At 41.4% G+C, this 113,103-nt stretch overlaps 7 protein-coding genes and 1 non-coding gene across 14 annotated transcripts; 3 read left to right on the top strand and 5 right to left on the bottom strand.

Moving 5' to 3' along the window:
• Positions 1-536: 536 nt before the first annotated feature.
• cenpi (centromere protein I) lies at positions 537-13,521 on the bottom strand. The gene is made up of 20 exons (XM_058650525.1): positions 13,251-13,521; positions 11,667-11,804; positions 10,540-10,658; positions 10,233-10,340; positions 9,781-9,829; positions 9,330-9,376; positions 9,138-9,227; positions 8,907-9,038; positions 8,131-8,274; positions 6,997-7,117; positions 6,734-6,825; positions 6,531-6,648; positions 5,786-5,850; positions 5,487-5,596; positions 4,619-4,754; positions 4,053-4,177; positions 3,581-3,629; positions 2,890-3,108; positions 2,449-2,490; positions 537-2,318 (listed from the first exon to the last, which is right to left on the bottom strand). Exons 1-20 carry the CDS (start codon positions 13,432-13,434, stop codon positions 2,235-2,237), a joined length of 2,172 nt encoding a protein of 723 aa, XP_058506508.1. The 5' UTR covers positions 13,435-13,521; the 3' UTR covers positions 537-2,234.
• A 1,109-nt stretch (positions 13,522-14,630) lies between these two features.
• tmem35 (transmembrane protein 35) lies at positions 14,631-18,052 on the bottom strand. The gene is made up of 2 exons (XM_058648943.1): positions 17,828-18,052; positions 14,631-15,976 (listed from the first exon to the last, which is right to left on the bottom strand). Exons 1-2 carry the CDS (start codon positions 17,945-17,947, stop codon positions 15,611-15,613), a joined length of 486 nt encoding a protein of 161 aa, XP_058504926.1. The 5' UTR covers positions 17,948-18,052; the 3' UTR covers positions 14,631-15,610.
• A 1,151-nt stretch (positions 18,053-19,203) lies between these two features.
• On the bottom strand, positions 19,204-24,711 carry arl13a (ADP-ribosylation factor-like 13A). The gene is made up of 10 exons (XM_058650163.1): positions 24,659-24,711; positions 23,332-23,448; positions 21,953-22,023; positions 21,609-21,861; positions 20,544-20,649; positions 20,207-20,412; positions 19,995-20,103; positions 19,628-19,895; positions 19,423-19,539; positions 19,204-19,307 (listed from the first exon to the last, which is right to left on the bottom strand). The coding sequence occupies exons 1-10, from the start codon at positions 24,676-24,678 to the stop codon at positions 19,252-19,254; spliced, it is 1,323 nt and encodes a 440-aa protein (XP_058506146.1). The 5' UTR covers positions 24,679-24,711; the 3' UTR covers positions 19,204-19,251.
• A 6,502-nt stretch (positions 24,712-31,213) lies between these two features.
• Positions 31,214-43,669, top strand: xkrx (XK related X-linked). The gene is made up of 3 exons (XM_058650283.1): positions 31,214-32,200; positions 40,922-41,181; positions 41,955-43,669. Exons 1-3 carry the CDS (start codon positions 31,842-31,844, stop codon positions 42,797-42,799), a joined length of 1,464 nt encoding a protein of 487 aa, XP_058506266.1. The 5' UTR covers positions 31,214-31,841; the 3' UTR covers positions 42,800-43,669.
• Positions 43,670-45,248: 1,579 nt separating this feature from the next.
• On the top strand, positions 45,249-54,003 carry nox1 (NADPH oxidase 1). Its single transcript, XM_058649512.1, has 13 exons — positions 45,249-45,346; positions 45,818-45,913; positions 46,505-46,615; positions 47,320-47,404; positions 48,540-48,685; positions 48,980-49,173; positions 49,262-49,388; positions 49,466-49,558; positions 49,658-49,899; positions 52,104-52,266; positions 52,430-52,576; positions 52,687-52,811; positions 53,440-54,003. The coding sequence occupies exons 1-13, from the start codon at positions 45,302-45,304 to the stop codon at positions 53,564-53,566; spliced, it is 1,701 nt and encodes a 566-aa protein (XP_058505495.1). The 5' UTR covers positions 45,249-45,301; the 3' UTR covers positions 53,567-54,003.
• cstf2 (cleavage stimulation factor, 3' pre-RNA, subunit 2) lies at positions 54,002-66,681 on the bottom strand. 2 transcript variants are annotated; one of them, XM_058649513.1, is made up of 13 exons: positions 66,512-66,681; positions 66,217-66,295; positions 64,894-65,063; positions 64,639-64,775; positions 62,204-62,323; positions 61,911-62,033; positions 61,333-61,456; positions 59,609-59,668; positions 57,376-57,475; positions 56,699-56,901; positions 56,384-56,508; positions 56,112-56,195; positions 54,002-54,438 (listed from the first exon to the last, which is right to left on the bottom strand). In XM_058649513.1, exons 1-13 carry the CDS (start codon positions 66,606-66,608, stop codon positions 54,313-54,315), a joined length of 1,548 nt encoding a protein of 515 aa, XP_058505496.1. In that variant the 5' UTR covers positions 66,609-66,681; the 3' UTR covers positions 54,002-54,312. The 2 variants fall into 2 exon arrangements, with proteins under 2 accessions (XP_058505496.1, XP_058505497.1); XM_058649514.1 differs by lacking the exon at positions 59,609-59,668 and having other exon boundaries at positions 66,512-66,675.
• A 38-nt stretch (positions 66,682-66,719) lies between these two features.
• Positions 66,720-105,028, top strand: bcorl1 (BCL6 corepressor-like 1). 6 transcript variants are annotated; one of them, XM_058649503.1, is made up of 12 exons: positions 66,720-66,973; positions 92,110-92,201; positions 92,307-94,883; positions 95,144-95,276; positions 95,644-96,135; positions 98,256-98,443; positions 98,643-98,903; positions 99,006-99,172; positions 99,784-99,929; positions 100,777-100,854; positions 102,266-102,440; positions 103,271-105,028. In XM_058649503.1, the coding sequence occupies exons 2-12, from the start codon at positions 92,196-92,198 to the stop codon at positions 103,674-103,676; spliced, it is 4,629 nt and encodes a 1,542-aa protein (XP_058505486.1). In that variant the 5' UTR covers positions 66,720-66,973; positions 92,110-92,195; the 3' UTR covers positions 103,677-105,028. The 6 variants fall into 6 exon arrangements, with proteins under 6 accessions (XP_058505486.1, XP_058505484.1, XP_058505487.1 ...); XM_058649501.1 differs by lacking the exon at positions 66,720-66,973 and adding an exon at positions 78,840-79,000; XM_058649504.1 differs by lacking the exon at positions 66,720-66,973 and adding an exon at positions 80,497-80,514.
• Positions 69,107-69,179, bottom strand: trnav-uac (transfer RNA valine (anticodon UAC)). Its single transcript has one exon. It is a non-coding gene; the product is annotated as a tRNA-Val (tRNA).
• Positions 105,029-113,103: the final 8,075 nt, after the last annotated feature.

Below are 113,103 nucleotides of genomic sequence, written 5' to 3' on the forward strand. Positions count from 1 at the left end.
ACTTAATCGATTCACTTGAAACAATGATCTTTTGCAAATCTATAGGATCGCGTAGTGTTGGTTCTGCGAGCATGTGGGAATCACTCAAATACAGCTACTGATTAACCTGCAGATAATTTCTTTGCAATTAACTGATCAGTTTTGTAGTCTATAAAATATCAGAAAATGTTGACCTGTTTCCCAAACCTTAAAAAAGAACAATATTTTCAGTTTACTGTTGCACAGGAGCAAATAAACCAGAGTATATTTGTATTTAAGAGGCTAACAATCAACCTGGAAATCTAGCAAATGCACAAGAGAAGTTCTGTTCATGATAGCACGTCATGGAGAAAACAGACGACTGAATGAACTGGTGCGCCGCGATTTCACTCAGCATGAGAAGCCAGAGGCCTATCACTCATCCAGATGGTTCCCTCCATTAAAACCAAATGCTCATCACCTATCCAAATAATCCTCCAGCAAATTATACAAAATATTCAGGTAGGCATTAGGATACATGATACACAATAAACGGCGACATACTGCAGCGCAATCAATAAGAGACAACAGATTGAGTTTAATTGCTCCTACAGTAAAAGCCTTACACTGGTTTATTTTCAGCGACGAGCACGGGTGAGGTTTTGCAGATGGCAAGAATCTAACAAAACAAACTGTAAGCTAAAAAAAAAAAAAAGCATTATGAGGAGAGTAACAGGTTCATGGTCAGTGTGTTCATATTTAACAAAAAAAACATGAATTTATTGCAAAAAAAAGATTTTTTTTGCATTAGACACATGTTCTCTGTAAAACGTACTGTTTTGAACCGACCACTGACTAGGGCAGTACTGCTGAATTAAACAGACTATATATAAGAAAACATAATAAATGTACAAAACAGATAAAACTATGTACATAAAAACACACTAAGATCACTTGCAGTAGCTCCCATGGAAGAGAGGGGGGAGATAAAATATGTACAAGTCTTTTAAAAAATGCGGAAGATGCAAGTGGTTGTTGTTTTTTTCCCCCCTCTCCACCGAGACGAGCGTTTAGCTCTGCTGTGTGTACAGCCTGTCATCCTGCCCATCGCCTGTCCTCCGTTTCCTCTGAACAAACTGGGCCCGTTGCCAAGGCGATGCAGTAATAGAGTGCAATGTCTGTCCTCTGACATCAACCTCCACCTCGGTGAATTAATTTGCAATTTTTAAAAAAAGAGAAAAATAATCAGACTGATGAACAATTAGTCGGCCGCCCGCGTGTGAAGTCTTCGTTGAGTAATGGGGAAAGTTTTCAGTGTCTACCGTTGATCGATGTGGCTGCACCAGAGGCGGAGCAGCAGTTTCCACATAGAGACACGGCACTCATTCACAGCTGAGAGAACCGGAGTGGGGGGCGGGGTTTTGCTGCAAAAACATGCCAGTCAAATTACACACGACGACTCCAGCCCTCATCCACAAAAAAAAATAAATAAATGAATTTAGCAGTGGACGTGTAAATTTGACTTTCTTCTGTGTCCTAAGTGGGATTTTTAGGATATTATGATGAGCTGTTGTGGCACTTAGCAACACTTTAAATAGGTCCAGTGTGTAAGAATTAGTGACATCTAATGGTGAGACTGCAGACCGCAGCGAACAAGGACTCTTCCACTAACCTAGCCCTATCCCATGGGTGTCATGGGGAAACGACGGTGGCCTTTGCATATCAGAAATGATGGCGTTCTACTTGGTTTGATAAGTAAAGCTTTTTAAAAAGAATGGTCTGACCATTCAGGCCAATATAACAGAGAAATAGCAAAAAGCTAGGAGAAGTTATTTAGGCTACAAATACGATTAGAAACTTATGGATACTACATTCACCCCCACTAAATGTTACACACTGGATCTTTAAGTGTGGCATGAGTGAAGACACTATACTCTATACTGTGAAGTCATTTCAGCAATATAACGTCATGTGCTGCTGCCCAGCTTTGATTTACTAACTTGCAAATGGCATCAACAGTGTTGGCTGTAGTTTTAGCCAAGTGCACGGGATGATGTAACCGGTTCAGCAAGCAAAAAAAAAAAAATCAGGCTTTATGCAAAGCAGCCTCTCAAAATATCGATATCCCAAAATTCCATTCAACAGTGTTGTTGAAATAGAACTATTAAAAATAAGTTAATTCATGTAGGTTTTAATGAGCAATGAAGGCTAAAAAAGAAAAAAGCCTGTTTGGTTCCTTGGAGAAGTTGAACGTCGTCCATGTCGTCTCCTCAGGGCTACGGGGCCGGAACAATCTGTTTAAGGCCGTCATATCCTTGGTTGTGCAGGTACTCCAGGTACCAGCTCCATGGCTTGGATTGCTAAATCAGACACAGATGACATCTGATCAAAGCAATGCCTCTTAATCTTTGAGATGTGACACGGTGCACATCAAACTACATAGTCTGAAGACTATTATAATTGCAGAAATGAAAAGGAAAGCCTTCATACCTTTATGGATTCGAGGTCCAAGTCCTTTCTCTCAGGCCAACACTGATAAAGAGAGAACATTAATATTCATTGTCAGCCAACCCCGTTAAATCCCACAAGATCACTGCTGAATGCTGCAGTTCGACCACACCAAAAAAAAGGGTGCCTGTATTATTAAACATGATGAAAACCATGTCTCATGCAGCGCACCATTAATAATAAAATGTCTTTCTGTATTAATGCATCTTCTGTGAGGATGCATTAATAACACATTTGTCAGCTCAGCTTGCCTGTAAGTCTATTAACCAAACTGCACAGATTGGCTGCATGCTGATAAACCAAGCGCCTCTGACAGTTTAAAAATAAGCACAGGCTTTGCAGTAGGTAGTGTTTAAAAAGGTACACAGCGAAAGCATTTCCGTCCCACATATCTCCACGAGACATAATGAAGGACACACTCACCTTGTGGTGAAAGTCGACGGCATAGCTCAGGAAAGCAGGGTGGTGGACCAGGTCAAAACTCTTTGAGTATTGTGGCACGTTGCTCTTGAGGAGCAGCTCCTCTCCCAGTTCTACCCCCATGCCCGAATGAAACATTCTGGAGTTCCACAGGCAGCTGACCATGACGACCAGGTAGTGGTTGAACTCGCGAAACGTCTGCCGGTTGATGTGAAAGGCCGGCTGAGAGACGGAAGTCAAAGTGAGTGACAGAATGAGAGGGAAGAAAGGGGTGGGAATGCATACAGAGGCGGACTGAATCCCTCCACATCTTCAGAGTTTCACATCTGACATCTGCGGAACAGATTCATTTGCATGCCATTTACCGAGTCAATTTTTCTTAATAAAACGTGCCTCTGACATTTTCAGGAGAGCGCACTAGCTGCCTGACAGACAATTCATAACTCACAGCGGCAGCTATATTACAAATCAACAACTTTTTAGGTCCTTGTCTGAGGCAGAATTGGAAATGGTTTGATGCTTGTGGATTCCTGTAGAGCCCGACTGAGAAATGTAAAATGTATGAAAACTTCTATAGTTCAGCAAAAGGTGCACAAATACCAACAAATGTTGTTTGTATCTGTGAGGCAGCTTCTTTTCAAGTCAGTGGCTGTGAAATCACAGAGTGCAGCAAGAATATGAAGTTTGCTTTTACCTCTGTGCCTTTTTCTTGATTCTTAGCTGACGTCAAGTTCACTTTGTATCTGCACAAATAAAAAAAAAAAGGACAATGAAAGACCAGTGACTTTACACAAAAGTGTCTGTTCTCTATGGTGTCAAAAGAAATACATGCTACCATGCTCCACTTTTCTTTTGCCGCGGCTTTTTATGTGTTGGTAAAATTTCATAACCCTGGGGTGTAGTCAAATGAACCAGCTCTCTTATAAACGACGCTTGGGTTCGACATAACGAGGAGAAGAGGTTGTAAGTGTATTGCCTCTTAGCTCTCATTATCATAAATCATACATTAACATGTACATGAGTGCAATGCAGCCATTTGATTTCAGTTCTGTTCCAGCGTCAAATATGCATAAGCGCGTGCCATACTGCGTTACGGTTGAAGCAACATCGTGCATCTAGAAAAGCTTGTGTGGGGGGGCTTCAATGCTGAGATGAGGGGTCCGCACCTGTACATGATGTAGGCCAGTCGGTCCACGCTAACAGGGTCAGGGGAGAGCAGGGCCGGGAAAAAAACGCCAGGTGGGAACATCACGATGAGGGGGAGCCCGTACTTCAAAAATGTATCACACACCTGGGGGAGCAGAGAAATGTACACTAAGAACCTCAGACTGAAATGTAAATCTCACTTCTGTCTAGCTGTAATTGTGGCTCAGTTAAAACGTTGAACACACTGAACTGTGTAACTAATCTTGAGATCCCATCTTCTTTCTCATCTTTTTGTGCCAAATAAAACCAGGAACTACTGTTCATGCTGTGCAGCAAATGCTTTTTAGGTGTGTGTAGCAATAAAGAAAAAAAAAACACTATATAAACCGCTCCATTTGATTGTAAAATGTGACAGTCTGACGTAAATCTTTATGAGAAGTTGCCAAGCAACCAGAAGAAAAGGCGAGAGAAGTTATTTGTCCTAGCAAAGACACAGCTGAGAGGAGGTCAAAATTCCAGCATCAGTTGAAGAATAACAGTCAAAAAGAAATATACAGCTGCGGGTGAAGGGATTCGGCTGATTTACCGTCTCATAGAAGTCCAGGATGAAGCTGAGGAGAAGGGAGTGGCCGCCTTCCAGCTGAAGGCCCACAGAGGCGAGGCGACCCACGAAGTGAACCAGCTCCATCACCGAATCCTTGAACCCAGACAGGGTCATGTTTCTGGGACAGAGGGCAGAGCAGAGTTAGAAACATGCTCCGACCGGAGAACTCGGGCACTTAGACACTAAACCAAGTGGTAGCACAGTGAAATCAGTCAAATTGACAGCTTACTACATTACAGAAGGACAAACACTGAATCACCACTGATGTGAGAAAGTGCACAGACACGCAATCAATTATTTCTACATCAGGCGAGTTTCGGAAGGGCAGTGAATAAAATGGATCTCTCCATTTATTGGATTATTTATCATGGGTTTACCCAGGTGAGAACTTAATACTGATTATGGCCGGGTATTAAAACATAACTGTCGATAACTTCCACAATAAACGGAAGCTAGTTTTTGAGTCTACTTTGTCTCAAAATTCAATTAATAAAGTTCTAAGTGAAAGGGGGTCAATACACCCTTAAGTTGCCTTTACTGCATTGATTATCAATGCATAATAGCTGGCTTAATTTAAAAAAAAAAAAACATAATTTATATTCTGTACACTGGGACTTCTATAATGGAGCGATCTGTAATTACACCAAGTCACAGTGAGTAAAACTGAGGTAATAACCTTAGGACTTTTATGTGTGAAGACATTTTGCACTGAGACTGAAGATTAAAGGGCACTTATCAATCCTTCTAAAACTGCAACCCCTGTCTCGATTAAATTCACGTGTGTTTAAGGTCAGCCATTTGTTTACGCTCAAGGCATAAACATGCGGCAGAAAGTCGCTGCGAGACTCACACAGAGGTGTGGCTGTTGAGGCTGATGTCGAGGTCATCCTCCAGAGCATACACTGAATGCCAGACCAGCCACTTCAGGAGCATATTGTTGAGGCACTCGATCAGTCCACACTGCAGGAACACACACACACACACGCGACAGAGGAGAAGCACGGAGAAGTTAGTTTGGAGAACAGTTAAAGCTCCGGACTAAACAAGGGACTCGACTTCGGCTCTTTATAAATACCAATAACAGAAGGTTTTGTTATGCGAGCACAGTAGCGTGCTTATTCTACCAGTGCCTCGGGGAGCTAAGCCTACCTTGAAAAACAGCGAGGATGTGAAGAAGAGCTGCATGAGGGGCTCAAACAGGAGCCGCCCGATTTCTAAAGTACAGAAAGAAGACAGTTAAAAATGCGGTTCATGCTGCAGGGTGTATAAAACTGCATCACAATCACAATTCTCAGTGTAGGACACGGGCTTTTGTTATTGTGGAATATGAGCAAGCAATTCTAAGTGAAGACAGGGAGGAAAGCCATTGTGAGCACATGATTTACAGCAATAAGAGGGCATGAGTTCAACACAAACATGTCTTCCATATGGCGTTGATGTGGCTGTTTGGGTGGTTCTAGATCAGACGATGCACACGACCTTTTCTCTTCTACAAACTTACAATACATGCACCAAAATCTGGGGTACTTCCAAAGGTGGGGATTCTAAATTGCTGACCGTGCAAATCGCTCAATCTGCAGACAAGTTGCGCTGTAAATTCTCTGCCACCACAACCACACGGTTGTTGATGAATTATTCACTCGTTCAGCTTGACAGCTTACATTTCATTTTCAATCAGTGAAAGTAACACAGTGAGACCCCTGGTTGTTATGTAGTGCACTCACAGGCCCACACAAGAACCTGAGAGGCAGACAGCCACAGCAGTGCCGGGGTTATTTTTTTTTTACAGTCGATTCATTTATTTTTAAGCAATTAAACATTAGTTGAGAGCCATAATAGATATGACGAAAGCAAAATGAAAAGGGATACTTGGTCAGTGATGGTGACAACTTACGGGAGCTGGGGACAACAGGAATGTTGCTCAGCAGGCTGAGGATCTGTGGGCGGAGGAGGGAGCCATCCCAAACGCTGAGGAACTTGTACAGGAACACTTCTGTGCTGGAAAATGCTTCCTAGTGTGGAAACGTGATGAATTAAAAAAACAAAAAGGTGTAAAATCGGAGATCATGAGTAATAGTAATCAGAGGTGAGGCTCACCTGGAGAAAGTGCTGTGTGGACAGCAACTTGTCCAAAAACTGGAGTGCTTCTTCGGAATTCGAAGCTCTTCCATCGCCACAGAACAGGAATTCTTTGCAGGAATAGCAAAAAAGGATCATTTTGTGAGTGAAAAAGGGCAAGGGAATAAAAAAGAAAGCAGCAGAGGGATTCACACGTGCTGCATCTCCACACACACAAGTTCCTTTTAAACCCTTCTCTGAAAGAAGCTCTTTGAAATGCCAGGCAGGCAACACACATTTACCTTCGTGGAGGGCGTAGCCTAGCCAGAAGTTAAGGCGTAGGAGAGCAAACTCATCCTGTACGCAGTCCAGGTACTGTAGTGCCAGACTGGAACCCAGCAGTGAGCCCATCTGAGCAGGCAGCTGGTGGAGGCAAAATGAAGAAACAGGGAACAGATGCAAGAAAAGTTTAATTGAGAGTTTGAAATGGTTGAATATCCATAAACCGAAAGAAGTGATACAGAGCTAATTTTTCAGTCATCCAAATAACCCCCATAATTCCAAGACTGGGGCTACTCCTTCATCGGAGGTTGTATTTTATGCTGTCCCCTAATGTGTAACCAGCCGGCCGCACATATGGAGATTAGGACTGCATGATAAATAAACTGAGAGGACAGGCACAGTGAGGGGACACAGCTGAGTTAATCAATAATTATAGAGTGACTGTATCATTAAACTGAGTAAGCATCTTTTTCCTTTTGACAACAGGAGACGAGGGAAGTCATCACACTCTGTCAATGCCTCTGTTGAATAGTGATTGACTGTCCTCAGCTGTCTTTATTCACACAAAAAAGAAAAACAGACGACGTTGTTCAAAAACCTCACAGCCTATGCTGGTTTTTGAGAGCAGTGAAAGAGGCGAATTTATATAGCATGACGCATAACAGTCTGAACGTAATTTAAAATGACATATATTAGTTTCACGGGTCACTGACTCTAGAGGGCAAATAGACATTTATATAGAGCGCTCTTTAAATGACCATTTGCTTTGTAACTTTGATCAATGCATTATTTATCTCCATCTCCAGTTCCATTATTCATACAGGATAGATAAATGACTGGTATCTGTATAAGAAAGTCTTTTTATGAAAACAAATGACATGGATGATGCTCATTAAACTCAAACCTAATTTTTAAAAATGGAATTACAGCCTTTGCTGAATTTTCCCGAGGACAATGTTTTAAAATTATAATAGCTACACAGCACCACCCAGTGGTTGAGAGGATACATCGCGGACTGTGGTAAAACATTTTAAAATGACAGGGAGGAATCTGATTTCATTTTAATTCATAAATGATACTTAAACTGTGGAAGCTGATGATGAAATAGAGTAAATGCAGCAGAAGACACAGAGGTTTTTCCTGGGCGGTGTTACCTCTATACTGTGCATGTGGTCAAGGAGTTGTGTAAAGGAGCTGAGCTGCACCAGAGAGACCAACTTTCTGCCCAACGACGGCTCCGTCTGAGCCTGTTGATTTACTTGGGAGCACAAAACTGGCAACTCCAGGTGATAGTGTTTCTGAAAAATAAGACAGTTGAATGATGTTAGATTATTGACACTCACAAAAGAAACAAATGAAAGCATAGGAAATAGAAGAAGCGCCGAAAACATATAATTATCATTTCAGCTTAAATTCATTCATATTAGATTATTCACTTTTTCTGTTTAACAAAGAAATGCAACCACCACTTGTTTTAGCTTAAATGTATAAACCGGTACTTGGCCTGAGATGATGGCTGACTGATTGAGTGACTGCTCTAACAACAACTAATTATCTAATTTATTCATTAAAAATGAATAGTTTCAGTAATTTCCCAATAACAAATACCAAATTCTCAGTTTCAAAACGGATTATGAACTGAATATTGATCCTGGAAAACTAGTTGTGGCCCTATAATGATTGCCATTATCTGCAGGCAATCCATACAACCACACATCAATACACACGATGAATAAGCAAAGTGACGCGACAGTTTCACCCCTCGAGGAACAAATATTGAGCCTCTACGTGTGGGTGTACGGTGTGGTAATGGTGGACGGAATGAATCTCAGAACAGACATTAGCAAGCCGCAGCAGTAACTGTTGTGTAGCAGGAGTGATTGCATACACAATAACCAGTGCATCTGACAGCTTAAATAGATGCCCATACCCTTTTCCGCGAGCTGGTCTTATCTTTAATTGTGGAAGGCAGACTGGCGCTGGAGGCAATCTGAGAGCCATTCCTCCTCTGGACAGCAATCAACGCCGACTTCCAGGGAGAATTATGGTTCCTAAATCCACTCTGCATGAAACAAAAAAATATGTAATTTAACGAAAGCTGTAGGGATGATTCTATTACAACAGCAAGATGAGCAGTAAACAGCAGAGTTCATTGACTAACCTTCATTCGTGATGGAATGGAGAGAGTCACATATTCAGGACAAAACACTTTGTAAAGTGACAGAAGGTGCAAGAGGAATGGCTGCCTTCCCTGAGGAAACAAGAGCAAACGACGACACACTCAGTGCATCTTATACTTAACATTTAAACTTCAATAAATACAATAACAAAGAAAAACATAAAACGTAGTTACCAGCTTAGACTGCAGCTCCAGCAGCTTCTGTACTCTGAAGAGTCGTACTACAAAGACAAAATAAATACAGAAATAAATTACAGAAGGGTGGAGAATACTGAAAAGATAGAGTACAGCTGAAACAATTAATCAATTACTAAATTAATCGACATGTATTTTGATAATCGATTAATCGGTTCAAAGCTTTTTTCATGATTAAAACAAGATTTCCGATTGTTTGTAAGCTTCTTAAATGTGAGTTTTTTTTATTTTTTTATTTTTTCATATTTAAAGGTTTCTGATATTTTATGGACCAAGCGATTAATCGAGAAAATAATCGACAGATTAATCGATTATGAAAATAATCCTTAGTTGCCGCTCTATAATAGAGCACACTTTAGAAAATGGGAGAAAAGTAAGTACAATGGTACAGGTGTGGATCATGCTTCAGGTGTTACAGTGTTTGACATACCACTTTCCTTTCTGGTCAAAAGGTACAGCAGGTGGCAGACGAAAGGACACTGGAAAAAGTCACAACATATACTGACTTCACAACAGTGCAGTGGATCTCACATTGATTCACAGTGGGTGGGTCACTTTCATTACATGGGTAAAGAGCTAATTATACACATTTAAAACTGACAGTGAAAGACATACATATATGGATGATTAAAACCCTAAAACTACCAAATGATACTCAGCCTCATGGCTCCTGATATGCATCAGCTATAAATCACATGAACTCATTTATGTCTTCCAGTCAGGCAGAAATTACTTTTTATTTATCACACCACTCTCTTTGTACGAGGCACATGCTCTGTCATATAATGTAGATAATGTTAATTAATATGACAACAACCTAAGTGGACCATTTACATAGAACACAGCTTGTTGCAGCAATACAAAGAACATCGGCAGACGTACCAGATATTCCTCTGTGACAAAGCTGAAGATGAAACCATAGATGGCCCGAAGCTGGTCCTTTGCATCAATCATGTCAAATATGGTCAACACCCACTTTATAAAAAGAACCTGTACATGCAAGTAAACACAAAAATGAATGAACTGGCACAACATTAGTTAAACAAACACTCAAACTTTGCATAACAACAACCAACTGAAAATCTAAAAGGCTACTTATTGTAATGTTTTATTAGATGTACGTGAAGTTAAACTTGAAGTGCTCCAAGTTCCCATACACATTAGTGCAAGTACTAGTATATATACATACTTGTGTGCTGGCGGGTATTTTGCAGACACCCAGCCAAACCATCGCTCTGACAACAGCCTCCTGTGGCACCACAGAGGCAGGAACCAGACACTTCAGCACCCGCACACATGGACTAGTCCCTACACAGAGAAATTCACACAAACAAAATCAAGTCTACCACACATTAACAAGACAATTTTAATGTTTCATGTTGTGGCACTACGGCATGGAACATACAAGCTCATGATAAGATATAACATCATACCCACCAAACATAAGCAATGTTTGGATTCAGCATTCTTTTCAAACAAAAACACACATAAACGATAGTATTGGTTTGCAAACTGAACTCTGCCTCTGTGGTTAATATGGGTGCAGTTGTTTCCCCATCTGCAGGTTCCCATGGTTATGGTGCTGCCCACAAGACTGGCAGGTTATGTGAATTGTTGTCATATGTAGCCTCATCATAAACTGGCATGTAGTGGTTAGGCTAGAAAATTGTACAGATGAGGAGTTGTTTTTCCACTTTGGCATTCTTGCCTGCCGCACTCGGTGTCTTTAGGTCAGCTGCAGGGTCGTCAGCTGTTAACCACTGCACAATGATGTTTGGCCCCCAACCAGTTCAATCACTCTGCAGGGAATTCTCTGATTAAGGTTCCAGTGGATAAGAATTGGTGAAATCTTATGGAAAATGGAGTGAGGAGAAATCCTTGGCACTACCCTCCCTTTCGCCTTGGGTTCTATCTGCCGATGTGTCCTTGGGCAAGACACTCCTGGCGGCTGGTGTGAATGAGTATGAAAGATAGAAAATGTGCTGCATATATGCGCTGTATGAGTGAATGGGTGTGAATGGTTGAATGGCAGAACTGTAGTGTAAAGCAGCTTTGTGTGGTCACCAAGACTAGAAAAGCACTATATAAATACAGACCATTTACTGTTTACTTCAGTGTGAAAAGCACGCTCTGACCAGTTTGTCCATGCTGTAGCCTTACTAAAGGCTTTTCTTAGGCAACGAAAAACAATTGCTTTAATTTTAAAGCATTATTATATTTACAAACATACTTGTAACCTATTTCTGCCAACAAGCTCTACTAAATGTTTAACTCAGGACCTTTAATACCAAGTCCACTGTGAAGGGACCATCTTACCCATACGGAGGCTCATGGCAAACTCCAGCATAACAGAGATGGCCTCTGGGGAAAGTCCTTTACTGTAGGCCACCCTCTCCACCAGCACCAGGTTCTTCTCCAAGTTATCATTCCCAACAGCTGGAGTTCCTGCTTCAACTATAGGAAGGAGACATAGCATCATGTCAGAGAAAAAATACTACTTTTCTGCTTTCACATCTTCACAACAAAGAGACTAAATATAATTTTAAGACCGTAAGTTATCTACAAGATCAAAAGCACTACTTTCACACCACACATTTTGACATGTTTTAGCAGCAAAAGCACAGGTGTTCATCAATTTTCAACTGATTAATCATCAACACAAGGGTCACAGGGGAGCCAGAGCCAATCCCAGCAGACATAGGGCGAAAAGTGAGAGATATGGACATGCCACTTCTTGTTTATGCCATAGCCGATTGCTCCTTCAATTATAACATTATCACCTTCACAAAGGAGTTTTATGTTTTTGACTGCATGTGTCTGTCTGTGATTCTGTTGCGTTTACTGGGGATCCAGTGTATTAGGTTTTGGTGATGATCTGGATACAGATTCAGGATTGTATTGACACAGTGGTAACTGAGCACCTTTGTGGGGGTTAGTGCTCTGAACGCTTTCACTAGTGCAACTCTAATTCTTTTACATTTGATTCATTGATTTGTCATTTAACTGTCAGTAAATGCATATTATAACTTGAGAAAGGAAAGTCCTGTATACAGATATGCAATTCTTTAGCACAAAATCATCCTATTTAAGAAGCTGTAAACATCAGTATGTTACATGTCGAATTAGAAATGAAAAGAATCCTTTTTCAATATAGTGATGTATGTTTCTTTAAATCCACCATTTGCTATGACAAGCTGTTTTAACATGTAATAGCTAGTCTGGGTATGAATTACAGGTATCGATAATTTAATTATTGCTAGTCAAAATGAACGTTTGAGATATTCACAATAATATTCCTCCACCTTGAAAAAAAAATCCATTCATATGTACGGGATTTGTCTTCATGGATATCTTTAATTCAGTTGTAATTTTCTGCAACTAAAATATGACAGCATCCATGTTTCCACCTTGAAATATCTCTATTTTGATTCTAACTTAATTCCCACGGGGTTGAAGATATCTTGAGCTAGAGTTATGACTTGGTTTAACTTAATTGCACACTATCCACAATTCTGAATTATTTGTTATGACACCCCCCTTTACACATGACTGAAGAAAGTGACGTCATTTTTCGTAGGCGGAATTAAGTTGTGGTATCTAAAAGTTGCATTGTGACGACGTAGAATTAAATGTGTTTTACAAATCATTCAATGTAAAAATAAACGGCTTGCCATAGTTTAAAACATCATGCTACTAGCTTAAGCCTAGCTCTGTTTGGGACTGACATCATCAAGCTGAGAGCTAACATTAGTGAGCGAACGTTGACTACCAGTAAATCTAAGTACCGCAGTGAAGTAAACTTAAATAAAAGTTGTGCGGTTCTTCCTGAATTGTTTTTAAACCGTCCATCTGCTGTGGCAGCTCCGTGTGTTTGTGTGGGCCAGTCGGGCCACCACCTACCGTCAGAGAAGAACTTGAGGGCCAGAACGAACGGGTCCTCCGCCTCATTCTTCCTTCTTTCTTTCTCTGCCACTCTCACACTCCTGTTAAAGCTGCGACTGTTGGGCGCTGGTTGAGACGATGAGTCGAACAGGGACGGTGATTCGGAATCCGACGACCCCGACGCGCTTTGGTTTGCTGCCATTTCTACATCGCTAAAACTTAAAAACAATGCGACTCCCTGTCCACTCCGCCCGTGGCCATTCAAACAAAACTCAAATTCTGCGCGACCGTTTGCTCTGCGCCTGCGCAGTACGGTCCTTCCGCTTCAAGGCTTCCCGGGAGATGTAGTCCATCTGTCATCAACCGTCAAAACGATTCAAATGACGTGAAGCCAGGAAGACTACAAACCTAACATGGAACAACGAAAATATGGTCCGTTAGAATTCTCATAATATTATAATATACTACCCATAAGATTGTCAAATGCACCAAGGCTAAATGTTTGTCTGAGTTTGGGATATGCAAAAAAGAACATATTATTTTTTATAGGACAAAAGCATGTTTATTGTTTTTATGTATCTTTACTTCTCTGAGGTGTGACTCCACTACCACTTTAAACCCACCCCACCAATAACCCAGATAGTTAATTAATTATATTTATTATCAAATAAATGACAGATTCTAAAATGATACTTTTATTTTTATAATTCAATTAATCTGTGGATTTAATCGAGTACTTGTTTGGTCCGTAAAATGTAAGACAATCTGAAAAACTTGTATACCAAATCTGGATATTAAAATGTTCTCAAATGCCCTCAAATGCCCACAATGATTTCACAATGATTTAATGATTTCTTTGTTACATGGAGCACAGAAACCAGAAAATATACAAATTTAAGAAGCCAAAAAACGTGAGAGCTTGTTTTAATTATAAAAAAGATTAAAATAGTTGATTAATTTAGTAATCGATCATTTTTGAAGCCATAGATACGTTGTTGTAGTTCCTGGTTCCGCACTCAGGATAATTCAAAGACATGAGGTGCTGCCAGCCCCAAATTTTACTAAGCCTGCTTCTTTTCTGTCCATGTAGATGTAGATTCACCCATAGCAACTCACTTTACAGAGAAAATAAGGTGATTATATCATTGCTGTTGCCACCACCCTTTTACACTTATATGTTTAATTGCTCACAAATCTAATCAACCTGTAATACAAGTGGAAATCACAGAGGATGAAGACCCGTACTTCATAATTAATCCGATAACTCAGAGTTAATACTGAGAAATGATGACAATGACAGCAAAGTTTGAACACAAACATCCCACAACAGCAGCAATAAAGCACTTAACTATGAGCAAATGAAATGCAGTGACACAAAAAAAAAAGATTTAGTCAGTCTTACCTCCAATTCTTTATTTCAAGTGTATCACTTACAGAAATATTATGAATTTCAAATGACAGCATTTTATTCCTAAAGCAAGACTTTTTAAAAAGGAATGACCTTCTTTTTTTTTCTCCAGAAAACAAAACAGATGAGCAGACCCGTTGGGAGACAGTATATTAATATACATATAGTAAAATGCAAATAAAAAAAAAAGACAAAATTCACATTTTAACAGGCAAAATTATTATTTGGATAGCTTCTGCTGCACAAGCTAGCAGCAGACGTGAGGCAACAACTTGTGTCCTTGACAGATAAACAACTTCAGTGAGGAAACAGAACCAGGGGGGATTCAACTTATTTCATGTGTACTCAAAAACTTTACTGAGATGAAAAGTACATATTTAGCAATAGCCTTCTGTTAACACTGTGGATATGTAATACATGTCAATGTAAGATTAGTACAAAACGTTTAAATAATGCTCTTTTTGGTTTATGTGTTATTGTCTCGACCAAATGAAGCATGCTTGTAATATCGAAATTCATAACTCATCAGTCTGTCTTACTTACAGTATAAAAACAAATTAGAAAAACAAGCGACGGAGACCCTTTCATGAAAAACAGCATTCTCAGCTCAACATGCAACATAAAACAAATTCAACCAATATCAAAACAAACATTTTAAACAGTGTAAGACTAGAATAAACAGGGGAAAATGGATGGACTATTATTAAAATGAGCTGAGCTCATTGGTGTTTTCACAGGTACGATTGTCCACAGTTATGTAGAGGATTTATGGATCAGGAGTTCTCAGTTTCACATTAAGAGTGTAGAGGAGAAGGTGAGAGTTTTCAGTCCACCCGCTGGATGAGGAGAGGGACGTGTGAGGGCTGTTATTACTGTGAGTGACTGCTTCCTTCAAAATTTGAATTACTACAATCCATAGAGGTGCACCAGGTTCCCTTTGCTGTGTCTTAGACCAAAGTGGAAGAAGATCTTAAGACTGCTTGACCTTGTTCTTTTCCTGATCATTAATGTGCTGTTCCTCTCTGCTGTCCTCTCGCTCTGGCCGCTCATCACCCTGACGGGCAATAAGCAATCGGCAGGTGAGCAGAATACCAAAGACTAGAGCGTGGGCATACCGCTTCAGGGGGTCTCCTACTAGCTGGTGGAAGAACAGGACAGCCAGCATGACCAGCAGCAGCAGAAAGTTGGCCACATCCTTTGGTCTGCCCGGGACAAGGGTGAGCACCACGCCGCAGCCCACCTCCAGAGAGCCAATGATCTTACGCAGTAGGACTGAGCTGATCCCAATCTTTTTCAGGCCTGGCAATGCCTTGGCATAGCTCTTATATGCTCTTTTCTGCAAGAAAAATAACAGATTTATTTTTATACATTTGCAAAATTAGTTCACACCAACACCCATGGACGGCTATTTTAGGCTGTGTTCAGACTGTCCAAACTGTTAATTGCAAGTGATCAAGTGGGATTTGTATGTCCAGATTTAACCAACATATCTACATGTGTTGCTTTGTAAAGACGGGAGCGTACCACCAACATTTGTGGTGCAATGTAACATGCTTTAGTCATGATGGGCTTCGCCACACTCTGCAACATGAGTGACTACGTCCCGCAACAGTTTTGATATCACTGTAGCGTGTTGTAATACGTCTGAGTGCTCAAACTGACACAGCTGAGCCACACTGTTACAACCCAGATTCAATACAGATCAGATTTGATGGTTCACATGTGAATGTCCTTTTAAGCAGCACTTTCATTGTGCCAGTGACAGCACCACAGATATACCCACATACTGGTGTAGGGCTGCAACTGACGATTATTTTCAGAATCGATTAATCTGTTGATTATTTTCTCAAATAATCGAGTACAGAGTTTCTCAACCCCGGAAATGATGATGTTCTCAAAGGTCTTGTTTTGTCCACAAACCAAAATGACTCGGTTTTTAATTATTTCTTTGTCATGTGGAGCAAAGAAACCAGAAAATATTCAGATTTAAGAGGCAGAAAAATCAAATAAACACTAAAAAAATGAATCGAATAATCGTTGCAGCCCTACTCAAGTGACACTAATCTGATTTGGAAATCAGAATTGACTATAGGATTTCGGTGTCCACACAGCTGATCTGATCAGAGACACGTGGATAGGAAAAAAAGAACAGATATGAGTCACTTCAGCCTGGTAATCTGAACGTAGTGCACATGTGTTTTGAACCAAATTTGCCAAAATCTAAATCTAATCTCTTTTTTCACTGGCAATCTGAACAATAATGTAAGGTCAGCATTACATCATGTGTAGGAATTAATGACATATACTGGTGAGATATACAGATCGTGACAGTCCCATTCCCAAGTGCACCAGGGAACTATTGTTGCCTCGCAGACCAGGAAGGATGTCACGTCTTCTTCATGGCAACACAAAGTGTCAGCTTCCACGAAGCAAGGCCCTTGCATTAAGTAGTCGCTCCGTAAACCAGACGATTTCTACTTTAGGTACCACATATATACAGTTTCTACCCACTAAATCTTACACACTGGACCTTTAAACATTAAAATGCTCCAATTGAATCACAAATGCTGCAAATTAACCTTTAACCTGTAATTTAACTGAACTTCATGTCATATAAAGCCTGTCAGCACGGATTTAATGTCACAGCAGTTGTGTCTTATCCACCACTTGGGGCATTTTTCACCATCAGCAAGTGCATCCCTCAGAATTTGCTCGAATGCGCCGCCATTGCTCTGGAACGGTTCCGTTGTCTGCGATATTTAAACGAGAAGCTTAACATTTACAACATGTTTTTATGCTCACATATGCGTAATTTATCAGTTAACATCCTGGCAATTTGGGTTGCATGACAAAATGCGACGAGAACATTTGATAAATTCATTCATTCATTATTATTCACCCCTGTTCCATCATTAACGAGTTACTCCGGTTGAAACAATACAGATGTATACGTGTGTTCTGTGTAATTTCATATAATAAAAGGCCCGGGCTGCGTCCACTGTGTTGTTTCACACATGAAACACACCAGCTCGTTCACAGCATCATGAAAACACAGCTTCACGCGGGCAGATTAGAAGAGCAAATGAACACGAGGACCGTGTATTTGGGTCACCATCACCACGTAATTCCACCGTTTATCGTCTGCAGTCAACGAGAACAATGGCCTTTATGGCTCAGATTCACTCACCATCTCACTGTACGCGTCTTTGCTAAGTCTCGGCGTGAGCTTGATGGTTCCCATGAACACGAAGAACAAGCCGAGTGCAAAAGACAGAGCTACAATAGTTATTGTCCTTGGCGAGGCCATGTTTGTGTTTGTGGAGCGTGCTCTGCTCTCAGCCGGACGGTTCCCACAGAAGTGACTGCACACGAATGAAGAGTCTCCCCCGGTGAAGACGCGCAGCGCCAGGGGGATGGGCTTCTGGAGGAACCGCAAAGATGGCGGCGATTTACTGGAGCGGAACCATTGATGTATTATAAAAACTGGATAGAGCACCGCCCCCTTTTGGCTCCGTTCATTCCTATGGAGTGGATTTTAGTGCTCATAAAGCAGCAAATACAAGAAGAGGTGTCAAACTGGCAGCCCGAGGACCACATGTGCCCCCCCCCCCAATCGATTGCATGAGGCCCACCACTTAATATCACATTTGTTTGCCTAGCACACACAGCCTGTTGCAATAATATACAGTATAATTAACTTTACATAAGTGCAATATAAATATATGTTATGTATATAAGCTTGTTTTGTGTTTTAAACATAGTTGTCAATTTTGTTTTTAGTTTTTGCTATTAATATTATATATAATAATAATTAATAACTAATAATATTAATTTATTTTGCATCATATATATGTTTTTACCCGCAACTGAACAGTTCTTTTTTCCCCACTTTTTTTCTCCAGACTGGCCCCCTATTGACCAGATTAGACCCTCATTTGTATTTGACATAATGCATTCACTATCCCCTTAACCTCACCCTAACCATCACAACTAAGTGCCTAACTCTTACCCTACCTTAATCTAAACCCCATAGTTGTGTAATATTACTGTGTAATATGGAGTAAAAGAATGAAAGAAAGAAATCAGCCAATGAAACTATAAATTCAGATAAACTTCTTTTGGGTTGTTGCTTTGGGTATAGTGTAAATGTGAAAGATGTGCCATGCAAGGATAGTGGAAACATTTTTTATTAATACAATTTTTAAATATTTGTTCATCACTTTGACAACATCCTCTCTTGCTATTGTTTATTACTTCATAACTCATTAAAAAAAAGGATTCTGTTTAAAAATCATGTTTCCCTTACAATTAAACTGTCATACATTTATATAAACAAGACCTCCTTTAACATTTTGGCCAAGCACTCACATACATTTTCATGATTTTAGACATTTTGTAGTAATAATATATAAAAAAAAATTATTATTACAGGCCTGTCCTTCACTACACACTGGAACCTGAAGATTCACAAAGGTTCAGGGATCAGGTCTGATGTGATGGTGTCTGGTGGAGACACTGCAGTGCAGTCACTGCAGACTGTGGGGTTGGAAAGAACTGCTGTGGACCACATCCTCACTCTCAGGTGCCAGGACACACAACCAGGTCTCACTGTCACTGCCTCTGTTCCTGACGTTCCTTCAGGGCAAGTATGGCTTTCCGGTAAAGATCTATCAGGAGACAGGGTCATGTTTTTGAAAACAGCAGAATGGATTTCATCACTGTTATTGTGATCACTGTGTTATTGTGCAGGAATGATGGACGGAAGAAGTGGATGAGGCTCACCAAAGGTTGCAGAGAGGTCCACGGGTTGAGAGTAAGCTCTCGGCATCTCCTCTGTGTTGATCTTATTCTTCCTTTTCACTTTCACAACTTTCCTCTTCTTCCTCTTTTCCCCTTTGGCTAGACACATGACAGCAGAAAGGTTAGATTTCCAGTCTTGAGCAGTTAACAAACAGAGATTAGAGGAAGTTGATAACTCATATACAACCTTTGAGTGGCTTCTCGTCGTTGTCCAGAGACTCTGGCGTGTCCACGGTCTCTTTTTTCACTTTTGGTTTGCGGTTCATTTTGCCCTTTTTGGGCAGGATCAGGGCACTGCTGGCTTGTTGACCAGAGTTGTCCTGGTCTCCTTCATTACTGTCACCCTCCTCTTCCTCCCTCTGTTCATTTGCTTCATCTTGTTCTTTTTCACCTCCTTTGTCCTTAACTGGCTTGTTCTTCCTCTTTGATTTCAGCTTCTTTTTAATTGTCGACTCCTAGAAGAAAAAAAATATGTATTTATAGTGATATCCATCTTATAATATATCATTAGACTACAAAGGATGTCACCGTTATGGCAGTCATGCTTTCCTGACCTTTTGCAGCATGTTCCGAATGGGTTGCAGCTTTCCTTCGCCCTTGCTCGTTTTCTCCTTGTCTTTTGGCCGATGAACCTGGCGAAGATCTGACTTGCTGGACTGCATTCTGAGGTGAAAAGATATTCAACATTAAGGTCAGCGTTTACCAGTATTTTTATGTGTAAAAGTCTCCGTTGACCTTTTGGTTTGAATTCAAAGGCTTTTCTTACTGCTCTGCCCTGGTTTTCCTGCGCGTTTTCTTTGTTTTTCCATTCTTCTCCCTCTCTCTCGTCTCCAGAGGCCTCTTGCTGTCGTTGGCTACGCGGATACACAGCTCAGCATAATCCAAATACACGGCACGCAGCAGCCAGCGAAGTCCTCGCAGGGTCTTTCTGTCCGACCAGCGCCGCAAGTCCATTAAGGCTGAACAAGGCTCCTGAGAGGGACAGGGGTGAGGTCAGTTTGTCTGAAGGTATAGATGTCTGGGGGTTTGCTGTGAAGGAAGTCTACCCGCCAAATGTATTGCCATCTCTTTCTACGGGAGATTTATTTGAGAGCAGTACTTACAATATGGCACAGAGAGCGGCTCTGGTTGACCAGCTTTTCAAGAGACAGAGTCTCAATCAGCTCACTTCCCAGCAACGCGTTCATTTTGTCCTGTTTGTTTGCCAACCTGAAACAAGGACGTTCCAACACAGGTTTTAATTAAGTGAGTTACTGTTACCTCTGTAGTTTCCCTCCTCAGCCACCAGAGAGCACTGTTTCACAGCTCATGGTTTTAAAGATCCAGTGTGTAACATTTAGAGGGGCAGACATTATACTACATTTAAATACGGTTTTAGAGTTAAATATGGGGTTTTGTTGCCTTAACATAAGACTTTTTATATTTCCTAAAGGCAGGGGCCTCAAACTCAAAATGACCTGGGGGCCAGTGAACTTCTAGTCTGGTCAGGAGGGGGCCGGTCAAGTGCAGGTAAAAAGAACTGTTTAAATTTTTAGAAATTAAAATCGTATCTTGATAACCCATAATGATGTTGCAATCAAACATATTTTGGATGATATGCACACTATTTCAAAGCAAAAGTGTTTGTTTTGATAGATAGTTCACAACCAAAAAAAACACATTTACTGTATGATGCAAAATGAATCAGTAAATAACAAACAGAAATATATCAATTAATTAAACACTACCTCATATATATTATTAAATGTCACATTTAATAATGTGATAAATATAACCTAATGTATTATTGTAAAAATATTGTTCCCTGTTGGTCAGTTGGGCCAGTTTTCATCAATCTTTTTTTTAAAGTGTAAAAAGTGTGCCTTAAGGTAAGGAGCTTGTTTTGCAGAGGCCGTCATCTTGATCTGCCGTGTTTCTACAGCAGTTGGGATGGATTTTACAATTAGAAAATGAAGCTGGAGAGAGGAAACAACAGGGAGTTGTGGAGGTGTTAACATCCTTTCTATTATGTGAAGGCCACAGAACATGACTGATGATTTCCCTATTGAAAGAAGGGTGACCTGAGAGGTCCTGCTGTCCTTTTGTTGCACTCTGCTGTCTCACTAATTCTTACACACTTGAGCTGTAGTCACATTTCAAATTCAGGAATGAAGTTGTGGTTTACTTACACGAGTATGGGTTTCCCAGCCACTCTTGGCTGCTTCAGCAGATCAGCCAGAACGTCCCTGACCTCCTTCATCCTCTGCCTGTCACTGGAGTCCACCACAAAGATGAGCCCGTGGGCCTCAGAGTAGAGCTCCCTCCAGTCTCCTCTCGACTCCGCCGAACCTCCCACGTCCAACAGGGTGACCAGGTAGTTCTCCACCCTCAGCTCGTTTCGTACACAGCCGTGAGTGGGTCCTGCTTCCACGCCGTGGTGGACTGAAGACGACACACAGTGAAATATAAGTTTGTTCATCATGTCACGCCATCATTCGTGGTTAAATCAGTGTTAAAGTTACGGTTGAGTTACCTCTCAGCAGTCCTCTGATGGAGGAGGTTTTTCCTGCTTTGTCAAGACCAACCACAGAAATGGTCACTTTTCTGCAGACAGATATACAGTATAGAGAATTTATTATTTTATTACTTTAACTATTTATCTATTTGGACTATTCATCTAGTGGTCTGACTTTTAACTCAGCAAGAAAGAATTTCATTGCACAGAGAACCGTGTTTTTCTTACCGTACATATGACTGTACATAAACTCTTTGAATCTTGAATCTTGAAAATACATTCTGGCCACTTTATTAGGTACACCTGTTCTGCCATATGACGCCTGCATTTATGACGCCTGTAATGTTTGTTTCTTAGTTTGTTTGTGAGTTTGAAATGACACTTAATAGCAAGTTTAACATAATTTAGACATTTCGAATATTGTCAATATTCAGCCAGCATGTCAGAATCAGAATCGTTTTTTTATTGCCAAGTACATTTACACACACAAGCAATTTGACTTGGTGTTTTGGCGCATTTAAAATAGAACAAACTAAAATGAAAAAATAAAGTTAAAAAAACCTCAGTTATAAAAAAAATGTATACAGTATCACAAACAATATTTACATACGGGGCAGTGGGTTGAAAGGAGTTATAGTCGTTGTTTTTATATGGTCTGCATTAATATGACGCATTAATCTACATTTGGTAACATAATGTCGGCTGAATTGTGGGCAGGATGACAGTTTGTTTTCATGTGGGGGGGTGGGGGCAGGGCAGGGATGCTGTTCATGAGATGTCGATGTCAGTGTGGGTCCCATAAGGGTTATATTCCTGTGTTTACCCACATGTGTGTCCCATCTGGGGTCCATGTTTCTGAAACCATATGGGACCTGCATATTGCCCACTTAGTACCCAAGTAGCAATAGGCAAACCCAGTTAGGACCCACACTGTAAGCCCGATATATAATATAACCCTTATGGGGCCCACATTGACATGCTGGCTTAATGCTCAACAGAATGGACTTTTTAAAGAGTAAAGACAGATGTTAAGGCTGTTAAAGCTGTACTGTACAAAACTGGACGCGGACAAACTGCCAGTTTACAGACAGGCCAGGTTTAGCGATAAACAGAAATCATGCCAGGTTGTCAGGTAAACTTATTACAGTGAAAAATCTAGAAAGGAAACCTGCACTAAAATGTTAGGTAGAGTGCTGTGTCAATAAAATCTCTTTGAGTTTGAACAAAAATAAGCTTTCCTTAGGCAAATATCCGCAAGGTTAATCTTTTTTATTTTGTAAAATATAATCATTCCTGGAGGTTATGTTTCTTGATTGTTGTGAAGGTTTTGCCTTATATATACAGTATATAATATAATAACACATGCATTGCTGAGTGCAGTCTTCTGTCTGACTCACCTGACTGGCTCTTGTATTTTGGAGACCCAGCTGCACCAGTTGCTCATTAGGTTGAACATGTTTACTTGAGGTGAACAAGGCGAGCACAGAGGCCACCATCGTCTCTGGAACTGGTACCTGCGAACAGATGGTGCCGTCGCAGAAACACACACGGTCACACATGGGAGTCACCTTTGACCTTAGCAGACGTGTACAGATGGTCAGACATTGAGGTGGTGCTCTGACTGCCAAGTCTCTCTCGCTCTCTCTCTCGCTCTCTCTTTCTTCATAATTATCCAAATATAAATAGCATAATGTTAATAATTCCTCTGGATTTGTCTTTGCATCAACGTGTTTACATAAGAATCTTTCATGAGTACGAGTTGTTCTGCTGCATCCTGTGAACCACACATAGCATGTGTGTGTGTGTGTTTGTCTTCGTGCCATGCACTAAAATAAACAGCGGATCTGTCTGTCCTTTGTCCGCTGCATCTGTTCAGGTGCAGTAATCTGCTAAAGCTTGTTGCGACTGACCTGTTGTTAGTGTTGTTAACAAGCAGCCTCGGTTTTTTTCCACTTCGTTACATTTAAATTCAAATCCGTTACTGAGTAAATAAATAAATTCATGCACCTTGGAAACTTTGGCATTGAATGAGGAAGACAGGTAAATGATGATGAGGACAGGTGAACGATGAGGACAGTGAATGAGGAAGACAGGTGAATGATGAAGACGTTAATTAAGGTCCCTGGGTGAGTGAGCGTTAAAGCATTTGTGACCTTTGACCCATTCTGACTGATACATTGTGTGTTTACATATTTTATTTTGTCAGTATTTTAACTTGTTTTTAATTACCTTTGCCTTTAATTTAAAACAATTAACATGATATTTGTGTTCCCTTGTCCTTTTTTCACAACACAACTAAGTTACTTTTCCTTTGAGTACATTTTAAACAAGTTACTTTTTTACTTTAACCTGAGTACAATTTTTAGATCAGTATTTTTACTTGTGCTTAAGTAAAAATGTTATCAAAATAGTGGTACTTTTACTTGAGTAGAATATTTCAGTGCTCTTTCCAACTCTGGTCAACGGAGTAAAAGTTAATCCTGGTGTAAAGGTTTGAATAGATCTTTTTCAAATAAAACAAGAAAAACTTGAACATTAAGCACCGAGTAAAACTGTAAAGTACAATGCAAAAAAAGAAAGAGCGCAAATAAATAAACACATGAGCAGACAGTACACATGGGTAGTAAAAATGCTGTTATCAATGGATTCAGCACTAAATGACCTAATATAGCTAATAAAAAAGTATAAACTTTGAAGAACTGGAGAAATTCAAGGAATACTTACAGAAGCAAGTCGATGTCCATGCATTTGTTTGGATGCTCGTCTCTGCCAACATCTTCTATCCACCAGTATTAAAACCAATTAGTCACACTAAGCCTTTGGTCACCTCATGTGGGAGGCACCAATCCCAGAATCCTCTGAGCCACTCCATCCCACGCCATTGGATGACACGGTTCTTCTTTGACTGGACCAAATGCAGGAGCACACGTGATGTGCAGTGATCTTTTGCCTGTTGTTTAGTCTGCTGCAATTTAGGCGAGTCCAGAGCTATAAATGAAACCAAGGCTTACTGAGAATTAGTTGTGTTGTGGGGATATTTAACGATTAAAGGGTTGTTTATTATGTGAAAAATGTGCTTAACCCTTAGTACTCAAGTGCACCCATGGTAATTTGCTGTAAGAATAATACACAACTCCTTATACGGACATCCTGCGGGTGTGTATTTATAGGTCACATATTCAGGCTTTAAAAATGTGGGTTTTTTTTCGTCTTCTTATGATTAATTTTGAATCGCATTTTAAGTAGTGATATCAAGTAGCAAGAAGTCACAAAATGGAGCGTTTTTTTCTTTTATTTTTGTTCATAAAAACGAGCCAAGAGAACTGTGACATATTTCCAAATTTCACAAATTAAATCCGATTTTAAACATTTTGGGTACTTTTTGCTCAGGTGTGTTTATAAAGTTGGTGAAAGTGACAGAAAACATTTCATCAGATTGCCTTGGTTGTGCTGAAAAAAAGGATATAAGACATTCTATATTGCACATTCTTATACCCTCTTTAATACATGATAACATACTGAATTTAGTGGCGGTCAGCTGTTGAATGTGTGGTTTAATTCACTGAAGATGCATTCAATTTGTTTTTATTTACCACATAAGGACAACTCCAACTTTCTAACCTCAATATGCACTCAGTACACGGCTGGAGAAATACAAAGCATATGTGGAACTAGGAATCAAGATGATAAATACTTGATAAAACAAATACACAAAGAAGAAACACAAACGCACAAAGTCTGAGCACAACATCTTACTCTACCACTTTCAGAGGATCAGCTACCAGTAATATATCATCTTGTTAATTCATGAATTCCAGACGACAAAAATATTATTATAACGCAGCATTAGCCACTAGAGGGCCTAGTATTCACACAATCTATTTTCAGTGCCAGATTGGTTGCTGTGCAGTAAGAGGTCTGCAAAGAAAAAATGCCTCTTGTGTTCCAGACCTTGACGAACTCGGATTTATTTACTCTAGAGATATTTTTCCATTTCCATTTTGTACATTTTGTACATTTTGTTTCATTTATGTGTTTATTTTCTGAATGTACCTGTTGATTCTTCTGTATGCACATGTATCCATAAAAAAACATAAATTATCATATTTAGTTTATGAACAGAGAGTAAAGTGATGCAATGGGAGACCAGCGGGATCAATGTGCGCGCGCACTTAATCTTGTTATGTCATTAGACCAATGTCTAATCAGGCTCTGCCCTCCTCTGCTGAGTCGACTCATCCCAGACTGACCACACCACAGCCCTGTGTCAGCTGATACACACACACACACACACACACACACACACACACATAGTGCAAAAACAGCATTAGCTGAGGACCACACCCCCGTCTACTCCTATTTCACACATTGCAAACATATTTCAGTGACCCTCCCAACTGCTGATTTTACAAACACAGCCAAAGCTATATATATGTATATATATATATATATATATATATATACGTAGATATATATATAGATATAGATATATCTATATATATATATATATAGACTACCAATCTAAAATAAAAGAATTGCCATCTCAGAAATCACATGTCCTGGTTTGACCCTCTTAGAGAGTCTATAAACTCTATATGATTTCCTGTTTTATTTTGAAATAGTAGTTAGGTGTGTTTCCTCAGGTGTGTGTGTGTGCGTGTCGTCTGCTTTTGTGATGACCTGCTCCACCCTTACACGATTCATCCGCGTCTCGTTACCTTCCCCACGTTAGTGTCCATGTACCATTTGTTTTTCTTTTTTTTGTGTCCGTTGGTCTGCTGTGTGCCTTCACTGTGTTACTTCCTGCTCCTCTTTTGTTCTGTGTTCCTTATGCACTGTATGTTTATTTTTGTGGTTGCCTTTGTTTCCTGGGATACCTGCTGGTTACCCAGGGAAACCATATCAGTCAAGAGGCCTTTTATTTCCAGGAAAATATCTTGACTCCTGAAGGTCCTGAAATGATTAAGCATGAGAGACATTTTTTATATTAATTCTGGTATCAGAATTATTCAGTTGATTGATTCAGTTTCCTGTTCCTTAAACATGGTGTTTCACTGTATTTCTCATTAAAACTAAAGATATTGTTTTGTCCTGTCAAGTCATTATGGATTCAGAGAAACTGGGGGGGGTGTGTTCTGTCACTATTTTCTGATATATAAGTAACTTATTATTGATTGCTGCTCAATACATTATGTCTGGAAGCTTATTATAAAGCTATATGATCCAGCACCTGCTAAAAATTCAACAAAAGGAAACCCTGACGACTGACTCACCACAGTGGATCATCTACCTTTATCTCACTCTATCTCTAACAGCTTCCACACTTCTTGGAAGACTTTCCTCAAGTTTCTTTGTAAGTGTTTCCATGTGCATTTGTGTCAATTCATTCATTCTGCAGAGCAATTATGAGGTCAGACACTGATGTTGGATGAGAAGGCCTGGCTCACCGTCTCGGTTCCAGTTCATCCCAAAGTGGTTAAAGGTCAGGGCCAGGCAAGTCCTTCCATACCAACCATGGCATAGCATTGTCATGCCTCAGTATGCTGAAGCATTAAGATTCTTTGGAGATAAGGAGCCTAGAGCCTAAAGCCTGATGGAAACACCCAAATTCAGTACAATAAAACAGGTGTGGCCAAATACTTTTGTCCATATAATGTAACTCTGGATAACCATTGTTATCATAGTGGATAACAAGCAGGGTAGCAGATAAAGACTGAACAGTGCAATCAAAAGTAAAAGTAGCAGAATGTTTTTACTATCACTGCAGGCTGCAGCCTTCTTAGAATCCTGTCAGGCTGTACATATGTGTTTGCTCTGACTTGAAATCTGACCTCAGGTGGCTCGGTGTCCCAGTTGAAACATGGAAATCCTGATTTCCGACTGCTAACACATTAGCGGGATCAGTTTCTACTACTGGCACAGGAAGCAAAACATTATTTCCTACAAAAGATAATAACACAGACGGATCGTTTCAACATCGACACATTCTCCACAGACTCGACTGGCTGATAACATGATGCGAAGGTCGGGCCTAATACTCTCAATAATAAGGTTTCGATGTCCCATGTCCCCCTCATGTCTGCTTATAGAAGCAGACTGGTCAGTTACCCACAGGCATTTGTAATGACAAGCCTTCACACCTTCTATTCACCTCCCTCTGAATATCATGTTTGTGTGACCTGGGGCGAGCTGTTCAAAGCATTGTACTGCGCTCCCGAGGACGCCACTGTGGAAGTAAAAGTATATTAAATAACCACCACTATGCTGGTTGCACAAAGAAGTCAGTTTGAATGGAAGTGATGAAAATGATTTATAACGCGAGTAAACAAGTTTTCCTTGAGTATTAACAGTCGCAATCTCTATTTCAGCACTTTTTCAATAGCACACGATGCCAGTTTTGTACATTTCATTCCCCCTTTTTGAGGAAAACAATAACAATCAAGCATGACACACACACGAGTGGACACCAGTGTGTGATTGACCAGTTGGAGCCTGGTTGCAACAAGGAGCGTGAAACAAGCCACATGGCGACTGTGGAGGCTTGAAATCCGAAGCTTAGATTCTTATAAATGACGTCACAATCAGTTGTGAAATGTACAAACGCTCCCATTGTTGTTTTATATAACCCTATATTTTTATACTCCAGAGATCACTGAGCGGGGAGTGATGTCAAGTAAAAGACACAGACATCTACTTTTTATTTTCAGAACTATAACAGGTAAAAAGGTCATGTTGACATTGATCTGGGCCACTTTGACCACACTGCTGCTGCAGACTGTGACTTTCTCATGCACTTTGCACACAGATCTTTATTTGCTCTAATGTTTTCTTTCCTTCAAATGTGTACGTGAAGTTAAATGACATTTGAGTGTCCATGTGTTGCTTGCTCCTGTTCACTCGCTCGAACAGGGCCAAGTCCACCCTGCTGCTGGGAACTAAAAATGGAAGTGCAAGAGAAACAGTCTGATCTATTTATGCTCGCCCTCTACTGTGTTTCCATTTGGACAGGACAAGCACGGTGTGTAATGTAAAAGAAAAAAAACTCACTGTACCACAAAACCACACTGCCTTGAATTGAATTGTTTTTTCTAACTGCATCTGTCTTGTCACATGGTTTCTAAACTTGTCTTTTGAGACAAGAACTGTCAAGTCGACCGACAGGTGAGCAACCCTGCTGTACTCGAGGCAGTAAGAGCAAAAAGCTATTTTAAATGATTGTGTGCTTGTGTTCTCTACACAGTGAGTTTGAGCGTCTTACAGCCCAGAGATGTAAAACAATGTTTTATTTCCACCTCACTTGAACAGTTGAACAAGTAATATTGTAAGATAAGGACATTGGCAGTGTACAACAAAAGTAGAAATAAGATGGAAAAAATACGATTAAATACTGTATGTGCAAGGCAACAGATGAAAACAAGGTTAACAATAACATGGTGTTTACAAGTAAACGGTGCAGTCAGGGAAGACAGTGTTGTAATTAGAGGTATTGCACAGTGGATGAGGTAGTTTTGGTGTGGGTGTGGTCAAATGACTGTGCTGGTTGTACATCGGATGTTAGACGTAATCGTTAAGTTTTTTAAACTACAGACTTTTTATCTCATAATTATGACTTTTTTATCTCATAATTTCGGATTTTTTTTATCTTGTACTTGAGAATTTTGAGTAAATGTAGAACATTATCCTCTAACACAGAAAAATAAAGCTCCCTCTGTTTCATGTTCTTCCTTTAAGTTATTAGGGCCCAAGCACGAATGCTAGGGGACGAAACAGCTCCTGGCGCAAATTCATGCGATGAACCTATTGTTGATTGTTATTATTATTATTATTATTATTATTATCATTATTATTATTAATAATAAAGCCACTTTTGAGGGGGTTAACGTGCATAAAAACTCTGCATCTCTGCATCTCTGCATGGAGGTCAGGTCTGGCGAAAATGCGATATTGGCACGTGAGTTGCACCAGGGCTCTATGGCGCTCCCCCAAGACGAAACGTGATTAAGTTGCCAAGATTAAGTTGCACTGAATTTCACGAAACTTGGTGGGAACTTGTAATAGCCCAAGAAGAACAAAAAAGTCAATTGGGACCACGGCCTCAAGTCAACCATTTTGAATTTAGCGTCCATCTTGGCAATTAACACTGCAAAAAAATTAAAATCTGTACTAGTGTTATTGAATTGAATTCAGTGTATTTATCTATATGACTTATTTCCTTATTAAGGCTGAAGATAATTTAACTTGCAGCAGAGGCCTGATGTCTGGCTTCATGAAGTCAGAGACGTGTTGTATAAAGAGACAGAACAAGAGTTCTTAAAAACCAGTCTACCTGCTTATTAACTTGAAAATTTGTTTAGGAGGGGAAAAAAAAGTTGTGCTCTTTCAAAGATCAACAGGGTCACACTCGCACCATATATTGATCTTTCCTGTTTGCTGATGGTGTTTACTTCAGCTGGAACAACAGCCCGAGAGCCTCACCCTGCTACACGCATAGTCACAGATCTGCGACAAACTTGAAGTTGTCTGAATATGTTTAACATTGTTTTATCATCGTGTGGAGTGTGCACATTAACTGTGAGTGAGTCGGATTGTGCAGCTGGTTAATCAGACAGCAGGAAGGAAAAACTCCCTCCGTTGGTGGTGTGTTCTCTTTGGCTGGCTGCTTTGTTTTTATGCCTTTTCCTCCACATTTAAGATGCTCGAACTGCAATATATGTCAATTGTTAGGTTTCGTTTTTCGTTTTATTTGGCCAAGAACTTTTGTATATGAAGGCCTAACACATTTAACCTGTGTTTGGTCTACTATGACTATTTTTTACAACTTTAATCTAAAGCATAACTATCCTCTTATTGCCCCAATACTTCATGATATACTCTGTTAAAAGTATTTTTGTATACGGATGTAATTTTGTGGTATGTTTGTTTTTAGTTACAGTGTAATTCCTTGTTACTTCCAAAGTACTATCCATGTTTGGTAATGAGAATTACTATAGTGTTATAGATGCTATGGGAGCCATTGCAGTTTAATAGGAATTATTATGATTCCATTTATTTAAAATGGTTTTCAGATTTTGATTCGTTTCAACAGTAATTTTATAGTATGTTATATGTGTTTTCAGCAATATGTTCTCTCGTTGTTAATGTAACTGTAAAGAAAACAACTTATGTGTACATAAGTCGTTATTTATCAGATGAGATGAGAAGCACTGGTGAATATTGTGCTTGTGTGTTCCTTTTTTTGTTTGTTTTGTTTTTCATTCCGATCTCTTATTTTCAAAGCACCCGCCCATCATTTCCGGTATCACTGGCGCGTTACACGCAGTGGTTGCACTCGCAGGCTGACAACGCGATCCGCCCGCGGCTGCGCTGCTGCTGCTGCTGTGCAGACACGGAGACTCCGGCACGCAAACAAACGCACCGCAGCCGGCAGCGAGCGACCATGGCAGGTCCACCTCAGGAGCAGTTGGTGTGTCTTTGACAGAGAACAACGAGCGCATTCTTACGCTCCTTTAAACGGAACTCCCCCGGTGTGAACGGCGAACGCCCGGTGGAGTCTCGGTGCGACAAGGTTGAACTTTCCGCGATCCAGAACACACTGACGGTGCGCGGAGATCACAGCAGGCGGGCGGTGCGGTGTTTTCCTCCGGGTTAAGCGCCTGCTTTCACATACGGACGGTAACTCAAACAATAAAAGCCCGTGAAAGGGGGAGACAGAGCGCCGGTGGTGGAGCTGTGACACAGCCGAATAGCAGACATGAAGTCAGCGATTAACCTGGAATGATCGAGTTGGTGGAAAGTTTGGAAAGACAGCGCATTAAATGGAATCATTGCTAAAAACAGCCATTTCTGGAGTGTGATTTGGTCAGACGTGTTCACATCACCTCTCCAGCAGCACTTCACCGTAATCATAATGAATGAAGTGACCATGGAGGAGCAGGACCGGGAGATCTCGGACTTGGAACCGCAGGAGAACTCGTCGGTGGCGGCGGAGAACGGGGTCATGCTGGTGGTCAACCAGAGCCGGGTTCGCCCTCCCTTCAGCGTCGTGCTGGCCACCGTGCTCTACCTCGCGGAGTTCGTCACCGCCGCCGTGCTCTGCAGCATGTACAGCAAAACCAACGACGTGATCTGGATGGGCTTCACCATCACCTTCATGCTGGTGCCCGCTTTCATCATTCAGTTAACGCTCACCTTCATACACAGAGACCTGGGCCGGGACCGGCCTCTGGTCCTGTTCCTGCACCTGCTGCTGCTCGGCCCACTCATCAGGTTGGTGATAGGGGGGGGGGGGGGGGGTGTTGTTGTGTTAGCAGGGGTGTTGCTACTGGAAAAGCGGGCATTGGCCCCTGAGCTCATACGGTAGGGGGCCCTTGAGAGCAACGTAGCAACTCATTTCAATGTTATCTGTATCGCGTCAAATCACAACATGCATTATCTCGAGGTGCTTTACATAGTAAGGCCTCTACAATAGTGTAGAGATAAGAGAAACATATCACTTCACACAGTGAGGTAGCACTATAGGCATCAGTGCATGTACAGTATATATGCCCCTGGTTAAAAAGCGAATCCTCGTCCGGATCCTTCATTCCATTCCAGTAGCAACAATATCTCTTATATTCTTTAAAAGCTGAGCTGCACATGTTTGGGTACCAAGCATGACCTTCTTGGCATAATCCCATAATCCCAAGAAGGTGTCCATGGTGACTGTCTTCTTTGTTGTTCATTTCGACAAAAAAACAAAAGTGTGCCATCAACTATAGACTGGAGTGTTGTTCTACAGGGATTATAGGCAGTTTGACGTCTACGGTCCATACAGACTCAAACTTTAGTTGCGCTCACATTCGTCCACGATTGCCGGCTTTTGGCAGTGCTGTCGCTAAATACATCAGACTCCTCTGTTAAATATTGAGATTTTAGACATTTCCTTGCACAATGTTGGAGATTAACGCATGTTTTCAGAATGTTCACGTCTTTTTAGCTGATCTGCAGTTCGGCATTGTTCGGTTTCATTCCTGTGTCGGACGTCACGCTCATGACTCTTCCAGTGACGGCGCTATCGGACCAATCAGTGGCCGGCAGTCTGTCGATGTCACATTTTAGTATCAGCTCACCAGAGCAGGTAAAAAAGCACCAGGTACCCGGTCGAGCCGAGTCGTGCTAAAACTGTGCTCACTGTTCCGTTGTCCACCAGCATGAGAACCAGCCTGAGACATGGATGCCACTGTTTTGTCTTCACTGACTGGAAACTGAAGATGTTGTCGCTCTGTAAACTGCTGCTCACTCCCTACACAAAGTCCAAAGAGAAAAATCAGCAATTTTACAACATGGCTCACAGGAGTTGTTTATCCTCTGCTGCCTCCATTGGTGCATTCAAATATGTAAACGTGTGATTCTGGTGTTTGAAACCCTTTATCTGGATTCACTTAAGTGGCCCAAACGTATCAAACAAGGCAGCAGTAGACCAGGAGCTCCTGTGTCTGCCCACAAGCTAAAAACTTACTTAAACTGTCATAGATTTTATTAGGTGAGCATTTTAAGTGACTTAAATCAGCGCTGGCAGCCAAAAAGGGCAAACTTTGCGACACTCAGAAAAGTCAGTGCTGTAGTTTTTGTTTCAATACCTCCGTACAAACACACAACCAAAAATGTCAACTATCCCTTAAACATTTTCAGTTTCACATCTTCAGTCTCTCTACTGTATACGTTATTATAAATAGTTTCTGAAGCTAAGCAAAGAGTTTCCTGTTTACAGTGGCACACACACACGCTCAGTGTACCTGGTAAACCACAGATAGTTTTCATTTGAAAACATCATTTTTAGATGAAAGCCTAAGCCGGAAAAAAAATTTGTAGCACGTTTTGAAAATGTCACAACTTTATCGTTTTTGTTTGACTGACATTTATCTGTGTGAATAAACAAGAAACACACACACACCCTTTAATCAGCTATGTACTGGAGTCTGCACCATGTCAGATAACCGCATAACAAGGCTTAATGCCACTATGACTTTTTCTGCTTTGTAATTTTAAAGTGGCACCGTATGAAAAAGTGCGCTTGTGTCAAAAAGTCAAGTCAAGAAGCCCCACGGGTTCCTTTTGCTCACGAAAATCGCCCTGAAACCCACAAACGCTCGTTTGCGTTTTAAATCACCAACGTAGCACAAGCAATGTCACTGCTGGACATTTTCCAGATTGTTTGGACAAACTCTAATGTGTGTTTACAGCAGCTCGCCGAGTCTTGGTGTAGCGTATCACATGATCAGATATCACTGATCGTGTAGTAAATAAAAAGTACAGCATCTCCCTCTAAAGTGTAGAGTGGAAGTAGTCGGGTCCAAGTACCTGTAATCTTGCATCCGTCTTTATAAATACTTAATAGTCCTGTGCTGTATCGCATCATTATCTGTCTTCAGGGACGTCCAGTGTCCACTTTCCATTTACAGTGCAGAGGACAGTTAATGGGTTCAAACGTGGCCGTGTGTCGAGTGCAAACTGGTGGTTTGTGAGAGTGAAGATGACTCTGCAGTGTTTTATTGTTATGGATGGAGTGCAGACAGCAGTGGAACAGAGTCGAGCTCCAACAATTGGATCATTATTATAGTTGGTGAGCCAGCAGCAGCCATTTTAAAAACATCTTGATATTAAACTGAATATCTTAGGCTTTTGGGGAACAATAAAGAGGTAATTTTGAACCTTTTATACTTGATTTGCCTAATCAAGAAAATAAGTGACAGGTTAGTTAGTTATAAATATCTCTTAGTTGTTCTGTACTCCTTCAGTTTGCTGTTAAATACAGTGTATGGAATACAAATGGACAGTTATTGCAGTGGTTTATGAGAGCTGATATGATGCTGCAGCGTATGAGCTATATAAAAAAAATGCAATATACGCTGCTTTTCTGTATAATAATAATATACGTATAATAGTAACTAATCGATTAGTTTCCAACAGAAAACATCATAAACTAGTAAAACTTGTAAATATTCATGCAAAAATAGACATTTCATGACATCAATTTTAGTGTTTTAAAGCGGTGACTGACTTTTAATGCTTATTTTTCATGATAATTTAATCCTCTTGGCTGAGCAATACATCACAAACTGTACCCATGACATGTCATTGAAATATAAACCATTCTTTGTACAAATCTGAGTACGAGAACTCTTCTTTCATATTCTAAACGGCAGCCTTTGTGTTGTGGTAATTGCAATCGTTTCAAATCACAATTTCGATTCAAATTGAATGTAATTGTTCTGCCCTATCTCATACCAGTCATTAAATCACACTTCAGATTGAATTTAGGTGACAACAGGATGTGTGTGACTGAATGTGACATCGTCCATCACAACAGCTCCTCACGTCCTCTTCGATCGCAGTGTGTCGACTGTAAAAGCAGCCTGTCAAAGACACTGCAGAGCTGGCATCCGTCCTACAGAGACACATCCCTCCCATTTATGGCTTAGACGCTGCTCAGTTCGATGACCTCATCTGAGGCAGCCAGAGGCCTTGGTGCTGCATAGCAGTCCAGGCCAGACTGGGTCAGTGGGAGGGAGGTCAAAGAGAGGTGGTTGATGTTTACAGAATGGTCTCTATAAATAATACAGCCAGATTTTATTACTGGGAAAGCTAAAGGAGATAGCTAAGACTAATTAAAACGAGTGTTAATCTGAAGTGTGTGGAATTTACACTCACTTTCAGGGTGGATGTTTTCTTTGAATTGAGCCAGCTTGCACTTCAGTGTCAAGTGATCTCGGGCCGAGAGACCTGTTTGACGAACTGTGAGTCACGTAGGAAGGAGTGGGCGTGCGCTCGTACTTCACAGCCTTCAAATTCAAATCCACACGTTCTGTGCTTTATTTTGTCAACACAACACCCTGAAGTGCTGCTCTGAGTTTGCAGAAGCATCAGCCGAGTGAACTCAAGGGCGTGTCCTTTTTTACAGCCTGTTCTAAAGAAGAAAGACGTCGCATGCACAAATGCTTCTTGAAGGAATATACTGCACAGGACTCGATTAACGCCTTGTGTTTCCTTAAAACAGTTCAAATATAACAGTTGAAAAGGTGTAAAAACCTCTGTCACCTGTTGAAGAAATAAATAAAAATGTTGATTCAAGCCAATCATTTAAATTGTTTATTAACGCATTCGACATAAAAGCGCACAATGAATGTGTTAAATGTACAAAAAGATTTTAGGTTATTGATAAAAATATCATTGGAAAAAAGGCTTCAGCATTTGGTATCAGATTTAAAATGTACTACCCTCTTAAGTCATTAAGGACAAAAATGTCCACTTCCAAAAAAACGCTATAAAAATAGTTTTAGTTCATTTATGCGCTAAATCTTTTTCAATCGAATTCAGCCCTGATGAAATGCGTAAAAGATTTTAAAAAAAATTGTTAGATAATACAATTAAAATAGTCACATGTTCACTACCAGTTACTTCCAAGAATTTCCAGGCTACTGCTCTAACAACTTAAAAAATAACAGAGTGAAAATATGTTTAACATAAAGATCTGAACTGCATATTTTCAGGAGCGTGGGCGTGGCAAAATAAGAGGAAAAAAAAAAACATCAAAGATGGTCCTGCTGAAAAAATATGAGCATCTAAAACCAGAAGCAGCTGCATGTGTGCACTCTGCACTCTGCACTCTCTGGGCTTTATGGTCCCGCACACCCCATCCTTTTTGCACAAGAATGCATATGAAGCCATGACAATGAAACCACCCCTATTGTCACAACGGGCCTATGCTGCAATATTTGCTCCACCATCCTCTTGACGGGCAGTTATCATCTGTTACACTGCGCCATATTGTCTGTGATGCAGTCAGGAGACAAAGTGGAGGATTGTTATTCCGCTGCAGTTCACTGTGATCCGGTCTGCTCCCCTGCTTCACTTCTCACTCTTCTTTATCCCACGCTGCCCTGATGTAAAACAAATCACCTCTGCTCTCTCTCCTGACTCAGATGGGAGTTTTTCCTGTGCGACTTGGCGATGGTGCAATCTCTGGTCCTGTGACTTTACACGGAAACATACCGTACCACGTGTGCAAACAAAAGAGGAACTTGAACCTTTCGCGTTATGTGCACATGACTGCACATAAACCTTTTTTAAATAGTAATGTGCGTTTGAATCGACCGTAAGGCGCTGATCTGCCCCAGACTGGGCCTTGTCTCGACTTGAATCTGTAAGTACACTAACAAGGACTGAAACTACATAATTACTCCACTCAGCTCGGACCAGTCTCAGCATGCAGGCCTTTTTGGTGTCTGTGTTTCTAACCAAGTCCCCACAGGCTGATGAGGCTGTTTGTGTGCCTGGGGCAATCCCAAAAGACCTAAACAGGATGATCTTGCTAAAGGGTTGTTGAAAGAATTTCCTGAATGTTTTGCAACACTTAGGTCCGAGAACATCAGTATTTCAGTCGTCACTGGAGACTTTTTGCATGTGTGATGCAATACTGTGGCCACGTCAGCGTACACTGAGCAGCAGCAGCAGCAGCAGCAGCAGCAGCCTGTGGGTTTTCCTTCATATGAATCTATAAGATGCTGCCTTGGAAGTCAGCATATTGATTATTTTGGCTAATGCATTTATCAATGGTGCTGTTTTCCCTCCCTAAGTGAAATTCAGTCTGCCTGTCAGTCACTTTACAGAATCCTAAGTGCACTCTGGCTCAGGGTCTGCCTCAGCTCGCTCGCTGTGCGGCCATATTTCCGTTGAAATGGCGTCACAATATCAGGTCTTTGTAGCTTCTCTGTTGTAAACCTTGTACTCTGAAGTAGAGGTTGATTGATTTGTGTTTTTCTAAGGTCGTTTTCACACCTACGAGTGGGGACTCGGGCTCAATTTGCTGGAGTTTGCTTTCCAACTTTGGCACTTTAGTGAAAACGAACTGAACCTTCTTGAATGATGTATTCCACTCCTCGCCTGAGGGGGTGCTGCATCAAGAATTACTGAACAAGAAAACTTGCTCATCTGTTGGCCATTTCTCCCGGCTATTGTTCTACACGCACCTATGTATGTTTTGGTTGCGTTTACCCACAATGCCCTGCGTTTGGTTCATTGAAAGTGAACCGAGACCAACGTTTTTAGTCAAAATTTTTAGTTTTTAGAGGTCGCTTCTTTGGTGCAGATCAGAGTTCGGTTGCACGTTTACACCTCCCCCCAAAAAAACTGACTTTCCGAGCAAACAGACTAGGATTCGATTAAGAAGGGCTGGTGTGAATGCACCCCTACCCTGACCCTGCAGACCTGTTCTCCCCTCTATATCAGTCAAACAATAACACATTATATTTAAAATTGCTTCTTTCTTTCTTTTTCTTTTATTAAAAAAAAAGGTCCAGTGTGTAAGTATTAGTGACATCTAATGGTAAAACTGCAGAGTGTAACAAATGGACGACTTATCCGCTTGTTTACATTGAAAGCTTCCACCATAAAACACACACTCAGGTTTGTGTACTTCATGCCACCGCAGGACAACGGCCCAGTGAACAGCGAGATCTTTTGTATTCCGTGTAGACTCCCATTCATGCAGGTCAGAGTTCAACAAAACCTCTACAACCTGATGCTTTACAGCAGCGCTCTCAAACTTACAGTACGTGGAGACAAAAAAAGACATGGAAATAATAAATATTTATGATCACCTTTCACATAATTTCCAAATAAAAGTGTTGGAATTATTTATAGTTCACAAAAATCATACGGAAATAACTTGATATCTAGTGGTGGGCCGCATGAAATGGATTGGGGGGGCTACATGTGGCCCGCGGGCCGCAGGTTTGGGTCCTGTTACTTCTGCTAATTTAATCTGTTTGGGTCCTGCTACTCCTGCTAATTTAATCTGTTTGGGTCCTGCTACTCCTGCTAATTTAATCTGTTTGGGTCCTGCTACTGATTCCATGACTTTTGGCACAAATACATTGAAAAGGTTTATTCTGAGACTATGAAAACCAAAATAATCTTGTTTCAAAGCGATAATTCACTTTTACGAACAAACTTAACTGTAGTATATTCAATCCATGCCAATAAACCCTGCTAAAGGTTACACCCTGTACCTTTTTAGTTAAACTTAAAGTTTTAGTGCAATTCAATCTGCTGGTGCTGACACAATAATCCGATGACGATTCAGTCGTCCTCGACAGTGAAACTCATCTGCCTTATCAATTTGGGAGTGAATGCACTGTAACTGTGTTTGTGATTCACGAGATAAGAGCCTGCTTTCATTTGCCTTTTCACTCTCTGACATTTGGGTTAAAGAGTTGAGGGGAAGGAAGTGAAAAGTACAGTGAGAAGCAGCTGCAAATGTCTGACCGCCGCTGACTCCACGGGGTCAGGACATGGAGAAGCAAATCCATGTGGGAATCCGTGAGCAGCCTCCCTGTTCTCAGTCCAAAGTTGGAGGTTGTGGAGTAAAGAGAAAACATTCCAGCTCGGTGATGTGAGCGTTGGTGCGGCAGTTAGGATTCTCACAGGGTTGGGTGTTTTGTGTGTGTGCGTGTGTCAAACACAGATGTGCACAGAGTTCCAGTATTATTCAGGGATTATAATGTTTCCATGTTGTAGCTGGCAGGTGCAAACCCTGCACTTCCAGTTCAGGTAGTTTCCTTGGTGCAGCATGGAAATGTGGTTCTAAACTAATTAGAATAACCTTTTCGTCTGGGTCAAGTTGGAACAGGAGAAACATTAAAAAAAAAAAAAAAAGCACATTAAATCAACATTTGTTCAGGACGTATTCACATGCTCTGCTTTGTGCTTCTTGAACAGAACCTTATTCTTTCAGCTATTGAAAAAAAAAAAGAGGTTTTCCCCGCCTCTCCTGAACAGATTTCCCAGTGTGACTGAACACAGGGAGCATTTACCTTGCAAAGGTTATGAGAGCCACACCTAGAGCTTTTGAGGTCTGAGACACACACACACACGTGTGTGTTTACGTTCCTCTCACTGCCCTCTGGTGGAGCACAAAGAAGGTTCTGTTGATGAGATCAGTGCTGTGACCAAAATACACTCACAAATGTGTCGTTTTAAAAGCAACACTGTGTTAACTTGGCAAACTGACCATCGCTAAAACTGTGGGAAGTCATTTTATGTTATGTAATGGAACAATACTTTCATAATAAGCATTCAGCATCATGTAAATCAAGAGAGAATTAGTCTTCTGCACTTACAGTATGCAGAAGGAAATCTGGCTCATGTTTAATATCAGCTCTTCTGTAACTTGGACTAGTGGAAAGTTTGCCCTCCAAAGAAAAGTTCAGTAATTCCCACATAGTGAAGTTAGATTATGTTGAAGCGAGAGATAACATGACTCTATTATTATTTAGTTTACTTTAATTTCTTTGGTTATTTGTTTCATTTTCTGGTCAAAATGTACTCAGCTCCACTCCGATCACGTCCCCTGGTATATAAAGTAGAACAGTCTGGTTTTCCTCCACCAGAGGTCTCTTGTCACGATTATTATTGTGATTTGGGTCACACAGTAGTTTGTCTTCTATAAAGAGTGGCTCTCCACATAGACACTGCTTTATATTATATCATATGTTAACAGTTTGCCAGTGTGCTGGTATTTACAGTAGATTCTGATTTTCCTCCAAGTACCAGATTCTGACTTTAATTCTAAGAAGTCAGAATTCAAAAAAAAAAAGGTCAAAATTGTAGGAAAAAAAGTTCAAAATTCTGACTTTAATTTTGAGAGAAAAGCCAGAATTCTGACTTTTGAAGTTTGTAGATCTGAAATATACTGATATACTAAACTAAACTAAACATTTGAGTTGATTCTGAACCATTTGTAACCTGGAGATGATGGAGTTTCACAGATAAAGAGTTACAATAATCCAATCTGTAGAAGATGAATGTGTGAATTGTTGTATTCTAAGTCTAAGGCAACATTATAGACCTCGTCTGCCACTCTTTAATTTTAAACTTGCATTGTGCTGCCCTCTGTTGGTGTGAAAACACGACTACACTCTCACACACACTCCTCTCTCTTCTCCTCAGGTGTTGCGAGGCTCTCTGGGTCTACTTCAAGTCCGGTAAAAAGGAGGAGCCGTACGTCACCATCTCCAGGAAGATCAGTCTGAAGAAGGGACAGAAGATGCCCATGGAGTGGGAGATCGGTCAGTCGGAGCGCAAACTGGCCACTCACAGGAACGCCTTCAAACGCACCGCGGTCATTCAGGCGTTCCTGGGCTCCACGCCACAACTGACGCTGCAGCTCTACGCCACCATCCAGGAGAAATACATCATGCCTTTGAGAGGTGAAGCTGATTGTTGCTTTCTGTTCTCTTATACTTGTATTTAAAAAAAAGAAAAAAGAAATAGTAATTGTGTTATATCCTCTGATCTATGTTCTTGGCAAACCTGACTTTAAAACCTTTTTAGAAGATTGAATTTGGTGATTTTTAGCTGACTGTGCACTCCAGTCACTGCCAGGTTTACAGTGGATGCAGTAAAGGAAGGGCAGAGGATTTTTGAATAACCTCAAATAACCTGCGTTTTAGTGTCTGCGATGATCAACAAGTGAATCGTCATATCGGATAAAACATAAAGAGAGCGTAGTCACAGTGAACTAAAACACTGGTAAACGTCTATACCAGTGTTCTAGAACATATTATCAAAATGATTTATCATCAGTACTCAGTTTTAGATTTATTTAATTATTATTTATTGCACATAAGAGGAATAACAATAAATACAAATACTACATATATATGCATAGATTACATGAAAAATAGACATATGAGGAGAAAAGTACAAGGAAAAACAAAAGTGTGGGAAAATGAGTGGTGCAAATAGGATTAAGGTCATATACGATATGACAAAATTAAAAAAATAAATAAAATGTTTTTTATTCTGATTTAAATTCTGAGAAACAGGTAAAAATTCTGACTTCAATTCTGAGAAAAAAGTAAAGATACTGACCAATTCTGTGAAAAAAGTCTGAATTCTTCAAAAAGAAAGTTAGAATTCTGATAACTCTTGTGTCTGACGGTGCCTTGTGTCTGGCGGTGCCTTGTGTCTGCGTCCACAGTGGCTCTGATGATCATCACCCTGATCTCCATCACTTACGGGGCTCTCGTCTGCAGCGTCCTCGCCATTCAGATCAGATACGACTCATACAAGGTGCGCCTGCGTCTCCCGGCGTACCTGTGCATGATCGTGTGGAGGGTTCTGGAGATCGCCACGCGCGTCACCGCTCTGGTTCTCTTCAGCACGGCGCTCATGCACTGGGTGATCCTCGTCGGCATGGTCAACCTGCTCTTCTTCTTCTTCCTGCCCTGGGCTGAGTTCTGGGCTAAGAAGGGCTCGCTGACCGAAGGCGTGGAGAAGAACTTCTCTAAGTTGGGCACCACGGTGGTGCTGTGTGTCTTCACGCTGCTGTACGCCTGCATCAACATGTTCTGCTGGTCGGCCGTGCAGCTGGACTTCTCCCATCGGGAGCTCATCGACAGGAAGCAGCGCTGGGACCGCCTGGCCGCCTACTACTGTGTACGCTTCGTGGAGAACTTCCTCCTCATCGCGCTGTGGTACTTCTTCAAGTCGGACTTCTACGAGTACGTGTGTGCGCCGCTGCTGTGCGTCCAGCTGCTGATCTGCTACAGCCTGGCCGTGCTCTTCATGCTGCTCTTCTACCAGTTCTGCCACCCGTGCAGACGCCTCTTCAAACACAACATCCACGACTGTCTGCACTGCGTCTGCTGCCACAGGAGGGGCAGCGGGGCGAGGGCGAGGCGGGGCAAGATGCCGCCCTCGTACTCCACCGCTGCCACCATGGTGCTGGTGCCCGAGGAGCCGCTGGAGCTGCTCGACCCCCAGAACACTCAGCCCCGCGAGCAGGGCGATCGCGAGACTGTGGACATGATGGAAGCAGCCTGAAGGTGGCGCTCTGCAGAATCAACACGTCAAAGCAGGGGGGCGGGGGGGAGGGAATACGTCTGCAGCTGCACGGTTCGTCCCCTCGAACAAAGCAAAGAGTAGTTTTTATATGAAAACAAGGATGAATTTGGGAGGATTTTAGAGAACAAACTTTTGCCTTTTTTTTTTTTTCACTGTGAGTCCAAAAAAAAAAACGTTGACCCCACTCACACACTCACACAGGGTTCTGAGAGGGATTTGGTTTTTACCCACACGCTGGTGACCTTCACAACTCCGTCTACTGAAGAATGCTGAGATATGAGGGGATGCACAAAGGCCGCCTTGAGCGAGCAGCAGTGGGCGCGAGGTGCGCCACTGAGCCAGGTGTGTGGGAAATGTGCCAAGTGTCCAAAAAAGACTTAAATGTGGGACGATCTGGGGTTTCTACTTCCTGTCGGAGTTACCGTGATAATGCGCGCTCTGTTTTGTCTTTTGCACATGTTTACGTCTGCACTACACACAAGAAGAAAACAAAGAACAGCAGGAAGGCAAGAAAAGGTGTAGGTTTTGTCTTCCTCATACCCCGACTGTGTGAACCTGCTGTGACACTACGTGCCTCGTGTTGTTCACTTTCCAGTCTGACTGCTTTCAAAACAAAAGGCTTTGTGGTGACTGCATGTCGGTGACATGACTCCTCTTGAAAGGGAAAACCAGACGCGTGCTCTTAACAAAAGGAAAGCAATGAGTTTCATTTGCCGACGCGTTAACAACAGCTTCTTTCTTTCGCTCGTTGTTGTTATTTTTTGTGTGTTTGTCTCTGTCTGTGCCTTGACTACTACTGTATTACTTGAAACGTAAATAAAATTTAAAAAAAAAACATTTCCTGTTTCATTCATTGTATATTGTGTTGTATCGAGAGGAGAAATAGGAAACATGAGGAATATTTAAGTAAACAAGTATTGCGCCTCACACAGTAAAGTAGATAGATAAGATAAGGCTTGTTTTCTGAATCATATGCTTCGATGACGTCCATGACATGTTTTCAGTTCCATCACAAACAAAAATCTTTTAAAATCAAGTCACTGGGTGATATTTATTAACCACTTTAACATTGGGCAAATCATGTGCTTTTTAAAGTGTAAGTTTACAAGGGTAAAACGGGATACGCAAAGCTAAAACTAAAATAAAATAAAGGCAAAAGACAAATAAAACCAAGAGGACACCGTCAAATGAAATTTAATTTCCTTCAAATCTAAACCGAGCTGGTAAAAGTTTTGGTTTACAAAAAGTTGCACGTTTTGGAACGTACGAAGTGACACTGGTGTATATACACTTGTATAATAATCCATGTGAGGATTACGGTCAATCTCACAACGTCAACAACATCAACAACGACGACAGGAGACATTCAGACTTCAGGAAGTCGCCAGCTATTCTCACTTCCTGTTATTGAAACGTGGGGAAAAAAACTATAAATATCTGAGTGTGTTCACCTGTAAAAAAAATGTAATCACTGTTTACCTGACAAATCTTAATCTGTTTTATAGGAACAGGCTTGGTGGCCTCATTAAAACTGTCTGAAACTGATCTGGGAGGAGTCAGACTCACCTGACATTCATTCATTCATTTTTATTTCTTTTTATTTATCACTGGGAGTTCTGCTCTGACTGCCTGAGTGGCTGCTCTCTGGACGCCGTTTCAGGACAGATGTGAGGACGATGAAAAGACTTCATGTCTCCTTTATTCCGAGAACCTATTGTAATCCTTCAGATTATTATTATTGTTATTATTGAACGCCGACTAGGAGCCGATTTTGGCGATTTCGCACTAATGGTATTTGAACGAACTAGTCCTAGTTTTTGTTTGTTATTTGTTTCATTCACACGCCGGTCAGAATTCCCTCAGCTCCGCTCCGATCACATTACCCTGGTTTATACAGTAGAACAGTATTTATGATTTTCCTCCATGTGCCACCAGAGGAAGCTCACGTACCACTGATGGCACACGCACCACAGGTTGAGAACCATGAAGTCATATTTTTTATATATATATATTTCTTGTCATGTCACACATCAGTTGCCAATATTCTGTTTTGATTCTTCTTATTTTTCCATCCCTGAGTTGTTACTTTAATTTTGAAGGAGCAAATTTGTCCATGGATGAAGAAAGTACTCTTATTTTTTATTATGTAATAATAATTGTTGTTGTAATAATAATAATAATAATAATAATAATAATTAAGCAGGTGGGAAATCTGGGAAAAAGTGCTAATTTCCTTACGGTTTTCGACTTCCTTCCTCATTCCTGAAGTGAATGCACGTCTTTCTCCTGCAGCAGCAGCAGCAGCAGCAGAAATATGTTTGTTCAGCCTCTTCTCCAGCACGAGGACTCCACACCTGTGCAGGAGGAGGAGGGGGAGGAGCAAAATGAGGAGGAGGAGGAGGCGGAGTCATGGGGGTATAAATATAGAAAGACTGAAGATGCCGCGAAACTGCGTGTGGAAGGGACCGCAACCACCTCATCATGGCGAATAAGATCATCAACAATGGACTGTCAGCCTTCATCCTGGTGAGTGACTGCTGTGTTTGACTGAAGAAGAAAAAGAAAGTAGGTTAATCTGAGTTAATCTGAACATCAGCAGTGAGATTATTGCTATGTGGTTTGGCTGGACAAGTAAATAATCTTTGTGCAAAAGTGCAAAAAGTGGGTTATTTTTATTCTCTAAAGTCGGTGATTCTTAAGGTGTGGGCTGTTTCTTTCATTTACCAAATGTATTTATTTATATTCTGCTTTGTTTTGGGTTATTTATTTGTTTTTGGCACCATGAACATAAACCCTAAAAAATTTCACAACTTCAGATATTCAAAAATATAGACCTATGATTCCCAAAGATTGGGTCAGGACACAAATGGATCACAGGGGGGTTGTTTTTTTTGGAGGAGTTTGAGGGTTTGTGGTTTGAGAATTCTAATTATAATAGTGATGATCATTTGTGACCCGTGTAAATGTTGTAAAATGTGACTGTGGCTGTGTTTGCAGGTGATCTGGATGGCCATCAACATCTTCCTCTTTGTCTGGTTTTATCTCTTCTACGATCTGGGGGATCAGTTTTTCTACACGCGTCATCTGTTAGGGGTGAGAGCAGCTGTCAAATGTGGTTTTTGTGTTTACAAAAATGTACAAAAATCCAACCTCTACATCCATCTTCCTCTACAAGTTAAATCCCCGCATCCAAACTCCTGAATGTGTCTCTGTTCTTTTATAACACTTTTATATTCACCACTGTAACAAACAATATGGGAAAAAAAGTGGAAAAAATGTAATTATTCTGTGCAGTTTATTCATGAAAGGATTTCAGTTGCAGCAAATTAAACACGTTAGAATAAATATAAACAAATTCCCAGAATGATGTCTTTATATTACATTTTATTGAATTTACATCCATCTACATTATTTTCCCGTCTTTTAAAATGCCTTGTTATTGACTGTTGTTATTATATGATGACGTATGACTTACTGATAAGCTACAGTGTGTGACCAGCGACAACCACTGAATCATACTTTCACTATACAATATTTCTAGTCTAATCAGACTAGTAATCTCTCTCTGATGAAAGAAATCACAGATTTTTTTCCGATGTTTGTGTAAAATCTGGAGAGATTTTTACAGATGAAATCATGAGTGCATATATTAATGTGATGAACCGTGTGTGTGTGTGATTGCAGTCGGCCTTGGCCTGGGCCAGAGCTCCTGCTGCTGTGCTCAACTTTAACTGCATGCTAGTGCTGCTTCCTGTGTGCAGGAACCTGCTGTCTCTGATCCGAGGCTCCTTCATGGTAACAGCACACTGTCAAATACATGTTAATGTTACATCATCATCATCATCATTTTAATATCAAACTTTTATACTTTTATCCATTACATTTTTCCACATGTACAGTATATACCTTGTTTATTATTTACATTTCTTTTTTCTTATTTTATTACGTTTTAGTACTTACTCTTATTTTTATTACTTCTTTAAAGTTTAATCTAATCTTAATATTAGCATTTTATAGTTATTAAAATGCTTTTTAACCATATGATAAGTGGAATTAAACTGTTTTTAGTAGGGTTGCACGATATTATCAGCATAATATTGGTATCGGCAGATAACAAAAACTAATGACTAAAACATTGGGCTAAATGAGCTCCTACCTCATTGACTCCTATGCTGACGCCCTCTCCAATTATTATTCTTATATATACTGTACATTTATTTATTGTTTATTCAGTGAAGAAAATGTATATCTACATCTGGTGTGACATGAGTATGAAAAAGTCTGCAGGGAAAAAGCAATATGTGTGTGTGTGTGTGTGTGTGTGTGTGTGTGAATGTATATATATATATATATATATATATATATATATATATATATATATATATATATATATATATATATGTATATATATATATGTATATATGTTGGTGAGTCTCTGTTTTTTTACGGAGTTGCTTCTTGCAGAATGTTTGACTTTCCCCTCCCTTTTGTCTTCTCAGTGCTGCGGCAGAACAATAAGGAAGCAACTGGACAAAAATCTGTCGTTCCACAAGCTTGTCGCGTACATGATCGCACTGATGACAGGTGAACAGAAGCGTGCATTTCTCTGTCTTTAAACCTCAAACAAACAATTGTTGCATGAATGCATTTCAACAGAAAAGGTACAGATAAGTGTCTGTGCTGGACTTTCTATTTTTAACTTGTAGTTGCTGGCTTCTAGTTTCCCCCGGTCACATTGTTGTACATTAAGGTCAAAGTGACATTTCATATTTTCATATTCACACAGACAAAAAGACAGGGTGGGAGAGAGAAACAAAGCAGTCAACTTTCTTTTCTTCTATCCACATTGTGAAACTCTACCTGAAGCTTATCAAGAGTCTTGTTTTTTGTTTTTTTTTAGATCGTTTACTCAGTGGTGAGTCAGGTGACGGAGCAGAAGTAATTTCGTAATTTCACTCTGATATAGAACAACTGCATCCCAAGAAATACTGTGAAATAATATAAGAACATAAATGGGCTTGGAGTTGAGCCCTGAGGCACACCATACTTTTTAATTTTAAGTACAATACTAAAAAAAATTATGTTTTGTTCCACCTGGTTTAAAAACAAATTATTCATTTACCACTTTAAATGCTGATGTGCAAAAATGAACAGAAACATACAATTTAAGGTTGTAAATAAATCACATTAAGGCGAAGAATATAATCAGTAAAGAAACCTTAGGATCCCAGTACTTGCTTGTATCTTTTATATATACAATAATACAATTTAATACACTAGGTGTTTATGTTTGACCTGCAGTCCACTATCAAGTTTCAGTCTGAAGCGGTCTGTGTTAGCTTGAGACAAAAGCTGGGATTTAAGTCGGTAACTTTTTTGGATCATTGAACATTGTTTTGACCCAGTATTAACCATGTACATACTTGTAGGTAGTTTTGATACAAATAGTAAAATATCTGCATGGTTGAACACAAGTTATGTTTTGTGTGTGTGTGTGTGTGTGTGTGTGTGTGTGTGTGTGTGTGTGTGTGCGCAGTTACATGGTAAAGGAACTAGGGAAGCAGCAAATGGACAGGGAGACAAATGACACCCAGAATAAATATTGACCCAAGATGTGTCCAAATGACTTTTCCCACGTTAGATAAGACGAAATCTTCTGAAAATGCAGGTTTTTTTTGAAATTCAAGATATTTTTTTCTCTCTCTCTGTGTTCCCACAGCCGTTCACGTGATTGCACATTTGCTGAATGTGGAGTGGTACAACAACAGCAGACTAGGAGTTTACGACAAACTCAGCACTGCTCTGTCGGACCTGGAGGACACGGAAAACACCACCTACCTGAACCCGATCCGCAAAACAGACATCGTAAGTCAGTGGCTAATTATATTTAATGGCTAATTATTACATAAGGGGGCTTTGCGTTGAACCCTGAGGCGCACCATACCTGGGGAAATAAAGCAGAATGTTTCTCAAATTAGAAATACTCTTAAATGAGGCAGAGATTTCTTTTAAAAGAGTCGATTAAAAGAAAGGAGATCACCTAAGTTGATGAGATGAATCCTCTGGAGGCCATGAATATCTGGACATGCATGTGTGCCAGTTCATGCACTAACAACACACACTGGCCATTTTTATCATTATCAAATTCCTCTGCTTCAGGATCCGCAGCAGATTCCCACCTACCTTGTCTTCACCACCATCGCTGGCCTCACGGGAGTCATCATCACTCTGGCCCTCATCATCATCATCACCTCCTCCATGGAGGTCATCAGGCGCAGCTATTTCGAGGTCTTCTGGTACACGCATCACCTCTTCATCATCTTCTTCGCTGGTCTCGTCTTTCATGGAGCTGGGTGAGGGGGAAAAAAAGGACTTTTTTTATTATTATTGTGGTTGTTGTTGTTATTGGACCCTGGTTTTACTCCTGTGTCTCGTCTGCAGACGCATTGTGAGGAGTCAGCAAACAACAGACCCACCACACAACTTCACCTTCTGTAAAGACCGCACTGATGACTGGGGACGGATTCCCGAGTGTCCGATTCCTCAGTTTGCTGGAGGTTTTCCACAGGTTTGTCTCGTCAGTAGAGTTAATCCTTCATTAGCGAAATATCTGGGTTATAATCCGTTTCTTTTTTTTTCTTTCAGACGTGGATGTGGGTGATCGCTCCAATGGTCCTGTATCTCTGTGAACGTCTGCTGCGTTTCATTCGTTACATGCAAGCCGTCAGATACAGGAAGGTGCGTTTGATTCACGGCTCACTGTCTGGTTTGCATGTGTGGGCTTTTTGAAGTCACCAAATGTGTTTCCTGCTACACTTTACACTTTACACTTTTCAGATCGTGATGAGACCGTCCAAAGTGCTGGAGCTGCAGCTGGTGAAGAGCGGTTTCAAAATGGAGGTGGGCCAGTACGTCTTCCTCAACTGCCCGGCTATTTCTCAGCTGGAGTGGCACCCGTTCACCATGACCTCCGCTCCTGAGGAAGACTTCCTCAGCGTCCACATCCGCTCGGCCGGAGACTGGACCGACAAACTCATCGACATCATGCAGAAGCTGCCGGAGGGAGCGCAAGGACCAAAGTGAGTACGAAAACTTGCCTGCTTCTTGCTGCTGATTTGGGTGGAATGAACCTTTAAAACTTGGAAGTATTTAGTGAAAGTAGAATTTTTGTGGAGTAAACCTTTAAAACGTATAGAGAGAGAGAGACTTGCACAAGCCCCTCCCCCTCAACAATTCTCCCCGCCCCCTTCCAAACACCTGTCTCTAACTGTCCAAAACCTGTCATCATGTTTTAAAGTTGTCATATTTCAAGAAGGGTTGATGATACGGATACAATGTTTGGTTTGTAAGCGTCAGAAGGCTTTCAGGAGCTCGCACATTTAAATTTGTGAAAAACTGGTGTGAATTGACAGAGAAATGACAGTTTTAAAATCACCCTGGTCTTCAGAGCTGAGTATTAACATGGGAGTCAGTGGGAGGTTTGACCAGAACTCACTGCGCTTCTAGAAAAAATCCTCGGCTAGAGTGTCCCACTGGTGCAATACACACTCGTTACAAAGTCTGAAAACGTGCAAAACAAAGTACAAAAATTAAACTGCGATTGTTTAAAAACCATAACGGGTATCAAAGCTTTGAACCACGTCTCTACGTCAAATTGGGCTGGGTTGTGATTATTTATTGTATGAGGAAATTTTTCAGAAAGATTTTGCGATTTTTGACGCCATAGTTACTCAAAACACTAAAAGTCACAGCACGCCATTTCCAATCAAACTGCATGTTTTGATATAGGATTTGTTTCTTTTTCCTCACAGCTGTGGAAATTGTTCTTAGTTTCTAATATATTATAAAAATATTGTTCTCATGCTAGTTTTTGGATAATTATCATTATTATTATTTTCATTTTACAATTTTAATCTAATATGGCATCTTAAATCCTCCCTGTGTGCTGCGACAGCCTCAATCTTACTCTTTGTTCGAAGAGAACACCTTTCAAGTTAAATATTTAACCAAAAAGTCACTCCATTTAAAAGCAGTGTCACAAATGTTTTGACCATATTTGGTTTAAATGTCAGTGAGCAGCAACGCTTTGCTACAAAACAAATAGATGAGGAAAAAAAAAAACCCATTGCTCCTCTGGAGGTTTCATCACATCAGTCTCAGCAGATAACAGTTGTTATCTAAAGACTAAGATCTTTTTTTTCCCCCTCTGGGCGCCTTAATGACTCATTATATTGTCTGATGACATTTAAAGAAAGGAAGAAAAGAAGAACATGTTTCAGTCAAAGTAAACATGGAATAAATGGATGTTTTCTTCGCTGCTGTGTTTCAAGGTCCGTGGACACAAGGACTTGAAGATAAATGCATTCAATACAAAAAACACCTTTTGAATCAATGTTCCCTAGACTCACAATGAATTACTTTGGTCATGGTCACTATCATATGCATATAAATCGACATTAAGGGGCCATTTTATTAGGTACATGTGGTGTGGTCTCCCAGTGCTCTTTGAATTAATGTTGTCTTTGTATCATTTTAAACCAGACTGACCGTTCTCCTCTGACCTCTGGCCTCAACAAAGGCATTTTTCAGAACGTTCTGTCAACATTTGAGATGGTTGTGCGGGAAAGTCCCAGTAGATAAGCAGCTTCTGAAATACACAACTTTGTTTGCACTCTTAAACCACTGATTTATTGTTTCTAATCAGTGTCTTGTGATATTTATCAAGATCTCAACAGGTCTTTTAACCTGGTTAAATAAAGGTTAAATAAAAGAATCTTATGGTGAGACAACAGATTACACTCACCTCTGCCTTTCTTTAAGTGCATCAGTGGCCTTCACATACCAGAAAGAATGATGTCCCTTGTTTGTCCATTTGGGCTTCTGTTAAATACAAGGTTACATAAGAGCGTAAATATTCTGTATTTCATCAGGATCACAACTATTGACCGTGTGAGAAAAGCTAGTGTCATAGTGGACACCAATAGCTCTAATTTTGTATTTGCTTCACTTTATCAGAGTCAACCTTTGCAGAGATGATGTTCACATATTGTACTTTGATTTGACTGAAGTTTAGAGCGGCATCTGAAAGCCAAATGATTCCAATAGACCTTGCAGTTGCAGAGATACACTCATTTCATCATACTAGTGTGTAACGTTCGAGCACGGACCTACGTAATAGGCTCAGGGCGTAAAAGGTGAAAAACGAAACAAAAATCCATCCATTTTCTGTAGCGTAACCCCCTTTTGACAGTTTCTAAATGTGCTGTTTGTGGTGTTTCTTCAGAATGGGCGTGGACGGACCCTTCGGCACAGCCAGCGAGGACGTCTTTGACTACGAGGTCAGCATGCTGGTCGGTGCCGGCATCGGCGTCACTCCCTTTGCCTCCATCCTCAAATCCATCTGGTACAAGTTCAAAGACTCCAACCCTAAACTGCGGACTAGAAAGGTAACAACCGTCGTCATCCACTCCACGATGACACCCTGTTATGATTAATTAATAAGACACGAGACGCTTTTGTCTCTGAAATACAAAGTGCTTTGTGTGTTAGAGTGTGAGTCACCAGCAGAACCATTGTTTTATGATTCTGCGTTTTGTTTCCTTGTTCCAGATTTACTTTTATTGGCTCTGCCGGGAAACGCACGCCTTCGAGTGGTTCGCCGACCTCCTGCAGGTGCTCGAGAAAGAGATGGAGGAGCGAGGAATGGACCACTTCCTCACCTACAAACTCTACCTGACCGGATGGGACCAAAGCACCGTGAGTGTGCTCACTTCAAAGTCCACATTAAGCGCATGTGACACCACTTGACCTTTAACTCTTAAGGTGTTGCTGTTGTTTTTCTCTTCCCTCTTTACTTTTAATCACAGGCGAATCACGTGAAGGTTTGGGTGGATGACGACACAGACGTGGTCACCGGGCTCAAGCAGAAGACTCACTATGGCAGACCCATCTGGGACAAGGAGTTTGAACAAGTTCGCAAAGAGAATCCAACGTAAGATTAAAGTCAATTCAGGGAAACTGAGAATAATTAATTAGCTAAAGTAATCACAGAAGTAGTTGAGCTCAAAATATCAAAAGTACAAGCACTACTACCAGCTGTCTCAAAGATTAGGGTTTAACTTTATGTTTAGAAGTCAATAAAACATGATGGAAACTGATGTTTTGCTACTTGTTCATGTGACTTCTATCTAAACCTATTTAAAAAGCTTGATTAAAAGTTTAATCAAACGCATTTCTACGACGAGGACCGTTTGTCCTAGTTTGCGTTGATAAAAAAAAAATGGGCTTTTTCCTGATAATTTACAGTTACTTATGTAAGATTGATAATGTTGACAAAAGGAGAGAAGCAGCCAGTAACGCAACATTATGGGCGCCAGCTGCTATAAAACAGCAAAGAAACCTACTTGTTGTGTGACACGGTGAACATGGAGTAAAACTATGAAGCGGGAGAAAATGAAAATACCCACATTTCCTGATATTTTATTCAAAGATATCCCTTAATTATTTTTAAATTCTACAACTCCAATGCCTTTTATTGTGGACAGCCACTCTCCTGTTTTCCCCACTATACTCACTCTACAATCTGAATCAACATACTCTCGTTCTGCTGCTGTCCTCAGGTCTGTGGTGGGAACCTTCCTGTGTGGCCCTCAAGTTCTAGGAAAGGTCTTGGAGAAGAAATGTGCCAAGTACTCCGACGTGGATCCCCGGAAGACCAAATTTTACTTCAACAAGGAGAACTTCTGAGCAGAGAGAAAGAAAGGGCACTTGGACATTTATCATTCAGCATCGATCAAAATAAAGACGCGGTAACAAAGAAAAAAGCAGCCTGAGGACCTTTAACACGGTGTGGTTTGTTATTGAAGAGGTGCAGCACGGAACATTCATTGTCTCTTCTCAGTCGCGTAAACCACAATGAAATACCAATACCAGAGTCCTCATTGCACACTTAGATTCATTTATCAGTCAAAGCTTTCTGGTGAAGTCGAATTCCTGCTCAAGAAAAGTGTGGGTTATTTAACCTGTCAAACGTGCTGCCGTTTCCTGAACAAAACTATGTGTGTGTGTGTGTGTGTGTGTGTAAACCAGAAGAAAGGAAGGACAGTTCGGTCATTGTCATGATCTTTTTAAGCCTTTGTTACATAAACTGTAAGCTACTTGTGAATAAATGTAAAAGAAATGTGGTTTTCTTTTGTTTGTTTTATTGACAAAACACGACTCAAATCCTTTTCCAGAGCAAACGCATGAACACAGTTGACAGTTTTGCTTATTCTACAATCCAAAAACACAAACTTTAGTCTTTCATACAGAAAACAGACAATTTGATTTAAAAAGGAAAAACTATACAAAGGTTCAGACTAAGAGGAGGCATCTTCAGACATGGTCAGAATGAGACTTTTTGCACTATGATGGAGAATCAGAATTTCCTTATAAAAAAGTGGGAAAACCTCCACCCCTGCTGTCATCTGAGGGTTCTTTCTCTGCCGGCCGGGTCACGGTGCCCCTCCTGCCGTCTTCTGAATCTGCTCTTTGAGGATGAGGATGCTCTGCCGCTGCTCTGGAGGCAACATGGCGATCTGTTCTGGGGTCAGCTGCAGGACTTGCATGATCAGGGCAGCCTGGAAAATGGAAGGAAACATGTCAGACCTAGTTATGCTGTGTCTATATCGAACTGTATTCTCCTGTTTTCACTCTTTTAACACTATTTTAAGCGACACCTGGTTTCAGTGCAGGAGAAACAGGAAAATCTGAACATTTCTTAGACAGGAAATTCCTGCTTTAAAGTGAGTTCCAGTTTCTCTTCCCTCCAGCATTTAAAGGGGACACATTATGCAAAATCAACCTTTTTAACCATTTCAATACTTATATTTGGGACTCTGGAGGCCCTACCAGTCGCCAAAGTGTGGAAAAAGAATACTCAGTCATGTTTTCGTGGTTCCCCTTAGTGTAAGTATAGGTGATAAAACACTCGATGTTGAATTCCCTGCGCTTATGGCGGCAGCATGCGCATTTCACCGCGAATGTTACCGCTCACCAGTAAGTTTACTTCGAGAGCTCCACCTTAGCTCCTCCTTGTCCCTGCGAGAGTGCAGGCGAGGGAGGAAGAGCGGTATTATGTCAACGCGGAGGGACAAGTGGGCTGTTCGTGGCTGCACAGTGGAGCACAGTGTTTTACACAAACTTCCAGCCTCAGAGGATTTTATATATGAAGCTAATGTGCTGGATAAAGTCGGCAAACGTGTGTTTGTGTGTTCGCACCACTTCACATCAGACTGCGGCCAGCGGTCGCCGTATTTAGTCAGCGAACGTATTTCACCGACGTAACCGGAGCACAGACTCAGTCTGATACAGTCACATACAGCAGCTGGCGATCAGCGGTGCTGCACTCTCTGTGAAAATCAGTTAAAAAGACATAGGGACACCACCGCTGATCGCCAGCAGCGAGCGGCGAGCTGCCTAAAATGCCGCGGCTCACCGCTGGCGATCAGCAGTGGCGATCAGCGGTGCTGTCCCCAAGTGTTTTTAACTGATTTACAGTTCGGCACTGTTCGGCTCGATCTTTATGTAGGACGTCTCTTCCTGTGACGGCACTCTCGCTGTTTTCTGCGCACGCTGCCATGTTGATATTGTCAGAGAACTAGTGGAGGGAGGGGGAGGGAACAGCATCTGAGCAAGTGAGCGCTGTAAAGAGGACAAATCAGAAACCCCCTGGAAGAAGTGGGTGTGTGTTTGCCTGTGTCTCATTTGCATATAAGGGACCATGCAGGAAAACCGAGCGTTCTGCAAGGGGCAGGTTTAGCAGGGTTATTGAACTGCTATTGTGCTTCATCCTTATTTTGACCAAGGCATGTCACTGACATGTTCATTAGGACACCAGGGAACTATTTTAATGGGGGAAATAGGGTATAATATGTCCACTTTAAACAAGGTAGTGGATGACGTGATATTCTTTATGTATCTGCTGTTTTAATTGTATATTTATTTGTTCCTTTGTCTGAAAATATAAAATGATATTCTCATGGAGGTTATTCATAGAGAATCCTAGGCCAGAGGTCAGTCTGGGTATCAAAGTCCAATAACTAAGGCGTTAGTCTCTTCAGTGTCAATAAGCCACAAAGGAGAAGAGGTATTTTCAGAAGCTTGCGCTTGTTTTGTTGAAATGAAAAACAACGCATGCTTCATGAGACACTTGAAAGAGAATGGAATAAATATAAGAGAAATTTGATGCAAAAAAGACGACCAGTGAAAATAATGTTCATTAATATCCAAGTTGAGCAGAGGGAACACTCACCTTCTCCTGGTCCTGTGAGGAGACCTGGCTCTGCCCCGGACTGAAGCCGCCTCCTGACGGGGGAACACCGGCCATACCAGGACCCTGCAGGACAAACACACCGGCAACATCAACACGTGTACTTTAGGACGGTCCCCAAAACTGCGGCAGTATGTTTAAGAAAGGCTTTTATCAGATTTAAAAAAACAAAGAATAAATGGAGAGCTTCCATCTGTGTCCAACTACAACATTAAAACCAAACAAAGACAGGGACAGAAAGGCTCGGTGGTTACCGGTCGTGCAGGTGGAGGAGCGTTTGGGCCCATGCCATGAGGGACGGGGCCTTGCATTGCTGGCGCCATGGGAACCCTCTGTGCAGTCACTGGCCCGCGAGCGTCCATCGCCCTCGGGTCACGGCCTGCACGATGAGACAAAACCCATATTTTACTGAGAGTCACTGATGTGAACATGAGGCATCAATCTATCATAGATCGCTGCACCATGGTTTTAAAGACAAATTGTGACGCTTCGATTATTGTTTCCTGATCTAATCGTAGCCCTGATAATTAAGTGGAAAAAATCCCACCACTGATGATCACAGCAGTTACCTCTCGTTTCCATTGGAGGTCCCCGTGGCTCCATCATCGGGGGTCCTCTGGGGTCACCGATCATGTTCCGTGGTTCACCCATGGGTGGGCCTCTCATGTCCATTGGAGGTCCTCTCATGTCCGGCGGTGGTCCACCTGCCATTGGTGGGGCCATGTGTACAGGGGGGGCCTGGTGTTGTGGTGGAGCGGCCATGTAGCCTCGGCTAAGAGTTCAGACATGTCTTATGTAAGCGTTGGCCAAAGTTACAAGTTTACTCTTTTTTTTTTTTTTTTTTTCTTTTCTTGTTAAGGAAACAAGCCACATTTTTGTGGTTGACATCTTTTCAGGAAAAGCCTCTGAGAACTGGAACATTTCCTTCTGCTGCTGCTGCCAGAAAATACAGATCGAACGCATCCAGTAGACCGTTTTTTATGAAAGATAACAATTTCATGTTTGCATCACAACTTTTGCACATTTGCACATTTTCCTTTTCATTTACTTGCTAAACTATCTCCTAAAGTAGTATATCTGCAGCTTGGTAAAAAATCTGGAATCTTTTCTGGTCCAGAAAGACAGTAGAAAAGTCAAATATTTGGTATTTTGCTATTAAGAAAATCTCTTTTAACTAGTCATTTTCTGATGTATTAATGCCATTATGTGAGTATTAATGAAATGTAATAGGACTGTAATGTCTTACTTGGGGTCTATGACCTCTCCAGTGACAGACAGAAGGGTTCCTCCTCTAGGGTCATTGGGACCATCACCCAGCAGGCCTCTGGGCGGGATACCACCAGGTCCTGAGAGAGAAAAGCACATATTCAAACACACAACTGTAAAAGACGCATTGTGTCTTCCTTCTTTTTTTTTTTTTTTTTACTGACCAGGAAATGTTTCATGACTAATCCAATAGCATGGGCTGGGAAGTCACACACAATCACAAAGAGGTGAGTGTTTGCCTCAGGTCACAGTAAGGAGTTTATGAAGACATGGGGGCGATGTCACAACACACAGGGAATCAGGCCAGAGACACAAAAATGTAGGAATAACGTGGGGAAAAACCTAGTCTCACATTTAATTGAAAGGGGTTTACATCATGACATACACCATGCGATCTGTATAATGTCAAAGAATATGCTCAATAACCTAATTGCCTCACCCGCTGACGGGCTGAATAAATCACAGGGCAGGACACCTTCTGAATACAGTCCACACTTACAGTAAGTCGTTACACAACGACTGGCATAATATTTGTTTCCTCAAATGTTGCATCACATTAGGCAACATCAACACTACACCTACACAGCTGTTCTGATTAGACCTCTTCTTAATGACTCTGTGGGCGTGGCCAAGTTGGGTGTGACTGACCGCTCTGCTGCCGCACCTGCTGAGGTGCGATGACTCATTCACCTGTAAACATTTTTATTGACACTTATATTTTTTATAATAAATACGATAAATACCTGACTCATCAGACGAAGTAGAAACCGTGTTAGAACAAATATTATGATGGCGTTTAATCTTGAATGCCACAGCTACAAGGAAAACCTGCTTCATGCTAATTTACAGTGTCAAATACTATACTTCATACTGTAATGCGTTGGTTAAGTTCAGTGTTTCCCAAACCCTGGTTCCTCAGGGAACACTGCCCTGCTCCAACACACCTGATTCAGATGAAGAGCTGTTATCGGGCTTTTGCACTAAGCCCCTCCCACCAGAGGAACATGGACACTTGCATACTATGTGACCTAAAGCAATCTTTCCATCTCTGAAAGGCTCTGGCTTTTTTGTTTTCGTTTTTATTGTGCAACTCTATTTCCTCTTTTACATATATGTATATATATTTTTTTTACTTTTTTGTCTTTAACAGATAATGGAAATGAGTCCTTTGCCCTACCAACTGAGCTAGCCGGCACCCCTTAAACTTATTTTAACCCTAACCCTCAACAACGATATTTCTTAAATAATATTTCTTTAAATGAATCATTACAGATGGATAGACACGCAGCCTGATCGCCATGTTTCCCCTGCATTACATGCCAGGGATGTATATTACAAAAAGCACATCTGCACCAATCCTGCAGGCTGACAAAAAGAATGAGCCAGCCAGCCTGAGTGGACAACCTGCTGTGCTGAGCTGATGAGGCCCTCATGGTGCCATTTCAGCTTCCTCTACAGAAACCAAAAGGTGCAACATAAGTATCTAAAGAGCTCTTTTGTGCCAACAGCCAAAATGCATTGCAATGCAGTCAAACTAGTTAAAGAGTTTCTTTAGGGGCTGAAAACCTGGTATCTCTCTTTGTATTTCATGTGGCGGTGACTCTGCTGCTATGGATTACACTGGAAACACAGGATCACAATATATGCTTATTAATCCCTTATTAATTGTTTTTTTCATACACATACTGAACATCAGCTGTATATTATAGTAAGAAACACCAAGAGACCCATTAACCTGCTCGTTAGCACAAATATCTAATCAAGAGAAACTATCCAGTGATCAACAGCTGCCTTTTTCTCACCAAGAACAAGTGATAATCCGTTTAAATCCGTACTAGATTAACTAAAAGGTTGTGTGAACTATTTGTTTACACTATGTATGTGACATCGACCTTAAAAAATGCTTCACTTAAAAACACACTAATCATGCAATAGCGCCACACCTGAGTCTGTAGGCATGCAGCATTATCTAATGACTGAGCACCGCTTATGCCCCGTTACATAACCTTTGCATAAACAGGCTCGACAACGGCTGAATGTGTCTCGACAATGCTTCGTTAAAGTGAACATGCACCGCCATGCCGTCTAAAAATAAATATTGTACACACAGCGAGTGCTACATTTCAGATCTGCAATACAATCCGACGACACATGCCCACTGCATAATAGTCCCGGCGACGAGTGACTGCTGAACTGAGGGAACACGGCGATACCTTGAGGACGCTCGATGGCAGCTTGGCCAGATGATCCTGTGGGAGAATGCTGAAGGTTTCCTGAGCCAGCGTTAAAGTGAAAAGAGGGCAAAGCATCACATGGAAGTTTGGAGCGTGCACATGAAATTAGTCTTCAACACACACACAAAGGCGTGAAGAGGGGAACTAACATCATACACATACGCTTATGGGAGACTGTCATGTTCTATACAGACTCCTTAAGAGTCTGGCTGAAAAAACCTTCACTGATGGCAAACCTCTGGTGACACCTAGTGATCTCAGTGAGATATGACATGCAATGAGACATAAATTGTAAACGAGGAAATGTGTTTTTCAGTAGATAAATGGATTGTTTGCCTGCAAATCATTTACTTTTATGAATTTAACAGGAGAAATAACTGAATGGAGGAACAGATCTTTGCTATCGCTAATAAAACATATTGCTATGAGTGATGGATATTGCACAATTTTGCCATTGGGCGCCCACGGCACGGTTCTAAAAATAGCAATGACAACATGAGGTGGCGCAGCTGCATGTGAATTGAGCCACAGTCGGCGGACATTAAGCATTTTGTGATTAACTCCAATATAAGGCTGGTGCAAAGGACTGAGGTAGATCTAGCTCGTTAATGACGGTCGATTATCCTGATCGCTCATTGAGCATGTGTGCACATGTGGATTGGTACAAAGGCTTGTGCCTCACGGCAAAGCGCTGACCACAAATTCACACCACAGGGCTTTGTGCGAGAAGAATGACGCACTACCACGTACAGATGAGGGGAGAAGTAAAACTTTCTGGATGTTTTAATAGGCTATGGATACTACAGGTAAATGTGTGTTATGCTGCTGTCAACTAAACTAACTTTAACATTGTCTGATTTTCTATTTTATTCTTATTTTAATACGACAAATGTTAAAAAATTAAAACAAACTTGCTTTATGCAAAGACAAAACGGAAGAAGCAGAGAATATGGTCGATATTAAAACACAATGTTTCCATGTGATTTATGTTATCACTCAGTAAAATATCATTTATACTGTTGATAAAAAATAGTGACAATCGTGAGGACTCAGCGATGAAATGAATGTGTACGTAATAGAAAGCATAATTTAAAATTTAAATGTTAAAAGGCCTAAAACGTGTACATGGTAGCCCTCCATACTAATCTCAAAAAGGTTTTAAGTATTGACATTTTAATTTTTTTGACTAGAATACATTACTTACTTTGAAAAACGTGGTGCAGTTCTTCCTGCGTCACTATATTGTCAAACCTTTAAAACCCTTTAACAGACCATCAAATGTTTGATATTTGAAAACGTCTGAAGTTGCTTTTGTATCAGTAGCAAAAAACATAAGAAAAAAAAATCGCCGCGTTTGTCAAACAAGACATAATCCTTAAACCCATCTATCTAAATGTTGTATTTATCAGTGAGACTCTCTTCTTACACAGAGAGGATTAGAACAGACTTATGAGCTACAGCATGACAGCTGTGTGGATACAACTGAGGACATATGAAGCATAGAAAATGCATTTCTATACAAACAGCTGGAGTAAAAAAGTGTTTTTTTTTGGGATCAAAGATTTTTAAAGTGATCAATTTGTGGTCACGTGCGATGAAACACCTCACACATTAACCATGAGCGACTTTTGCAAGTGATATTTGGACCATAGTGACGATGTGACCACAAATTCATCACTTGGTGATGCAGGGCTGATGGTTACCTGGAGGTCCAACTGGTCCTGGTCCCGGTCCAGGTCCTGGTCCTGGTCCAGGCATTGGTCCTGGGACGACACCCATACTTGGGGGTTGCATCATTTGAGGGGCTCCGTTGACGTGCAGACCAGGCTGATGATATTCCAAAGCATATCAATAATTAACACAAAAAGGAACATTACCTTCATCTTCAGAGCCATGATGAAAATGTAGTAAAATTATAAATTACAGGTCCAAGTTCACTTCCAATTAACATATTCAGTAAATTATCGTAGTGTTGCTGTTGACTAGAACCGACACCATTTTTCTACATACTGTAGGTGAACTTTTTCTGAACAAAAGTGTGTGTAACGTAAATTTCGCTTGTTTTAGAGTTTAATGTTTAAAGAACAAACAAGACGTGAACCAGGGAAACTTGCACGAGGTTCACCGGTACCCACACATGAATTAAACCGTGGTCGTGACCCTGTTATGGACTGGCGACCTGTCCAGGGTGTACCCGGCCTTTCGCTTTTGGATTAAGCGATGGAAGACGGACAAAGAACGCAGAAAGAAACTTCAAACAAGTGAAGAGTGTTCTACTCACCACAGGCTGCGGCTGTGACACTGGCGCACTGGGCTGTGCCGAAGGTGGATTGACTGGTGGGGCCACTGCGCCCGGTCCACTGGGAACCAGAGGCTGAACTGTAGTTTGACGGTGCAGCATTTTCTGAAGTGTTTGAAGTGTTTTTTTTTTTTTTTTTTTTTATAAAATCATCAAAAACAGAACATGGATCACATTTATTCCAACAGACATCTGTTTACAAGAGTTAAGCACTACAGTTTTAAATAAAAGTCAGATTCATGTCATCTCTTCATTCTCAATCCATCTTCTCTTACCAAAGCGATCTCAGGGTCAACAATCCGCATGACCACCTGGGCCTGCAGCAGGGCGTAAGCCAGCTGAGGGTTCTGCAGCAGCATGTTCCTCGCCTCCTGGGGACTGTTCTGCACACACAGCTGGAGAGAGAAATCAAATTTTCATCAAATAGAATCATGGAAAAGACAGGGGGGAAAAAACAACTTAGTTTGCTTTGTGAGTTTTGACTTCTTGACAGGTTGAACAAAAGAGGAGCAACAATACCTGTGGTGTCTAGATCACACTCTGATTCTTGAACATTCACGCTCTGATCAGCATTTGGAGCTGTACTACTAAAACAAGCTCTGGTGCAAAAAAAACCCTAACACTTTTCCAGTCGGGAGAAAAATGTCTGCAGTGTGTTGTCCCTCTAAGCTTAATGAAGCAGACTGCCAGCTGTGCAAAGATATGGCTCCTTTGGCAGTGTTGAGAGAGACGGGATGTACAGCACATCTTGAAAGAGCATTACACTGTATATACAGTCACAGGAAGTTTATTTTGTATAATGTAATACTTTCAAATAGATACCCAACATTTAAAAAGGTAGGACATTTAAAAGGTGATACTAACAATGTATGCATTCAGTAATCCTTCAGGAGCTCCAACCACAACGTACATTATCTTGCTGCCATGTGAGTGGCTGATTATTTGCATTAATGAGCAGTTGAACAAAATATACCCACAGAGAGTATATACATCGTGGACAAAGCCTCATAATTTATGATTCAGAAATTCACAGATGTCACCTGCAACCAGCTGTCATTCACAGTGGTGTCTGGTGCTTTATCGTCTCTTGTGCTCCAAATGGGAAGATAATTCAAAAGGTTGACATCGTGTTCTATTTAAGAAGACCGGAATTTAGCAATTTGAGACCATTAAGTGTCTACTGCAGGGTGGGAAGTTGGCTCACTTTCCCACTCTTGCAAAAAGCAGAGTGACCAAGGTTATGAACTAAAATTGAAAAAACATTTTTGTTAACTGAAATAAAAAGGAAAGAACTAGAGTTTAAAAAAACAAACAAAAAAAACATTAACTAACTGAAACTGTATTGTGTGTTTATAAAACTAATTAAAACTTCATAGCTATGCCTTTTGGGTTCATATGAAGTGGATTTATTTTTTTCTGCCAGCAATTTTGAAAGGTTGTATTTGAGACAACATTCTCATTCATTTCTTTTGTTTACAATGTTGGTCATGATTTGTTATGTAGTTAATTGGGTCGAGTGGGTTAATCTAAGTGAATCGAACCTCTAGTCTTTTATTGGGTTTATTTGTTTGGTCTAGTCTGTTTTATTTTTAATGTTGCTCATGTTTTTCCTCCAATGGAGCTCTTGAGACTCCTGACTCACAAGCATTGTGATGTGTCTCCATCCATTATCTAGCGCTTTATCCTCTACCGGAGGGTTGCGGGGGGTGCTGTGCCAATCTCAGCTGAGTGTTAGTTATTATTTTTATTTTTTCTTATGTTATGTTTATGTGTCTTTAGTCTGTTGGCTATATTTTTTTTTTACCTTTCACACTAACTGCATTCAACCTCAACAGTATTATGCACATTTTGCGATGGTTGTTCATTTATCCTAATAAACTTTTAAAATGGCATCTTTTGCTGGGGTGTTATGACACAATATAACCTTTTTGCACCTTGCACCTGGCAAATACTCTATAATGCAAAAAACAACCTACTGAAAAAACCCAAACTATTATTACTTTACTGGTGGCTAACTGCTACTTAAATCCTATTTTCCTGGGCTACACTTCACCTCAAACCCGACTACGTCCAGTTTTTATTTATGGTCTATAAGTGCCTGTGACAGCATGACAGTTTCTGGTTCGGAGACTTTGATCTCTCTCCCACTTGCTGCTGTTCAGGTATTACAGCTTTCTTTGTTTCCCCAAATACAGATCAAGAGCTGTGTTAAAAAACAAAACACAACACCATTTAGCTAATGGACCACAAGTCAATGTCTTAATTTGAAAAAAGTGTACTGAATTACTATCACTTACCTCGCCTTTTAAAACCTCCTGAGGCTGCCTAAGAATTCTGTTGTACTAAACACTTTGCATAAATTCACCAATGTATAACACAAATACCATTGATGCACCAGTTGAAAAGACTGAGACATTGATGCCAAGCACTAGGCATCATAACTGCCTATTACAGTGAAATCAGGAGTGGGCCGTTTTAAGTGCACCTCTTACCACCCAATTTAGCAAAATAAAGAAGGGAGGGAAAGCTCGATAAAAGTAATTAACTCGTCTCTAGAAAAGCAAAGTTAATCAATTCAAACTGTCTACAGGGGAAAGAAAGGGAGTTGGAAATTAAGCAATTCCTGTGAGACCTGCGTTGTATATGAAAATAACCCTCATAAGAGGAAACTCAACCTGTCACTCTTTCAAATCAATTTAAACCAACCTACCTTCATCTGTTTCATAAGTTCAAACATCTGCTCTGGCGGGAGACTGGCCACAGCTCTGCTGATGGACTCTGGAGCTTCCTCCGGCTGGATACAATCTCCATAAGGAGACTCGATTACGGGGGCTCCTGTTCCCAAACCTGAGTGTGACGAAAATGGCAGAAAACTGTAGCATTACACCAGAGTCTGAAACATGAATACATTCATAAAAGACAGCACCTCTGGCTAAAATATGCCAAAATAAAATAAAACACCTACTTTTGAGCTCTTCCTTGTTTTTCTCGCTGGCTGCGTTGTCCACACGGAGAGCCCGGCCACTGAACTCTCTTCCGTTCAGGTTCCGCATGGCACTGAGGGCCGTCTCCTGGTCTTGATATTCACAGAAGCCATATCCCTTTGGCTTCCCTGTCTCCCTGTCATACACTAACCTGAAAACCAGAGGAGAGAAATCATGAAGACAAACCCGATGGTAAAATTTAGACCAAGACAACTGGGAAATCTCATTAAAGCTATTTACAAAACGACATAAGTGTGCAAGCTTAAAATGTGAATTTGATCAAGAAAAGTCTGACAAAGTGTGTGATTGTTCATGACAATAAAGCTTCCACTGCTGTAGCCTGTCTACTTCCAACGATTGATGTGCTGTGCGTTAAGAGATGATGCTTTGGTTGTAATAAATGTGTTTATTTGAGTTGCTGTTGCCTTTCTATCATTTGAAACCAGTCTGGACATTCTTCTCCAACATCATCACATTTTCTTTTCTTTCTCAAAACAATCTCTGTAAACTCAAGAGATGGTGCGTGAAAATCCCAGTGGATCAGCGGTTTCTGAGATACTCAGACCAGCCAGTCTGGCACCAACACCCACGCCATAATAACAGTCATTTATTTAGACATCACACCTCTTCCCCCATTCTAATGCTCAGTTTGGAGTTCAGTTGGTCATCTTGAACATGACAACATGCCTAAATGCATGGAATTAGTGTTTTACCAATTAGTTTTACCAATAATTAAAATGAGCTTTCTGATTTTTCATCTTAAATGTGAAGGAATATTTCCTGAGTTCTTTGCTTCATATAACAAATAAATCATTCAAACTGATCTATTGTGATTCGTGGACAAAACAAGACATTCGAGAACATCATCATTTCCAGGTTTAGTAAACACTAATCAACGTTTTACGTAACTTTACGCACCAAACAATGGGATACAACCAAACAAAGGGAATCTAATCGACACATTAATCCATTATGAAGATAATTGCAGCCATTATACATGTACATAAAGAGGTCATACTAAAAGCATCATACAGTTGAATCAACATCTTTTGTGTTTGTTTTCACCCAGAAGCATATATAGTTCACATTATAAAACATACTGACCTCCAGTTTGAGACCCCTGGCTTAGAGAAACAAATGAACTAGTATAATAACAATAATAACAATAATAACAAGAATAATAATAATAATAATGGCGGGCACGTACTTACTCGATACGATTTATTTAGGTTTATTTAATTAATTGAGATCCCTGGATGTGCTCAGTGTTTGGTTCACAGTTGAATGGGACTCTTTTCACTCACCTGAAGCTGACAACAAGTCCCACTTCAGAGAAGATATCTTTGAGCTGTTCCTCAGTAGCTTCGTACGGAATGTTTCCCACTAACACAGTCATAGACAGAAGAAAATAACATTTAAGTGGAAAGAATAAACCAAAACTTTAATTTTAAAATGTGCTGTCCCCCTACCTCCCTCGTTGTCTTGCTAACACAGTTAAGTTAGCAAGCATTCATCCTTTAGCTGCTACTTTTCCCCGATGTTCTATTTAGTATCAGGTCAAACGACTTGTACCGAAGGCATGAGTGGACGCACACTTACCGAATACGGATCGTAGCGAGCGGTCCACGGCTGGGTCTCTGTTCGCGGCGGCAGCGGCGGCTGCAGCGGCGATGGAGGCGGCTGCTACATTCGCCATTTTGGGGACAGAAAAGAATGTGACACCGGGAAATTAAATGAAGGTGACTTCCGGCAGAAAGAACGGCTCCACGATTGATTATCAAATTGTGTGTCCTTTCCTAACAACTTCACACTGACCTGAGGACACCACGACCTACGGCGTCTTCACTTTTGACATGAACCAACAATAGTGATAGCTCTCTATAGGTCGGCTGCAGTGAAGTACACAGTCAAAGAGATAAACTGGCGAGGAGAATAGGGGGCGCTGTTGCCCTCTGTTCCCGCTGTGACCCACAAGACCGTGAGAGGCTGCAGACGTCGGAACAAGTCAGATATCCCCTAAAGTCGCGTTTTCTACAGCAGACGCGTCAAGTTGAAGATTTGGTAAGTGACTTTTTTGAACACTAACTTAATAATCTTAATTTAGCTTATTAGCAAATGACCGGTAACTCAAAATGAAGCTTTTGGCAATGTGAGGGGTCGTTGTGTTGTGCTTTGAAGACACCTGCCTTTGATTTAAGCAGTATTTTGTACTTTTATCAAAGTCTAGTCTACAAATAAATAAGGCCATAGACAATTCAACAGTTCATTGTTCATCTGGCTGATCTGGGCTCTTTTGTGCTATTCCTTCAAGTACATTTTCATTGTTGAGAAGAATCATCATCTTGCCATTAAGGCAGTTGACACAATTGATTTATATGTAAGAATATGAAGAAAAGTGGTTGAATTATTAATGACTAAAAAGTGTTGTTGAGGGGATAGGTGTTCTCTTTTGGTTATCTGCAGGAATGCGCAGCAGCTTGGACAGGCAAAGAAAAATGGTCTAATAGGAGGAGAAAAGGTGGATGCCATTAGTTCAGAAAGGAAGAATGTGATTAAAGGTGTGATCTATGATGTATGTGTTGTCAGAAAGGCAGATTAATAATAAGGGTGGACAATGTGCTGGATGTGAGGTGAGTCAAGGCCAAGGAAGGAGGAAATCCTAATGTCTCAGTCCTTGTTACATTTGAAGGAAATGTTCTTTCCTTTAAGATGTTCATACAAAGAAAAAAAGCCCAACAACTGTTTTGAAGCTTTATGTCACGATATTTCATCGCGATACCACAGAAACAGTATTTAGGAGGACATCTCACAGCATTTCAAAGTAAAAGTGTTTGTTTGGATATGGAATGACGTATACCTCACAATAAAAACATATTTATGATGCAAAATGAATCTATAAATAATTAATAGACAGAAATAAATAATAAAAACAATTAATGTGTTACATTTAATAATGTGATTACGTATCATCATAAAAATATTGTGAAATGTTTATGCCAACTGTTAGCAAAACAACAAATGCGTTGTGTTAACTAGTAAGAAGTGGCAGGCCGCATGAAATCGATTCAGGGACCACATGAGGCCCACTGGCCGTGAGTTTGAAACCCCTGCTCCAAAGTGACCGCAGGTGTTTTGGCCTCTATGTGGCCCTGTGATGGACTGGCGACTCGTCAGAAATATTAAGTTCCTCATTAAATATAACATATTAACCAGGTTTTATCACCCTAAAGCCAAATTGTTTCAGATTATTTTCTTTATTCTTATTATTGTTTAATATTTGTAATGTGCTGGACCAACATATCTGGAGTTTCACAGCAATTGGCATCTGTTATTATGTGCCTGCTAGAAAGGAAGCAAACAATAAAACAGTGTGGGTAAAGTGGGTTTATTAGACTCACACGTGCAAACATTTGCTGCAAATCTAATACCACCACTTTGAGAAAACCCCCACAAATCATGTATCCTAAAAAGAAGTTGGACAAGAAATGGTGTGCTATGTCTTTTCTAAGCTATCCAAGTAACCATGGCAAAGAAAATCACGGAAAACAGCTAGAAAAATGCCAATTTGCAAAGATCAGAGGCAGATGAACCCAAACATATGAATAAAAGATACACTAAACATGAGGACTTCATCAGCAACACTGTTTACCTGCGTTCCTAAACAGCAATGAAGAACAATAAACTCTCCATTAGCAACTGCAGTCCTGCAACTGATGACATGCAATGAATTAAAATGTGCAGTTTGACCAGAAAGGGTGTGCTGTCACTTTTCTAAGCACTTCAAATACACATGGCATCAAAAGTCATTAAGAGCTGCCAATAAATTAGAATCAGAATCAGTGTCCTGGTGGTCGTAAAAATGTCTTTTTACGCGGCCTTGTGAGATGTGGTTGAAACTTTAAATGTGTCACAAGGCTACTAAGCATGTCATGGACCAAGAAGCAGGCACAATTCAAAATGTTCTATTTCACTATTTAAGGACAATGCAATAACACAGTTTAACAAAACATTAGCTATTTGGAGCCTCTCAGTTTCCTCAGTATTTACAAAATAACTAATTTCTGTCTGAAATACAGTTTTTTTTAACTGTTCATAGGCTTGTTTTCTTCTTTAAATAATACGAAATGTCAGAGAGGACCAGCACTTGTCAAGTAAAGTATTTATTATTAGTGTATACAAATTGAGTTAAAGTAATGGTTCCACTGGGGCTCGAACCCAGGACCTTCTGCGTGTAAAGCAGACGTGATAACCGCTACACTATGGAACCAGGTGCCGAAGAGGGATATGGGTTGAATCATAAAGCATAAAGCATGAATTGCGAAAGGATGGTCATAGCCGTTAGCAATAAATACTGACGGTTTCTGCGCCGACTTCCTCCGGCGCAGCGAGACCCAGTACCTCGGTGAGTTCCAGCCTCCAGTGAGTCACCTCGCTGTGTTACGAACACGGCGTCACGTCGGAGCTGCCGCCGATTTGGCTCAGTGTTGACTCCGAGCTCCGTGTGGGACGCTCTGGCTTTGTGGCGGAACACACGGCACCACAAGCTACGACATGTACGCTTCCAACATGTTAAATAAGCACAAGCTTCGAGTCTCACTCGAAACACGTACTGTATGCGTGTGCTAGTGCATTTAGCATGGACAGCTGGGACAATGATAACCATTGTTAACAATAATGAGAAGTGGACAGGTGTATTTTACCTGCTGATGATAGAGTCAGTGGACTGTGATGTCGACTGTGAGAATGAATGAATAGATGTACTTGTCATTTGACTTCATGTATTATTTGATTTGGCTCTTCCAATGTTTCTTTTTCATTAGTTTTTTTATACTCTATGATTGTGAGTACACAAGAGATATCCTTTATGAAAGAGCCGCTGTGTAAAATTTAGATAAAAAATCTTGTTTTCCGATTTGTCATTGACTGTATACGATCATCCTGATTGTGTGAATTGTTGTTTTCCATTACCCCGGAATCAGCCATTTACTGTATATTTATACCAGGGACAGGGTCAGCTCTTCAGAGGCCACCATTCTGGACCACCATGTCTTTACCACAGTCCACACTGTGGTAAACAAAGTAAACATGTTTTGAGTTGTAATGCTAACTGAAGGACTCATCACCTTTGGAAGGGAAGGGTGAGGTGAGGGATTTTCAGCTTCAACGTGCAACTTCACCGATGCTTGTTGCTAAATTTTACACACTGTAAGTCAAGCTTCACCTTAGTTTTCACTGCGGAAAGAAGCAAAGTAACCATTCTAAATCATACTAACATATAGATTGCTTTACAACTGCTGTTTAGTCTGTTGATTTGTGTTGTTAAACATTATACAGCTGATACAGAGCTGAGTTTAAGGTTTAATCTTTACACATTCCTGTGTGTAGGGGGGGGGGGGATTTTTTTGTTACCTCTTCAGATCTGTTCTGGTATAAACACTAACTTTGTCAGGACCAGTAGTCCCCATGAAGACCAAAGTTCGGTCCTAATGAAGCAGAACCTCATTTCTGAGGCTCTGGTTACATTGAGGATTGAGATGTAAATTGTGGTGAGGTTATTGGATCAGGGTTAGGCATTACCTAGTAATGATTTAAGGTTTGTGATGTGGCTTTGTTTAGGCTGTCCAAATGAGTGGACGTAAGTGGAGTGCAATCTGTGTGTGTACTTGTATTTATATCTTTGTGAGGTCCAAAAAAACAAAACCTATATTTGTGGGGACATTTTGTACAGGCCCCATAACTTTAAAGGACTTTTTCAGGGTTAAGAGGTCAAGGTAAGTGTGTGTGTGTGAGAGAGAGAAATAACCCTGTAGTAACTAGTAGGGTAGGTATGGATGAACAATCAATAAGTTTCTTATCCAAATGGTAATTCAAAACAAAGGCAATTAGCAAATCACAAATGCTGCAATTGAACTGTTCTGTTTTTGACTGTTCTGTGCTCTCAAAAATGTAATACAGACATTCATATATTCAACTTTTTCTTCCTTGTAGTAGATTAGAGTTAATATTGGGATGGAGTCTTGTGTTATTGCTTCAGTTAAACACAATTTATAACTCATTGGTATTTTGAAATTAATGTAGAATTTTAATATATATTACTAATATATTGAAGTGTACAGTATTTCTCAGAAAATTACAATATTTTATAAAATAAAATGATCAGGTGCTGTTGTTTATCTATTTATACTGTAGATAGGCATTCTCAACACTATGACTACAGTTTCTTTTGTTGATGATCTTTCAGCATAATTTTTTTTAGCCGTTTGGACTGTTGCTATGAAGCTTCCTTAGACGTAGCGAGGAGAAGGCCATAAGGCCCGTTGGAAAATGAAGGGATGACAGCTGCATCTGTTTATCATGTGGGGTACAATAGCGCACCTTGAGAGGCAGCCAGAGCTTGTATTCTCACTGATTCTGGCTCCAACACAGCAGGCCCGAATTAAATTAAAAGAAAAGGCAGATTCACACTATATGTGGGCAGAATCAAAAATCAAGATGTTCTAGATTTACTCCGTTCAACTTGTACACATACATGTACACATGAAAATAGGAGGCTGTGATAATTATCTATCTATATCATACTCAGAGTTTTCATTTAAAGAAAGCAAGAACACGGCATTTGTAAAAGAGCACAAATAAACTTTGAATATCCTACACTTCCAATCCAATCAGGAGCCAGAACTCTACATCTCTAATCTTTGATTAATTTTACAACTCACCGCCAACTGCCCGTCGTCGCCTCATGACTGATGAAAGTCATGGTTTGTGAGGACCCACGACTAACCCCTCCCCCACGCGTCGCAGACCCCACTCTCATTTCCAGGATGCTGGAAATTTGATCCGAGTCTTAAACGACTTCAGCCAAAGCAGCTAAAATCAATTCAAATTCAGACCTGACCCAGTGCATCAGTGTAAATCTTGTATACCTGTAACATTTAAACACATGTGCACAGAGTCTGTGCGTATGTATTTGTAAGAATTTTACGGTCAAAGAAATCATAGAAGTTAATCAGCCTGAATTAAAAAAGATTTTGTGTGTGTGTTCTAATTTTTAATTTACTCCCTGCCTGTGGGCATTAAAGTCCCTGTAAAGTGATAAAAATATCTCTTGTGACTTTGTCATCCCACAGAAAAATGTGTTATGAACCACCGTGCCAATTTTAAATTTGGATTTAAAAAAAGTCGTCAAGTGTTGAAAATGTAGGTTTTTTTCAAATCCTGTAAAAAAATTTAGCAACATTTTTCGGCTGGAGGAGCCAAACACACAGACACACACATACTGGCCTACTCGCTTAAGTGGGGACCAAAGTCCGTGAACGTTGCTGTTTGCCAGTGTTTGAACAGAATATTAACGCAAACGCATCTGTAATTAAACTTCCTGTTCCACAAACAAGTAGAGAAGCGACGTTCACCTGCGTTGGTCACAACTGAAGTCGGTGTCCACTGTAGAAGTTCTGTCCTCTGCTCCTAACGTTCTCTCTTTTTTAGTTAAAGGCAAATCCTTTAAATAAAAAACGTTTATTTATTGTACATCTATATCTCTGATGACTGCTATATTTGTAGGTTTGGATCTAGTTTTTCTTGTGTGTGAGTCAGTGTCCGCTCTCCTCCTAATGAACTCTCTCTATCTCTTTCTCTATCAGTGGTACCTGCAGCCTCACTGCAGGAGTCTGCTCCTCTTCTTCTTCCTCTTCTTTACTTCATTTCCTCAGCTTTTCTGTGTGTGTGTGTGTGTGTGTGTGTGTGTGTGTGTGTGTGTGTGTGTGTGTGTGTGTGTGTTGTTTTTTGCATCCAGTCGGGACAACATTTTCAAGACAATTCATCTTCACTATAACTGGCAAAGCAACAGCAGTGGTGTAGGAGCTGGCACATTTACTCATGCGTAAACGCTGATAAAGCGCTGAGGCTTTATATATATATATATATATATATATCGTTACAGTGTTTGCTATGCAAACTATGGCTCGTGTGCACATTGTTTTAGACATGCCTAAAATTCTGGGTCACTGGAGATAAACATTTCTTTCTTTTCGTCTTACATAAATGTGAATTTAAAATGCTTGAAAATAGACCCCCTAAATGATTTATGAGCATGTTTGCAAGAATTCGGGGATTCACATGCTGCATTTTGGAGCATACTTAAAAACATAACTCCACATACTTACAGTATTTGCAAGAAATAAATTGGAAGTATACACTCATGCTGGTGATTAACAGAGTGACAGAGAGGTAAAATCAAACTGAGCATACACCTGAATTGTAATTCACTGTAATTCCACAGTTTATTGGATTTGAAGTCCACCCACGTTTTCAGACACCTCCACCTCCACCTCAAAACTTCTGACCCCGCCTCGCTGCAAGAGCGGGTGAATACAGTTTAATTTGTAATGCCTAAGCTGAGTTATTTGAATTTCCAGTCTCCCATTGAGCTGGTCAACCTGTAGAATCCCGTCTTGCCCTCTTCTTAAAGCTTAAGCTTAAGCACAATTTTAACAACAGTGATTCTACAACATGACGTTTCCTTAGCTGCGCAGATGAGCTTCAAAAAGGGTAGTGAGGCCTTCTGTGCTGAATCATGAGCTGCCTGCACTGAGACGCGGCCTTCACAGGCTTTGTCTGCTTCCTGCTTGGTGTATTCTCACATCCCAGGGGCTGAGTCTTGACACACAGTCGGGTTTTCTCCTGGCAAATCTTTGAACTCACCAACAGCAGCCCCAATTTTAGCAGCGAGCATCCCTTTAAGATGTCAGGGTATAATAACAGAGAAGGGAAAACAAAAACACATTATGCACCGTGCCTCTATATCACTGATATGTGATTCATTTGTGCTGCTATGTTTTTCCCAACTGCTATATCTGTAGTTTTGGATCTAGTTTGCCGTGTCTGGTTCGTCTGTCATGTTGCCAAGAGAACAAGCAGTAGTTATTTTTTGTTTTGTGCAAGTTCCCAATGATGAGAAAATTGTTTCCCGGTCACAAACATCTGAAAATGCTCTGTCTTATGCAGCAGCAACCACCCACACTCCTGTTTTCATCTTTTTAAGCAACAAATGCAGGTTAACTATAGGTTAAGTATAACTCTCAAGTGCTGCTACATGTTGAATTCTACCTGAAATATATATATTTGGAGAGAGATACTGACGTTCCTGCCCAAAGTTTCCTATCAAAGATACAGAAAAAATAGAAACAATTGTACTGTGAATTTACAGACAGAAACCCCAAAAATCTTGTACACTAAATATTGTATGACAAGCCAACTGAGAGAATCCTAACTTGTCGGGGTCGGACTTCATTGAGATTTAGCAATTGTGTTAGGTTTACTGTAGCAGCTGTGAAACGTTTACGACTGCGCTCTGTTTGACATTCCCTCTAGACATATTGTCACGTCAAACCGGCCCTGTGGCTTCGCTGCCTCTGACCTCTCAGGTCTCAGATGTTCCTGGCAGGTGTTTTTCAGTAACGCATCCATAAAATATGACATATGCGTGATGCAATCATTATCTGCGTTCAGCTTTGATAAACCAGTTGGGAGTATAGCTGCCAGCCACTTGCGAAACACTCTTTGATCTTAAACCTTTTCATTCTCAAATGAGAATGACCTCGCTGGTAACAGAGGCGTTGCAACACGAGGTCGGCAAAGCCGGCGAGCGCTTGGGGCATTTAAGGGCCAGCCACACAGAAACATGTTTAGGTGAATAAGCATAATTGCGTCCACACGGAAACGGCGTTTTAGGGGACCTGAAAGGGTATTTTTTTGAAAATGCTGGGGGTCTGTAAAGTCATGCACACAGAAATGGCACAAAACGTAAATATAAACAAACATTATGTCTGTAATGTGTACAACATCTTCTTCTCTGTTTTTGGTGTAACGTTACAGCGCAACTCACAGTCCTGGTATGTGTCATACCGTTTCTGTCTGGGTGTGGCCTTAAAGGAATACTTCACTGATTTGCATTTAGCTTTTTATTACTAGTAGGGTAGTATTTTAGAAAAATTGGGCTTCCCAAATATATCTTCATTATTTTTTATGTTACATGCCCACCAGTGACACTTGGTTCAAGCCTTGGTCCAAGGCTTGAAACTGCAACGCTAATTCCGCACTTTTTAGACCTACTCATTTGCAGGACCAAGTGTCACTGGTGGGCACGTAACAAAGAAAAGAATGAAGATATTTCTCAACTCAGGGGAAACTGAGGTTGGCACAATTTTTCAAAAATACTACCCCTATTCTAGTAATACAAAGCTAAATGCTAATCGGTGAAGTATTCCTTTAACTATGAGGATGGCCGCCAACAACTAATTATTTTAGTCCACAACAAGCATCAAGCAAACGTTTTTTATGAGAACCTCGCAGTATTCTATCAGTCAGCTAAGTACAGGAACCTGCAACAGCAACCGGATCACACGAGGTCTAAAAAAAATATTGGTTTAATGGACTGGTTAGTTCTCATCAGAAGTGAAACACTGAAAAACCTGCTCCAACACACCTGATTCAAATAGTCAATTTCATAATCAAGCTCTGCAAATGCCAGGTAATGACCCATTTATTTGAATCAGGTGTCATCTAAAACTTGCAGGGAAGTGGGTCCCGAGGACCAGGATTAAGAAACACTCATATCGACCTTGTTTTGGGAATGTGAAAGTAACTGAAGCCTGCCCCACACCGGAGGATAATTGTCAAGAGTTTGGTCCCGATCTGACCATTCCGTCTGCCTTGTAATTTGGGGTTGATTTGAACAGATTACCTGGCAAAATGATCCTGTAATGTGTAGTCTTCCCCATTTCAAATAGTACGTGTTAAACATGTTGGGGCGTGAGCAGAACCCAATTTGCCAATGAGGGCGAGTTGACCGGGAAACGGATGACGGAATCAACTTGAACAAGCCAAGTTGATTCCGTCTTCTCAGCCGTGACTTCATCCACAGTTTTTTGCATTTCTCAGCACAAAACATCGCGTACACACAACAGCTGTTAACTGACGCCGCCGACAGTCCACGTTCATGTCCATGCTAGTTTCTGTGAGATTCCAAATCCCTGGAATCTGCTCCCTGGAATCATTTGATGTGTGGTCCTGTGTCTTGACTGAATGGTCTCGCCTGGATTATATCATTCCTCTGTGGTCTCCCACATTTTTAAAAAGTCAGATTTGAAAATCCTGTAGTGGGGGGCAGGCTTAAGGGGCTGACTTCCTGTTAATGTATGGCACTTCCGCTATGTGTTTCCTCCACGTTTCTGTGAACACAGCGAGTCTGCTTTCTTGACAATCAAAAAACAAATAGAAGCGGCAGGTCAGTCCCACATCTGTGTAATATTACCAAGTGGGGGTGGCCTCTTCATGTAACATATGAGGTTATTTTTTAATTATTTTGTGCTGTTGCTCAGTGTGAATGACGAGAATGAGATGAAATGATGAATACATAAAAGTGGGCAATATAACCTGGTTTTAATTACACAAGAATATCAACTGCTACTTGGGACAGCTGTGATTTTTACCTGCGGCTGCTTATGTCGCCCTGGATGTTTTACGGGTGTTTCATAGCGTTGATACTTACCGGATGATCTTCTGTTGGTTTATTTTTAACAAAGTGGAATATGCAGAAATAGGGACACATGATACCTGTTTTCTAGAAGCGATATTATCTCTCAAAGTAGTCGCCCTGCTGCAGCATAAAGCTGCACAACATCTGGCCTGAAATGCCAAACTGGGAGTCTCTCACACGAGTAATGGCGAATGTCTCTTCACATGTTCAAGCTGAATATAACACCTATTCTGTAAGATTGCTTGTGTAGGTTTGCATTCACTGGACATGGGTTTGAAAAATAGTATTGTAATGTAAATACATTTGCAAGAACAAAAACTGTACAAATGTATTTGGCCATAAAGCCAGATCACCGTCATTACAGTATGAACCATGAACTGTGCTATACTTCAGAATATGGATTCGGTGATATATCCTCGTCCTTCCTTATGTAATTTGATAATTGCCAGGGCAAATATCGATATTTTAATTAACAAATTAAGGTGCTTTAAAGTCAACCACAGTGGTTCTGCTCTACTGAATGAGGGGAATGGAAGTTACCTGCCAAAGAAGAGGGAGTTTACAGCGGGATAATGATGCTACGTAAAGAGATGTTGATGTTGTGAATAAATAGAAAAATCCTGCACTTTTAACTTTTCATAGACATTTTGTTTCCTTCAGTTAGAAAGACATTTTGATGTATCACAGAATCCTTGTATCGTATTATTGGTATCGTGATATTATTGGTATCGTGGACCATGTATCGTATCATGAGGTACCCTGTGATTCCAACCCCTACTTCAGAAAATACAAAATTTGTAGGCCCCCCACATCCCTTTTGTTTGGGGTCTTCTTGTAATGCCCCTGACCAGGAATCCAGCCGTAATGTGGTCTCCTGCTGCTTCAAGGTTTGACGAGTTGACACGGTCTTAACCGCGCTATTCTGACCTCTGGCATTAATGAGGCTTTTTCACCCAGATAACTGCTGCTCCATGGATGTTTTCTCCTTTTTGCACCATTCCTCTGTAAACCATAAGGAAGGATGTACGTGACAATCCCTGTAGACCGGCAGTTTCTGGTATACTCAGACCAACAACAACCACGGCACATTCACAAGTCACTGAAATCACCCGTCCTCAGCATTCTGATGCTCGTTTTGAGCTTCAGTATTTTGTCTTGCCCATGTCTACATCCCTAAATGCACTGAATCTCAATTGAAAAAAGGGCATCCCTTATAATTGTTAGTAAGTGGCAAATTATAGTGGCAGCTATTATTTAAATAAATAAAATATGCCGGTGCAGATCATACCAAATCACTGTATAAAAAATGCTGTCTTACAGAAATTGCGACTCAAATGTTATTTTGAGTATTATTACACACATTTAAATGAAAACATGCCATGGGCCACATTCATTATATAATATATCATTATAACGGATGGATGGATGGAATTAAATTGGTGCCCTTATACCTGGTCATGGGGTAAAAGGGCAGTTGCTTGAACCTGGAGTCTATCTGTGCATATCAATGCTTTGAATTTATATTTGTGTAAACAAGCAGTTTAGTTTAGTTTATTTCATTTCATTCACAAATAAAAAAAACAATTCAATATAAACACAAAATTGTCCATGTCTGGAATGGAAAGGAAAAGAGAAAACAATAATCTTATTTACTATGTTCCTTTATCACAAGTAATCAATTTACATAATATATAAAACAATATAGACAAATAAAACAAGTAAATAAAATAGTCATAGTCCAACACAGCCACTCACATTCCTGTTGTTAAGACAAAACTTCAAAGGGAAAAAAACAAAAAAATATCCATTTGTTAATATGCAAGTTATTCAAATTTAACACATTTCCTTGTATTTCCTTAACATACTGGTTTAAATTGGATTTTTAAATGTAATATTTGATGTAGATTGTTTGGTTTCTTTGTTCGGGTTGTTCCATAGACTGATTCCTTTCACAGAAATGCAACATATCTTGTTTTTTGTTTTTTAAAGATCTCTGTTCCTTTTAAGTTATACTTGCTTTCTCTTTTTCAAATCTTTTCTTTAGGTGTACCTAATAAAGTGGTGGGTGAGAGTAGAATACGTTCTAATCCAATGATTTGTCGTCAAGTTATTCCAGGGCTAAATATGTGTGGATGTTAATCCTCGTCTGAGGAAATAGCTGAAAATCCCTTGCTCTAAAGCAGCATATGCACGACTTTATTGACTCTTTAGGGGGTAAAAATAGAAAGTCTGCCTCCGTACGACTCCACGGAAGAACCTCCCTGCAATGACAGACTCGAGCCCACAGCGTGCACCGCTCTGTGTTTTTCACCTGTAGGGCTTTAGAGCCGGCGCTAGGACCCAGGGTGCGCGATTCTCATCTCCAGCTGCTGCAGACCGAACACTGGCAATAAGGGAAGATCGCGAGGACAAGCCAAAATTGCATACTGTATTCATCCTACTTCCAAAATCACCACCCTTAGCCCCCCACGGCGGAAGCCTGCGCGTGGAGACAACAATAGCTTGTTGCGTTGTGTGCAGGCTTTGCGGCTGTAGACAGCTCGGAGCGCAAGGTAAGACGGCGCAATACCATGCGATTACTAATAACAAAGGCGTTACGGGCGGGCAGGGGGCATTAAAGGGGGCATTGCACAACGTTATTGAGGGCAGAGTGAAACTCTTGACAAACTTTGACCTGGATATTAGTGTTTTGTGCACCGCTCGGTGTCTCGCAGTAGTTGCTGTAGTGATGTCTCGCTTTTATCCCGCGGCATTATGTAGGATAGATGTAGGCTCGTGTGTCTCGCACGCATGCACAGCCAAGTTGTGTGTGTCGAGATGTCACAGCCTCTGTACACGAGTCCGTGTCCACGCGTGTCTCTCTCCGTGTGTGTGTGTGTGTGTTTGTAGAGGCTGACACAGTAAGTGGAGACGAAGTGATGCTTTATTTTGTTTTAATTTTCGGACATATTGAGCATCATCATGTGGAAGGAACATCGGCACCACAAGAACGAGACCATGCATGCGCCGTGACTGTTCCTGCCTCCCGTACAACGATCCATTACACTTCTGCCAAGATGGAAGAAGAAGAATTACACGCTTTGTGTGTGTTTTTATTTTTCATTTATTATTTCCACGTCCAAGCTTCCGGACCTCGGTATTCAGTATTGACCAGGTGAACTTAGACGGGACACCCTCTCCCCCTCTCTCTCCGTCTCTCTGTGCGAACCATGGCGGCCTAAACGGGGTCGATCATCTCCAGCACTGATGGATGACCGTGTTTGTCCACTTTCAGGACGACATACTTGAACACAATAACAAAACAAAAACACCACGCAGGCCCCTCGAGATAAGAGAGAATGCACTGGTCACGTGTCAGCTCAGGAAATAAACATACATGTCCATGCATAATAATAACGATAAGAAGAAGTTTTCTATTGTAACCACCTCCAGCCCAGCGGAGCCGGTCACTACCGGGATATGGCTCCTGCGCGGTGGTGGTGGAGGTCTCCGGGTCTCCCCCCGGCTCAGACTCAGGCTCAGACACAATGCGATGTGTCAGCTCAGCTGCCGACTTTCTGATAGTGACTTCACCACTGGTTCCCTCTTTTCTCACTAACAGGCGTTTATTTGGGGTTTCCTAATTTCACATTTGGCCGTCTGTCAGTGATCGCACGTAGCCATTTCTGCACGAATGGCGAAGGGCATGGTAGAGTCTCTCTCTCTCTCTCACACACACACACACACACACACCGATCCACTCCTCCCCGACAGGAAAGCAGCGAAATAGTTTCTGCTGCTGCTGCTGCTGCCGCTGCTGTTGTTCTCGGCGGATGGACTGGGGCTGAGGGGGGGAGATCGTTATGATCCTGCACCGCCCTCACTGGTGGTCAGAGTCGAGAGCCTCCCAGTGAAACAACTCTTGTCAGTCAGTGACACGACGCTGTTGAGGGTGGACGGTTATTTCCTCAGACACCCACAAGTGTTGAGAAAAGTAGGAAATTTTGTTGGCCCAGAGGAGAAGAGAGCATGTAAACAGCAGCAGCAGCAGCAGCAGGCCTGTCTGTGCACTGCTTTCAGCGTTCAGGTAAGACAAGTGGCCTAATTACAGCAGGCTGAGCTACTCGGGAACTTTACTGTACTAGACCTGGAGACCACACAGTGGTAACCATGCAGGAAGATTTGTTTAAATAGGGATGTTTCACATTGTCACCTGGTTTTGGGGAATCAAGAATCAGAAGTGAAGTCAGGTCGTATGTGCGCGGAAGAAAAAGTTCATTTTGATTTGAATGATGAGATAAAAAAATGATGTGTACTACTATCAGAAAAAGGCTGATGTTTCTTGAATAGAGCTGCTGAGTAAATAGTATAACATGTATAACATGCAGATACATGTTCTGCACTGACTGTACTTTTGTGATTTTATCACCGCTCTGATGGATTTTTTATTAATCTATTTTGTATGAGCTTAGTTTAAGTTATATTTCAGATTTTTAAAGATGATACCCATGTGTGGGTGGGGTTTCTCCGGGTTCTCCGGGTTCCCTCCCACTGTCTAAAGACATGCAGATTTTGGGAGATTAGGCAAATAGCACACCCTAAATTGACTGTAGGTGTGAGTGTGAATGGTTGTTTGCGTCTACATGTGGCCCTGTGATGGACTGGCGATCTGTCCACTGTGTACCCCGCCTATCGCCCTATGTCAGCTGAGATTGGCACAGCACCCCCCAAATCACCCCCTCCCCCACCCGTGAGCTAATCCTTCATTTATTTATTTATCTGAACAGCCATTCTCATACTCTCAGAGCAGATAAGGGACAATATGTTTCTCGCATATAAAGAAAGATGGTTGCTTGATGTTTGATATGGATCTTGGATTTTTCTGTAAAAAAAATAAAAGACTAGTTATATGAGAGAAAGGAACACCGACTGTGTTTGATGTCTTGAGGTTAGAGAAACTTTTGTGTGTTTTGTTGTAGTTTTCAGTGAAAAGTACTCCATGTGTGCTTATTTCTTTCTGTTGGGTGATTAGGAGAATTGAATTTGGCAAACCCGGTAGAGAAGGCATAATATTTTTTGTTCAACACTGGTCTGTAGAATTATCTGGGACTCCTGTAATGAAATTAAATATTGGATGAACTGCTGCAACAGTCATTTGTTGGTGTCTCATAAAGCCACAAGGGTTTTTTTCATTCATGACGAAGAGTCAATCAATCATACGGTGCTTAACTACAGAGCCACCGTGTGATTATGGAGCAGGAGAGCTCAATATCCTGTGGTTGTTTATCTTTGGGGGAGAACCCTGCAGCATGCTCAAGACTGCTTTGATAAAAACTTGTGTCTATTTGTGCGTGACTGGACATTGTTGCAGAAAATTTACTGTGCACAGAAAATTTGCAACTGTTTTTTTAAGTTAGAACATAAAGATCAAGAGTCTGGATTTGTTCCTTTGTTCATCATATTACCGCTCCAGGGTAAGTGGCCCGCCGGCAGGCCAAGAACACTACGGGTGTAATCATCCGCTACAAAAACATAGCGAAACAAAACAAATCCTGTCCTTTTTTTAAAAAACTGTTGTTCAGACCCTAATACGCACAAAACAAGTCCTAAACATGTACTTAAGTGTTTTTAATCTTTCTTAAAGCTCATTTTGAATGTTGGACTAGACGAAAAGCAATCATTCGTATCATTGTAAGCCACTGAATCATCATCGCATTTGGTATATTTGTAGAACAAGGAGTTGCCGAAGGGGATCAATGGCATCTGTGTGCATGGAATCATTGTTAGCTTGGTGTTATCTGTCAAAATAACACTTTTCTCCTTCGGTTTAGTCAAACTGCATTCGCATTATTCCCTTTTTGTTCCATTAATGTGACTCAGATTAGATTTATTGTCAGGCTGTGTGGCTGATTAAGTTATTAATTAGGACTATTGTAGGTTAAAATTAGGGGTATAGGCATTAACTGGTTATGTTTAAGGTTAGGGATCACCCTTTGTTACGGCTGTCCAAATGCAGTGTCCTAAGAAGAATAGCCGCACAAGCCTGCGCGTGTGTGTGGGTGTTTGTGTGCGTGTGTGGTAATGAGAGCAGTCATACTGGAATCTTTGCAGCTTTAGCCTATGCATGTGTCGAGTGTGTCGTCACTGACCAACACTGGCAGCGCAGACAAAGCCTAACAACAACAACAACAGAGGAGAATAGTAAGTCACATTCACGTGAAAGTCAGATGCAATACACCTGTGGTTATGAATGTGAAACGTCCCATCTCTTCTGCACTGAGCCAGAATTAAAGAAGTTGGGCTGTGTGAAATATGGATCCTTTTAACTGAAAGGCACGTTGTGTCTCGGTTGATTTTGTCGGTTTGGGTGCTAAAGGCTAAAAATGAAACTCATGATTCATAGTTTTTGCTCTGGATTTGTCTGAAAGCCACTTTTCTGCAGTTAAAACCAGGCCTGACCTGATAGTGACAGGAAATCAGCCACTGCATGATGTGAATGATGCTAAACTGAAAATAACATGCAAGAGTGAGCGAGCGCTGCTTTGGCAATCACAGCAGCGTCAGAATTCTGGTCACATTGAGGAAATGGTTCAAAATCACATGGTTCATTTTGTATGTAGTAAGTCCACTGATGCTAATCATAATGAAACTCCAAATCCAAGGGAGTACAGTTATGCATCTGCGTGGATGAATTGTGTGTTCTATTCTTTGTGATAGACAAGAAAGTGTTGATGAGATTATAATCCTGGCTCTACATATCCTTAATGTCACGTCTAGTATGTAGAGGCATGTGGAAATAAACAGTTCTATCTATGTATTTATTTAATATCAGACAGAGTGAAATGTTCGAGACGCCCGTTGTCGCCTTGCGAGCGAGTGTTTTTTTGATGTGGGTGCTGACGGAGGTTAGTGCAGGACACCCTGTGGCTGAAGATAAACCACACTAGACTTCAGCAACGTTAACGCATGACATCTGCACAGTATACTGAAAACCTACTTTATGTAACGCGGTCGCGTTGCTGGAGGGTAACTTTAGAAAGCGCTCCGGTTTTCTCCTCCCATCTTCTTCACCCTCCTCCATCTGTGTGCAGCCTTCAGCAGGCAGCTGAGAGCCTTCATCACACCACACTGTTTTTGCTTCCTCAAGTTAATTCCATGCGTCGGACTCAAACTTCCCTCACTCTGGTCTCTGCCGCCAATGAGGTTCTGTTTTTTTTTTGGCCAGCTGACCTTCTGTGTGCTTGTTGATTGACTTTAATTGTGAGAAGGGGGAAATGATTGTCTTCCAGGTTTGTTTGTATAGTCACATGAACACAAAGCGTTTTCTGACTTTGATGCACCTGCTAGCCGCATAATACATGCAACACAAACTAAACCAGTTTTGTATAAAGTTAGTGTTATTACAGTGCAGACCTTGGTGACATTTTCTGGGGATGTAGGTTGTGGCCCAAGGAAGAAATGATTAGACTTTGGTGGTGATCCAGATCTGAATTCAGGTTTATTAACCTTGCGAGACTGGCACATTGTTTCATAAACTGTCAGGATTGCTGTAAAAGAAATAATGTGCCTCACCCAGGTCTATGTTGTTGTGTAGATTGGTTGAAATTTGGATTTTGATACTGTGGGGAAAGTGAGGTTTCTGCTCTCACTGAGTCCTTTTGCATGTTTTGGCTGAGCAACAATAATAATTCATATTGCAAATTTAATTTTATATAACAATGGTCACTCTTATATTGATATCATTTATAAGTTATATATAAATATATATATATGTATATAAGTAAATCACTTATCATCAGATCAAGAAATTGTAATCTAATCTAACGTGTAATGTTGATGTTTGTAAAATGTGTCTTCTGCCCATAGATCACTTTTAGCTGGTTTATTCAACTTCCGCTCAGTAGAAAAGCATTATTCTATAATTATCTGACATTTAACATAACAATTATTGACTCCCATGTAACCGGGACCATGAGGGTCTGCCACATTTAAACCTATTCAAATGAGTTCACACAATGACCACTAAGCCAATCAGCTCCAAATGACTCTCTGTGTTTCTCAGTATAGCAGCATTTAGATATTTTGTCACCCGGTGACATTCCTGTGCTGCACACAGGATATGATTATTTGTTTTACAACCAGACAGACGGAGGCAGCAGCAGCAACATTGTGGCAGTAAAGCGAAATGGCTCCAAACTGGAGGCTGGAGAACGACCGAAAACACAACAAAAGTTTCAGAAGTGAATTGTTACTATTCAAAAACCTTATTCAGCAGTTTGACGGGGGTAACTAGTCCCCCACCCCCCACCCTGCCTGCCCCTGCGCTGTCGCTGTATACACATAAACACTCAGTCAGGACTGGGGCCACGTCCAGATGGTTACCCGTAAACACGGCATTGTTTCAGGGAATATCTCCGTCCACACAGAACCCCCCCACCTCCCCAAAAATGCTGCAGTACACATGCCAGGACTGTACGTTGCACTGTGACGCTATACAGCAAAAACAGAGAAGATCATGATTTACACAAAATGACCCAAGCCAGGGAAAAGAAAGGAGAAATAATGTGCATATTTAGCGACTTTACAGACTTTTTCAAAAAAGCAACAGCAACAAATCTACCGATTTTCTGTCATAAACCTAAATACTTTCCAGGAAGGAAATGCACAATTCGGCCGCACGAGTGAGATCCACCTAACTGTATTTACTGCGGGCGGAGAGTCAGACACACAGTCACAGACAAGAAGGAGCTGTGGATGTTCAGTGCAGCCGACTGTGTGTGGAGCAATCACTGGTCTGTATTGTTTACTCAAGTAAAAATAGTGTCTGTGAAAATAGGTTTTGTTTTCTCCTCTCTTTATTGTACGATTCAACACCTTTTTCACCCCCTGTGTGTGAAATCTCTAAAAACAGGACGTGTTCCAGTGATATCCAGCGTGTTTTCAGGCTTTAGTTACTTTTCCTTAACAGTAGTTGGTAACACTGTTAAATATTCTCCAAACACAATGACAGCGCAAGTGAGATAGCTGGGACCATGATGTCGTCGTTTTCCTAAAGTAGCGTAGTCACTGTCTACACAGAAACTTAAGGCCGGCGTTTTCAAAAAATATGTGTGGACAGAATGCCTCTCTGACAAAAAAAAAGTATGCGTATTCACCTGAATCTGTTTCCGTGTGGACGCCCCCTGATCAGTGGCACAATACAAACATCAACAACAAATATCACCACAAGTTACACACTAAGGCTTTAATACTTTCTATAGAAAACTATGGAGGACAAGACTCCAGCACTTAAACACCTGCGTTTTACACACTGGCACCTGAAACGTTTACGTTTTGATCCACTGGATCTAGATGACTTTCTAGATCTGGATAGAACGTTACCTGATGTGTTAAGATGTCGCTGATTATATACACATCTGAACTTGTTAAACGGGTCTTTTCATGTCATGTTTAAATTGCAGTTATTTACAGTTTTGCCCATGATAGGAAATGTGTATTTCCTGATATTTTGCTAACGTTATCAGTAGATTTTCTTCAGTAGTTAGCCGTGGGCAACTGGACTTGGCTTGAGTTGAGTTTGAAGACCTTTAGAAGACGGAAAGGTCTACTCAAACTCAACTCATGTCCAGTCGCCCCCACAGCTAACTACTGAAGAAGATTATGACCTCGATGAAGGAACCTTCACTGACATCTCATCAGTAGATTCTTACCAAAATGTAGTGGAACATACTTGGATCACAATTCAGATTCTGAAGGAATAATTCAGATTGATCCGTCAAAAAGGAAGTAGCTTACAGAAGGACAGACAAACCCTTTAGTGTCAAAAGTGACAAAACAGTGATTGTATGAGATACCTGTGAAGGACAGAGCAGAGAGGAGAGCTGTGTAAATGTGCCTCCTCCTGCTAATTTTGACTGACACACTCATGTATAAATACATTTAACTTATATTTTATTCAGTGTATTCACCCTTGAAACCGTATAGCTTAATGTCATGTAGCCTTTAAAATCAATAGGTTTTATTTTAATGAATAAAGTTGCCTCTCACATGTTTTAAAGCCCCCCCCCCACCCCCCTCAGTGACTGCATCGTGGTGCTCTCGCTTGCCTGCCGATGTCAGACACGAGCCCGCAGTGAAAGCCGACTCCGGTCAAACTAACCTGACTTTGCCTCTGAGACACAAACACGCCTTAACTGACCACCGCGAGCCGCAATAACGTGCACTTTGTCACTTCGTTAGCCCGATAGCCCCGTTTCAGTTTAGCGCACCGTTACACTCTTTTGGTCGCGATCCCCAATTCCCCTTGAGCGGCTGGGAGCTCGCAGTGCATGCCGGAACCTGTAGTGCTCACCCCTCCCCGCCTGTCTAGCGCGTAACCCTGGGCGTGGATACGCGAGCACTACATCTCCCATGCTGTTGCCGTGCGCACCCTTCTGCCCCTCTCTCCTCTCGCTCACTCTCCCACCAGACTGGAGATACGGAACGGACTGTCTTGGCGACCTCCCCCCCTCCTCCTCCTCCTCCTCATACCCTCCCCTCCTCCTCCCTCTCTCCCGCCCCCCCTCTGGACTTTTAGAACCGAAAACCGTCGAGATCAGTGAAGAGCCTACGGACGGCGGAGAGGCGAAAAGGCTCAGACGCGGCCGCACCGGAGTCGCGCTTGTGCGTCGTTCACATGCCATCTGGACGAACGGGTTCGTAAGTGTTTGTGTCATGAGACATCTTTTTATCTCGCCGGCCGATTAGCTCGGGAATTATTCAATAAGAGAGAGAAGGAGGGAGAGAGAGAGCGAGAGAGAGGAGGGGGAGAGAAAGAGAGAAGGAGACTTAAGGGGGGACGAAGAGAGAGGAGAGGCTTGGTTGGTTGGTGGGGTGGTTCGGTGAAATGCCTTTCAACACCGAAGTGCCTCAGTCAGTCAGTCCGGTAAAGAAAGGGCCGATATACGGCGGGAGCACCTCGCGCTATTAGGGGATAAATAACAGCAGCCCTGCCTCAACATGTTAAAGCACCGGGAGCTGCGAGGCTCCGCGGAGGCTCCGCTGAGACTCCGCTGCGACTCCGCTGCATGCGCACGGAGCTGGAGGCTGGAAGCCCGAGCCGGAGGTGGTGGTGGTGGTCAGCGGCCACTCCGGCTGCACAAGCCTGCGCGAGAAGTTCTCACCCACCCCGTGCTTTATGTAGTTGTCCGGCCTGCTACTTTTTTATGTCATGTTTGCGAGTGAAGTCAATGCAGTCAGATTCTGCTCTCGTGTGTGTGAGTGTGTGTCATCACTCATTTGTTTGAATAAAAACAGTGAGTGAACGTGGCTTAAATGTGATAAAAGTGCTGAGGTGGTTGTAGCTCGTGTTTGTCTGTAGTTGCTGCTGCTGTGAATCTATACCTGACAAATCTCCTCTGTTGATTTATGTGCACGTTGACAGTTTTTTACCAAACCGTATATTATCCAGGCCTTAACTCGCTCTTGTCATGTTTTTATTTTTGAGACATTAACGCTTCTGTTTGTAGGTGAAGGTGTTTGGATTAATTTATGGTTATTTCTTCTAGTTATTCTTTTAAATACGTATCATTAAACGCCTAAATTAAAAGTATATATGAGTCTGTTGTGAGTTTTGTTTGTTTGTTTGCTTTGATGTTGATGTTGACTCATCTCACCAGGCTAAGATGTGGTACATTGTGCTGCCTCTTTGGTTTAATCCCCCCCCCCCCCCGATAAACATGTGTCTCACTTGGGAACTTTCATTTCCACGTTTCCGTTGATGTTACGTACTCGCTGTCCGGTCGGTGTGTGAGCAGGGACGGGGCACCTGAGAGCCGAGAGCCCGCTCTCCTCTCCTCCTGCAGAGAGACACGGAGCTCGCCACAGTTTCCACTTAAACGTGTTGTTGTTGTTGTTGTTGCTGTCCTCCTTTCTGCGGTGTGTCCCCGGTGTCTCCACACGCATGTGCACTTATTCACATTTGACATTGGGACGTGTGTCTTTTGTGTCGTGTGTGGGCTAAACAGACCGGGGAAGACGAAGAGGCTCGTTTTGTGGGCTTCTTCCGAGTCTGTTAATAATAATAATAATAATAATAATAATAATAATAACAATGTCAGGCTGCTGGACTTTTTTCTTCTTCTTTTTTTCCTCCATTCATTTGCTTCATTTCACGCATTCATCGGCCTCCATTAGAGAGGAGCGGAGGACGGGCAGCACAAAGACAAAAGTAGCTGCTGTGAGTAACTGTTGTTGATGAATGCAGCGACGATGGTGGTGACGATGCGTCGTCTTCGTGTGCTGCTGCTGGATCCTCGCAGATACAGTGCGAGCAGACACCGCTGTGTCACTCATCATCACGGGGGGTTGGAGGGGGGGGTTTCACGGACTCCTGTGCACTGTGTGAAGCGATTTCTACCCCCCCTCCTCCCTAAGCTTTGACATAGATTTCGTTCCTGGTTCCTTTTCGTCTCATGTAGTTGCAGATGCGCTCGCCTGCGCTCACCTCCACCTACATAACAGCTGTTCTCTCGCTGTGTGTGTGTGTGTGTGTGTGTACAGGAGAGTGATGCAAATGTTTGCTTTCAGATGACATCACATTTGTTATTCCAGCCGTATAATATCAGGGCTGTCAATCCACACTTTCTTTTTGTGTAATTAGTCGCAGAATTTGCTGTGATTGGTCTCGATTAATTGCATCTTTTTCATGTCACCTCTGAAGTGTGATGTTTGTAAGGAACTTTGCATACTTGTTTTGCATTTACCCTTAACTGTGTATTGTGTGGGTTCTCCGGTTTTACCTCCCACAGTCCAAAAACATGCAATATGGGCCTATGTCAGCTTAGATTGGCATAGCGACCCTCATGTGGAGGATAAAGCGGTAGAAGATATGTGTATGTGTGGGGTTTCTCTGGCAAACTGGACACTCTAAATTGATCTGTGATGGACTGTCCTTTCGCTCCTTCAGCTTGGATTGGCACCAGTGGCCCCCCACAACTCTCATGTGGAGGATTAAGCGGTAGAAAATTGATGGATGGATGGATGGATGTGTGTGAGTGTGTGAGAGGGAGGGTGAGACACACACACACACAGACAGACAGAGAAAGGGCATCCAAGCTTTTGTCCTAATGAGGTAGAACCTAATTTCTGAGGAACCGGTTAAGTGAAGTGCTAAGATTTGAATTGTGGTTATAGGTTTAGGTTCGGGTTAGGCATTAACTGGTTATGGTTAATGCTGTCCAAATGAATGAAAAGTCATTGCAGAATCCCTGTGCAAACCTGTGTGTGTGTGTTACTTCCAAAATCTATTTCTTCCCAATGGCGGTAATCTAACTTAACAGCAAAGGTCAAAAAAAAAACATGGCCAAAAACATAACCTCCTCAGTGGATATCACTAAAGAAAGCGCTAACTTCCGCCAAGGCTGCTCAGTTTCCCACAGTGTATCTATTGGGCAAGGTTGACAATTGTTTACAAAAGCTCCAATTTCCGGATCCGAATCACCAGCCAAATCTAAATATTTCCTCCTTGGTCCACAACCTACAGCCCCAGAAAATTTCAACCAAATCTGTCCTTTACTTTCTGAGTTATGCTGCTCACAAACAAACAAATGGGGCCAAAAACATGAGCTCCTTGGCGTAGGTAAAAATAGTATCTTACGTGTTGTAGTGCTGCGGTATATTATTATGATTTCCAGTCTCAAACAGTGTGGTGTTCAGGGAAACCCAAGTAATCCTAATCACTTACAGCAGTCAGTGGTCCCCTGTAAGAATGACGATCTGCTTGCTTGCTCAGCAGTTTACCGCATATCTCTTTTTCTCATAATGTGTGTATTTTGTATCTCCTGGTGATATTTGAATGATTTCTCAAAGCCCCTATGGTTTTAATTTATAGTAATAATTAACTATATGTTTGTTTTGTTTGCTCAGAACTAAGACACACCCATATCATAGACTGTATATCCATCTGAAAACTTTTTCTCACAAAGTGAGATTTTCATACCGGAACTGAACTATTGTCCCCCACTGATCTTTAGTGTGTGTATGTGGAGTTTTCATTTGCATTCAGAGTTCAGGTGCCACAGGATGTGAAAATCAGAATGCTGCTGTTTTAAGGCCTTCACGTCGCTGCTGCGAGTGTTCAATGGAGAGGTGGGAATGTCGCATCTAATTTTGACATAACAGTGACATGTGTTTATCGCACGACGCCCACGTTAAGACTGCATTTAGCGGAGGTGGCTGCGATCATAACTTATTTACCGTCCACTGATAGATAATCCTTAATTATATACTCAAGTAACAGAACCTTTTTGCTCACGTTCATTCATCCACTTTTCACTCGCGCGCTTGGCTTCATCAAGTCGGAACACAGAGGCTGCCACTCACTCATTTAAGATCATTTGAGCAGTCACAGCTGATTGATGATTACTGAGTGAGCCTATCAGGAAAGACCCTATATATACATATACATACTCTGTTGTAAACATAGGGTCATTTCATCCCAACCCCCCCAGCACTAACAATCTGCTGATACAGAGTCTCATCTAGTATTAATTTGCATTTTTTTTCAGTGTATATATGGCCACACAGGGTCTACTTCAGCTCCAATAAAGAACTACATTAAACTTGGTAAAAACAATTTTAAGTCCCTGTCCACTCAGAAATGTGTTCTTCTTATAGTGACTTCGGTGTCTGACCTTCACTGTGCAGAATGATGTATGTGCCGAGTTTGGCAAGAGAAGGCTTGGTTTTTTCGCAAGGGTAAAACTTTCTCTGCATGGTTTTCACCCCTCAAGTCTCAGCGTTAGTTGTGTATGCACCAGAATTCTTTTATGTTTATTATGGCCTAATTATCCACTTAAACAAGTGTGGTGTGTGATCGCGAGGCCTTCATTCATAAACTGAGACTGGGACGAGGCAACTCATGTCAAAAAGTTTTTAAAATGTTTAATATTTGCATTTTATAGAGTCTGGGACAGTGATACAGTAGGTTTTTTTTAAGATTTAAGACACAGATTATTATTCAGAGCAGTGTTTGTTTATAATATCTTGTATTACATGCTGTATGATGTGATGAGTGAGGCCGTAGATCTGTTGTGGTGCGGATGTCTGAGGATGATTTGTCTGTCTCCATCTGCACTATGAAAGAAATTGTTGTCAACCAATACCAGAACTTCCAGAGGACAGATTCATTTGAAAAATATTGTAGACAGATGATGAAAATCAGCTGTGGACAAAGGGAAAGGTCTGATGTGAAGGGTATTTTTAGGAAGTGTGGCTTTTTTACATGTTTCTGCCAGGAACCTGTGGGCTCAGAATCCTTCCATGTTGCAAATGATACATTAGGTCTAATTTCACCCTCTGAATACCCCTTTTTTTTCCGTAAAGATTATTCACTTCCCGGATCAATGAACACTGACAAATTGTTAGTATTCATGGTGAAGTTAAATAGAACTAAAGGGAACAACAGAATAAATATGTTCATCACGCGACCTCACTTCATTCGGTTAACTTGATTTACCCCTCGCCGAGGAAATCCTAACATCATCCACCTCATTTTCAGTGTTGGTTCCTCTAAATCAATTACTATTGCACATAATAAGTCTCAGTCATTCATGAAGGAATAAATAAAGGCATTTTCTGAAATTGAAACAACCACAATCGCAGTGATTAAATTAAGCTTTTTTCTTTTCTTTGTGTCTTGCAGCATATCATTGACACTGAATTTCAAGGAAACCTCTCACCTGACTGACTCAGCTACTCCCTAAGGCATGCTGTGTTAAAGAAACACCTATGCAGGTAATTTTAGTCATACTATTGTTACAGTTAGTTACTGGATTGGGTATATTTTTTTTTCATTTGAACTAATCAACACTGGGATAATTGACTCCTCTCATCACTCAGGTGGATCCTACACTGATGAATGTAGGGGATGGAGGCACGGTGAGCAGAGAGATCAGTGCTCCAACCAAATCGTCCACTACTATGGTGGGGAATCCGCCCCAGACGCTACCCCCGGAGTTTAGAGGAGATGTTTCCCTCAGTCAGCAAAACAAGACCACTCCCACGACGGACTGTAAGACGGCCAAAGCCTGCCTGGACACGAACAGTTTCAACCACAGCCCTGAGCTTTCTTCACCTCACCAGCCCAATAATGTACCAATGTCAGGCTCAGCCCTCAGCAGCGCAGAGAAGAGAGCAGACAAAAGGGCAGAGGCCACTAAACTCAAGTCTGATGGTGTCGGTGTCTTCCCCACACCGCAGTGGTCAAGTGGTGTAAAAGTCAGCCGGGAGGACTCACTTAACCCCTGTCACGGCAGTTTGACATCCAGTAAGAAATCACACCTGCAAACACAGCCGGTGCAGAGTGTCCCTCCTGGGTTTCAGTGCTCTGCCATGTTTAAACCAGCCCAGCCCGTTGCCTTCCTTCCCCCCACTAACTTTTCCTCCCCACTTTGTAAAATCACTCTACCACCAGCATTGGGTCAGATTACGCCGTTGAGAGAGGCCATGGCCAATCAGTTTCAGACGGAAATTCAGCCTCAGAGTTCGGGTCTCATACGGACCTTTCCCTATCCGTTCTCGGTGGGCCGGACTCCGGCTGCAGAGAAAAAAGCCGGCACGTCCGCCTCAAAGCTTAAATCTAACCATTCGTCGAGCAAGAACACCAAAACTATAGGAGAGCATAAGTCGTTAGCCTCAGTGGTAGCGTCGCCGGCTATTGCCCTGCCGTTGCAACACCCATCGTTAACCTCTGCAGCACCCACCCACTACACGATTTCCCCCACAGCTGCCATTTGCTGTGGCTCTGCACTGTCCAGCATCACCTCGCAAAGCAGGCTGCTGAACCATGTGGACAAAGTCAACAGCATAGACAAGGCAGCCATTGGCTCCCTCAAAACCTCACTCCCCGCTGCTTCAGAGGAGCACACATCTCCTCTCATCGAACCGAGAGACGTACCCCTCGATTTGTCCGCTAAATCGAAACGTCCAAAATGCACGGCTGACCCTCCTCCCGTTGCTCTGGCGGACCCTCTCAACACTGAGTCAAATCAGAGAGAGTTTCTGAACTCAAAAAGGACTCATGCAACGTATAGCTCTGTGGTGCAATACCCCATCTTACCCAATACCCACAGAAACGGGTCTCATCAAAAGCAAACACAGAATCACCAGGTCCCAGAGTCCAAACCAACCTGGGGCAAGGCATCTTCACAAGACTCTTTAAAGAACATCCCCGGGACGTATGTAGGTGTGGCGAGTCCCATACTGGCGTCTACTCTGCGGGGCAAAGATGGAACAGGGACGTTTGCGGATGAATTTCAGAGTTTTGCAAAGCAGGAGTTTATATCCATCATTGACCAAGGAGAGCATCTGGCCTCAGGGGGAAAGAAGCCATCCTGTCTGATGAAGGGCAACCAGCATGCTCACAGTGTCAAGCACGTTAAAAACACCAGCACATCCATAAGTAAGAACTGTCCGTCTAAAGGAGCGCTATCAGCCGCCCTGTCGAGCTCTGCTAACGCTCAGATTCACCCCAAGTCAGGACCAGGCAAAACAGCAGTGCCATTCTCCGCCAGTGTTGTCAGTCCTGCTTGGCAACAGCAGTCTCATCTTCCTCACCAAGCCGCCTCTGTTCAGAGGAAAGTCACGCATGGATCCCCAAAGAACAAGGGGACCTCAGTTCCAGAAGGATCCAAGTTTCAGGGTACTCATCACAGCCCGTCCCATCTTGAGGATGATAAGTGGGAGAGAATGAAGTCTCCCTTGTCTAAACTTACATCTGTTGCAAAGCAACAAGCTCTGGAAACAACTGCACTGACCACGGAGGGCAATGGTCCGGCGCCGCCGCCTGTTGCATCTAGAAAAGCTGATGTATTGAACACTGGGAGCCATGAAACACAATCTAAACATTCTGCTTTTGAATACCCGCCATACTGGTCTGTGGATAAATGGCGTGGTGTGGCATCTCAAGGGGATTTTACTTCGAAGCGGCACGAGAAAGCGCACACCACCGAGCCTTTGGAGAATAATACTGAGTTACACACCACTCAGGGGGAACACACGGGACTACAAATAAAGCAGGGCTCTTCAAAGCCGGCCAGCCAGTCTCATCTGTTTGGGAGCAATGCATCAATAAATGAGAAAAGGATGGAAAGCAAACTAGCCCAGGTGTTGGAGGGGGAGATATTGAAGAAAGAAAGTGGGGCGTTAGACAGTCCTCCCAGTGAAAAATTAGAGGGCATGGTTGCCTCTATTCTTAAAGGCCAGTGTGGAGCAGGGGGCGACAAGTTCAAGAAAACAACGAATGGAACCAAAGAGGAGTCGCCAGCCAAAGCAAAAGCTGCTCCCATCAAACAAAAGAAAAGCAGTCCTAAGACGCCAGCAAAGGAAAAGTCACCTACGGACCTGACAAAGAAGCTGGCCGGAAAGAAAAAGCAGGACGCGGAGAACACACCAACCAAAGTGTCCTGTATAAAGAAGGTGAGTTATCTTAAGTGTGGTTCAAAATCCCCTTTATTTCCTATGTATTCCCTTTACAATAATATTTAATGCTGTGATCTCTTTTTTTTTTTTTTTTTTTAAGTTCTGAATAAACAACACAGTGCTCCCTTTCATTAGATTCATCTGTAACTCATTATTTAAATTCCAAGGGCTTATTTTGAGCCCGTCAGATGCTCTCCGTTTCATGGAAGCTGTATGATCAATAACATCACACTCACAGTCCCCCCTGTGCATTTCAGCAGAAGAAGAAATGTGCACCTGTGCCGGAGCAGAATCTACCTGCGAGAAAACTTTACCCTCAGAGTAAAGAGCCGGCACTGAAGGACAAGATCAGTCCCAACAAGGTTGAGCAACCGACCCAGAAGAAAACAGGTATCGTCTCTGGTTTTTGCTGTTTTTCTTTGTTTTGTTTGGAGTTTTTTGGATGTGTGTGTATTTAAATCTTTGACATTTAATGCCCTTAAATCTCACGGCACACAGAAATCTCTGCTATTCATCACACTTTTAATGATGCATTAAGTCACACGTATAGCTCGTGTCGGATTACCGTAGCGTCTTAATGTTTTTAATTCGGGAGATAAAAGGGCCTGCAGTCAGGCGGGGGATTCTTGTCGATGCTGTGTATTTGGCAGTCAGAGGATGTCTCATAGTGTCTGAATGGCATTTTCCATGTCTCAGTCATGCTCGCGTGCATAAAAATCCTGTGTGTTTGTGTAACGGTCTATTGTGATTTAATCAGTAACAGGAAACAGCAGCAGTCCTGCGAGTGTAGACACCCCAGGCTCGCTCAGCAACTCCACCGCATCCAGTAATGACACGGAGAGCTCCTTCCCAAGGCTGAGGAGAGGACGGCGGCGAGTCGATGAGGCTCGACTTGACCTCTGGGGCTTCGCAACACCTTCCCCTCCACCCCCACCGATGCCTCCTCCTCCTCCTCCACCACCTCCGCCTCCTTCAACTTCCCCGTCACCCCCTCTCGTTCCCAAGCCGCCTGCCCGCCGTCCAAGAGGGAGGCCTCGTTCAACGCCGCTGCCAGAGCAGGAACATCAGGGCAAGAGCAAGAGCAAGGCGAGCGGCGCGGAAGGAGACACACCCGCGCATAAGAAGCGCCGGCGATGTCGGAGCAAAAAGTATCAGACCGGGGACTACATCACTGAGAGGGAAAGGCTTGAAGATGGAGTGCACGTCGCAGGATCTGACTCCCTGAGACAAGACGGTGGAAGTCCAACAGGTACAGTCGCTCTTTCATCTAACACAAGCTTTAATCGCACATGTGGCTGTTACTCACCAGTGAAAGTCACATTCATGTTTAGCATCCCCTTACTGTGTACATTTGGCACGCTTTAGTTTAAGGCTGCAATGAAAAGATGAATGAGCAACTGATTGACATTGACTGAAAGAATTAGAAGAGAGCCTGAACGATGAAGCCACAGTGACGGTAACACGTTGTTTCGCTTCTAATTTATCTCTACTTTGCCTCTCTAAACGTTAGACATGCAAACCACTTAGTTCCTGCCCAGACATCACAACCTTTCACTCGGTCTGCCCTGGCGGAGAAGCGCTGCTTAGCATAAAAAGCAATGATAAGATTCACCAATAAGAAACCGCATGCAGAATTAGAATCAGAATGAGCTCTTTTTGCACACAAACACCAATTAGTGATTGTGAATTTGACCTCTTGCACTGAACCCATTGTTTTTACACACCAGTAGTGAACACACAGGAGCAGTGGGCAGCACTAATCTGCACCTGGGCAGCAATGGGGGATTGGGTGCCTTGCTCAAATGCACCGAACAACCCAGGATTTGAACCGGCGATCTTCCGGTTCTTTTCCTCTTTTACAATGAACTCCAAATATAAAGGGATTAATTTTGTTAGTAATCTGGTAACAACATTTCTTAAACATCATCCAACACCAGCTTTTAAGTGTGAGGATTAGTTTTATATTGTTGTAAAATAAAAGTAAATAACTTCGACTTTTGGACAGCTGTTCTGACAGAAGAGCACGTAAAAATGTCAAATTGTTCTCTCAGAAATACATTTAGGTTTTTCTGTCTGACTTGCTCTTTTTTTATTAGTATTATTATGATGCATTCATCCTTCTTGTTTTGGCTGCTGACCAGAATAACTGACAAAACATGTTCATGCTGTTGTTTTGTGATGGGAGTTATTATTTCGGATGTTCCTTAGACCAAAGGCATTACTCATTCTTTTTAAAGAAGAAAAACAAATCTGATGAATGAATCTGTGCTGACAATAGCTGCGATAGAAACGTCCAGAACTGGAAGCTACTTGTGTCTTTGGTTCTTCAGAACTGGAAATATCACAGAGACTAATTTACCATTAGTTCGTAGATTTGTTTTTCATCATCACATCAAGCTCAGACGCTCTCCCAGTTAAAAGCAGGAATATTTTTACTGGTCTTTTTCTCTCTCTCTCTCTCTCTCTCTCTCTGAGGGTAGCTTGAATTTTTAGATTAAATATATAAACAAGACCAAACTAGATCAATATTTTACCTAAATACATAATTTCTATTATCCTCTGAGCTACACACACTTGATAAAGGTTTTGATATTACTCATCTACTGTGTGTTTGATCAAATATATCAGTTACTACTGTGGATATGTCATTTAAACCTGATCTAAAGGAGAATGCAGTTGTGTGTTTACAAGGATTTACAGTGCACTGGAAAGGGAATAATCGAACATTTGGACACTGAAAATTGTGTCCGCTCTGTATACGGTGGGCATGTCAAAGCGTCTGTGTGAGAGAGAGAGAGAGAGAGAGAGAGAGAGAGAGAGAGAGACAAAATCTCTCCATGTCACCGGTAAAATACTGTGTGACACATATTATTATAAAGGTGTATAAGTGGAGAAGTTGTTGCACGGCACAGGAGCTTGCAGACAGTGGATCCCTAGTTACAGCATAGAACATGAAGGGGGTCCAAAAATGTAATTAAAATATTAAGCATATGTATTCCAAGCTCGGTGTGAGGCTTCACTAATGAGAAAAAGGATAAAGCTGCTCCACAGCATCATCAGTACACAAGGGTCAATTTTTGTGTTGTATGGTGGTGAAACATTTATTCTTTATCTGTTTGATATCAGCCTAAATAGGGCTAGACCATAATTAAATAACCGTATATATCATCGTATAATTTTCTTCTGTGGCATTATAACAAAGCTTCATTATATCAGTACAATATTTTACCGCTTTTTTAAGTTGTTTTTAGGCAACTTTCAAAAAAAATCCATTTCCAATCACAACAGCTCTTTAATCCTCATAAATGTTTTTGGCCATATTCTTCAGCCCTAACTCAACCCGACGTCCAATCCCGTTTGTCTTCACAGGTCCGCAGAGGGAGCCGTGTCCGAGTCCCGTCACGTCCAGCCCGGAGCCTCCTCTGCTGAGACCCTCGCTCACTCGCTCAGGGTCTGTCCGCTACCAGGAAAGTGAGACATCGCCCGAGTGCAACGATAAACCCTCAGGGAAGAGGAAGTTCAAGAGCAAGCACCTGTGCGACAGTGAGGAGCAGAAGGTGAGATGCTTGCTTGTTGTGTTAAAAGTCACCACAGAAGTGATGAGCAGCAGGTACAGTGTACTATCTTTATCTTAGCTTACAGTGCCCCCCTGTGGCAGATAAATGCCAAGCTCGTTACATGTATGATGGCGGCAACGCTTTGATGATTTCACCATTTATTTTACATCATTAATCAATCGATAAATCTGTGTCTCAGACAAAGACCAAACGCAGCAGCTTGGGTAAGCGCGGTGCCTCACTGGCCCTGGACCACAGTGCTGATGTAAAAAGAACAGAGAGCCCTCCACCGGCCCCAAAAAGCTTGCCGTCCTCCCCCTCCAAGAGAGGCTCATCAGGTAGAAGCAGCGGTTCGGAGTCACCGCCTAAAAGACCCGTTCCTCCAGAGGTCCGCCGGCTCATCGTCAATAAAAACGCCGGGGAGACGCTGCTGCAGCGCGCCGCCCGTTTGGGCTATCAGGTAAAAATCCCACAGGTTTGCTCATATGGCACTTGTTGACATGAAGCATCGCACCTCTCAGTGACACGGCGCGTCTGTCTTTACCCCTCTCTGCGCGCGCAGGACGTAGTCCAGTACTGTCTCGAGAAGGACATCAGGGAGGTCAACCGGCGCGACAACGCCGGTTACACGGCCCTGCACGAGGCCTCCTCCAGGGGCTGGACTCAGATTGTCCAGATATTGCTGAAACACGGAGCCGATGTCAACTGCAGCGCTCAGGACGGGACACGGTGAGGCTGCACTGTGCATGATTATTGCTTATTATTGATTATTGATTATTTGCAAACGGCATATAATTATCAAAATGTGCATTCCACTTGTCTTCACTGAGCAAATGAATGATCATATTTGAAAAAGGGATATAGAAACTGACTTTGATTTATTTATTTTTTTACTTGAATATTTAAAATGTTGTGTTTTTAAAAAGTAGCAAACATTTATATAGTTTCAGCAGGAAAAGCACATTAACGACGTCTCTGCTCACATCAGTCCTATATTACGCTGACACACTCGTGTTAATATTTCATGATCCGTTTTAAGTATTTAATTTGCTACTAATATTGTTGTGATATTTGAATTCTGAAAAAAAAGAGCGTAAAGAAAGTATTTAAAGAAAAATAAAGACAAATATAAATAAATAATAATAATGATTAATACATTAATGTCATACAATGCAGATAAAATGAGAGAGAAATACAAAAAACACAGCGCACATGACACTAAAGAAGCTAAATGGAACTCGGCCATCATTCATGGCCGTTTATGTGCACGTGTTGCTTTTCCGTCTGTGACCTGGCAGATGAACCTGCTTTTTAAAAATCACCTCTTCTGTGTTTTCCAGACCCCTTCATGATGCAGTAGCGAGCGACAATCTACCGATCGTCTGGTTGCTTCTGAACCACGGTGCTGACCCCACTCTGGCGACCTACTCTGGACACACGCCGATCAAACTGGCACAAAGCCTGAGCATGAAGACCTTCCTCACAGGTTTGGCTTTTCATTTCACAGTTTTACCGCCCGGCTGTCTGAGCGCTGGCGCTGCCCACATAATATTTACACATAATAATAATAACAATAACAATGACGACTCGTCTTTCCAGCGAAACGACGGTGGCCTTCACATACCTCAGAAAAAAAAGGACGTAAACATTCTTTTACAACTCTCCACACTGTTCTCCCACTCTCTCTCTGACGCGAATTCTTCCTTTTCCCTCGCTTTATGAGTCAGATTCGTGTGGGCAGAAGTGTTTCCCGCATTCACAGGGTGAAACGCACCCCAACTGTACGCCGGAGGTGCACGGGATGAAAGTCTTATGTGCATTTAAAAGGCTTATTCATAGAAAACCAAACTATTTTAGTTAGCGATTATATACGTATACTTTATATTCAATATCTGCCAATAAACCTTTCTCAGCGTTACACAGTGTACATTCAACAGAAGTGGATGGAAACACACACAAAAAAGAAGATATAGCGCACATTTTTAATGAAAACCGGGTTGTTATTGATCTGTGATTAATCCGTGATTTACTGTAGATGCTCTGTGTAATGTAGCTCAGTTTCTCTCTAAGTTTGCAGAACACAGACAGATACACAACAGACTCCAATCTGAAAGTCAAGGTGAAACTTCAGTTAAATATTTATTATGTATTTTTCTTTTAGACTTTGACAACTGCAGAAGCTTTCCCACTTATCTCATAAATGTTTTATTGGTCCAGACAAAAGGGACGGGCATTAATGTCTTGTCTTGTCCTCTTATTATCATAAATCAGGGTTTTAAAAAAAAAAAACCCATCATAAAAGACTTCACTGTTTTCGTTTGTTTTCTCCACAGAATATTTCACCGACCTGGAAGGCCGAATTGAGCAGGACTCCACTCTACCCTGGGATTTCTACGGCAGCTCCCTGTTTGGTAAGAGCGCCTCCGTCTCGCTGTCGTGCTGTTGCCCTGTTGCGCTGTTTGTCTTCCTCAACCAAAGGTTCTGTTTGTAAATGAGCTGCTCGTGAGCTCATTCCTCCGCTGCTGGCAGTGGAGGCGAGTCGAGGCTTGTTGAAGCAGCGAACAGGTTCCTGCAGGGAAATGGATGCTCGTTGGTTGGCTGGACTCAGGCTTGGCCACTGGGTTGCAGAAAGCTGTTTAGCCGCGTGTAGCAGCCACAGGGAACCGGTTATGTAGTAGAGAGGGGGGAGAAAAAAATATATAAAAAAAACATGATTACATTTGAATAAAAGAGCTAAAAGAGAGAAAGGAGACGTGATGTCTTTAGGGGAAAATGTAATATCCTTTATCCCCAAATCTGAGACGGATATGTTTGTTTTACATTCCGATGCTGTGACATTTTGCCTCTTGTTTGGTTTCTGTGAACAAAAAAAACAACGCATTATTTGTTTGCTGGAAACGAGCTCTGTCAAGCAGTACTATCAGACCTGACTGAGGGAGCGTTTGTGAGTAAACACCACCAGCCCAAGGGCAAACTGTATAAGAGACAGGGGTTTTTTTTAGCAGTAGAATTGTGTTTTGAGTCTTTCTTAATCAGAATTATATGAATTTGTGCGAGACTTTTGTGTATGTAAATTATTTTCATTATTATTATAATTATGTTATGATAATAATAAGGAGAAAAGAAGTAAGTTTCCCTCCTGAGCACATTTATTGATTTATGTCTTGAACGTGCCTAAGAACAAAGATGTAAGTCTCTAAGTTATTTAAATGTGTGGTAGACAATGAAAACCTACAAATAATCTGCATATGGTTTTCTTATTATAATGTTCTTTTTTTTCAACTTTGTTTCAGGGATGGGAAATCATATATTTCGCAGGCCTCACACAGTTGGAGAATTATGTCTTTGAAATGACTCAGCATAAATGTGTTGTTAACAGCTTCATAGTTCCATACATGGTCTGAAATGACTGTATCGGACTAATATCGGTATCAGTAGATACTCGAGTTTATGATATTGTATCGTATCAGACACAAAAAAGTGTTTGTTTATTGTATTTTCACATAGTGGGTGTAATTATCCAAACCCACCCACCCTCAGAGCACATATACGCCCTCATACAGCATCAGTCTTTTTTTTGTGCAATAAAATGGTAGTAAAACATGATTTAATGAGGTCAGTCTCATTAAATCAGGTCAGTCTCATTGCAGGTGTTTCCTTCACTCAAACGTTTCCTGTCAGTTGAATTTTCCTGTTTGTTTTCGACACACATGCGTCTTTACCCTAAAAACTCCCGTAATCGTCCACTAGAGGGAGTCCTAACCACGTGTACTCGTGTGTCCACTGCTTTTTCTCCTGAACTTGGTGAACTTGTCTCCACAGAGACGGAGCAGGAGCCGTGCTGGGATTTCCTCCTGTCTGAGCAGAACCAGGAGCTGGAGGAGAATCCGTCAGTGAAGAGTGAACATGACGACTCGGACAGAGACTGTCTCACGTTCGAGTTTTCCTCCGAGCCTTTCCTGCCCTGCTTTCACGTCCAGGTGTCACTGACACAGGGGTGAGTTCGCGAAAACATCGGCCATTCTTAAACCAAATCCTCACAATGTGTTCATTTACATAATAAAACATTTTTAAAATCAGAGTTCTCTACAGTGTCAGAACACGGCATGACCTACTGTACATCCCCTTTACTTTTTGAGTCGTGTTGCATACAAACATTTTTTTTAATTTAAATAGATTACAATAAGTCACGGGGAAAGATGCAGCTCCCCTGTATGTCGGAGAGTTAATATTATGGATTTACATGTGCAATATTAATGTTTTTCTTCCTTCACGATCGTCACAATAACAGAAATTCACCTTGATTCACTTATTGTAAGTGCTTTTTATCACAATGACGATGATATCAGATATTGTCCCATCACTATTGGAGACTGAGCTGTTGTAAAACCATCTGCAGATTAAAGATTTTTCCATTATTGTAGGACCTCCTCAACGTGGGCGGATGTGTTTTCAGGATTTCTAAGTCTCTTTAATTGATCTACAGTTCGGGATTGTTCTGTTCGATTCTTGTCTCGGTTGCAGCATCTCCTCCAGTGCCGCCACTCCAATCCAATCAGTGGCCGGCAGTTTGACGACGTCACGCATAGTATCGTCTCAGCTCGCTTTTGAACCTTAATGGAAAAGAAATAAAAACGTGCCGAGTTGTACCGTATGTAAATATAAGACCTACTAGACCTAAAAAAACAAAACAATAAAACATACAATAAAATACTGTAGAAAGTATGAAAACAACATAAATAAACAAACCAACGTCTCAGCCAAACAGTAAGAGTATGTTAACGTGTGGGGACCATTGGCTAATAACGCGCTTTCTCTCTCTCGCAGCTTCTGCAACTGGTTTCTTCTCACAGACGTCCTAAAGCGTCTGAAGATGTCGGCACGGATCTTCCGGGCGCGCTACCCGCACTTGGAGGTGGTGAGTCTGCCACGCGCCGAGCTCTGGAGACAGGTGTCAGTCAGCCAGGTGAGCTCTGCTTTAGCTTCACCCTACAAAGGCAAAAACAAGGAGGAGGAAGATGTGGAGAAGAAGGAGAGGGCGGAGAAGGAAGAAGAGGAAGAGGAGGAGGAGGAGGAGGAGGGACTTATGGATCTGGTTCGCTGTGTACCAGAACTCCAGAGACTTCTGGGCTCGTCCATTCACGTCCTACAAGACGATGATGAGGACGAGCAGCAGCAGGAGGTGGAGGAGGGAAAGACGTTGAAAAAGACGGGGAAGCCTCGCGGCCGATAGCCTCTCTCTTGCAAAACACTCACTCCAAGTTCAAGTGTCTCGATTGTCCCCCACGTTTTTTCAGCTCAAGGGAAAAACCGTCTCCGTCCGGTGAAGCGAGGCTCGGCGGGATTCAGTTTCAGCGACAACAATGACTCGACACTCCGCCAATATAACTTTTGACCTCAGACAGAACGTGATTTACAGGATCACGCGGACCTCCTCAGTGCAGGAATAGCAGCTTTCAGGTTCCTATATAAAGGTATATTTGAATATAAGAGAACTATTGAGCAAACCTTTTTTTATGGATTAGGTATGTACATGGTAGTGTATATGTATATCTTGCCATCAGGGGTACCACATTTGGTTATATATATATATATGGATTCTTGTGGCAAGGAAAAAGGATTATGGTTTTTTTTTTTGTTTGACTTTGTTCCTGAGGGAAAGTGTTTTTTTTTTGTTTCTTTGTTTTTTTTGTTTGGAGATAATCCAAGACTTTTATCTTGGTGGACTCTTGCGCGAAGACCGTCGGCTCAGATTTTGGTTTCTCTGTGGACCTGTGATGAGACGTGGAGACCATGGCACATAACGTCATCAACTTTTATTTCCTTTCCCACGTCACTTCAACGGCTAGTTTGACTGAACAGTTTAGGGTTGTTTGTTTTCCTTATTTCACAAAGAAAAGCCTGCGAGAAAATCATGTGTTTCATGCGTTAGTTTTCCATTAGTCGTCGTGTTTTTTTCTTTCCTCCTGAACTGATACAGAATCCTGTGGATCTCTCTCAGAGGAAAAACGTCGGCCCTCCAAACTGCAGCCCGACTGTCTCCCACGTCCCCGCTGTGGTGTTTCCAGATCCTTTTTGGAGTGCTTTTGTGTTGCAGTGTTTTACTTACACTGTTTTGTTGTTGCCTAATTTAATAGTCATTAATATATTTGACCTCTTGTGTATCGGGACAAGCCTCTATCTATGGAAAAAAAGAAAACATTGCTTTGTATGTTTGGTGCTTCATTTTTGAAAATGTACTTATTAGGATCCCTTTATTCTGAGATTTTCCTCCTCTTTCAAGAAAAACAAACAAAAAAAGCAGTATTTCAGAACAGCTAAAGTACAGTTTTATTGTACTGGTGCTACTGTACAATAGATTTTTGTGTTGACAATCAATGAAGTTTTGGTTTTGAAGTCACAAACTAATAAAAAAAAAGATATTTAAGATGAAGAGACTTGAAGGTGTAAAGAAAAAGTATAGTTTAGTTATGGGGGTTACCGTGAGACAAGAACAGGCTGAGGAGCGTGCGAGATCTTGAACGAGCCTTTTATTTGATTCTTTTATAAGAAATCGACAAGAATAAAGCATGATTGTGAATCATATTTCAATCTCTTTGTGTTTTCAGTCCACTTGTAATCATCAATTAAATGTGTAGGCAGTTACTGGATAAAGTTACTGGATAAATAAACAAAATATCTGAGATATTAGAGTCAGAGTGGTGTCCAGAAAAGGTAGCTGCATCACTGGTAATCTCACTTTCATCCACTAGAGGGAACCAGAGACAGAGACTCGGTATGTGTTTTAATCTAACCTCAGTCAGCATAAATGTGCAAATTCTGACTTGACTGACTCTTACAATCCCATGTCACATTATATTCATTATAAAAAAAACACACTATTAGACACATTCGACTTCATACCTCGTGACAAATCTCATGCAGGTTCAACTACTTATGTCATTTAATGTGAAAAAAGTTGGGAAAACACTTGAAATTGTCCGTGTAGATCCGTGTGACCAACTTGTTTGGCTCTGCTCTGACGAAGTAAAGTAACAGAGCCAAATACCAGCGTGCAGCAGCATCATGTGAGACATGTTGTGGCTTCTGTTTAGTCTGCAAGGCAGCTGTTCCTGTTGGGAAAGAAAGTGGTGCCAACCCCCCCGACGAATAAACACTCATATATACGTGATAATTCCTCTAAATGTAGCGCATTTACGACATGTATGACATTCAGAGTAGCAGCTTTAAACTGTGCTTTTGTTGATCGATTACACTCACTCACTCACAGTCACTTTATTAGACACAGTGCGTCCAACAGCATGGCACGAGTGAGGTCTCCTGTTGCTGTGGCTTCATCTGCTTCAAGGTAAGCTAACTTGTGTGTTTAGAAATCGTCTTTTGTCTTTTGTCATTCTCCTCTGACCTCTGGCATCCACGGGCCTTTTTCCACTCAGAGAACTGCCACTCTGCCACTAGATATCCTCTCTGGCACTGACGAGCAGCGCCGCATTCATGAAAGTCACTTAAAGGAATACTTCACCGATTTGCATTTAGCTTTTAATTACTAGAGCAGGGGTAGTATTTTTGAAAGAATTGTGCTTCCAAACCTCTGTTTTACCCTGAGTTGAGAAATACCTTCATTCTTTTCTTTGTTATGTGCCCACCAGTGACACTTGGTCCTGTTAGCTTAACTGTTAGCAAAGATGGCGGACACTGTTTACATTCTTGGAATGAGGTCCCGCCCACCTACGTGTGGCGTTTAGGATTATCAAGTGATTTACTGAGGGTCCTAGTGTGAAGGACCAAGGACTTAACTGAACAATATGACCGTCGACGCCTACGAAATATAGCCTTTATATATAAAAAATTAAAAATATAGACTTTTTTTTACTTGTTATTATGGCCTTACCATCTTGGCCCTAACCTCACTTCTTCTCCATGCCTAACCCTAAACCTCGGTGTGCTCTTTTCCCTGAGATCGAGTTGTTTCTTGTACGTGATATACTTAGAAGCCGTATCTTCTTCCACTTTTCTGAGCTTTCTCTTAAAATCCTCTATTATAGTGAAAACTAAGGGATTTCTAGCTTGGGGAAACAATTTAGTATTTAGTATTCTGATACAGCCATGTTGACAAGTCCTATCACGTGATCCCAGGGTGTACTTACACCAGACCCGGGTACAGAGTTACGTCACTTCCGGCACCACAGCCCCCGAAAAGTCTGCAACCTATGAGTGGGTCTAAAAAGTGTGGAATTAGCTTGCGGTTTCAAGCCTCGGACCAAGTGACCAAGTGTCACTGAGCACGTAATACAAAGCTAAATGGAAATCTATTAAGTATTTGTTTAAATCCCCCATCTAGGGCTGAAGCAATTATTAATTGATTTACTTAATTAACCGTCAACTAATTTGATAATCGATGAATGGGTTTGAAGCTTTTTTCATGATTAAAACAAGATTTCTGATTGTTTTAGCTTCTTAAATGTGGTTTCTTTGCTCCACATAAAGAAATCATTAAAAAAGTGAATCATATTGAATCGTGCACAAAACAAGATGTTCGAGAACATTTCCAGGTTTGACAAACACTTATCAAAATTTTTATAAAAGAATCCACAGATTAATCGATTATGGAAATAATCTGGTGCCCGGCTTGAACTTCAGCAGGTCGTCTTGACCATGTCTTCATGCCCGCGTTTGAGGTGCAGTTGTACATGTGTACCTAATAAAGTGGCATACTCATTACTTTAACATAAACCATGACACGTTCTTCGTCGTTCTTATGCTCAGTCTGAACTGATTAGACCAAACAGTTGAGCGTGTGAATTTAGTGAGTGTTCTGTTTAATTTGCTGCTGATCTCATCTACCCTTTGTTTTTAAGTACATTTTCTCAGGGAGAACGTGGTCCCTGCTTGGTGCCTCTGTGTGACTGTTTTATTGTCCTGTGAAGTGACAGACACTTTCTTTCCCCCCTCACCGGGGCCTCATCGTCGCACAGATGGTCCCAGCCACAGTGTAAACCTGTGCACGAGGTTACTAGAGGTGGTCTCTGCTGTGTGTTTATCCGGGCTTTGACCCCCGCAGGAGTGAGAGAGTACATGTGGTTGGAGTGGCTTGTTTTTCTTGTATAATTATTACACACATACACTAAATAGATTTTAAAAGTGTTGGAGTTTGATGTTGAAGCTCTAAAAGTCCTTTTATTTAGTTTTGACTTTTTGTTTTTAAAATAAAATTAGTTTTATTTGAGTTTTTATTAATTTTAGTGTTAGTTGTAGGGCTGAATCAATTACAAGTATTTTGATAATCAAGTTTAAGTGTTTGTGAGGGATTAAAACAAGTTTTCTGATTGTTTTCAGCTTCTTAAATGTGAATAGTTTCTGGTTTCTTTGCTCCATTTAACAGAGACAAAACAAGACATTTGAGAACATCATCCAATCCAGGTTTGACAAACACTGATCAACAGTTTCTGACATTTTCTGGACCAAACGTGAGTTACATCCCTAGTTAGTTGTTAGTAATATGGAGTATTTGCCAGGTGCAAGATTCAAAAACTTAATAAATAATAAATAAATAAAGTATTGTGTGTCATAAAAACCCAGCAAAAGATGCCATTTTAAAAGTGTATTACTACAGATGAACACAACCATCCCCGAATCAAATATAACAGTGTACAAGAAAATGTGTATAATACTACAGAGGTTGGTAGCCAACAGACTGAAGTAGAGCAGCAACAAACGATTATTTTCATGATCGATTAATCTGTTGGATTAATCAAGTAATCAATGGAAATGACCTTATTTTCAAATGTTTTGTCTTGTCCACAAACCTAAATGATTCACTTTTAATGATTTCTTAGTTCTATAGAGCAAATAAACCAGACCAATATTCACATTTAAGAAGCTGAAAAATCACAGAAACTGGTTTTATTTCTTTAGAAAAACACGCAAACCGAATAATCGATTATCAAAATAGTTGACGATTCATTTAGCAATCAATTAATTGAGTAATTGTTTCAGCCCTAGACTAAAGACATGGACATAACAACATAAACAATAATAATAATAATAATAATCATAAATAACTGTCATGAGACACATCACATTGTTTGTGAGTCAGGAGTCTCAGCATCTCAATCTGAGGAAAAACATGAGCAAACTAGGTTTTTATTCACTTAGATGAACCAAGTCAACCCAATTAACGACATTAGTTAATTTTTTATCTTTATTTCAGTTGTACTATAATTCTGTCATAACCTTGCTCCAAGGTATGAGTCATCACGTTTCTCAGCATTTTTTGGGGAGTGTGGGGAAATTTTGCCTTGGGAAAAAAGAAAAAAACCCTTATTACATCATTACATCAAGCTGTTAGACCCGCCCACCTCTGCAGGCCCCTGCCGTACCCCCGCTGCTGATTGGACGCGTGTTGTGGGCCTTGAGAGTGCGATTGGTTTAAAACGAGGGCAAGTCTCCACAAGACACTACTGACAGACTGACATGGAAAGAGGAAGCAAGTAGTCAGGGAGTGTTTTATATTGTTTTTATATGGTGACATAAAGAGAAGTGAGGCAAAGAGACTAAAGTACATGACATACAAGGAAACACAATGGCTTAGGGTTAGGGTTACATGGACCTCCATGTAAAATGTGGCTGAATGTCTTTCAGGTTTTTCAGACTGATTTATTTTGTTTGTTATGAAAATGGGTTCATCTTCACTCCTCCTTCATGGCTATGGGTTCGCTGGGGGCATCTGTTGTTAACGGTGCTTGGCTCAGGTTATATAACTTCTTCTTTGAATGAAAAAAAAGAAGAAGAAGGGGGAAGTCCAGTCCTACAGCTCCATGCAGACACTTTTCTCCCAGCCTCACATTGAAAGCAGCTTGTTGCTGATCAGAATCTTAAATATGTGAAAACAAGCGATGGAATCTGTGTGAACGGTGCTGTGGATGTTTGGTGAATAGTTAAGTATCTGAGTGAGCGAGTGAGTGAGTGAGTGAGGCTTCTATACTCAAAGATCCTGATAATTCACACAGCCTACTGTAGAAATAACTCTTTGTATACCAGTGTTACATTTACTGAGGAGTACTGCATTAACCTAAAATCATTTTTTTTTTAAATTAAAAAGATTTACAAGATTTTTTTATCAGGTCTGTTTTTACAAGATATTTTTCGGGTCTGTTTTTACGAGATTTTTTTCAGGGCCTGTTTTCAAGAGATTTTTTTCAGGTCTTTTTTTTATGAGATATTTTCCGGGTCTGTTTTTACGAGAAATTTTTCAGGGTTTTTTTTCCGGTTTTTACGAGATATTTTTTCTCGGGCCAGTTTTTACAAGATATTTTTTCTCGGGTCTGTTTTTACAAGATATTTTTTCTCGGGTCTGTTTTTACTAGATTTGTTTATCATGGTCTGTTTTTACGAGATTTGTTTTTCGGGGTCTGTTTTTACGAGATTTGTTTTTCGGGGTCTGTCTTTACAAGAAAGAAAAGTCTTGTGAAAACAGAGCCTTTTCAAAAATGACTTAAGGGGGATGCAATACACTTCCGTATAAATGACCTTTTGTTAGTGTATATATGGATCTGCTGCTATCTTTGACACGATAGATTCCCCCAGACTGCTCTAAAAATAAAACCAGAAAAAGAACTCATCACCTTGCACTATGTTGCAAAACTGCTGACCTCAGCCTCTGTCTGCAGCAACATCTAAAGTTGCCAACATGTGCCTGTGCAGCCCAGTCACCCAGACAGACTCGTGAAATCCAATTAAAATGTAGAAACTTTGTATTTCCAGCGGCATAAAGGTCAAACTGAAGGAGGTCATGACTGAGGACGACCCATTGTGTTTTATACTGGTTTGCATAAAATACAGAAATACACTGTGAATGTGAAGTAAGTCGCATCTGAAGCGGAAAAGTCACTTTAGATGTCTGTGGCCTGTCAGCAGCAGACGGGTAATGAGTACATCACAGAATCTCTCATTGTAGTTTGAATGATACTGATGTCATTTATTCCGTGGAAATGGAACGCAAATAGTATTACGGTGCACTCACACATGAGTGTCTACGGGAGGTTTGCAGAGCCGTGTCTGTTATCCAGAGGTGCACTGACAGGACGGGCACACCAGGCAAATGTTAGGGGCCCCGAAGAAAAGTGACCGGTGTACCTCGTTTTTTGCCCTATGTCAGCTGGGATTGGCACCAGCGCCCCCTGCTACCACTACACTTGTATAAAGTACTTTAAAGGGATATTTGATACCAGAAAATGACTTTGGTAGAAGTTGAAGTCACTTTTCAATAATATAACTTAAGTAAAAGTCCTAAAGAATCAAAAGTAATTTTCACATGTTTTGTATTTTAAACTATAAAGTAACAGATAAACGATGTGTAGAATAAGAGAGGTGATGAAAAGTGCTTATACTGTGATGAAATGCAGTAATACAGATGTGTGTTCTTTATGTACTAATGATGTAAGTCGTTGGGTTCATTGGGGTCATCTGAAGTCCTCTGCTCTCACAGAAGGAACCACAGTGAGATAAAAGGCACAAGATCTCAACAGGTCAGCGTCTGCGTCCGTCGCTCCGCAGAACGAGGGTGAAACAATGCGACGTCTTTGAGTGGGAGTGCGCTCTCAAACATGAAGGTCTCCATTGTCACGGTTGCTACTGACAACACAGGCGGGTCTCAGAAAAAAAAACCACACAGATCATGTTTCCCATGTGAGTGTTGCAGCGCACAACTTCACTTTTATCTCTAACAGGAAGGTTTTTGTGGTAATCAAGTGTTTTCGTTCAGTGTTTTGTTTCGAGGAAACCAACACGACCAACAACACAGAGTTTCATGTGACACGGCGGAGAGATTGTGCCTCAAGGTTGTTTGTTTATCTAATGATCCACTTTAATATGTGTTGAGGCGTCACTCACTTTACTGTGCAGATCAATTTATGTGCAGAGTTTAACAACGAGAAGAGTGTTTTCATGCGTGTCTGCTGAAGGTGGAAAGTTCCCCTTTTTGATTATTGTTTGTGAGACTTTGCTCATAGATGCAAATCTAAGAGAAGAAGAAACTTCAGGACTGCATCTTCATAGGTCAGTTAACTTTTAAAGTGAAGAACATATAGTATTACTGAAGCCGGCATCAACTCTGCTTAGATTTGACGAGCACAAGATCAAAAAAAACAACACAAACACAGGAAGTACAATATGTATTTAGGCTTCTTTTCCAGTGTGGTACTGTTGTTTTTACTACAGTCCAGTTCTGCTAAAGGCTCCTATATGTTGGGTAAACCATAATATACAGTCTGATATAATGATATACATGCATGTTATGCTGGCTTTGTACATGTGCACACATGTGTACATTGTGTGCAGCATTTGTACATTGTGTGCAGTATTTGTACAGCCAGAGGCTTCATACGCGTGCAGAGCAGTGCAGTGCAGAGCAGAGCAGAGCAGAGCTCGGAGGATTGTTTGCTCTCAGAGACTCTTGGTGACAGGCTGTAAGCCGCTCCAGCTGGACTCCACACCCACTTGCCTCTTACATAACCTGAAACATTCTTCCCCTATATGATCTGTACCGAGCTGGCACGCACTCACGCGGTGCCATGGTGTTCACAAGCAGAGTAACATTAATTTTTACCACCCGGGGCAGATGGACTTTATACTCTATACTAAAGTAGCTGAAGACGCTGATTCCATGTCAACTTCCTCTCAATGTGAGGGAAGACTTTTTTTTTATTTCAGGCAGCGATGAAGCTGCATGTAAACCAAACTACAGAGAACACAAAGATACCAGTCTGTCCCAAGCTGTTATTAGTTGAAGGAATAATTGTGGAGGGGTGGGGGTGGCGGTGGGGGGGGCTTGGCGCTGAGGTTCTGGGGTTCAGACCTCATCTGCCGGAAAAAAGAACATAGTGTTCCAGGTTTCACAGCTGTGTCTCCACACTGTCGGGACAGAAGACCTGAGACTGATATGAGGCTGAGAGTCAGCACAGTACGGCATGTATTATCTGTTCCTAAACCAAAGGCCTTGTTCAAAAGTCTACATTATAGTGATAGTAATAATGTCGTCATAGTAACCCGTAGACACCATGTTGATCTACATTATCAGAGGTGCAAGGCGCATTTGAATCCTTCATTTAAGTTAACGCAATAACACTCCATTAATAGGAACGCATACACTCGCTGGCCACTTTATTAGGTACACCTGTTCAACTTGCTTGGTAACACAAAATATATAACCACCTACTCACTGCACATAGAGATGGTCAAAATGACAATGCTGAAGTTCAAACCCACCGTCGGAATGGAGACTAAAGAGGATTTTAATGTTTTACAATGTTTTAATTGGTGCCAGATAGGCTGGTCGCAGTAATCTGGGATTTTCACACACAACTATATGTCTATAGCTGTCTGTATTTAGTGGTCCAACAAAGAGAAAATATCCAGTGAGCAGCAGTTTTCTGGCTGAAAATACCTTGTGAATGCCAGGTCAGAGAAGAATGACCATACTGGTTTGAAATGAATGCCATAAAAGGCAACAGTAACTTTTTAATAACCACTTGTTTGGAAACTCTGAACAACATGTGAAACCATGAATGAATTGGGCTGCAACTTAAAACTTGAACAGAAACATGAACATAACCCAGAAAGAGATGAACAGCAAAGATAAAGACTGGTACCTGATTTTACTT

The sequence above is a fragment of the Solea solea genome, chromosome 14 (genome assembly GCF_958295425.1).
Source record: "Solea solea chromosome 14, fSolSol10.1, whole genome shotgun sequence".
In the NCBI taxonomy this organism is placed as follows: Eukaryota; Metazoa; Chordata; class Actinopteri; order Pleuronectiformes; family Soleidae; genus Solea; species Solea solea.

Excerpts from the sequence above, each read along its gene's own strand:
- cenpi (XM_058650525.1), bottom strand. The coding sequence starts at position 13,434 with ATGGCAGCAAACCAAAGCGCGTCGGGGTCGTCGGATTCCGAATCACCG. Across the intron at positions 4,178-4,618 it reads TCCTGGACTTCTATGAGACG|GTGTGTGATACATTTTTGAA; the intron begins GTAAATCAGCCG and ends CTGCTCCCCCAG. Across the intron at positions 2,491-2,889 it reads CCGTCGACTTTCACCACAAG|TGTTGGCCTGAGAGAAAGGA; the intron begins GTGAGTGTGTCC and ends TCTCTTTATCAG.
- tmem35 (XM_058648943.1), bottom strand. The coding sequence starts at position 17,947 with ATGGCCTCGCCAAGGACAATAACTATTGTAGCTCTGTCTTTTGCACTC. Across the intron at positions 15,977-17,827 it reads AAGACGCGTACAGTGAGATG|AAAAGAGCATATAAGAGCTA; the intron begins GTGAGTGAATCT and ends TTTTTCTTGCAG.
- arl13a (XM_058650163.1), bottom strand. The coding sequence starts at position 24,678 with ATGGACATCGACTTGCTTCT. Across the intron at positions 20,104-20,206 it reads AGGAAAACCAGGGCAGAGCA|AATGCAGTCCAGCAAGTCAG; the intron begins GTAAGAAAAGCC and ends TTTTCACCTCAG. Across the intron at positions 19,308-19,422 it reads GGACCTCTCTGCAACCTTTG|ATCTTTACCGGAAAGCCATA; the intron begins GTGAGCCTCATC and ends GTCTCCTGATAG.
- xkrx (XM_058650283.1), top strand. The coding sequence starts at position 31,842 with ATGAATGAAGTGACCATGGAGGAGCAGGACCGGGAGATCTCGGACTTG. Across the intron at positions 32,201-40,921 it reads CTGCTCGGCCCACTCATCAG|GTGTTGCGAGGCTCTCTGGG; the intron begins GTTGGTGATAGG and ends TCTTCTCCTCAG. Across the intron at positions 41,182-41,954 it reads ATACATCATGCCTTTGAGAG|TGGCTCTGATGATCATCACC; the intron begins GTGAAGCTGATT and ends CTGCGTCCACAG.
- nox1 (XM_058649512.1), top strand. The coding sequence starts at position 45,302 with ATGGCGAATAAGATCATCAACAATGGACTGTCAGCCTTCATCCTG. Across the intron at positions 48,686-48,979 it reads CGATCCGCAAAACAGACATC|GATCCGCAGCAGATTCCCAC; the intron begins GTAAGTCAGTGG and ends CCTCTGCTTCAG. Across the intron at positions 49,174-49,261 it reads CTCGTCTTTCATGGAGCTGG|ACGCATTGTGAGGAGTCAGC; the intron begins GTGAGGGGGAAA and ends TCTCGTCTGCAG.
- cstf2 (XM_058649513.1), bottom strand. The coding sequence starts at position 66,608 with ATGGCGAATGTAGCAGCCGCCTCCATCGCCGCTGCAGCCGCCGCTGCC. Across the intron at positions 62,034-62,203 it reads TTGACCCTGAGATCGCTTTG|AAAATGCTGCACCGTCAAAC; the intron begins GTAAGAGAAGAT and ends CAAACACTTCAG. Across the intron at positions 56,902-57,375 it reads GGAGAGGTCATAGACCCCAA|CCGAGGCTACATGGCCGCTC; the intron begins GTAAGACATTAC and ends CTGAACTCTTAG.
- bcorl1 (XM_058649503.1), top strand. Across the intron at positions 98,444-98,642 it reads GCGACAGTGAGGAGCAGAAG|ACAAAGACCAAACGCAGCAG; the intron begins GTGAGATGCTTG and ends TCTGTGTCTCAG. Across the intron at positions 102,441-103,270 it reads CAGGTGTCACTGACACAGGG|CTTCTGCAACTGGTTTCTTC; the intron begins GTGAGTTCGCGA and ends TCTCTCTCGCAG.